Here is a 144,179-nt window from a genome sequence, read left to right as displayed (position 1 = left end):
AATGTATGAAATCAAAGGCGTGGTAGTCACTGACCTAGTTAAATAGTACATAGTGTACTGAAATATAATTATGGTGCTAGCTATTTGGATGTGTGTGGGAGAGATATGAGGTTCTGTCTTACAGAGTATAGGCAGGCTTGGGGGCATCCTTCCATCCATAGCCTCTGGCAGTGGAGATCAAAGAATAGATCTAGGAGCGGGTTTTCTTAATATTGTGCCTAAGAATTCACTTACAGAGATTTGCTTATGCCAAGATCTGACTCTGAGGGAACGTTTCCAACAGAAAATCAACAATGCTTCTATTGACATGAAATCTAAGTTTGCCACATTTCTATATCTTTTTTTGTTTTTTGTTTTTCGAGACAGGGTTTCTCTGCAGCTTTAGAGCCTGTCCTGGAACGAGCTCTTGTAGACTAGGCTGGCCTCGAACTCACAGAAATCCACCTGCCTCTGCCTCCCGAGTGCTGGGATTAAAGGCGTGCGCCACCACCACCCAGCACATTTCTATATCTTGAAATCAATTCAAAAGGAACAACAACAACAACAAAAAAGATCATTCAACAGACTGGTACGTAATTGTGATTAGCCAGTAGGCATATGAATTACTAAGGGGAAATGTGGTAGCTGCTACGTGCAGAAGAAAGAACACCTTGTACTCTACACTGTCTTTTAGTAATTCCATGCACTATAGTTAGTTGTGGGAATTCATTCAGCCAATAGCCTTTTGGGTACCAGCCCATTAGGGCATGGTCTGAGGTGCTACATGTAGACTGACAAGCTCAGATGGGAAGTATGCTCGCTTTCTTGGGAGATGGTCAGAGTTTTGTTTGCAGCTTCCAGTGCCCACAGAGCAGAGGAGCATGGCTCTTTACCCTTGGGAGTTATTCCCCAAATAAATATTTGCTATCCTTTATTCCAGGCTCTTGTGGACTTCCTTAATTATGCCTACATTTGGCACCCATGTCCTTCTGTATATGTGTTGCTTTTATTGGTTGATGAATAAAGTTGGAGATGCCAGAACATTACTGTAAGACACAGCCTTGTGGCAATACATAGATTAATAGAAATGGATTAATTTAAGATGTAAGAGGAATATGCCAGAGCCATTGGCCAAATAGTGTTATTATTAATATAATTTCTGTGTGATTATTCGGTGTTGGAAGCTGGGAAACAATAGCACAGTCTCCATTTACAATAGTTTATGAAAAACACAGCAACAACCTCCTCAAAAACAAGTAGAATAAGTTGTTTTAAACATAGAAAAGCAAGATTATTAAGGGTACAGACACTCCATTAATTGTCATTTCATTCTTTCGTTAAAGAGATCAGCCAGCTCAAATATTCCTCCAAATAATGGAAATAAGAAAAGTCATTTATAGCTTCGTGGCCAATTGCAGAAACAAAGGTGGTAGTCATCTTGCATATTTTATATATGCTTGCTATGTGTGCACACTTATTAACATGATGCTATGTTAATAATTTTATTCCCCCTCATTTATTATTTTATATATGAGTTTTACTATGTTAAGTCAGGTTAGATTTTAGATAACTATTTAGTTGCACTCTGGTACTGAATGTCTTCTCATTCTGGGGACTGAATGAGAACTTAACTGGACTGAGAGCTCCATCTCTTGGGAGGAAACTTGTACTGGTTGGTTTTGTGTCAACTTAACACAAGCTAAGAGCCATCAGAGAGGAAGGAGCCTCAGTCAAGGAAATGCCTCCTTGAGTTCCAGCTGCAAGGCATTTTCTCAATTAGTGATCAATGGGAGAGGGTCCAGCCCACTGTGTGTGGTGCCATTCCTAGGCTGGTGGCCTTTGGGTCTATAAGAAAGCAAGCCACGGGAAGCAAGCCAGTAAGCAGCACCCCTCCATGGGATCTGCAACAGCTCCTGTCTCCAGGTTCCTGCCTGTTTGAGTTCCTGACTTCCTTCAAGAATGAACAGCAATGCTGGAGTGTATGCCAAAAAAACTTTTTTCTCCCCAATTTGCTTTTTGGTCATGGTGTTTTGTCACAGCCATAGAAACCCCGACTAAGAACTCAAGCTGCTTTGCTGTTGAGTGGGAGGTCTAAATATGTGGAAAGAGGTGTGGATGGAAACTGAGAAGCCAAAGGTTAGCAGGGCTGCTTTCAATATATTGTTTCCTACTCCTAAATGCTGCCTTTTGCCAGGCTTTTTGATATACCCCCGGATTCTCAGGAGTTCCTGGGTGGCAACAGACAGTTTGCCAGTCATGTCAACTGATGTGACCCTGAAACGCCAAGGCAACAAGAAGATCCTTTGCTCTCAGATTCCATCCCTTAGGTACTGTTATTCAGGGGGAGTCAGCTAGGCCATGTGTTCTAGCTATTGTCTCTTTCTCAGAAGGGACTGACACTCTCGGCCTGTCCAGGCCTTCTGCAATGGTGGCCACGTTCACATACTGATGCCAACCTGGACTTCGGTAACCACATTCTCCCCTAGTTTATGCTGGTATTCTGTTGGTTGCTTTTGCCTCAGGTTAGGCATCAGCCCTCTTCAGGTATCCAGTTCCTTTCATCTTAGCCAGTCTGTGCTTTCAGAGACTTCAGGGGGGTGGTGGCTGTTGTTTTATGTCCAATACATTTGTGTTGTTGCTCTTAGTTAGTTATTTCTATTATGTATCTCTGGCTCTCTTGGAACTCACTATGTAGACCATAGTGGCTTTGATCTCATAGAAATTTTCCCCTGCCTTTGCTTCCTGAGTGCTGGGATCAAAGGTGTGTGCTCCCATGCCTGACTTACAAGGAACACATTTGGATTCCTCTAAAACTCCAACTCCTCCACTGCTGATTGAGGGCTACTTTCCACTGTCAACAATTTCTCATGCCTCCTGTTCAAATAAGTGGCAAGGATCCTGATGCATAAATTCTATCTTCATTCCTCTGCGTTGCTGTCACAAGACTAAGACAGGGTAACTTATAAATAGTAAATGTTTGTGTACCAAAGATCAGGAAGTTAGGAAACCCAAGATGCACTAGCATTAGTGTCTAGTGAGAGCTGTTTCCTCATAGATGGGGCTGCCTAGCGTCCACGCATGGGGGCTGGGCAAGGTGACACAGGCAGACATACCTCATACCTCTTCTGTGGGGGCTATACTTCCATTAATCACCCACAAAGGCTTTCCCTGTAATATATTGGCCACTAAATTTTAAAATATGTATTTTTGGAGAACACATTCTGATCAGAGCACCCTGCGAAAAGGAAGCCATATTCTTAGCAAGCAGATTGCCTTCTGCTCAGTGAATGCGTCAGGACAGGCTCAGGTTGCATATTAGCTTGCAATGTACTTCCTGTTCTCTTAGCTCCTGTGCTAGAGGAGAAGAGGACATGCTGGGAGCCCAATATTTTCTACCATGAAATACACAACAGGAGCCTTAGTACCTGAATTAGTGTGAAGGTTTTGAGAATCAGTGCTGTACATACGATCTTAAGATGGAATATAGCTGGAGTGAAAATTGAAGGTGGCAGTACAAACGAATCGCTGGATCAGAGGCAGGCTCACCGAGTCTCTCTTTTGTTTGCTTCTCTTATTTTCAGAGCTATAAAAAAGTTTCTTGTAATTCTTGGTGGTTAGGAAAACGGCCTTCTTTTCTATAACAGGTGTTTTTTGTTTCTAAGGAAAATATTTGTGCTTTATCTCTAAAATCTAAAAACAACATAAAGATCTTAGGTGTCCCTCTCTCTTTTTTAAATAGAAAAATCTTTTGACCTAGAATAATCCAGACAGAAACAAGCGCTCGGGGTTAGTCCGAAGCTGTAGCTGATGTGTGAGGAAGGCACTCTCCTACTGTGGCGTGTATGAGAGAGAGTCAGAATCTCCAAGTAGACTTGTGAAGGGAGATTGCTGCATATCAAGCCCTAAGTTTGCCTCTCAGTGAGCAAAGCAAGAGATTTTGCATTGCTAGCACATTGTTAAATGATGTTCATCTAGGGAACTATATTTCAAGAGTCAGTGTTTTCGGGAACAGTTTCCAATATTTGATCCTCAACTGTTTTTACATATCATTACTATTACCTTTGTGCTATCAGTTATGTATTGTTGTGACAAAACGCCTCAGTAGAAATGCAAGGAATGATTTATATTGATCTTTGGTTTGAGCGAATAGATCATCATTGTGGGAAAAGTGTGGCAGAATTCATGGCACCAAGAGCCAGAGGCTGAGACTTCTCATATCGGAAGGACTAAGAGGCAGAGTTAGAATAGGAAAAGAGACCTGGCTGTAAACCTCAAGTCTGGCCCCAGGGGAGCTGAGGCCCTCACTGCTGAAGGTCTCACATCTTCTCACCTTGAGCTTCATAGTTGGGTACCATTATCTGCCTTCGGTTCAGGTAATTCATTTTCTATTCTTTTTGAAACTTGAGCACACTCTTTTCTTTTTGCCTTAACGTATATGCTTTTTGCCCCAATTCCTAGAGTCACAGTATGCTTTCATCCCAGCCCTTTAGCCAGTTAATGTCTTTCCCCGTCCTCCGCCCTCTGTTTGCAGGTGCTCAGACACACCCTCTACTGGCAGTAGCTAGCAGGAAAACTAGGAGATTTGGAGTTGTGAGTTGAGGTGATTTCAATTCTAAAAGATGTATTATATTTGATTGCAACAGTTTTAAATTATAACAATAAAATGAAAACAGAAACAAACATAGAGAATTGAGATTATTAATTACTACTGCAGAGTTATGCACACTGGATGTGTCAACTTTGCATGCATTGGCAAAAAGAGTGCTGTATATAGAGCAATGAATAACAGATCCTGCACAGGGGTCCTAAGATTGCAGCTCTTCACAACACTCCAGACAAATACTGATAATATTATTGGGGAATATTATATTGACTTTCTCATAGGATATAAGTTCCTATTGTACTATTTTTTGTTTGTTTGTTTGTTTTGTTGTTGTTTTCCCAAATGGAAAGAAAACATTCTACTTGGGAAGCAGAACAAAGAAGTAGCTTTTTATAATTGGTATGTATAACAAATTGATTCATTTTTAAACCCAATGATAGCATGTGTTCAAATAAAAAAGGCTACAAGTTACAAAATAAATAAAGTAGACATAATGCCTGTCTCTTTAAAGGGTCACTGAAGAGGAGAGAGGATGAATCAAAAGTCACCTCAACAGAGCTAAAAATAAGGGTGATTCTCCAGAACTCAGTATGTAGGGGAGATGGGAGTGGAGAGGTATCACTGCTAATCAAACAAGCAACCAGCAAAACAAAAAACCAGGATAGCTCTGACTCATCCACCAGAGGAGGCAACTGCCATTATAAAAGACAGACTGTGAGCTAAGTCTATGATGTCAGCTCTATATGGTCTCTGTCTTCCAAGGGATGGTCTGTCTGACTGCCCCTCCCTTATCCTATATTCAGTTACCCCAAGATTGTCACTTCAAGAGAATCCTACCCGTATGAAGTGTTTCACTATCTGTAGGGAAGGCAAAGGTATCGTGTTGATCCCAACCCAAACTGCCCTAGACCTTCCTAAGGGGAAACTAATACAGTTAGATTATCTTGGGAGAGAGGGAAATACTGAGGCTAACTTGACAGCTGAATACAGTTGAAAGATTCCTGGTAACTAGGCTGGTCATTCAGGACAGATGTTAAACCCACAATACCCTTTTAAAACTATATATGAATAAGCACTAATCAAGAAGAAAGCAGGGAAGTCAGTGTGTCTGATTTCTCTGCCTTCTCAAAATGTAAAACTAAGTAAATGTCTGTTATATAAATGTAGCACTCCACTTTCTGTAGCCAGGGAATACTGTAGCCAGTCAGTTAGATGGCAAATTAAATCTGCCTGAATCTTTTATTATTGGGAGGAAAGTCCTCTTTTGTTAGAAGATTCTCTAGCTGATTAGAGTGTCTGGTGATTATTCAAACCTACCCATGTACTAAATTATTAGACTAGGAAAACCCTAACGACACATTGAGAAATAAAAAGTACAGTCCACCCTTTTCCTGGGGATCTTAGAAAGTGGATTAGCTTTTTAATATTTGTTCGGTGTTTTAGAGACAAGGTCTCATGTAAACAGGTTGGCCTTCAAATTGTTCTGTAGCTGAAGCTAAACTTGGACTTCTCATCTCCCTGCCTGCCTTGAACGTTCTAGGATTACAGTCATGTGGCCCCCACAGGCAGCCTAGCATATTAGTTCTAGTATTTCTCCAAAGGAGGTGGCTCATCATGTCGCTTTGACCTGATCCGTAAACATTGCTATCACATGCATACCTAATCTTCCCCAAGATTTACATTAACAACAAAAATGAAAACACAATAAAATGAAAATAAACAAAGAAGAGCTTGTAGAAATGAACAACATCAAACTTTTGAAGTTATAAAAGGTGAAGTTAAGAAAATCTCCCAGAAAAAAAAAAGAAAGAAAGAAAATCTCCCAGAAAAGTAGGAGAGAAGGATGAAGGGGAAAAGACAGCAGTAAAGAAACTTTAGTAGATCCCAAGGGTGGATGTCAGAGAGCATCTGGAGAAAGAGCAGAACCACAAAGAGAACAAGACGGTCCCTGGGGATTCCCTGAGGCTGTGCATCTTCAAATTTGAAGGAGCCCAGTGAGTTAGGACAAATGAGAAAAGATCTGCATGAAGGCATATTGCATAATGCTTCATAATGTCAGCGTGAAGGAGTCTGAGAGTGATTTTAGAATCAGCTCTCAGGCAATGGATTCAGAGTCTGCCTGGCATCAGGCTTCTTAGCAGCAGTTTAGTTCCTATGCAGAACACTAAGTCATACTTCACAAGCTTGTGAGACACGGGTTTTCTCCTAAATAAACTTAAGTATTAGGGTAAATAAAGATATTTAAGAAACGAGAGTTAAACTATGTACTTTTGTAAAAAAAAAAATACCTGGAGAATATAATATGCTCTACAAGATGAGGGAGACAAGACTTAGGGACACAGGAAAGATGGTAGCCAAAACAGATAGGGAAGGTCTCAGAATAGGAGCCTTAACTTGTTAGCTGGAGGGATGGAGAGATGTCTCAGCCAATAAGAGCACTGGCTGCTCTTCCAGAGGTCCTGAGCTCTCTTCCAGAGTTCCTGCGTTCTCTTCCAGAGGTCCTGCATTCTCTTCCAGAGGTCCTGAGCTCTCTTCCAGAGGTCCTGAGTTCAATTCCTAGCAACCACATATGGTGGCTCACAACTATTTCTAGTGGGATCTAATGCCCTCTTTGGGCATAAAGGTGTATATGCAGATATGAGCACTTTAAATACGTACCAAATCTACCTGATATGATTGAGTACTTGAAATACCTTGGTACGTATTTGTTATCTGAGATAGAGCATGCATAAAACTTCTCATAAGAAATTGAGAAGTGAGACAATAATCTATGTAACAAATGTTATTACTAATGTAGGAAAATAATGTTTTATAGGAAAGTGTTTTGTCTCTAGGTACAGCTGCTGCGCCTGCTTCAGGCAATAATTGTGGCTCTGAAGTTACTGGCCTGCTTCTCTGGTAGTGGCCCAGTGCCAGGTTCACCTCCCTGACCTGCCACCAAATGTTGCTTTAACTAAATCTCTATTGTTCTGTTTTTCAATAAGATTCATGAGTCAGAGGCTGGGATGAAAACCAGCTAGGTCAGAGAGGTTGAGGAGCAACCAGCTGACCTTCCCTCTTTGTCAGCATCTCTAAAGAAGAGAGCTTCCTTCCACTCTGAGACCAAACCAAAGAAGACCACCCCACTCGAAGTCCCTCCCTATTACTCCATGAATACTCTCTATGAATACTTTCTATCATCTAGTTGCTAGCTTCACCTCTTGACCCAAATGCAAACTCAGCGTTCACAGTGTTATCAGAGATCCCAGGACGTCCCAGGGAAAGGACTTCGCTCTGAAAATTCAGTTTTTGCTAGTAGTAAAAATATCAATACAAGGAGCTGAAAACAAATGTCTCAAAGGTTAAGAGCACTTTCTTGACAGTCGTGAGGATCAGGGTTCCTAGTAGGTTCTAGAAGAGGCAGAACAAGTAGGGTATCTGTCGTTCCAAGATGATGGAGAAAGGAGGATCGCTGGGGCTGGCTGAGTTTTAGCTGTCTAAGAACAGGAGATACAAAGGTGCAAGGAGAGACTCTGCCTTAAAGGAAAAGGCAGAGTTATAGGAGAGGACACCAGACACTTTCTTCTGTCCTCTCTGTGCACACAGAGACTCTCAGTCCAGCCCAATACGTATACACACATACAATTAATTAATTATTATACTAATACTTATGTATTGTGTGTGTTCACATGTGCATGTGCCATGGCACACATGTGGGAGTCAGTTCTCTCTCCCATGTGAGAGAGTTCAGGGGCAAACTCTGGTTGTCAAGTTTGATGGAGATGTCTTTGCCCATTGAACCCTTTGGTCAGCCCCTGAATAAATAAACAAATATATCTCTTAATTAAAATGTCGACACTGAATATTTGCATAGCTAAAAATTGTGATACACCTATCTGGAAGATGGAAGGATGGTATAAATGATACATTTTATTTACCATATCAGCAGCAGTACTGATTAGGACATTAGTACTAATTTGACATTGATAAATAAGATAGGATATAAACACATTATTTAGAAATATGGTTGCAAATGTCAGATAAAAATACAAGGGGCCAATTTTTGTTAATTTTCCTGGGCATGAAACAGAGATGGGCACTGGGATTTTAGTGGCAGTGCTGTTTCTCCCTCCTGACAATCTTTAAGTAGCTCAGGCTAATTTTAAACTCAGTTTTCTTGCACAGCCTCCTGAGTGCTAGCATTATACAAGTGAACCAACATGCCAACTTTCTTGTTTTGTCTGCCTTTTTGTGACTTTCTTTTAAAGACAAGTCTCATTATGTACCCCTGAGTAAATCTCTGTCCTCAGCATACCAAGTGGCAAGGTACTGCACCCTAAAATACTGTGTTTACATGTGCATGTCCATGTCCATGTGTGTGCAGGTGCACATGTATGTGTGGGGGTGTATGCATGTGTATATATTTACATGTGTTTCTCCTTAGGTGCTGTCTACCTTGTTGTTTTGAGACAGGGTCTGTCATTAGCCTGTGGTTCACTGATTAAGCTGAGCTGACTAGGCAGCAAGCCCCAGGGATCTACTTGTCCCTGCTTCTGCTGTCCCGGAATTACAATCATGTGCCACTGTGTCTGGCTTGCTTCTTTGTGGAGGCCCAAAAATGTAAGCCTATTTCCACCTTGATCAAAGGTCAGAGAGTTGGAACTGACCTCTATTCCTTCAATGTTATTGTGTTTCTACCTCAAACAAAAGTCCCACCTAGATTTAGATCAGAGAGATCTGTTCTCTCAAGGTTATTGTCAACAGACTTGGCTAATAGCCAGATCTTGTATTTCAGGAATAGAGAAGTAGATATGTTTCTACTTCAAACAAAAGTCTAAGGATCCAACTAAGGTTCCAGTTTCTTTAAGGAGGTAACATTGGATTCCACCCAGTGAGTGGTTTGCCTACAGAATGTTTTGGTCTAGGGTGTGAATGTGACTTGTGTTCTAGCAACAGAATGTTTAACTATGGATATAGCCTGTGACTTTCAACCTTCCTTGTATCATGTTAATGCAGTTTTTTGTCTTACTCCTACCTTTTGTGGTCATGGGTATTTTAAGCAATTGGAAACTAAATACAGGCAATTTTAGTAGAACTCCTTCCTGGTACTATTCTATATGTTTTTCTATCTTATTATTTTCATGTCTTCATATTCTTTACTAATATCTCTAAATACCAACACCCCTACCCTGGTGAGTGGTATTTTTGTAAAGGCTAGTCCCCGACACTTCTTCTACTTTTCTTTTTCTTTCTTTCTTCCTTTCTCCTCTTTCTTTCTTTCTTTCTTTCTTTCTTTCTTTCTTTCTTTCTTTCTTTTCTTTTTTTCTTGCTTGCTTGCTTTCTCCCTCTCTCTCTCTCTCTGTCTCTCTCTCTCTCTGTCTCTCTCTCTGTCTCTCTGTCTCTGTCTCTGTCTCTGTCTCTCTCTCTCTCTCTCTCTCTCTCTCTCTCTCTCTCTCTCTCTCTCTCTTTCTCTCTTCCTTCCTTTCTTTTCTTTTAGTATTTTTGAGACAGGGTCTCTATCTACATAGTTGACTGTCCTGGAACTCACTATGTAGATCAGGCTGTTCTCGAACTCAGAGATATACCTGCCTCTGCCTCCTGAGTGTTGGGGTTAAAGGTGTTTGCCATGACACCTGGTGCTTTTTGATTTCTTAATATGGGGTTATGGCTACTGAACTCAGGTCCTCATGCTTCCAGCACTACAGATAGCTATGTCTCCAGCCCAGTACCGGAGTTTTCAAATTACTATTACTTCATTAGGAGTTCCCTATGTGTATAGGTCTGAAGCTCTTCCTTGATAACTCTTCCACTCTTGACCTTATTCTTTGTGGTGTGATCTCACCTTCAAACCCCTGAGCTCAGTGATGCCTTGTAAATGAAGACTGCGCTTTTGTTTCCTAGCTGCCCAGACCTGAATAATCACAAAGAAACTATATGAATTACAGCTCTGTTTGGCCAATGGCTTGGGTGTATTCCTAGCTAGCTCTTACATCTTAAATTAACCAATTTCTATTATTTTATATTTTACCATGAAGCTCATGGTTTGTTACCTCACATCTTGCTTTTTGGGTGGCTACATGGCGCCTGCCTGATTCTGCTTTCTTTACCTGCATTCAGTTTAGTTTTCCTGCCTAGCTATATTCTGCCCTGCCATAGACCAAAGCAGCTTCTATATTAACTAATGGTAATAAAAAATATTCATAGCATACAGAGGGGAATCCCACATCAATGACTGACTAGTCTTGCTCACCAGTTTGCTCAGAGACCCCTTTTGTCCACCTCTGAGACTGAGATTATCAGTGGGCTGCCCTTTCCTCCCGGTGTTTACATGGGCTCTGGGCATCATCCAAATTTCTTGACTACATAGCAAATACTTTACCTACAGAGTGATCTTCTAGCCTCTGATTTAATTATTTAGAGATAATGTATCTATGATGAATTCTCAGTTTAAATTTCAATAATTTGAAGTCAAGCAATGTAATTGAATTTAATCTTCCATTTTTCATTATGCAGTAATTTTGTAATTTAATATTTTGTTTCTCTGAGGGAAATAAATCTTTACTGAAAAACAGTGTGCACAAAGAATGTTCTAACCAGAATGTAGCCGTGCAGAGTTCCCAGCCTTTGTCACTGTAGGAGGAAGACTTCTGTTGTCTGCACCACTTACTCTATGGTACTTCCTTTTTTTCTATTTTCGTGCCACTATACATTTTTCTCCACTACTCTCTCTTCTTCTCCTCTCCCCTTCTACCAACAAAGACATTATATATCACTGTAAGGACCATTTGAAAAATATATGAACATATCTATTTTCATAGCTTAAAAAATAAAGCCCAACAGAAGTTCTTACCGTCATGTACATGACAGTATACATATGCCTTTTCAAAACCAACAAACAAACCCAGTTAGTTCTTCTGACTGCAACACCAAGAAATTTAAAAATGTGTGCAGTTAAAGGTCACCCGTGTACTGCTAGGAGAGACACTACAGATCAGTGGTTCTCAACCTTCCTAATGCACTTTAACATACATAGTTCCTCATGTTGTGGTGACCCCCAACCATAAAATCGTTTTCATTGTACTTCTTCACTGTAATTTTGCTACTGTTATAAATTGTAATATAAATATCTGCTATGCAGGGGATCTTATATGTGACCCTTTGTGAGTCATTTGACCCCAAGGAGATCATGACCCATAGGTTGAGAATCATTGCCAGAACTGGCAATGAGAGAATCAGTATGTTTTATGTCTTCTTTGATAACCCCCCCAAAAAGCCTTCACAAACAAACTAGAAACAATAGTATTTATATAGCTTTAAACAATAAATTGAATAATTATAATGAGAAAAACCAAAATAAATAATAAAAGTACTCATTAGTATGGTCACCATAAAAATAAGACAAAAAGGTAAAACTTAGCACAGATTTGGAAAAGCTGGACCTTGTGTGCACTACTGGGACTAGACGGTATAGAGCTACTGCAGAGGAGAGTAAGCAGTGTGTCAGAAATCAAAATTAGAATTGTCCTGTGAGCCAGCAACTTCATTTCTGATACATACCAAATATAATTGGAAGGACCTAGAAGAAATATCTGTACTCTTATATTCAATGCAACATAACTCAAATATATTCATGTATATGTGATATATATATATATATGCACATATATATGAATTATATGCATATGGTGGGATATAATGCTGCCTCAGAAGGTGGGAAATTCTGTTACAATGTGTGCAAACACTGAGGAAAATCAGCTAATCACAGTCAAAAATACATCCCATTTGCATGAGGCAGAATAATCAAATCCCAGAGACAGAGCAGGATGACATCTGTAAGGAGTTGGGGGAGGGACCCACGACCTGAGCTTCAACTCTGCCAGATGACGCTCTGGAAAGGGACAGGCCATGGCTGTGTAGTTTGAAGTCTCTTGAAGCTCTACTCCTAAAATGGCTAACGTGGTCAGTTTTGTTATGTGTAACAGGTTTGCTCCAATTGTGGAAAAATTAGCTTTATCCTATTTTCAACAGAAAACAAACATCATGCTTACAGAGTGAGACAAAATAGGCTAATAAGTATTTAGCGCATTGGTTTGCAAACCCAACATGGACATGCAACTGACCCCAGCATACCCGGAAGAACAAGGTTCACGTGGGGAAGTTGACTAGTCATTAAAAGGCTCATGAAAACATAAAAGGTCAATGATAAATGTCAGCAGAAGTGGAAAGGAATGAGCTGACTCGCTTGGTTAAAACATTCTATTCAGGGTAAAGTAAGGACTGAGCAGTAGAGTGAGAAACTTTCCTGCTTTGCAGAGGTCCAAAGCCAAGAATGAATAGACGGGACAAACTGCATTCAAGTTAAGGCCGTTGGTTGTATTTACAGGATGCACCAGGAAACTCAGTTACCATTGCAGGGAAGAGGAAGGAAAATCCAGAAAGCCAAGGTACAGAACCAAATGAGCAAAAGAAAATAATACAAGAAACAGCTGAATATAGAATCAGTTGGTTTTGATGGAGTGTATGCTTAGATTTGAGCCACAAATGGAGGACAAGGGTTCAGGAATTCTAGGTATCCTCGCTGGGCTAGTCCCATTTTCTGGTGGTGAAAAGCCAGGTCAAGGAAAGCAAAAGTGCTTGGCAGCACCGATGATGGCTGGGAATAAGAGGTGTGCTGGCCGACCAGCCACAGGTGAAAGTGGCAGTCTCCCGGGGAGTTCCACTGGGTTAAGATGCTGCATTCAGATGGATACCAGTAGGCACTATTGTGTTCTTTCCTTCATGAAACGTTGCCCACATAAATTTAAAAAGGTAATGAATACATTTTTAGAACAAGTATGTTCTACGTGATGTTGGAAACATAAACTCAGTTTCTTAATTATTTGAAATTCAAATGTATCTGACCATATATTTCATCTGGCATGTCTGCAGAATGAGAACTTGGACACACCAGAAGTCAGGATTATTACTTAATAGTTTTAGTGAAGCTAGCTGGGGACTTACTGTACAAGCCGTCTTCATTTTTTAGCCTTTGTTCTGTTGTGTGGCGCTTTGAAAGGAAATGGCCCCCAAAAAGGGAGTAGCACTATTAAGAAGTGTGACTTTGTTGGAGAAAGTATAGCATTGTTACAGGAAGTGTGTCACTGTGGGTGTGGGCTTTGAGGTCTCCTATGCTTAAGATACTGCCCACTGTCTCAGATCACTTCCTATAGCCTTCAGATCGAGACAAAGGAATGCTCAGCCCCTGCTCCAGCACCATGTCTGCCTGCACACCACCACGTTGCACCTTGATGATAATGGATGAAACCTCTGACAATGGAAGGCACTCCAGTTAAGTATTTTCCTTTATAACAGTTTCTGTAATCATGGTGTCTCTTCACAACAATAGAAACCCAACCAGGATGGTTTGCAAGCATGATTCATGGTTAGCCACAAACAGCATTGAACACACCCTAGCAACAACCCCAAACAACACTGACTAGGTCATAGCCACTACATCTCTCCTTCCCACTTGCTCCTGTTTTATGCCCCAAGGCATAAAACACCTTCACCTTCACACCGGCTTTGGAATCAGTGTGTCTTGTGTATCTCATGACTTGACCAGATGGAATCCTTCAAACCAGCAATATTCCTGTGTTCATTATGAAGCCTGAATTCTCACAGGAGATTATATTTCCATTCAAAAAATAAACAACAACAAAAAACCCTGTCCACATCATTTAAAGTTTCTGTCTTACATAAATGGGAGATTTTACCAAGGTACATTTGTCAGGCCACCCCACATCATAACTCCTAGGACATTATTCTTATGAGACCAAGAAAAGCAGGTCAAATTATATAAATATAAATTGTATTTTTCTAGGCTAGTTATTAGTACTACCGTTTTAAAATGATTGGGCCAAAAAAAGACTTGATCCTTATATATAGGCTGACTTCCTAAGCTACCAATTTGGAGATATTGTATGATCCATGGACCATATAAAATGACAAAGTGTATATGTATGTCTATATATTTTGTGTACTAATCACCAAACTCAAATGGCTAGCAACCCATCTTATTTTCTGAACTCAAAAATCTGACTTACGTAGCTTCAAGTGAATTACAAGCATATAAACAAACTTTAAGGAAGCCAACATTCCCCTGGTTCAGGTGTACCATCACCACTGGGTGAAAATGAAGAACACATGATTTTGGAGTCACGCTTAGATGAACTCAGACCATCATTACAATAGCAGTGTTCATGTCCTGGTTTATCATTATGAAAAAGACATGCTACCGAATGAGTACTGATTCATAAGAAGCAAAGCTCTGGCTTCTATTGGAGGAAGAGGTGACAGCTAGAAGGTGTTCCCTGCAGCCTCCTTTCAAGCAAAGATGAAGTAGAAAGGCTTGTCAAGAAAACAATCAACCTGGATGAATCTTTCTTGTACTTTCTGTCACTTCTTATCTGGAGGTCTAGGATGGTGTCTGGAACCATGAGAAACCTTAACAGTAACAGCCAACGATGGCACAGTAGAGATCCAAAAAGCTGGACCTCCAAAGAAGGTGATAACTCTGGGATCTAGGCCACTTGCCCTCAAGTTCCTTTTATTTGAGAGAAAAAGTATTAAAGATTGTTATTTTTATTACTAGCTACTAAATGTCAATCCTAACCAATACAACTATTAATTGGGAATATTAGTAATTAAATTTCCTGGATTAATAACAATAAGAAATTTTTGAGTACTTATTATTTACCATTCTCCAAAGTATTCTAAAATATTATGTTATTTGATCCTTACACTACTCTATGAAGTAGATATTATAATTAGTTTTTCTATCATAAGAAAACTAGGTTTGGAAACATGAATTATCTGCTCAAGGTTACATAAAGAACAGTACTGGGACTCAGACTCAAACAAGCCCTCTCAAGGCCTCAGAAAAGAAAAGAATAACATTCCTAGCTGAGAAAGCAAGAAGGGATTTTCAGATGTTTACAAAGTAGCCATTTACTTGCGAAAATACCATTAAGCATTTCTTGTGGGTCGTGCTTGTACACAGGAGCTGTAGTGTGGAGAAATGAATTAGACATGTTTCCCCATTGTTTGTAGCTCCTAGGCTTCAAGAAGAGGAATGATTGGCAAAATTTTATTCCTATTTACGCCTTTTGCTGTTGTTGTTTTGTTTTGTTTCACTTGCCTTTTTGAGACTGGGACTCGCACAGCCCATATTAACCACAAATTCACTGTGACGCCAAGAATGACCTTAAACTCTTTATCCTTTGCCTCTGCCTCCAAAGTGCTGAAAAGTCAGAGACCTGCACCCCTACCCCCATCTGGTTCGAACGTGTTTATTAACTTCTACAGCAAACCCTTAGGCAAACACTTCAGGAACACTCGGGAAAGCATGAGACAGGATGGTTTCCTTCAGATCCCTTAGAGTCCTCTTTGGCCCTGTGGCTTCTGGGCAGGACTGTTGTGTACAACTGAGCAAAGATCAGCACTATAGTGGACAGGACTGTTGTGTACAACTGAGCAAAGATCAGCACTATAGTGGACAGGACTGTGTGTACAACTGAGGAAGGATCAACACTATAGTGGGCAGGACTGTCGTGTACAACTGAGCAAGGATCAACACTATAGTGGACAGGACTATACTATTGTGTACAGCTGAGCAAGGATCAACACTATAGTGGACAGGACTATACTACTGTGTACAGCTGAGCAAGGATCAACACTATAGTGGACAGGACTATACTACTGTGTACAGCTGAGCAAGGATCAACACTATAGTGGACAGGACTATACTATTGTGTACAGCTGAGCAAGGATCAACACTGTAGTGGGCAGGACTATACTATTGTGTACAGCTGAGCAAGGATCAACACTGTAGTGGGCAGGACTGTTGTGTACAACTGAGCAAGGATCAACACAATAGGCAGGGCTATTGTACAAGGCTAAAAATGACAGGATCCTAAGGGTTCTCTTCATACTGATCTTTATCACTGAATCCTGATATTTATAGATAAAGTTTTCTGTTAATGGCAGTAAAATGTCATAAGAGAGAGTTCATTTTCATTTGTTCAAAGACATTCCAGGCTGATTGCAAGGTTGGCTGTGGCTTCTGCTCCCAACTTCACACACACAAGGAGATGATCCCATTGAACATACCTTTGCATCCCTAACCCCAGTCATACCCTGTTTGAAGAATCTCTGACCCAGATAGCGAGACACAGTAATTTATTTATTTTTCACTTTTGGCGTGGGATTGCCCTCTGTATGCTGTGATTACCATTAATGAATAAAGAACTGTTTTGGACCTATAGCAGGGCAGAACTTAGGTAACTGAGGGAAAACTAACCTGAATTTTGGGAGAAAGGAGGTGGAGTCAAGGGAAGAAGCCATGTAGCCTCATCAGAGCCAGACGGAACTTTAGCCGGTAAGCCACAGCCACGTGGCGATACATAGATTAATAGAAATAGGTTAAATTAATATGTAAAAGTTAGCCAATAAGAAGCTAGAGCTAATAGGCCAAACAGTTACTTAATTAATACAGTTTCTGCGTGGTTATTTTGATTCTGGGTGGCTGGGACAAACAAGCAGCTTCCTCCTACACACTCTTTTACTATTTCTTGTACTGGGAGTTGAACTTAGGGCTGTGCACATGCTAAGCTCCACCATTGATATTTCCCCTGCCTGCCTCCTTTACTTTTTTTTAAAGATTTTTTTAAATGTATGTATGAGTACTCTATCTGCTTGTACACCTTTATACCAGAAGAGGGCATCAGATCCCATTACAGATGGTTGTGATCCACCATGTGGTTGCTGGAATTGAACTCAAGACCTCTGGAAGAACAGCCAGTGCTCTTAAGGCTGAACCATCTCTCCAGCCCCATCCTTTACTTTTTATTTTGATACAGTGTCTTCCTAGGTTGGCAAGACTGGTTTGACCTCATTTTAAAGTTCAGGAAGGACTTGAACTTTTGATAATTTTGCCTCTGTCTACCAAGTTGCTGTGTTACAAGCCTGGCCTTATTAAAAATTTTTATTCCATAACAAAATGCTGCAGACTGGGTAACTTAAGCAACAAGAAACTACTTTTTGCGGTCTGGAGGCTTGAAGTCAAAGCAAAAGGGATGGATGGTAATATTCGCTGAAGCCTCTCTTCTGGTTTGCAAATGGCTTCCTCTTTTCTGTATACTAGCGTGACTTTCCTTGTATGCAGAGGGTAGAGAGAGAGATCACTGTTTTCCCCTTTTTATAAAAGACATTAAATTTATGGGATTAAGACTCTTATGATTCTGTTTATCTTTAGTGCTCTGTAGTGAAGATCCTGTCGTCAAATGTCACATGGCAGCTAGGGCTGCAGCATACAGAGGGCCACAATTCAGGTTCAAGCAATAATGCTGCAGATTTTTAGTGCAATGATTATTTACATCTCATTTTAACATTTCATTCTTCAGAATTCCATACCTAGGTTTTAAGTTGCTAATAAAAGGGACAGCATTGGGGCTGGAGAGACGGCTCAGCGGTTAATAGAACTGGCTGCTCTTCCAGAGGACCTAGATTAAATTTCCAGCACTCACATGGCAACTCTCAGCTGTCTTTAACTCCAGTTCCAGGAGCTCTGACACCCTCACACAGACATACATTTAGGCAAAACATCAATTCACATAAATAAATTATTTTAAAAAGGGGACATCATTGCAAATATTTTTCATACATTAGCATGTTTAACCCGTATACCAGCTCTATCAGGTAGTTAATAGTTTTGTATTTTCAGTTAAGAATCTGAATAGAGAAAGCAACGTCTCAATCAATATTCTGCTATCATCTGGCCTGGGGAGGTCTGGGATTTGATCCATAAATTTGTCCAAGTCTATTCTTAATTACTTTGCTATTATTACCTCTCTTGAAGTAATTTCTCATCACTTTTGAAAAATCTCTGTAGGGTATTGCTTTATAATGTTAAGTGAAAAAGAGATAGAGAATATAAAACTCAAACAGAGACAGACATAACAGCTCATACCTTTAATCCTAGCACTCAGGAGTGAGGCTGAGGCATTGGGATTGTTGAGAGTTAGAGGCAAGCCTGGGCTACACAGTAATACCACACCTCCAACAAAACAGAAAAAGAACACAGTCTTCCCCAAAAACTAGGTTTGGAAAAAAGGCCAACATTCAATCATTAGTCTTTCTTTTAAAAATTTAATTTCTTCAGTCAGAAAATGTATATTTTAAAACTCTAACTATTAAAGTTAAAATGCATTAAAAGTTCTTTATGGTTTATATTAATATTTTATAAGAGGAAACCTATTTTTTATATAAAATCTATTCAAGATACTTCCATGGTGACTGAGGAAGATGGCTCCATGGGTAAATTGCTCACTATACAAGCATGAGAATCCATGTTCCAGTCTAAAATAAAATTTACGTGAAATTTGGGTATGGTGGTATGAATCTGTAATCCTGATGCTAGAGGGGGGTTTCTGGGAGGTAGAGAGGAGGCAGAGACAGGCAGGTAGGTCCCATAGCTGCTTGGCCAGCTGATACAGCTGAAACAGAGGATTCCAGGTTCAGTGGGAGACATTTTCACAAAATTAGGTGGAGGGCCTGCAAATGGCTCACTGAGTAAAAGGCGCTTGTCTTCAAGCTTGATGGTTCAAGTTCAGTCCCAAGAAACCATAAAGATGAGGGGGAGAACTACCTCCCACAAGTTGTCCTCTGACCACCACACACGGGCTGTGGCACTTGTGCGAAACCTTCGCTGCTAATAAATGAAAAAAAAAATTAAAAATTGAGGTAGAGAGCAATAAAAGAAGTTACCCAATGCTGACCTTTGGTTGCCACACCCGCATACACCCAGAAGTGAGTGCACACACACACACACACACACACACACAAACACACACACAGAAGTGCACCCACGCACATACACGCAAAAGTACTGCACCTACATGTATACCTTACTCACACACAATCAATTAAAGAAATTCTGAAAAGTTTGACCAGTGATTACCCTGTGAATCAGTTTATCTTCAGTTGATTCTGAAGATGTTTTCTATATCAGTTACTAAGTGCGTATTCCTTAAAAGTTTGATTTTGTCTGATAAACAAAAATGATACTGCTTACAACCAGACTTTTGAATTGACATTTTAACCTCTATGAGGTTGGCAAATAGATTGTGGGCGGAAGAAAAAGTGCATGGTTCACAAATTATCCCTGTCTCCCTTCATTGATTTTAGGATACTGTGGAAGTTAAAAGTACCTTGGGGATAAGACATATACATTTGACCTAAGATGACTTTTCATAAAGCAAGATATATATTGTATATGTCAGCCTGGATGTTGTCTTAGACGTGTGGAGCAGACTCTTCAATTGTCTACCATCAAGGAGACCGTGTCTAGCTGCCAGTTGATAGATACTCAACTCTTTGGCAGGCTCTAGATACACTCGGTATTTTATTTTCTTATTAAATCTCCTGTACACTACAATGGGGTGAGTAGGTACATTCATTTTTTATTTTTAATAAAGAAATTAAGACATAAAGAGAACATTCAGCTAAGCTAGGTTGAACTGATAGCCAGTGACATGTCCACCCTTAAAGTGCAGTTTTGCCTTGGGCTGTAGCTAGAGATTAAACAAATAAAAGCATCTCAAGTGGAAACAGCCCAATGTCTATTCAAAAATGATTACATAAATAAATCCTAGCTTATTATACAATAGCTATATTATACAATATAAATACAACTATTTATTTTTGCCAAATAAATAGTTCTAACACATGCTGTAACATGGATGAAATTCTGACATATCAAAATAAATAAAATTTGAGACACTGTTTACGTACAAGCAGCTGTGCGATTGTGTGTGCAGTGTGTACATGTATGCATGTGTGTGTGTTTCTTCCCTCCATCATGTTGGTCCTGGGGATGGAACTTATGTCATTAGGCTTGATCACAGGTGCTGTCATCCAGTGAGCCATCTCACCGGCCCAACGTGAGTAAATTCTGAAGACTTTATGGTAATTGAAATCAAGTCAAAGAAAAACAAATATTCTATAATTTCACATGGATGAAGTACTTTTCTCGGTAAAAATAATAGAGGCAGAAAGCAGAATGCTGACCAGCTCCCAGAGCTGAGGAGGAGAAAGCCACTTGTAGCTGACGTTCAATAGGCACACTGTGACAGTACGTGGTGATGACAGCTGGGTGTGAATGCTGGCTGCAGCGGAGACAAGAACACAGGACTGTGCTTAATGCCAGTGAGCTGTACTCTTATCATGGCTAATGGGGAAACTTGTCTATTAGGTTTATTTTACCAGCATAATAAAGTAACTTTTGAAAACCCGAGTTGTCTTTTAGCTCATTATAGAACCAACACTTGGTTGAGATCCTAAGAGACTCTACATACAGTAATAGATGAAAGCAGAAAGGAGATGGTATTTAAGTGACCAGACCCATTTACACTTAGGGAAAGTCAACGACAAGTATGAGCGGCTTCTTAAACTCCATCTGCAAAGCGTGGCACTTCTGTTATGTCCTGCAGTATTTCTTTGTTAACATGGACAGTGCTTATTAAATGAAGTAGCATTTTATCATCATCCCATCATTGTGATGGGATAGGAACATCAGTCAACTAGAGGTGATAAAATGATAAGGACCCACAGTAGGTTCTGAGACAGGAAGAACCCCATCCCAGGAACATTATGAATGAATCTTAACAGTTTTAGAGCTGAGGAAAGGGGAACCAAGCCGGATGAAATCCCATGAATAAAGGCAAGCAGCTACAGTCTCTGAAAGAAACTTCAGTAGCAGCTGAGTTTGATGCTCACAGAGATAAATGTGCACGTGCATTCACTCCTGAAACCAAAGGTTGCTTAATGAAGGAAAACAGAAATCTTTACACAGCCCATCTACTGATGGTTTTGTAGGATTTACAGCTCCTGTTTCTGCTTTAGAGGATGATTTTCTCCTCCCATCACTGATTGGGCATTGTCCTGGATGATTCCTATGTCAAGCTGACACAAACTGGGGCCATCTGGGAAGACAGAATCTCAGTTGAGAGAATGCCTTTATAAATTTTGTCTGTACTTCATTTTCTTGATTGATGTGGAAGGACCCTGCTCATTGTGGGAAGTGTTATCTCTATGCAGGTGGTTCTGGGTGGAATGAGGAACAGGTTGAGCAAGCCATGGGGAGCAAGCCAGTAAGCAGCACTCCTCCATGGCCTCTGCATGAGTTTCTACTTTCAGGTTCTTGCCCTGCTTGAATTTCTGCCCTGATTTCCCTCAATGATGAACTATTATCTGGAAAAGTAAGAAATAAACCCTTTCCTCCCAAAGTTGCTTTTGGTCATGGTGTTTTATCACAGTTATAGGAACTCTAAGACAGGCATTTAAAACACACTAGAGAAGAATGCAGAAAAGGGAGGAAATCAACTGCATGAGTCCACTCTCGAAGCTTGCCTCCTAAGAGCAAGAATGAAAGTGGATGCTAAGTCAGAGCACTGGACAGAGCTACAAAGTCCAGCTGAAGGGTGGAAGGAGTGAGAATATGAGCAAAGAGGTCAAGACCATGATGGGTACCATGATGGGTACACCCACTGAAACAGTTTACCTGAGCTAATAGGAGCTCACCAACTCCATCTGGACTGGGAAGGAACAAGCATAGGACCAAATTAGTCCCTCTGAATATGGTTGACAGTTGTATGGCTGGGGCAGACTGCAGAGCCTCTGGCAGTGGCACCAGGATTTATCCCTACTGCTTGTACTGTTTTTTTGGGAACCTATTCTCTTTTGATGGATACCTTGCTCAGTCTAGATATAGTAGAGAGGGCCTTGGACTTTTCCCAAAGCCATGTGCATTAACTTCTCTGAGGAGTGGATGGGAGGGGAATGGTGGTGGTGGGGGTATGTGGAGGGAATGGGAGGAAGGGAGGGAATGGGAACTTGGATTGGTATGTATAGTGAAAAAAGATAGTTTGTTTTCTTTAAAAAAAGAAAGAGAATCCTGAGACTCAAAAAAACAAAAGAAAGAAAGAAAATTAGTCCTTATGAAAAGATATTCAGTGTCATAAAAGGTAATGTAAAATGGGAGAAACATCACAGACTAAAAGAGAGTGGCAGAAATGATGACTAAGTACTGTGTAAAACTCCTAGAGCAGAGAGTAAATGTAAGTGGAAGCATCACTAATGTTCATAAGTTCTGTGCTTTAAATAATAGTCTTATACTAAGGCTGATCTTCTATTCTTGATGATGATGGTGATGATGTTACCTTGGTTCTATAAGATGCCAGCATTAGACAAAGCTATGTGAAGGATATGTGAGAAGCTTGAAATCAGATAAAAATAAACTGACTTTTTGATTGTTTGAAAAAACAAAAAGAAAATGGATGCTAAGGTTTACTGCCAACTTCAAAGCTATATCTAACAAAGATAAATAAAATAAATTAAAGAATAAATACATAAAATAACAGGCTGCTGGCAAATCCAACAACAAAAAGTCAATGTTACAGAAAGCAGACAAATGAATAGCTTAGAAAACATGACCAAGGTGCATCTGAAAGAGTTCAAACTTATCATTAAGAGAAGCAAGACTCTTACGAAGCTGACTAAAATTAAATTTTAAAAAATTACTGGTTGTGTGTAGGAAGTTAAGGCCTACCAGGCCAAAAGGAGCCAACCTGGAGTCTGCCTAGTGCTTTCAGTCACTGATCATGCCTAGCCAATAAGGGATGACCAAGCAATGTTCCCTGGGGGCCTAGCAACAGGCATTGTCAGAGGTCCGGAGGGTGCCTAGCCAATGAGGAGCGACCATGCGTTGTCAACTGTCAACGGATCAGAATGCCTGGGTGCTGGGAGAGTATATAAGTTTTTCCTGTTGTTAAATAAACGAGTCTGCTTTACACCTTCTGACTCCCAGTGTCTGAGATGTTGACACTGCGCCTCCTCACCCCCTCCCCTGAGGAAGACGTCAGGTGTGTATGGGTGTTTTGCCTGCATGTATATCTGTACACCTCTTACATGCCTGCTATACACAGAGAAGAGGGTGTTGGGGCCCCTAGAAATGGAGTTACAAATGGTTGGGAGCCACCATGTGGGTGCTGGGAATTGAGCTGAGGTCCTCTGGAAGAGCAGCTGATACTCTTAACTGCTGAGCCATCTCTCTAGTCTGAGAATGACTGATACTGAAGAAAAAAGTTGTTCTTTTTAATTGCAAACAAAATGTTTGTAAAGCTGTGTATCAGTTTAATTCCCATACACTGATTAGGAACAAAAATAATCTTATAACCATTTTCAAAAATCATTTTGCTGCATCAGCTAAAGCTGAAATATATACACAAACATACAAACACACATTTATACAAACATTTATTACAAACATACTTATAATATGTATTATTATTAGGAACATATATTTTAAAACATGAACACATCTATTCACCAAAACATGTGTGAGAACATTTTTAGCAGTATTGTTCACAATGTTTTTCTCTTAGGGGTTGAATTTTGTATCTCCTGCATTCCTGTGTTGAAAGCTCTGGCTTGAGAATTTGAATTTATCAGGAAATAGTGTTGTTGTAGAAATTTGTGGCACAGATGAAATCAGAAAGCACTTTGGAACCTTAATCCACTACCTGGTGAACCTTTTTGTGCAATGGGTCCTATCTGTACAAGCAGGCACACAGAGAGTACCATAAGGAGATGAAGACAGCAAGGGAGTGATACATCTACACACAAAAGAAAAAAAAGTGATACATCTGAGCACAAGAGACTGCAAGTAAACCACCAGAAACTGTTAGGAAGGCACAAAACTGATTCTTTCTTATAGATATCTGAAGAAACCAGGTCTGCTGAAACCTTGATCTCAAACTTGGAACCTGCAGAACTATGAAGGCATACATTTCTGTTATTTAAACCACATAATTTATGGTACTTTGCTGTGGTGAGTTCCAGGAAAGGAATATAAGCCGTGCTTACTCAGTAAAACTTGTTTTTTTGTTGTTGTTGTTTTTTTCTTTTTTTTTTTTTGTTGTTGTTTTTCGAGACAGGGTTTCTCTGTAGCTTTGGAGCCTGTCCTGGAACTAGCTCTTGTAGACCAGGCTGGCCTCGAACTCACAGAGATCCGCCTGCCTCTGCCTCCTGAGTGCTGGGATTAAAGGCGTGCGCCACCACTGCCCGGCCTCAGTAAAACTTGTAATAAATGAGAGGATATATAGTGTCAGACTAGATAAACAACCGCATTCAACAATAAAACTAAATCTTAATTATATAAGATTAAACAAAATAAATTTAATGTAAGATTTTGAAAAGCAAAATCTAATTTTTAGTGCCACTAATCAAGTTAATTGTTATTCCTTGCACAAGGTAAAAGAGAAGAAACAAGTGATTGTGCTCTTTTCAGTGTTCTGGAAATAATTCTATTTCTTAACTCAGATTCTGGCTACATGAGATTAAATACTTTACAAAAATCACCAAGGTTTAGACTTACGAGTTGTATACTTTCTTATGTGTGGTTATATAGAAATAAAATATGGTTAAATTAAAAGTATAATATGGTACATCCCTCTTCTCTGACTTGCTTGTATCTTTTGGTAAATGAGGGTTACAGCTCTGGAGGGAAAGATATCCTGACTTGTCGGGAAGTCAGGCTATACTTGAACCTAGGGTGTGGTGGGGGATGGTCTCCCCACAGTTTGTAGCAATCCTGCTCTTTTCCTAGAGAGCTGAACTCTGCTTGGTTCCCCTAAGGGAATGTTCTAGCAGAAGTATTCTTTTGCTTGTTCAGCTCCAGCCCAAGCTATTATGTCTTAGGCTTCACTCTGGCTAAAGGAAAAACCCCTACAGAAATGTGGCAATCTCCTGCTCCCACAAAAAGTTACTTTTTCTGCTCCACTCCTAAAGATGTTTCTTAGAAAATGTAACTGTTCTTTTTTTCTGCTCAGCAGCCCCAAGAGAACGACTCAGCAAAGGTTCTTCTGCTTTATGCAGGGTAAAGAAGATCTTTATCCAAAACCCTTTTAAGAGATTTATTTGAGAAGGAGCCAGGAAAGTGGCTGACTCAGCAACTAAACAAGAAGAGGGGCTTATATAGGACTTCTTAGGGGTTGAGTTTTTCCAGGGAGAAGATTTTCTGCTCAGGGATTGATTGGTTTAGTTAGTCTGCCCCTGATCTTTTTTTCTTAAGTTTTTTTTCTCTAGTTTTGGGCCCAGGACATATTTCTTCACTGGCTCTGGTTCCAGGGCCAGGGTGGGTTTCCTTGGCTGTGCCTTTTATCCCATACTAGCAACAATAGTGCTTACTCCACATGTTTACTCTGAGAATGCAGTGAGACAATATGTATGAAACACTCAGCAAAACTGCTGGCAACATTATCCATTATTACCATAATTACGGATGACTAATATGCCACATCATAATTTTACTACTGGACAAACAACTTTAGACATATTTTCTATGGTGACACACAGTGAAGTCTATTACTTTATGATGGCTTGGTATGTACAGTATAAGCCTAGTCATACCAGAAGAACATACGATATGGTTATGGTGGGGAAGGCCTAATTCATTTCAGTGTTAAACAGAGATCTTTATACTTATCCCCAAATTTAAGTACAAACATTTTAAAGCTTTTGGAACACTGATGTTAGGAAAAGGCCTCTGGAAACGATAGTCCTTTCTGTTTGAATGGTTATATTTTTACTTGAGCTTCAGAATAATCTATGGAACAGATGGAGAATAAATTATTATGGTATGAAAGATAAGCAAAGCAGTTCAGCAAGTTCATTTATCCAGGTGTTACATTGCTAAGCCACAGCAAAGTTGAGACCAAGGCCATTACAAAATTAGTTGGCTAATTCCGGAAGTGAAGGGAGGTGAGGATAGTTCAAGGTGAATAAGAGAATGTCTTATTGAGCAACAATGTCCAATGGACCTTTCTGTGATGTGTTTTGTATCTATGGTGATCAGTACAGTAGCCACTAGACCTACCTGTGGCAACTGAATATTTGAAATGTGTCTTGGGTGAGTAAGTAAAATAATTTGTAGTTTATTTAGTTTATATGTAAATGACTATACATGACTAGGGCCTGGCATGTTGGACAGTGTAGCTGTATTGTTTTAGGAAACACATCAAAATGGGCATGGTCATAGAGTAGAGGCTTAGTCAAGGGAGACAGAATCCTACTTACTCTATCTCTACATTTAGGTTTTCTTACATCTTCAACTCTATATAAATGAAAAGGATTGTTAGACTTTCAAGCCTGAATGTGATATCTACTATATTTGTAAGGAGATGATTTATGGGGAACATATTTTTCTGCATTTGTCCTATTTGTTTCAAAGCAGAAACCCGGAAAGAATTCATACCAATTTAGATACTTTTGGAGGCAATATATTTACCTATCTTATTTCTTCTAAAAGAACTTGGAATACTGAGTTCATGTCTGTTGGAGTTTTACCTTACTGACTTACAATAGTAGCAATGTTTTAGAGAGCTATTTCTTGCTGGATGAGGTGGGAAAAGCCAAAAGTATTTTGGATTTTTTTTTAAAGTTTTAACCATTAAGCAAAGCTGAGAGAGAAGTGGTAATGGATTGCAGATATAGCTCAAATGTCTGAACTTACCTCTTAAGCTTCAGTTTGTGCAAGCCACACACACATACACACACACACACACACACACACACACACACACACGCACGCACACACACGCATGCTTGGCATGTGAACATGTGGCATGATGCAGCGGTCAACATGGCTTTATCCCTCAGTCATATCTACTTTGTTGTTGTTGCTTTAGGCAGGGTCCCTCACTTACCTGGAGACCCCCAATGTGTTGTCTGAAGTTTCTGTCCTGTGCGGTTCCCACAGTTATTAAGTACCCAAAGAAATCACATAGGTCTACATTAATTATAAATTGATTGGTCTAGAATTTCAGGCTTCTTATTAACTCTTATAACTTATATTAGCCCATAATTCTTGTCTGTGTCAGCCACGTGGCTTGGTGACCTTTTTCAGCGAGGCAGTCACATCTTGCTTGCTCTGTGTCTGTCTTCCTCTGTGTATGGGTGATGACTGAGAACTGAAACTTTCCTCTTTCCATAATTTTCATTGCTACGCCTCTACTTCCTGCCTGGTCACCATTGCCCTGCCTCTACTTCCTGATTGGCTACTGGCCAATCAGCATTTTATTAAAAATAATAAACATGACAGGATAAAAGACCATTGTCTCATAGCACCAATGGCCCTGGCTGACTGGCCACTTAGCTCCAGAAATCTACATCTGTCTCCCCACTGCTGCAGTTACAAGCATATACCACTCTGCCTGTCTTTTAAACCTGGGTTCTGGGGATCAAACTTGACAGACTGAACTATCTCCCCAGTGCCTAGAACCTCAGTTTCCTTTTCTTTCAAATGAAGGTGCTGACTTGGGTGATCTTGTAGTTTTGGGTGGTAAGCACACAAATGCTAGAGTTTTAAAACTCTTGTTTTCCAGACACTTGGTTTCTTGTCAAATGCCATTGTCATTCATATCATCTGCTTCATTCAAACTAACAAAAAGTTGGATTTTCTATGCTGATTAGTATGTGCACACATGGGTTTGTATCATTAATGTGTTTGTTTTTAAAAGTACCTGGAGAAAGAAGGTTAAAACTTGATGTCTTTGATTCAGAGGAACTCTCCTAAAATTTGTTTATTTATCTAGAGACAGAGTCCCACTACTAGCTCTGCCCAGTCTGGAATTTGCTATGTTGATGGGGCTGGCCTTGAACTCTCAGAGATTTGCCTCTTCTTCCTGGAGCTGGGACTCCAGGTGTGCACCACCATGCCTGGCTCGGCAGATGTTTTAGTGAACTTTCTGAGCTACCGAAGTTTATTGACATTTCAAGGAAACTTTACATACTAGTGACAATCAAAGTGAGCCGTCAAAGGAACTTCTTTTGGTTTACTATGTTTACTCTCTTTGGCTCTATGAGACCACCAGTCTTTTCCCTACTTGAAAGTTAAGGACAGGAAATAGGTTTGAGTTGCTTCTTGCTTTTGAAAAAGCAGCATTTGGGAAGCCATTTGCCTGATTACAATCTTTGTTCATCCATTTAATGCTAGATGTCCTTTATGCTCAGTACTGAACATAAGGCAGCGTCATACAGGGTCCTTATTGTTGACGTGTGACGCCGCTGGTGGTGAAGCAGTGCCTCCCCTCAGACTACGCTGAACAAGAGGGACAGATTCACTGTGCAGCAAAGAGCCGCGCTCACTAACATGTCGACAAAGGCAGTAGACATCCCTTTCCTCCTAGTATTTTCCACATAATTCTTTTCTTACACAGTGATCACATATTAATCAGTGAAAGAAACCTGTCACAACAGGCAATAATGCTTCTTTCCAATGACAAGGATTGACTTGCAGAGCAAGTATGCTTTAGTATGGTCAAAGAACTAAAGGTATCCAGGGAATAGAAGACATTATTTAATAACCTCCAGTCTGAACCCCTCATGTAAAACGGCTACTGATTTGTTCACATTTGTTCAATGGAAACAATTGAAAATGCCAATTCTATTGTCAGGACTGAAATACAGTTAGTCATACTCTTGGTTCTTTTGAATTGTTGCCTAGGGATGCCTCCATATGTATTACACCTACGTACTTTATATGGGATAAACCTCACAGGAAACAAATATAAGAAGATTATTTTAATCTATAAGCTACCTTTTGGGTGCTTTCCCCTTCCTCTTCATGCTCTATCATTATTCTGCAGAGACCATTTTAGCTTCTGTAGAAATAAACCTGTGAAACCGGTTCAACACATCAATATGGCCAGGGGTGGTTTGACTAATCAGTCAAAAGGAGCTTTGCTGCGGCGGCATTTTAAAGAACAGCTCAAGTTCGTAACCAGCTGACTTAAGTGACGGTTATCCTCTATAATCTGCACGGAGCTGATGTGATCGCTTAAGTGTATTTAGAAACCAGAGCTGGGTTTCCTTAAGAAGATATTTTTCTGCCTAAGATGGAACCTTTAGCTCCTGCCAGAGAGGCAGAGCTTTGGAGCCCCAGTTACATGCATAACCCAGAAAACAAAAACCGCAGATAACTTCCCTCAGAAGAAACAAAGCTAACAAACAAACAAACAAAAACAACAAATCCCAATTCCACCCTTTTTTGTGATCTCCGCAGCCCTCTCCTCAATACACTCCTAGCACGTATTTCCTTCTCTTTCTGAAGGTGAATTCTGACGGATGGAGGACTAGCTGCACTTTAGAGTTTCCTTTATACTGGAATAGAACGAGGAGATAGCAAAACAGCATGTGCCACATCGTCAAATAGCTAACTTTACATTTTCTCTCTAAAATTATGGAACTGAACAGATGACAGGAATCTCATAACCAGCTAAATACAGAACACGATATGATGCTAAATTGAGTTCAAGCCTACAACTGCTTTAAGGACAAATATATACAGTAATGTTGAAAAGTTTGGATCGATAAATGTGCTGGTTCTCATTTACTAAAGTGCATATTTCTGAATGCTCTGAAATATATTTTAGGATATTAAAGCTCAGAAGATGACAATGGATTTTGGTTAGATATAGACAGAAATCTCCAGGAGAAGGTAATTTACTTCTTCCCAGTCGTTCTATAGATAAATGTGCAAAGTCACATATATTCCTTCAAAAGTCAGGATTTGTCAGGATTCAGTTGTCTCACTAACTACCAAAACCTAGAAGCTACTTTGAGGATAACATATATTTACATGGTATACAGTGTGGAAGGAATAACACAAAACTAAAAATCTCTAGAAGCTGGATCCCTTGCCAAGTTGTGATTTAGACCCGTGGCTCTCTGTGGGCAACAGCATCTCTACTGCTCTTAAACTTCTGGGAATCTTAAATGAAGAATTCGCTATCTGTATATGCAGCTCAACAGACCTGCTTAGGAGAGATAATGGCGAATGAAAGCAGTTCCTCCTAGAGGGAATGGCTCTGCCTCCGGGAAGGTGGGAGTAGTTCCCAGAGAAAAGCATGTCCCAAACAGTTGGCTATGACTTCATGTGATTGTTCTATAAAATAACAACACAGTTGTTCTTAAGGAGAAGGTTGAAGACATATATAAATGAGAAAATGCTAACGGAGAGTACTGAAAATCATAGTGGGTATGAAAAACTAGCCACACAAAATGATAGTTATAGTTATTTTAACACAAATTTGATAGTATCAGTTATAGTCTATCATTTTATATCTAGGTACTTGCCTAGGTTGGGCTTTCCAGAAAGCAGATGCTGACACAAAATTAAGAGTGGGTGACATTAAATAATAAGTCTGAAAGGAAAAAGGGGTTAGGCAGGGAGAGAAGCCATCACATGATGCATATTTGATGAAGTCCTGCTCAACAGTTTGGTGAGTTTAGCTTAAAGAGATCTGGTGTTACAAAAGAACAACTTAGGCATTGTCCAGCTGCCTCATCAGTGAATGGCTGGATGCTGTCCAGAAAAGAGCATCACTTCAGGATTAAAACTTCAAAGTCCACAACTGGAAGATGCTGGCAGTCCACATTCCTTACAGCTGAGCAGACTGAACTTTCCTGTAAGAGAATCTGGGGCAGATTTTCTACCCAGGATGGCACGCAGCACTTGTAAATGTTTGGGTGGTTGTATTTGTATTTGGAGATGGAATTTGATTAGGTTAGCAGGAAGTGTTAGCCAACTACAGCAAAATCCTACAGCTCTGCTTGAGGTAGTTCAGACTAGTACATCACCATCAGCTGTTTCTTTTTTTAGGTAACTGGAGTCAATGTTAAGAGATCAAGTGTTGGAAATATTACCAGATATTGTTTAAGACCTCTGGAGAGTATTGCCATTTGTTTCAGATCTTTTAAGAGGATTTCCATTTCATCCCCCAAGGAGTGGCTCCCAGGGGGACATGTGGGCATCTTGTTGTGTTGTGGTCATAGGTTAGTGGACATGGGAAATGCGATCAGGATGCCTCTTCTGTAGATGATGAGAAAGCATCAGGATTTCATGTGGGCAATAAAGGTAGGACTGAGGGAATTCAGATCAGCTATTTATGCTGTACCATTATTTCCTCTTTTCTGCACAATAGAGATGGCCAGGAAGGGGAGGAGATGAGGACTAGTTCTTTTACCTATAGTGTAATATTTAGCACAGTTCTTAACATTGTGGAAGGTTCTGGTGCCTGTCACCACTTACTGGTGACTTTAGCATTAGTAGAATTGCTCACTCCCTCTGTCCCTTAGTTTCTCTTTCTGTTAAGTGGTGACTACTGTCATGCCTACCTGCACCAAAGAGTAGGGTGGAGCCACAAAGAAAAATAACACATGCATAGGGACTAGACTCAGGAGATTTCAGTGCTGCGTGCTGCTGATTTGTTTTCATTGTTCTCCTATCCTTCCTCACTGAAAAAAATGTATTGTGTTATTAAATTATGTCATCTGTGAAAGTAGAAACATATTCCGAGAACCTGGGCAGGAGTAAAATGGAATACTTGATATATAAACAGGATTCAGGGTGTCTACTTTGAGTCAGGTCTCTCGTTGTCAATGACTTTTTTTTTTTTAGAAGTAATAAATTTAAAAACAAGTGAACCTAAGTGGCTAATGGAAATAAAAAGACACAAAAATCATTTCTAAATTATCTTTAGAGATAAGAAGTTATACAGGAATCTAATTTTTCTTTGCTAACATTAGGTGTCATGAGAGGTAATTCTATTCAGGGCTTATTGTAAGGGGGAGTTAGCACTTACACTAATAATATCAATGAAATGGCATGCTTAGCATCTTAGAATCTAAAATATATTACATTGAAGCATATGAAAGCAAGTTTAAAGAAAACTAGGTAGGGGCAATACCAAAGTTTTGTATTATTGCTAGACTGGCAATGTTGATATTAGAAATTTCAAGATGGCCCAAATAGAGGTCTGATAGATGATTTGAAAAACAAAAGTATCAGGAAGACTTAACTTTTTTAGCTAAGGACTATCCAAAGAATATTGAACTTCGTTGTGTCTTGCTAGCTGAACTAGTTATCCAGGCTCCTCTACTGGCTTCCTTGATTTCAGAATTGTCCTCTGTACATACATGAAAGTAAAGTGAGAGATTTACAGGTTTCTCCCCTGTTCCCCTCAAGGGATCCTGAGTAAGATGATTTATGCACAAAGGGCTTGGTTGTCTTAAAGAAGATAGCTGGGCCAGATCAGGTGGTGCTATAGTTCTTAGGGTACAATAAGCAGATGTTTTGATTAAACATCTGTTTTGTTAGTCCGCTGTACTCTTTTATGTTATCTTTTATCTTGTTAGAGAAGCATGTTCTGTTGTGGTGGAATATTATTTTAACCAGGCAAAGATGTGTTACATTTGTTTTTGCTGCATTTGTTTAATTATGTAAGGATGTGTATTTAATTTTGTAAAAATGTATTACATTTGTTTCACCTTGCCTGCCTAAGGCACCTGATTGGTCTAATAAAGAGCCAAGCAGCCAATAGCTAGGTAGAGGAAGGATAGGCAGGACTGGCAGGCAGAGAGAATAAATAGGAGGAGAAATTGAGGCTGGAGAGAGAAAAGATGACTGAGAGAGAAAAGAGACTGAGGTAGAAAGACAGGGACATACCTGAGGCCAGAAACCAGGCAGTCACCATCCAGCCAGACACAGGAGGAAGCAGTGAAAGCAAGATAGATACACAGAAGAAAAGGAAAGTAAGAAGCCCCAAGACAAAAGGCTAGTATAAAGAGCTAGCCAGAAATGAGCCTAAGCTCGGCTGAGCATTCATAACTACTAAGTCTTGGTGTCATGATTTGGGAGCTGGTTGGTGGCCTAAAAGAAAAAGCCTGGTACACTCTGCACCGTTTGATTCACAAACATAGTAGGTCACGTGTGGCTAGCCGCTGGGTATTATGATGGCCCACAAAACGTGCTTCCTCACTATTATCAAATTTTACTAACACCCGCGAGTAATTGCAAAAATCCCACCTCACTTCATTATTTTCTTCTGTTCTTCTTTCTCTGTAAGGCATAGGGATATGTCTAAAGAGGCTTCTGGAGTTCTAAATCATTTACTACCAAGAAGTAGGCAAAAGAAAGAGGCAGGTAAAGTCGGATACAGGATTTTCAGGGCAGTGAAACTACGCGGTGTGAACTGTAACGGTGCATCGTTATGGCCTATTTGTTAGAACCCCTAGAACGTACACTACTGAAGATGAACCCCAATGTACTCTAGGTGATAATGGTATGTTATCGTGGGCTCAACATTTGGTACACACGAGCTGAGGAAGGCTATGTGTAAGCAGAGCAAGAATAAGGGTCTTTTCCTTTCCTCGAATTTTTACTGTGACTTTAAAGCTGATTAAATATATATATATATATATCATATATATAATACACACAATATATGTGCATCTATATAACGTACATATATTTGGTAACCCATTACCTCATTAGTGATTTGAACAAGCGTTTTAGGACTGCCCTGAAGATGGATCTCTGAGATGTTCTAGGCTTGGGACTATCAAAAAGGCGATCTGTCCTCCTGTGCTCTAGGAATGCATCTCCTGAACGTTCGTTGTCTCCGCAGTGACGGTGCATTGGCTCGTCCCACAGTGAAACCTGCCCTCTCCGAAAACGCCAATCAAGTGGGACGATTGTCTCTTTTTTTTCCTTTCTTTCTTTTTTTTTTCTTCCTTTTGCCACCGCCCACTCCCGACAGGTTGACGTTCTAGAGGGCTCCCCGGGACTTGCCTGACTTTTTCCATCTCCTCCCACCTAGGGACACCTTCGCAGCCTGGACGCGGATGGAACGGCGGCGGCGGAGCCAGAGAGCATGCGCGTCCAACCCGAGCATGCTCAGTAGCTCGCGCGGCTCCCCGGAGCTGCGGCGCCGACCGGCGAGCGACGCGGAGGTCTCGGCGGCAGCCGAGGGAGCGACAGGAAGTGAAGCGGCCCCGCCGGGCGACCGCGGCGGTAGAACCGGAGGCGGCGGAAGGGGCTCTGCGGCGACGACGTCGTCGACCGGGGGGGAGGCCGAAGGAGCTGAGCGCCGAGGGGACACGCCCGCTCCGAAGCCGGACCCCGAGGCGGGCAGGATGGATCACCACCAGCTGGGGACTGGCCGCTACCAGGTGGTGAGTACGCGGGCCCCGGGGCCACCTCCGGGCCACTCCGGGAGCACGGGCCGCCCCTCACCCCGGCGGGACCACGCAGCCACCTCCGGGCCACCCCGGGAGCACGGGCCGGGCCACCCGGAGGGACCACGCAGCCACCTCCGGGGAGCACGGGCTGCCCCCCAACCCTGGCGGGACCACGTAGGCACCTCCGGGCCACCCGGCGGGACTACGCACGGGCTGCCCCCCAACTCCGGCGGGACCACGCAGCCACCTCCGTGCCACCCCGGGGAGCACGGGCTGCCTCCTATCCCCGCCCCCGCGAGACCCTTCCCGCCTGGCCCACCTCTCTTCCAGCCCCTGGCCGCACCCGACGGCCTGCTCCGCACCAAACCCCCTTCTCCGAGCTCCCCAACTTGCCCGGGTCTCTGTTTCTCCTCCTGTCGTGTCGTTTCCTTCTTTCCTGACTGAGACACTCAGGAGACTTTGTCGTGGGGTTTCCACCGGCGGCGGGGCTGCGTGCACCGACCTGTCAGAGAGGCAGTCGGCGTCATTGAGTAGCGTGGGGGGTCTACACTGTAGAGTGAGATGCAGCAGGGCTGAAAACCCCGCTTTTAGGGGCCGTGGACCCATAGAGAAGAGCCGTGGTGGGGAACGAACGTGCCTCTGTTCTACTTAACCTTGTCATTTTGCCCTTTTCCATTATGTTAGTATTAAAGTGATCGTTTGTTGGAAAAAAAACTGCCCCTACTTTGTGTGTGTGTGTGTGTGTGTGTGTGTATGTGTGTGTGTGTGTGTGTGTGTGTGTGTGCGCGCGCGCGTGTATCTTGGTGGGAGTGGAGCGTTTTGTTAGAAATAAATTGTTTGAAAATAAATTGGTTTTCATTGAGCACAATCTTATCTCTCAGTGTATAAACTTCTAACTGTATTTAAATGAGTGAAATGTGCCCTGTATTTTCTTTGTCAGGATTTCTGTACTTTTTCCCCCTTTGTGTATTCTAATGGTGTCGTTGGAGATGACTATTGCAAATATCATTGTCGGCAATATTTACTATGTTGTGTTTTCTTTTATGAATTTCAGATAATTTAGTGAAACCTATTTACTGAGGGACAGAAGAAAAGCATTTGTGCATATTGTTGATGGTGCGTGCCCTAGTTTATGGAATTGTACAGCTAGTCCAGTATGTCACCTTTCCTGTCTGTTTGCATGTATGTTGTCACCCAAGCCTTTTAACAATTGCCAAGGATTGTGGGAGAGTGGAACGTACCATAACTGATTTTTCATTTTTCTTTAGTAAGAGTCTTGCATCATTTGAGTTTATTTGCTCTAACATGGCCAAGTGATTCAGATTATGAATTTTCTGAAAATTTTCAGAATGATTTAGTACAAAGATTGCCATTTTATAGAAGGTGATTGTCAAGTTGTCAGTTTTGGGTGGTACTATACTTTTCAAGACACCTTTCTAAGTGTTTTGCAGAAATGCAATGCCACTGATAACATCTTGGATAATTTTATCATAAATACTTGCTTTATTTTTCAATTCTTTTCCATTTCTATGTGTGTCTCTTAGTAATATAAATTGATTTTCTTTGGTATGATTTTCCTTACTGTGCTCAACCATGGCCACTACTTAAAATACTTAAATACTTTTAACAGTAAACAATTTATTATGTTGTCTCTTTTCATTTCAATAGATGTAGCTAGTTGGAACTATTTTTTTTCTCAAAATTTCTCCAGATAAAATGTTGGCATTTACTTTTGCCATTAATATATCTCCTTTTTGTCTAAACTTTCAAAGTAGGTTGAAAATACCACATTTTTTTATTTCCCCTTCAAAACTGAAGCTATGCTCCATATAGACTTTGAATGGGTGGAGGATCTCCATAAGGGCAGAGGGCAAAAATCAGTCATTCTAAATAAATTATTGATTTTAGGTAAAATACTATTTTTTCTTTCTAAGCAGACGCATTAGAGAATTTTATCGCGGTCTACATTTGCATTTTAATTCTTTCACTTGTGCAGTTCCATAGCAAGTTTTGTCTCTGGGACAACTCTTGGTTTCCTGAGAATGACTTCCTGTTCTATAACCATCTGGGAACATGGCATAGATACAACTGAATTTCATATTCTGAGTAGACTTTGTAGCTAACTATCAATTTGGAAACCCAGTTTATATGACGAACATGACTATTTTATGGCTGCCTTTTTATCTCAGGCCTTATTTTGAAACTCTAGAATGTTTTAGCAACTTTGGTTGTTGTGTGTTAGGAGATGGTTAGGTCAGGGAATAGGGAACTATGTGTAGGTGATGAGCAATGCTGGGCTGTGTTCCTTTTCAAGAGCTAAAACACACCTCTCCATGGTGGTGATGTCTGGGACCATCAGAATGACCTACTGTCTTTATCACATGGATACACTTTATCTGTGTATTAAGTAGTAAATTTTATAAGTTCCTTTTGTACATCACATCCTACATAAATGTATGTATACATGTATGTATAACTTTAAATCTAGATTCCCCTTATAAGAGAAACCATGTATTTTTCTCTCTGAATCTGGCTTATAAATCTAGATTCCCCTTAAAAGAGAAACCATGTATTTTTCTTTCTGAATTTGGCTTATTTCACTTAACACATTAACCCCCAGATCCACCTGTTTCCCTCTTTCTTGTGAATGTTGTAGTTTCTTTCTTTACAGCTGAATACAACATCCTCAGGTCTGTCCTCTGCTTCCTACTATGATAACAAGCACACACCATCATTCTTGGCTATAGAAGTTGTTTCCACCCCTCCCCCTTCTTTCCTCTCCATTGTTCAGAAGATCCATAACAGTAGATAAAATTACAGCTACAAAGTCTTGGTACTCTTTTAATTTCAGGGAAAAAAAATCAGGCATGACTTTCACTGTGTTATGGGAAATTGAGTTGTGCTTGATAGGAAAAGAGCCATGTGCAAATGGTTAAGTAGTTAACTTGTCTTGCAGCTGCCAAACTACATTCTGGCTTTGATGGTCTCTATTTTGAAGGCTCATGTACCTACAACAAGCTGACTACTAAGATTTAAAAAATTTAAAAGACTATGTACAATTTAAATTGGCAGTGTTAATTGCCGCAGAACTTTTTCAAACTATATACTAGAATGCCAACAATAGGTGTTCTTGGATTATGTCTAAATACTAACACAGCGAGACACTCTTCAGTAAAGACAGTAGCTTAGATTTTTTTTATCCTAGTTATTTTTGATCTTTGGCCACAAAATACTTTTTTTAAAATAATTTACTACAGTGTAAGTTTTCTCTGAAATATAATTTGAGGTATTTGTACTATAGAGGTCTGCGTACTTTTATATCTGGAAAATTAAAGTTGCTCCTGATAAATCAACTAAGGAAAGAGGCTTGAAACCTAAAATGGAGTTAGAGAGCTGGGATGTAGCTCAGTGGTAGAGCACTTGGCCTAGAATGTTTGTCCAGAAGGCTCTGTTTCCATCTCTAGCCCTACAAAACAACAAGAAACGGGCTTTAATGTCATCTAGGTTTATATTTAGGTTGTTCTGTTTGCAAAGTAAAAAAAAAAATGCCTCTTTTCTTTTTGTATATACATACGCTGTATGTGTGCTGGTCCTCAAGGGTACCAGAAAATGCCCTGGAGCTTTGGTTTCAGATGGTTGTTAGCCACTTGGTGAGAGTGCCGGGAATTGAACTCGAGTCCTTGGAAGAGCATCAAATACTCTTAACCACTGAGCCATCTTTTTTCTATTTTTAAAACTTTTAATTGTTTTAATAGTTAATCAATTCCTTTTTTCCCTCCCAATCAGTTTCTCCTCCCTCTTCTCTTCCCAGTTGTCCTGAATAGCTCAGGCCTCCCATGGATATCAGTCAGCTATGGCTTATCAAGTTGCAGCAGGACTAAGCTCTTCCTCCCTCACCTGTTGAGGTGGAATGAGGCAACCCAGCAACAGGAAAGGGTCCCAAGAGCAGTCAGCAGAGTCAGAGACAGCCCCTCCTTCCTCTGTAAGGAGTCCCACAAGAAGACCAAGCCACACAACTGTAACACATGAGCAGAGGGTCCAAATCAGTCCTATGCAATTTGGCTGTGTGTTTTCTCATGGTGTTCCTTGGTCCTTCTGGCTCTCATAATCCTTTCTCCCCCTCTTCCACAGGATTTCCCTAGGTCTGTCTGATGTTTGGCTGTGGGTCTCTGCATCTGTTTTATCCCACTGAGCCATCTTACCAGCCTCCTGTTTGCAGGTTTTAAACATTGGATTAGTTGTCTCACATCTTAAAGCACTGTTTCCTCTTATTAGCACAACCTCATAAGTATTATTTAATTATTCATTATGAGAATTAAATACTATAAATAATATGTGTGTGTGTGTGTATATATATATATATATATATAGAGAGAGAGAGAGAGAGAGAGAGAGAGAGAGCAGTGGTTGTCAGCCTGTGGTTTGCAGCCTCTTGAGGGGAGGACTCTGGAACCACCCTTTCACAGGGGTCCCATATCAGATATTTATTTATTTATTTATTTTTGCATGCCTCTGCTTTCTAAGTGCTGGAATTAAAGGTATGTGCCACCACTGCCTGTCTACATTATGATTTATAATAGTAAAATTACAGTTATGAAGTAGCAACGAAATAATTTTATAGTTGGGAGTCACCACAACGTGAGAAATTATATTAAAATGTCTCAACATTAGGAAGATTGAGAACCACCGATACAGAGGCTGGCATATAGAAGTAACTACTGTTTTCATAAGCTAGTGAATTAATTAATCTGTTAATGTTTCATGGTTGTTGGCAGAAAACAGAAGACTCCTAAGTCAGAACAAATGACATTTACTCATAGTTGCACCAGGCAACAGGAACACAGCGTATCTGAGTTTTCCTTGTTCCAAAGTCCTATGAGGTTAATAAATATTTAGAGAGACACAGCACTGAGTTAGCCTCACATCTGAGTCAACCAGAGTCGTGGCTTAGCACTTTTTATTTATCTCTTTATTTTGTAGGAAGCAGATATAACATTGTAGCAAACAACGATACTTGTTTATTTGCCTTGGTAAGGCAGCTTCTCTGTTGTCTGTAGTTCCCCCATCAGGAGCTGAAGGCTGTGCTTAGGATGGCACACTAAGCAAGAATGCCCAGAGATTTTCAGACCCAAGGCCACTGCCTCACCCAGTAGACCATTCTAGGTGTGGAGTAGTAGATGGTGAATTCTAGGTGTAGTCGTTTGCTTTCATTTTCCATTGTAAAGAAATACTGTAGTCTTTTACCTTATGTTGCTTCTATTATGACATATTTTCACGACCTTCCCGATTTTCATGACCTTTGTTTCTTTTAAATTTATCAATATACATTATCTGTCTTATATTACTGCGTTTTTACATACTCAGACTTGCCCAGTTGCATAATGTGATACTTTCAAGCTCTTGTCTACTTTAGTCTCTATCATATTGACTCTGAACAGTACCCTAAAAGTCCTTCCATATTCCTGATACTTAGAAGCTTTATTTTGACATCTTTGCCTTTATTCCTCATGTGAATTTTTCCTGGTTCCTTAAATGCTGGTGCCTTTCATGTTATGAAATAATTGCGACTTTCTTCTGTGGCTTAGCTGCCCTTTGGTTTATTGTTTGCCTGGCATGAGTCATGTTCTTTTAATATAAATTTGTTTTTTATTTCTCAAAAACCTTCTGTGGTTTCCTTCTAATCCCCCACCCCACCATTCAATAGCACTTACTATTACAGCTTTCCAATACGCAGAAATATATAGAAGACTGGGAGAAATAAGTCTGTTACATTTATGCTTTTGTATGTCTTCAGTCTTATTTAAAAGATAGAATATCTTTATTCTGAGAGAATTTCATATATGCATACAATGTATTTTGATCATATTCATCCATACTCCTGTCCCTTTTCCAGATCTACCCCCACTGAATTCCCTTCATACTTAGCTCTTTTTAATTTTTTGTTCAAGACAGGGCTTCTCTGTGTTACAGCTGAACTCACAGAGATATCCACCTACCTCTGCTTCTGGAATTCTGGGATTAAATGCATGTACCACCACCACCTGGCCCTCTCTTTTTAAGTTTTAATTTTTAAAATTTGAGACAAGGTCTCAATTCTGCAGCTCTGAGAAGCACAAATACCCAGTCTCTACCATTGCTGTTACAAATAAAACTCACTGCCATGATCTAGAGAACATTCCAGAAAGTTTTCGTGCAACCTTTGCCAGTCAGTTCCTATCCCCCAGGTGATTGTTTTTCCACATTAAATAGACTTTATTATTTTAGAATGGTTAGTTTATAGAATATAAAGCTTATTTCACTCAGTGTGAAGGCTTTGAGATGGATCCATGTTAAAATGTGGAAGGATCATCTCTTTTTTGTTATTGACTAGTTTTACTTGATACAAGTTGTATGAATATACCTCTCTCATCTGTTACTTTGTTGGGAGATATTTGTATTGTTTTTAGCTTTGGCTATTATAAATGAAACTTAAGAATATTCTTGTATCAGTCTTTTTGTGGATATACTTATTTTTTTAGGATAGAATTATTAGGTAATAGTGTAGATGTATATTTAATTGTATAAGAAAATACCTTCTGTGAGTTCGAGACCAGCCTGGTCTACAAGAGCTAGTTCCAGGACAGGCTCCAAAGCTACAGAGAAACCCTGTCTCGAAAAACCACCCCCCCCCCCCAAAAAAAAGAAAATACCTGACCCAGACTTCTTTTCTTGAAATAGTTGTCAAGTTTTTTTTTTTTTTTAATTTCCCTCATAGGTAGATTTAACTTCATTTTTAATGTTTGGGCCCTTTCAGTCTTTAAACTTGTTTCTACTCTGATGACTTTTGAATGATTGTAGTGTGTGATTCTTAGCATACAGGTTCCTTGACTGGGCCTTGCATACCTGTACAGAGCCTTATCTCAGCAACCTTCCCTCTTTTGTTTTTAGGTACTGATTGTGATATCTAGCAGGGCTTATTTCTTGTTAATTCTTCAGCCATAGTATATTCTCTCCCACTTATAGTTCTTTTTACTTTATGTGAAGTCCTAGTTTGGTTTATTTGCCTCATGCAATCTTATTCTTTTATTTATTATCTGAATCAGCAACAGGAAGAGGCTCTTCTGATTTGCTGGCTTAAAGTTCCAAGATGCCTTCCTACAGTTATGACCTTGTAGCTCTATATGAAGCTAGGAGACTAGAACTGAGTCAGAGGGTGAAGCTGATTAAACCCTTGCAGGGGAGGTAAACTATGAACTGAGATTGCAAGTCCCTAGCACACGCTCAATGGCAGTCTTGACTGGACAACACATACACAATTCAGATTCAATTAGGCTAACTGTGGGAGCCCACACCTTTGATCGCAGAACTCAGGAGGGAGAGGCAGGTGGATCTCTGTAAATCCAAGGCCATCTTGGTCTACAAAGCCACTTCCAGGATAACCAGGGTTACACAGAGAAACCCTGTCTTGAAAAACCAAAAAAAAAAAAAAAAAAAAAAAAAAAAAAAAAAAAAAAATAAAGAAAAAGAATTTTAAGACAGTGAGTACAGATTATATTAAACACTGTTTTAATTATGTGTATGTGTGCTTCTGTGTGTGAGTTAATAATGTGTTGGTGGAGGCTAGAGTTACAGGCAGTTGTGAGCTGTAGGATTTGAGTGCTCATAACTGGACTTGCATCTTCTGCAAGAGAAGTAAATGCTCTTACACACTGAGCTGTCTCTCTAGCTTGTTCTTACCGTTTTATATTGATTGTTTAGCAAATAGGTTCTCTTTATTCTTAATATCCAACCTCACATTCTAAAATATTGTCTGTTTGCATGTATATTTGATAACATTATTTTGAAATTCTGTTGGTATTCTATATAAATAGTCTTGACATGCATTTAAATAACTATGGAATACTTACTGCTGTCATTTATTAATGTGAATTTACTTTCATGATTCTAATTAAGACTAGCCCTACCTACCATGTGATTTTAAGTCATCATTATGTCTATGTTTTCTGGCTATGTTGTTATGGTTTCTTTAAGAAGTTTGATCACTTAGCTGGAATTAAGGTGTGGGTAAAAATTCTTGTTAAAGACATGCCAAGTGCAAGTTGGGAAATGTTGCAGTAGTTTAGATTTACTATCAGATTATTTTACTGTTTTGACTTGCTTACTTTTAAGATTTGTTTGAACATGAACAACATAATAATTTTAAGTTCAGGAATGTGCAGTGTTTTCATTCATCTGTGATGTCTCTGCAGAGTTATCCCTAACATGTAGAGAAATCATGCTACTTGGACAGCAGATTTGAGAATAGGAACTAACTCAAATTTATTATGTAAATATCTTTTAGTGTGATGATGTTAATCTCTTCAGTAACTTTGGGAGTATCAAGACATGTAGTCTGTTGGATATTGGAGTACCAATGAATATTCCAATGGGAGGTTTTGAAGGTCATTTATTGTTGTCTGAGTTTTCTGGCCTGCCTAATTTCTGTCTTCCCACCAGGTTCCACAGCCATTTAGCCCCCCCCCCCAAAAAAAAAAATCACACAGAAAGTCTACATTAGTTACAGACTGATTGGCCCATTAGCTCAGGCTTCTTATTAACTCTTAGAACTTATATTAGCCCATTATTGTAGTATATGTTAGCCACATGGCTCGGTACCTTTTTCAGCAGGGTAGGTCACATCTTCCTTTTTGGTGTCTGGACAGGACTGGGGAGGAATGGACTTTCTCCTTCCCAGAATTCTCCTGTTCTCATTGACTGTCTCTACTTCCTGTCTGGTTGTCCTGCCTATGCTTCCTGCCTGGCTACTATTCAATCAGCGTTTATTTAAAACACAATTAACAGAATATAGACAATTGTCATGCACCAATTTGTTGTTTTTACCCCAGGAGGGCTTTTAATGAAATCAAATGACATTTTGTGTAATTTTTTTCAAGAGACAGGGTCTTGAGATAAAACTTGAGACTTAAATGAATTTTTCTGTAATCTTAGCAAAATGATTAGTTTATTTCTGTGTAATTTGTTATTGCATTGGTATACTCTTCAGCCTTGTATTATACTCTTAATTCTCTTGTTCTCTCTCTTTTGTAATCACCATGTTAATCTCTGACTTCTGGTGTTTAAACACAATATTCTGCCCCTTCCCTGTCTTCCTTCCCTCTCAGGACTAGTTCCTAATCTTTATTCATGTCTGCATTTAGATGATATTTTCTCTGGAAGAGTGTCCTCTCACTTTCTGCCTCCTCGTTGCCCTTTTCCACTTTTTGTTTCCAAGTTATATATGTCTTTTTGACACTGCACTTTTGCTTATTGTAGCTCTTATTTTGCAGTATATATTTGCTCTCTAGACTATAGGAAGTAGAAACTAGATCTGTCTTGCTTATAAAAGTATATTAAATTGTTGCAGGTCTCTTTATTATAGGAATAAAATAAATGACTTCTGGAAGAGGTAAATGAGTTAGATGTGATGATGTGCACCTGTAATCTCATTACATGGGAAAAGGAAACTAAGGCAGGAAGATTATGTGTTGAAGCTTGTCTGGATTACATAGCTTGACACTATCTCAGGAAACCAGAGAAGGCAAAAATACAGGAGAGAAAATGAAAATAAATAGCTGGATGTCTTTTTTGAGTGTTAGAAGTGTCAATGTGGATAAAAGAGAGTATTATAGAGTGATACATCATGTTACAGAGTTCCGTACTGGAAAAGTATGCTGTCCAACTATAAAATACTAACATCTTTCCTGTGTGTCATTAGGATAGTTACTGTGGATAACACTGCTTTTTAATTCTTATAGTTTTACATAATGCATCTTCTGTTTAGCAACTTACATTTGTCAGATAGCAACCATGTGTGTTGCTTTGAAAGAAAATGGCCCCCAAAGGGAGTGGCACTATTAGGAGGTGTGGCCTTGTTGGAGGAAGTGTGTCACTGTAGGGCTGGCTTTGAGGTCATTTTGCTCAAGCTTTGCTCAGTCAGTCGACTTTCTGTTGCCTGCTCAGCAAGATGTAGCACTCTCAGCTCCAGCCCATCCTCCTGCCCGGTGCCATGCACCCCGTCATGATGATCATGGACTGGAACTCTGAAATTGTAAACGAGCCACCCCAATTAAATGTTTTCTTTATAAGAGTTGCCATGGTTATGGTGTCTTCTCCCAGCAGTAAAAACCCTAACTAAGACAGAAGTTGGTGCCAGGGACTGGGGTATTGTGACAGGCCTGACCATGTGTGTGTTTGGAGGAATTTGGACTTTGGTTCTTTGGGTTTGGAAAGCAGTGGAATGCTTTAGACACTGCTTTATGGATGATACTAGTAGGAGCATGGAAGACAGTGGTGCTAAGAGTTACTTGAAATATGGGGGCTCACTCAAGAGGTTTCAGAGTAGAAATATTTTAGTATGTCGCCTAGAGATCAGTCTTGTGATATTTTGGTGAAGGAAGTCATTGCCTTTTGCTCTTATCTGAAGACTTTACCTGAGGCTGAAGTGAAGTTTTGGATGAATACCATTGGCAGAAGAAATATCAAAACAGCCTAGTATAGACTGTCATGTGAATATTAGTGATAACTCTAATGAAGCTGAGCAGGGTTAATTACAAAAAGTGAATTTTTGAGGAGAAAAAGAGCACCAGGAAATGGACTTGAGCTAAATCCTATATTCAAGGAGATAAACGATTAAGAAATAGAATAAAAGGAGTAAGGGAGTGGGGACCTCAGGGCAATATCCCATCCAGCTCAGTTTCCAACTTGTGTAAAGAAACCAAAGAAAAACCTAGACCTGGATGTGGGGGGGGGGCACACTTTTAATCCCAGCACTGGGAAGACAGAGCCTGGTAGATCTCTGAGTCTGAGGCCAGCCTGGTCTGCAGAGCAAGTTTCAGAACAGCCAAGCTTAGTCAGTGAAAGACACAAAGCTGGTATAGATGTATTTGAACGAGGGGCAATGTTCTAGCCCCAGCAAGCCACAAAACGTGGCAGCTTCAGCCATGTGGTTCTGACTTTAGAATTAAGGCTAGAAGAAAACTGCTAGGGAATTTGTCTCCACACCTAGAAGCCATTGAGGCCGGGCATGTGTCAGGGGTGTCCCTCAATGGAGACCTAGTAGAAAGGCCATTGTGTGAAGCTGTGAAGTTGAGGCCTGGATTGCCCTGGAGAACCCAAGATGTTAGAGATGCCAGAGACATGAGATAACTTGCTAAGGAGAGTTAACAGGGAGTGGAACTAGCCTAAGAGAGAGAAATATGTTGTAGCCAACAAAGTTGAACAGAGTTGGAGATCTGAAGAGAGTACCGACATCAGACAATGAAGATGCAGAGTCTGGAGTTTGCCTGGTTGGTTTTCAAGTCTTGCTTTGGTCCAGTATTTCCTCACTATGTTACCTTTACTCCTTTTGGAATGGTAATATATATTCTGTGCCATTATATGTTGGAAGTATGTAGTCTGCATTTTGATTTTGATTTTTATGGGTGATTACAGTTAAGAAATTGCCATGCATCTCAGGAGACACTTTGAACTGTTTGAGACTGTTATAGACTATGGTGTAGGAGGGAGAGCCTGCTTGTTCATCCTGGCTGCCTGGTTAGCTTATCCCCGAAATAATCACACAGAAACTGTATTCATTAAAACATTGCTTGGCCCCTTTAGCTTTAACTTTTTATTAGCTAATTCTTACATCTTAATTTAACCCATTTCTATTAATCTGTGTATCGTCATGTGGCAGTTGCTTACCAGGCCCAGCGGATCCATGGCGTCTCTCTGACTCTATTTTCTTCCTCTCAGAATTTAGTTCTATTTTCTCCGCCTACCTAAGTTCTGCCCTATTAGGGCCAAAGCAGTTTCTTTATTCATTAACCAATACAAGCAACACACAGAAGGGACTCCCACATCCCCTCCCCTTTTCTTTTTAAACAAAAAGGGGACTTTTGAAGTTGAACTGAATGTATTTTTTGAACTATGATATGGATATATGCTTTTGGGGGCCAGGGAATGGGGGTGTGGTGGTTTGAAAGAAAATGGCTCCTAAAGGGAGTGGCACTACTAGGAGCTGTGGCCTTGTTGGAGGAAGTGTGTCACTGTGGGGCAGGCTTTAAGGTTTCTTTTGCTCAATCTTCCCTCAGTGTGACAGTTGATTTCCTGTTGCCTGCAAGATGTAGCACTTTGAGCTCCATCACCACATCTGCCTGCACGATGCCATACTCCCCATCATGGTAGCAATGGACTGAACCTCTGATACCGTAAGAGAGCCGTCCCAATTAAATGTTTTCTTTACTAGAGTTGCCATGGTCATGGTGCCATTTCACAGCAATAAAAACACTAAGTAAGACACCATGAAAAGGAGACTAGTTCTTTCTAGGTCTTTTGTAAGTAGGGAGTACTTAATTAATCATTTTCTTCAACCATCCCATATAATAGAAGTCTATCTATGGGAACTTCTGTTCGAGATTATACACCAAACTTGGAGGACAAATTTCATTACTTGTAAACATAATTGCAGTATTAAAATTACACCAAAACAATATACAGAAGGATAGGGAGGGAAGGTCACAAATAATTCTAAGGTGTTTAGTTTTTTTGTTTGTTTGTTTAGTTTTTGTTTTTTTGAGATAGAGTTTCTCTGTAGCTTTGGCGTCTGTCCTGGAACTAGCTCTTGTAGGCCAGGCTAACCTTGACCTCAGAGAGATCCACCTGCCTCTGCCTCCCGAGTGCTGGTATTAAAGGTGTGCACCACCACCGCCTGGCTTCTAACAATGTTTGAAAAGGCCATAGGCAATTGTTTTGTATTTTCCTAAAATTGCATATAATACAAATTGGAGTTTATTCATATATATGTGTAATACCTTAAATAAATTTATGCCACTTAGCATGATAATGCATTCCCCAAGAGCCATAGACTATCTAACAAAAGCTCCAGTACCATGCATGAGAAACCTCCTTTTAAGTTTTTGGTCTGGGGCATCCAAGAGACTCCCCAAACTGTATTTGCTATAACAGGCTATTGCTGTTGCTCTTCATTGCCTCCCAGTAATTGAAGATAGTCTCTATTGCTGAAGACACCATTTGCTTCTGATACAGGACTTAGGATTTGAGTGGCACTGATCTGAAAGCCTTCTCTCTGGTAACTACTTTTTTATTTATTTATTTATTCATTTATTTATTTATTTATTTATTTACTTATCTATCTATCTATCTATCTATTTATCTATTTACTTATTTATTTACCATACGAGAAGGTGTTATGCAAACTGCCAAGAACTAGCTGTGACACCTATGAACTATTACAATGGTCATCATTGTAATAAGTAAAATAGTAACATTCATATCTTGGTGGTAACCAACAGCTGTCTAATTGGATGTAAGGTCTGCATTGACAGGAAGAAAACTCTGACTGATACTATAAACGTAGCCAGTTGTCCATGGCTAGTGAGGTAATGGAGGAGATCTTAGGGGAGAACTTCTGCCACTTTACTAAGCCACTGTAATTCCTGACTGGAGCTTCCTTTTGCAGCAGATGGAGATTGCATTACAGAGAGGCATGGCTAGTCAAAATGCAGAGAACATTTGACCTTGGGATGTCTCAGTTGGTATATTAGCAATATACCCTCCACACCTAAGGCTTAGGAAACATCGAGAAAGAGGGGGTGGAAAGATTGTAGGAAGTCTGCTACAAGATTGTGTCTTCTAGACATGAGAAGGAAGGCACACCTAAGAAATCTGAACCTTATGGCTGCCTAAACAAGACTTGAACAGGGACACAACAGAAACTGACTCTCCAAGGTGGATAGGGGAAATCTCACAGGGCTCCAACCTAGAAGAGCATTACAGGCAATTAACTACTGCTGGGGGGGAGAGGAGGTCTTCCTTAGGAGTGAGTCCTCCAGTCGCTTACAAGAACCGAGTAGTCAGTCCTGAAAACATATACATGCAAGTAACACTAAACACACTGAGTAGGGAGTATTTATATAGTGCTCCCTCCCTCCCTCCCTCCCTCCCTCCCTCCCTCCCTGTGTGTTCCTTTATATTCCAGAACATTTTCTTTAGTATTAAGAATGTCTAGAGGTTTGCTGTTGTTTGTCCCCACTTTATAGTTAACAAAGAGCAACACTACATCTTGCAGTGGGAGGGTTGGCCTGTACGTAGGTTGAAACAAGAGCCAGTAACAGGTTTTTGACATTTTCACCCCCATGTATTAAACTTTCTTCTTAGTTTTGTTTTTCTTTAATATGTGTTGGATGTCTTAAATGTCTTTTTTCTTTTTGTTCCTCCTAAGGTTTTTTTTTTTTTTTTAAAGTTGATGTTCCCCTGTGCTTATTTATACTCCTATAAGTTGAGTTTGTGTTCTTCGCTTGTTCTGTGGCTTCAGAGTTGAGTTGTTTCTTAGAGACATCTTTTAACTGGGGTCTTCCAAAGCAAATGTCTGCTGCTTAGGAAGCTGTGACAGTAGATTGCTGACGTGTAATAATGATTTGGAGAGTGAGCTGGAAAGTTGGCCAGCTGACACACAGTTGGCTAAGAATAAGTTCTGCTGTTTTTCTGCTTAGCTATATAACTGTTGTTAATAATGTATATTTCAAAATAGCATAAAGGATGTTGCGTGTTTCATTACTGTGAGAATGGGTAGAAGTCCGGAGACATTTATCACAAGCCTCAAAATTAATAGCAAGACTAAACTTGGAATGACAATGATGTGTGTCATGGCGGGCTCATCAGATTTAACAAGTGTGCTAGTTTGTGTGATAAGACAGTGGGGAAGGGGGCATTGTGTATGAGGGCCAGGAAAGCTGTGTGGAAAGTTGCTGCACTTTAAGCTGACATTTGCTGTGAGTCAAAATCTAAAAACTTCTTAAGACCTACTACAATATGGTAAATAAGTTTAGAGGTACATTATTCCTAACTTGGGGGGCAGAGAGAGAGAAGATTCATAGCATATGTTTACATGGGTGTTTGTCTTCTGGTAATCTAGAGTTACTCAGTTTGTGTGTTTAAACTTGGCCAATTTTTGAGAATCTTTGGTTTTGTATGTAACACTTTGATGGATCAATCCCTTTAATAGTGTCTATAGTGGTATCTTGGCACTTGCTGCTTCCTGAATGCATCACCAGCAACAGTATGTCTTAGTAACAGATGTCACCGTACTTAGTTTTGCTTGAGGATTCTGTTCTTAAACTCTTGCTGAAGAAAATAGGCATCTCGGCCTAGTCCCTGGTAGTCTCAGTTCAGTGTGTTACCTGTGATCAAATACAGGCATTCTTCTTTATTCTCCTTGCTGCAGCACCAGCAGCACCCTGTCACAGCCTTTTGCTGGAACTCCTCAGTCAGAACCTCCAGGTTCTGGGTGTTAATGGTATTGAATCTATTCACTGTGCCCAGTATTGTAATATATATTACTAAGCCTAAGTCTTGGTAGGAAAACTAAACAACCAAATCTGTTACTCAGGATTCAGCTTTAGTGAAGAGTCTTTGTTTCAGTTACTTTTCTATTACTGTGATAAAACACAATGACCAAGGCTACTTACAGAAGGAAGGGCTATTTGGGGCTTATGTGTCCAGAAAGATAGGAGTACATCACTATAATCGTGTCATGGTGAGGATGATGGTGACAGCAGGCTTGACACTGAAGCAGCAGCTGAGATCTGTCATCCACAAACAGGAAGTAGAAAGCACTCGGAAAATGGTTGAGCATCTTTTGAAACCTTACCTGCCCTCAGTGACCCACCTCCACCAACAAGGCCACACCTCCTAATCCTTCTCAAATAGTTCTTCGAACTGGGTATCAGCTATTCAAATCTATGAGCCTAAGGGGGCCATTTTCATTTTAAAGGAAAACATGGATCCCTCAAAAAGAACAGGATCGAATGGTCAGTGAGGAAAAGGAGAGGGGATGATCAGAAGCTAAAATCTAACCAGTACAGTTTGGTATGTTGAAAGTATTAAAGATCTTTGTGAGGCTTAGGACTGGAAATAAAATTCAAATTTAACAATTAGAAGGCCATTATTTTTAGTAAGAGATGTTTGAGTAAAAGCTATATGGTAATGGATTGGGGAAGAAATAGAAATCAGAATGTCAGAGAATGAAATAAGACATCTTTTATTTTTTCTTTTCAGGATGTGTGTGAAGGAATGAAGTGTGAGTCAGTTCAAAAAGCAGAGAAAGAGTAATTTTAAATGGGCAGTTTTTTGTTTGCTGTCATTTGTTAGTGTGATGTAAATACAATCCATGTGGGTGATGTAGGTAGACAGCACTGAGTCAGAGACAGAATTTGAAGAGAGAAACTCCACTAGGAGGCAGGATCTTCTCAGTACATTCGTTTGGTATTTGGATGAAGAGAACAAAAGTGGAGTTTATTAATCAGGGAAGAGTACACACAGTGCGGAGGACATAAAACAGGGCAGTAGGGACTAGGAAGATGGCTCAGTGGTTGAGAGCGCTGGTCTTTCTTCCAGAGACCCTGGGTTCAGTTCCCAGCAGCCACATGCCAGCTCGTGGCTGTCTGTGGCTCCAGCTCCAGGGGATCCGACTCCCTCACACAGACATACATGTAGGCAAAACATCAATGCACATGAACTAAAATAAAGGAGGAAGAAAAGAGCTCAGCTTACAGAAAAGGCTGTAAAATGTCCTAATAGTAGCTGTGTAAGAGACTTTTGTGCCTTTTCAAGTTACTTTGTTCTAGAGATTAAATCTGTAGCTAAGTTTAAAGAGTAAAGTTTAAAACAATAAATTTTAAAATAAGGTCCAAAGGTTTATTTTATCTAAAGAATTTCCTTTGTGAGATTGAGGCATGGTTTATACAGGGTATAGTCCACGCTTGTGGATTATAAAGGAAAAGGTAAGATTAAAAGTCAAAAGTCTTATGGTTTTGACCTTAGCATTGTTCATTAGCTGTTTTAATACTCTTTTTAAAAATGTTTCTAGAAACAACAACAGAACATAACAAGAGTGTCTTGTAAGGGTTTGGCTTTGTATTGAAATTCTTGACTCAGTGAGACTTGAATCAAAAGCAAGAGAGTGAGGGACTCTATTTCTCATGTTCTCTTTGTCTGCCTTGTCTCTCTACCCTTCCTCCAAAGGGTCTGGCAGGCTGTGTGCACTGTATAAACTGGAAGAGAGGTTTATGATCTGCAGTTGTAGTCTCCCAAATAATTTTGTCTTATACAAAGTCCAGAAGGAGGAATAGCATTGTTATCTGAGAGATTCCTCATAGGTGATTTTGGAAAGGCTGAGAGAGGAGTGGAGGAGGAGGGAGCATCACACAGGGTTTCTGGAGGCAGAGTAGAAAACATCAACATTCTGACCTTGTAGTCTTTGCTGACAGTGTTTGGAAAAGGTCAGGTCAGGGCTTCTGTAACACAGCCTACAAATGCCCTGGCTTTAAAAATGATCTACTGGCTTTACGGCTCTTTGACTATTCTAGATTGAAATAGTAACTATATTGGTTGTCAACTTAGTTTCCCAATTCATCTTTTAATAAGAACTTACTAACTTTAATTCTAAAAGGGAGAGCTTTCCCATGGTTCAATTCACTTATATCAGATTGGATTTACAGATTCATATTTTATTCTCTGAGTTATAATTGTATACTTACTATATATATATTTTACTCATATCATGTTTTTGTGACATGGACCCCAGCATTTTGGCACTTTCTTACCAAATAGCATTTAAATAAGGTAATAGTTTTAAGTTCTTGAATTTAGTATGGATTGAAGGGCTATTTGTACTTGTAAGTAGGAGAGCAGTGGAAGAAAGCTGCTTAGTGAGCACCTTTCATAGGGCTGTGTACAGTGTGTGTTAACAGGTTTCTAAGGAATAGGTAGTAGTATTCATTCCAAACTAAAAGCAGATTTTTTTTTTTTTTTTTTTGAGGCAGGGTCTAACTGAGGACCCTGACTTCAGAATTATATCGCTGAATGTTTGTGGTTTATGTTGTGTGTGGGGAAAGAGCACCATGAGGAAAGAGCGTTGTTATTACAGGTGGCAAAGCAACAAAAAGCCCTTCTGAAGCCCTTTGACCTTTAAACTGAATTTAATTAGCAAGTCCACCACAAGGAAATGGATTCGTGCTGACAGTACAGCATTTAAGTGCTGTAAGGTGGCTGACTGGGACAGTTTCCTCATATCTGGATCTTTGGCCTGACCTTTCTCCTGATGATGGTTATAAAAGGTTCTGAGTATTATGTGGGGTCTGTGGTGGTCTTGTTCTGGACCTAGGAGAAAGTTTACAGTTGTAAGTTTTCTTATAACCCCAGGCTTAACCAACTTACAGAAATTCCTTTAAACACAGAAATCTCTTTATTATATCATTATGTCTTACATTAGAAACAAAGAATTTTTTTATCTTTCTTGTAAATATCTTGGGAAAGCACAGACTAGTAAAAAAGAAAATGAAAAAGAATCCAAAATTTTCCAGAATCCATTCTGCCTGTTTTATTTATTAGCAGTCATTTTGAAACAACATTTTGTCTTATTTAAAATTGAAATAATGGTGAGAATAGTCATTTTTAAATAACCCTATGTCTTCTTTAAAATCGTTATTTTTAAATAACCCTACGTCTTATTTAAAATTATTTAACTGGGCATGGTAAGGTAGGTCAACAGGTAGTGACACTTACTGTAAAAGCCTGGAGACTTGAATTCAATTCCTGGAGCCCACGTACAGGTAGAAGGAAAACACCAGCTCCATTAAGGCCGCCTCTGCCTACCACATATGTGCCGTGACTGGTGCATGCCCGTACCTACCCTCTCCCCCCACACAAAATAAATAAATACATAAACATAAAAAGAAAATTAGGATGACATGACTCATTCACTTCTCAAGTCTATTTTAATTTCTTTGGGTTGTTAAATATTCTTTCAAAAAACTATTTAAAATGCTTACATTCTGTTATAATGAACAGCTTGTTTATTCTGCTTCAGATTAATGGCTTTTTCTTATTTTTGTTTAATAGTACATTATGAGGAATACCTTTATAAGAATTCTTGTTTTAATTTTCTGAGTGTAGGGCATAATATTAAAATGGGAAAAATGAGTTTGAAATGTATGTTATAGCTATCCTCTTTTATTTTTAGTGTTTTTGTTTTTGTTTCTTTGAGACAGGATTTTAGTACATAGCTCAGTTTGGCTGTGTTGCTAGCTGGCCCAAGCCATTCTTGAATGGGTGATTGTTCTGCCTCAGCATCCCAAGGACTGAGCTTATAGCGTCTTCTTCTCTTCTGATTCCTTTACTTTGTAAAAAGTAAAAGAATTTTTGTAAGAAATCAGAGTAAAATTTGAAACTGTGTGGTGAAAATTAAAATATTAGAGATCAAATTTCTATGCTGAAAAGCAGACTCTCATCTCTTGCCCAAGTTGCGGTATTTGCATTGTTTTTAGGTTTGTTTCTGTTTACTAGATTTGCGTTCTTGTTTACCAGACGTTAACTTAGTCTTAGTTCTGTACTGAGCCTTGGTTGTACATAAAAGAAAATGATGTTGCCTTTTTGTTTCTTTAGTTTTTGTTTTGATTGCTTCTTTGCTTGCCTGTGTCTCATACAGTCATTGCAAGGACACAAGAACATTGCTCTATGCTCCTTGACTGCTTTTATGCTGGAAAATATTTCTCTTAGTGTTATGTTTGGAAGACAGTTTGGTTGGTTCAGTTTTAAAAAAAAAATCTTAAAATTATGAAACATTTCCAACATAAAAATACAGAATTATATAAAAGACGTCCATAGTACCATAGAGGAAACTAGTGTTGTTTAAGGTCATGAACATTTCTCCCACCTGCCTAAATTCCAGGCTGGACATGTTTCACTTTGTGTCTCCTCTCCTTCAAGGGGTCCCGAAGTTCTTCGTATTCATGTGTGCTTTCTTTACTTTTATTGATGACAAAATGTTTCTCTGTACAATGGATCCTTTAGGATTAGATCATATGAATTGTGTTGTTACATTAGTTTGCTATTTAATTCTTTTAATCTTTATTTCTATTTTATGGGTATTTGTGTTTTATCTTCATGTATGTCTATGTGCCATGTGTGTGCAGTACTTGTAGAGGCCAGAAGAAGGCACTGAATCCCTGGACAGTTGTGAGTGGCCATGCGAGCGCAGGCAGTTAAACCTGGCTCTTCTGGAGGAGCAGCCAGTGCTGAGGAGCCGTCTCTCCAGCACCTAGATGTACTTTTTTGTTTAAATTTAGAGATTTATTATTGTTTTTAATTATATGCATGTATGTGCATCTGTGTGAATGTGTGTGTAAACAGACCCCTTTTCCCCTAAGCTGCTTTTACACAGCTTAATGAAAGGAAACTAGGAGAGTATGCTTCTGAGATTTATCCACTGCAATTAATACAGATTTACTTTCCAGTTTAAGTGGTGAATTCTGTTACACAAATCAGGATATATTTATATAATAATTTACATGACATGGTATATAACTATATGTATATGTAATATACAGCAGTGGTATATTTATATAATAATTTACTCAGGACATATTTGGCTATATAGTTTCTTGCTCTTTTGAAAAATACTAACTTAAGCATGTCTCTGTGTGGCTTTAAGTACAAGAGTTTTCAGAAATTGACATCTAGAAAATAGAATCATGGGTTATGTATACATTCGGTTTTACTCCGAATTACCAAATTGTTCCTCAAGATGGTTAAATTAATTTTACCCTTACTAGCAGAAGTTTGTCTGTTGTTTCCATTGTGCAGTTTTGGTTTGTTTTATTTGAGACAGGAGTCTCTCTATGTAGCCCTGGCTTGGCTGCAACTCCCTGTGCAGAGCAGGCTGGCCTTGAGCTCAAGAGAGCTTCCTGCCTGGCTCCTGAGTGCTGGGATTAAAGGCATACACCACTCCTGGCCCCAGTGTACAATTTTTCTAGGAACAGTTTCATATTTTTGCTACTAATAGTACAATTGTGTTGTTTGTTCAAGAAAATTTGATTTTCCCCAGGGATAGTCCTCCTAATTTGAATGAAAACATTGCTTCTCTATGACCAACTTAGTCTTTTTTCTCTGTATTCTTTAATAGTAGATGTTTCCTGAATGAGTAAAGTCATATCTATGGGTAGATATTTGCTGGTGTTCAGTGCTGTGAAGTCATCATCAATGCTTTTTTCCCCTGAGTGTGTGAAGAGTACTAGGTAGCTTGTCCCTAATCCAGGGACTTGACTAGTTTTTGATTTCCCACGGCAGAGGGTGAGAGAGGAGAGAGAATCTGTCTCTGTGTGTCTGTGTATTTGTTGTTTGTTTTGTTTTTAATTCTCTTTCCTTTGACTCCTATTTCACTGTGGTAAGAATGTCATCTCTAGTAGAGTTATTTTTATTTTTTCAAATCCTTTTATTTACTTTATTTTTGATATTATTCTTTGGGAATTTCATACCATGCACCCCAATCCCACTCACTTCCCAATCTCTCCATATCTGCCCCTTACCCCTACAACATTTCCCCAGAAGAATCCACCCCTCCGAAAATTAATTAAAAATAAAACAACAAACCCCACCTCGCTCCTCTGTCTAACACTCTTCACTCACAGTGGCATTGGGAGCTGCAGTGTGCACACAGCATCACTCAGCCCCACCCGCAAAACATTCTTTGCAGTGAGTCATTGTCTGGTTCAAAGCCTCTGGCACATCATCATCACTGGACCCTCACCAAAACTGCTCTTGGATAATCTGCTATTGCCCCGAGTCATGGAGATCCTGTGGCTATGGTTCCTTAGTACCAGTCCCTTCACACCCTTTGCAGGTCCTAGATGGGATAGATGTTAGGGTGGGTTAACATCTATTGGTACCATGGTGGCACCAATAGGTGTTTATGCCAAAGATCAGAGAAGCAGAGTGTCCAGCCACTAGAGATTTCTTAACTCTACCAAAGCTTAGATCAAAGGGGCGATCTGTCTCTATGAATCCTCAGACTGCATCTACAACTGACTGCTTCAGACTGCATTGAGCTCCTGTCTCCTCCTACCTTTACATTCCTCTCTCCACCCAGCCATGTCGCTCCTGTCTCCACCTCCCTAATGCTGGGATTAAAGGTTTGTGATTCCAATTGCTGGGATCACCTTTGTGTGAGCTGTTTCTTGTTTAGACAGGATCAATTTTGTGTAGCCCAGGGTGACCTTGAATTCACAGAGATCCATTTGTCTCTGTCCCCCAAATCTGGGATTAAAGGTGTGTGCCACCACTGCCTGGCCTTTAGTGGCTTACTTAGCTCTGCTTTCTGATCTCCAGGCAAGCTTTATTTGTTAAAACACAAGCAAAATATTACACATAAAGGTGTGTGCCACCACTGCTGGGTGAATTTATTTCTTTTTAAAATTAATTTTTAAATGTGTTTTGGTGTTTGCCTACATGTATGTCTGTGTACCACATGCCATACTTGTGCCCATGGAGGTCATAAGAAGGTATTGGATCCCCTGGGACTAGAATTACATACAGTTGTGAGCGGCCATGCGAATGGAACCTGGGTACACTGGAAGGCCAGCTGGTGCTCTTGACCACTGAACTGTCTTTCTAGCCCCTGGAGATTATGTTCAGTAGTGTATAGTGACCTGTGGTTTTGAAAAACAGTATAATTTAGTAAATTTAGGAGGCAGATTCTTGATTATGCAGTTACTATGACTGCTTCACGATAGTTAAGTGATGAAATTTTCACATTTCACCCTGTAGTGTTCTGTGAGAATTGTAGCAATTCCCGAGATGTGTGCACTACTCGATCTTGAGTTGTTCAGCATATATAACTGCCGAGTGGGCCTCCTTCAGTTAGAGAAAACTTCTGGAAGCTTAGGGGACTGTATGTACCTAGGCTGCACTTCTTGCTTTAGTTACTGCTAACACAAACAGAGCACACTTCTAAATTGCCAGACAACAGTACTCACATCCTCACGACTGCAGCTCAGACTGGTGCTCCCCGGAAGAGTGGGCACAATTAAGGCTCACTAGCTCCTGTTCTATTTGTGCCTCAGTAGCCTCTGCCCCCAGCAGTTTTGCTTTAAAATCTTCTAGATTGTTCAGACTCTAATAGCTAAAAGAAGCATATTTCAAGTCCAGTGACATTTGTTTGGATATTTATCCATGCTTTAAGGTTTGCTATCCCAGCTCTTTAGAAATGTGCTCTTAGACAGTATTAGTCTTTGAACTTTACCAACACTACTTTGCTGACTTATTTTTAGTTTATGCAAATAAGAAACTTTCTGGAGGATATGTCAAAATGTTCTTATCTAATTTGATTGCAGGAACAGGAAAGGAGTAGAAGCTTTTATTACAAATTGCTGTTCCTGTTATATTATCAGTCCCTGTAGGGAGTAGAATGTAGAAAGTCACCATCGGAATCTTCTTAAAACTCAACATCTAAATGGCATTATAAAACCAAACATTATTTTTTAAACTTTTTTCCTGCTTAGAAAAATGTTTTATAGTATTTTTTCCATCTGGGTTTCTAAATTTTTGGTTCTCAAGCCATTTAAGGAAAGGAAGCTTAAAAACTAGGATTTCCTGTGTTGTCTCTAACAATGTGATTTGATAGATGGCATACTTGTCTTGAAGATGAATGAGCTCTGTTAAATTTATGCAGGTGCATACCCTGATGTTTCCTTAATTGTGTGAGCTTCCTTCTTAACTTGTCCCTAGTCATATCTTCTGCACGTCCTTTATTAGGTCCGTTGTTGTTTTAGCCCGTCTTCTTCCCAGGTACGCCTCCCAGAAGGAGGGATTCGCTGGGCCAAAGGAGTATGACGAGTTATCCTTAATCACTTACAATCAGTTAGTATCTAAAGTCTAGATATAACTACTGCCCACCCACAGTGCCATGGATCTGTGATGGCACAGAAGGAAGCAAAGCCTTTTAGGGAAACAGCTGTATATTTTTGATGATTGCTTACGACAATGACATACCCATTACTAAATGTCCAAAATCTGCTTGAAGTGATGAAATAGAATAGTGTGCCTTGGACAGATACTGCACCAAACCTAGAGACTAGATTTCAAAAACTTCCATGTTGTTGTTGTTTTTTTTTTTTTTTTTTTTTTTTTTTGGTTTTTCGAGACAGGGTTTCTCTGTAGCTTTGGAGCCTGTCCTGTTGTACACCAGGCTGGTCTCAAACTCACAGAGATCCGCCTGCCTCTGCCTCCTGAGTGCTGGGATTAAAGGTGTGCGCCACCACCGCCTGGCTAAAAGTTCCATGTTTTAAAAGGAAACCCAAGTTTGACATGGTGGCCAGGCCTGGCTGTCAGCCCTCAGAAGGCAGAAGCAGAGTTACTGCAGTACTTTGATGGGAGCATGGGCCTTGGCAGCCCTAGCAAGCTGGGCTCAGCCACCATGCCCACTAAACTATTGGACGAGACAAGTAATGAAAAACAGGCAAAGGAGATTTATTCAGTTTGGCCATACTTCGAAGATGGAACATTAAAGAAGTCCAGCAACCCCATCTCTCTTTGGGGTCTTGGCATATGACAGCAGTTAAGCAGAGGGCAGGATGTGTGCGCCACTAAGGAGTCCTGGTCTCGGTTTGCCACCTTTCATCTGCATGGTGGTCTTACAAGTTATCAGAACTGTCTGCAGTCTCTTTCTTTCTAGGGGACAGATTCCTCTTCTTGCTGGAACCCGACTTCAGCCTTTTCTTCATCCTGAGATTCCTGGGGAAATTTCAGTTCCTTTGGTGAAGCATGATTAATAAAAGCTCAGGATTAGAAATTGGGGTTTAACCTGAAGATCCAAGAAGCAAAACAGCCAGCCACTGGCTTTTACCTTGACCTCAGTTCGAAATTGTGATCCTGCCTCCTGGAATCTCAGAACGAGACTGTTTTAAGAACCGTTTTGTCCCGTCTTATATTCCTCTCTAAGGCTGGGCACCACCCTATTTCTATAGCAACTAGTGTGGCTACTGGGATTAAAGGTGTGTGTTATCATACCCTGGTTTATAAGGCTGACTATTGGGACTGTTTTACTCTTAGATCTTTAGACAGTTACTGTTTATTAAAATATAGTTGAAATGCCACTACCCTTGGGGACCATTGTTTTAATAGTGTGGTAGCCAAAGGGAGTTCACAGGTATCTCTGTTTTTTTTAAATGTTTTTTACATTTCACTTAATTGGGGATGTACACACATATACCAGGCTGCGTCTGTGGTGTGGAGTTTTCTCCTTCCATCCCACACAGCAGCTCTCCATGACCTCTGCCTGAGTCCCTGCCTGACTTCCTTGGTGATGGCCTGTAACCTGAAGTGAATGGTTCCCCACATAGCTCTTGTGGTTATGGTGTGAACTAAGAGAAGCAAGTTTAAGATGAAAACAAAATCTGCTTTTGTTAGCAGACAGCTCAGTTGTTTGACGAAAGCCCTGCTGGCCCTTGATTTTAAGCAGGTGTGCATGCTTGCTAGCTGATGGGACACAGGATCCACTTCTGTAGAATCCAAGTGTGTTCTGCTTACCAACAAGACATGTTTTACTCACAGAACATATTTTTACATTAGACACGTGAAACCAGATTTCAGTGCATGTTTAAAGCAAGATGCTGAGAACTAGGTACATTTGCTTGCTTGCAGGATGAAGCTTAGAAACTTAGTTCCTGCTTGTGATTTTTTTGCCCTATATTGATTAAATTGTTAAGTCTTTTTTGCTCATCTTTTAAAATGTTAATTTTTCTTCCTTTTCCTGAATATCTTTAAATTTTAAATAATCTTTAAAAATTAGCCGAAGTGAAGAGAATAATAAATTATTACATTGATTTTCTTTCTCTTTTGTTTTTTAGCTTCACAACGAAGACGATAATTCAGAATCATCTGCTGTAGAGCAACCATCAACTTCTAACTCCACAGCACCGACCGCGGAAGCTGCTGCTTCAGCCCCAGCCCTGGAAACCGACTCTTCACCTCCACCATACAGTAGCATTACCGTGGAAGTACCGACCACTTCAGGTGGGGTTCCCTGAGTCTTTCTTCCCGACAGCATGGCGTGTGTGATGATCAAGTCTTCAGTGGGATAATTGCTGGTTTTGTTTTGCTTTATAACCCAGGCTGGACTGGAGCTTACTGTGTAGCCCAGAGTGGCCTAGAACTCATAATCTTTCTGCTTCAGCCTCCCAAGTGATGCGTGCTTGGAGGACAAGCATGTGCCATTGCACCCAGCTTGTTAAATGAACTTTGAAAGAAATACACGCACACACATAATCACACTTGTATATACATACACTCATGTACATATATGTACACATATATGTACATGTCTCTGTGTATAGATACACAGTATGTTTGTGCTCATATATTCATAAGATTGTAATGGAAAACTAATGACCCATGAGTAAGCATGTGCGAACAGACATGAACAGTGTGCAAGTGTATGCCATACATATGGTAAGAATGTTTGCATACAAGTCAGATTCCTGCTTGCTGCTGCTTGTCCTCTGTGTTAGGCAATTCCACTCAATGTGTGATTTCTCAGCTGAGTTCAATTGGTCATATAATAATTTGTATACGTCCATGTTTTATATACTTTTATTTGTATAATTGTATAATTCTGTTTACTGCTATAATCTTTGAGTAGTGTAGTAATTTCAAAAAGTGTCTACAAGTTCTCTATTTCACATTCATTATAAAGTAGTTATTTTAAAAATTAGTTACTGAAAAACATTGTAACAGAAACAAACAGCCCTTTCTAAGTTGGGGCTCTGGCTCCTTGTAGAGTTCTTGGACCCTTGGATGGCTCACCAGTACCACAAAGACAAGCCTTCATTACATTTTCTTCTTGTTTCTTTGTAGTGAACGTTGACTCCGTGTGGGAAGCTCAGGCTAACTTTGTCTAGTTACCATTTTTGTATTTGTGATCTGCAAAAGACCAAACACTTGAAGTTCAGTTACTTTTCAAGGCAGTTTTTGGCTGTAATCTGAGGCCCTCAATAGTGAAGTCAGTGTGTGTTGATGTTACGTGTTAGAATGCTTATTCTAGCAGCATGCTTGTCTGGTGCTTCTGGATGAGAACTGTCAAGGAATCTGGGCTTCTAAAGCTCCGCCAGCAGCATCATTCATTGCTCTGCCTCTCCCACCAAGCCCTTTGCTACAATCTTGGCCATGTCAGTAAAAGGTTCTCATTGGCCACAAGCACTGTAAAGCAGTGGTTCTCAACTTGTGGGTCACAACCCCTCTGAGGTCCACCGGCCCTTTTACAGGGGTTGCCTAAGACCTTTGGGAAACACAAATATTTATATTATCATTCATAACAGTAGCAAAATTACAGTTATGAAGTAGCAACAAAAATAGCTTTTAGATTTTAAACAACTGACCCATCTTTATTTTTGGCATGAACTGTCATGCCATGGCTCCATCTCTTCTGGATTAGGTGTGTGACTATTTTAGTTAGGCTTAGACACCTTAATGGGACCTAAAGAGTTTTTAAGATTTTACATGCAGTTGGTGTAGAAGATTATATCTCATTGGATGATGTATGCTATTTAAATTTATAATTTCAATGTTATTTTCTTAGAGTGATAATACTGTTTTCATTTAGCTTTTGCTTCTTAATTGTACTGTTACTTTCACTTTCTGTCAGTAGATTAGAAATAACCTAACTTCAGATTCTTAGCCTATATTGGTAACTTTTTTTTTTCTTAAAGTCTCTGTAGCTGAAAACGTAATACTAAAATAAAAACTTTTTGTGTTGGAGATGCAAGAAGTTCTAATATAGAGAAAATGATGAGCTAGTGTAGAAAATATCAAAGTATTACAGTTATAGTTAGGGGAAATTCTGTGTTCCTTAACGTTTGACCTCACATTTAGAATGCTCGTTTTCCACGGTCATCATTCTGCTATAAACGTTATCAGTTCATGCTGACTTAACTTATACTAATTATATTGGAAATATATTCTGTAGTTTCATTTTTAAAAATGAGCAGTCTATACTTACTATTTTACTATAATTTTTGGAGACTATTTCTCAAAAATGTTTTAAAAATCAGCCAGAAATTGTTCATAGAAACTAGAGAAGTGTGTGGATATTGGAAAAGCTGAAGAAAAGGGTGAGAATGAGAAAGAGTAAAAGTCCATTAGTCTTTAAACGAGGAGAACACGGAGTTTTCTGAAGCCACGAGGGTAGGACAATGACCCTGTGTAGTTCATCCGAGCAGAGGGCTCTGGGGCTGCCACTTCCTGTGGGGCTGGGACTGGATCTCAGAGTTGCTAACATTGGTGCATAGAGAGGACAGGCAGCATGGTCGGCATGGCAGAGGCGCCGTGATGGCTGAGTTTACAGGCTTCTCCTTTGCCTGCTCGGCCTGTGAGATGGGGTGAGTGAGCGAGCGAGCAAGTTTCTTTGTGCAGACGGGGAGAGCGTGGGCGACGCCACAAGCCGTGAGAGAGACACCTGCTCAGGTGGTAAGGCCGGGCCTGGATGACCCGGGTGTAACCCCAGAGTCCACACACCGTGAGAGAGAATGAACTTGCACATTCAAAATAAATGGATGTTCAGAACTCTGTCTTGAGCCCGTTTTGAGTTGGACGATTATAAAAGTCGGCAGTGTTTTATGTTCTGTAGCTTACAATACAGACCTACACCAGCGACAGCAATCTTTAGTGTCTATTGTAAGCTGTTCAAGTATGATCATGCTGTAAAAATCGTATTAAATTTTAATGTTTATCCTTTAAAAAAAATCTTGTTTCTCTTCAGATGCTGAAGTTTACAGTGAGTTTTACCCCGTGCCACCTCCGTACAGCGTTGCTACCTCTCTTCCTACATACGATGAAGCTGAAAAGGCTAAAGCTGCTGCCATGGCAGCTGCAGCAGCGGAAGCACCTCAAAGAGTAAACACATCATTTCTTTAACAATGTTTTCGTGACTTCCTGTAGCTTTAATACAGAAATCATTCTCTGTGTGCAGAAGTGTGTGTAGTCTTCCTGTTACTGTCTGTGTGTCAGTATTGGTTACATTACACTTGACAAGATAAATTTGCCTTCTCTTGTCCTTGACCCCCTCCATTTCTGTTGATCTGTCTGTACCCTGCCTCAGTTTATGGCTTCTTATTTTTTCAGTGCGTTTTGATTTCAGGCGTGTCCGACACTTGACTTTCCATGCACGTCTGCTCACTGTGAATGGCACCACCCTCGCAGCTCCTCTCTTTCCTGTGCCCCTCGTGTCCACTGATCTCTTCACTGCCCATGTGTTTCTCCCCATAGAGTTCAGATTTCATGGTCTTGTCTTATTTTCTAGTCAGGTTAGCTTTTCCCTTTTCCTTTCCCCACTCCCAATATACCATTTACCCCCTCTTCCCTTTCATGTATGCATTTGCACCTTTTAATAATGGCATAAATAGCTTGGTGTCTTTATTATCTCATTCCATTTGACTTTCGTATAGGCTCTAGGACAGCATGCAGGTTGTTTTGTGTGAACGAACTGGTAGGGCTCAAGGCTAAGGAAGCAAAATCTTTTGTAGTAATATTTCTTAACTATTAGAAGCAATCAGTGATAACAGATTTTGCAAGTAATTTCAGAGTTCTTTACATTTTTGAGCAAAGACATTCATATGTTAGTGTATTATTTTGCAAGCAACAGATATACTATACAAATAGCATTTAGTGTATTTTAGAACTTACTAGAATAATAAAAACACCAAGATATTAAAACCCTTTTTAAATTTACTTAAAAATTTTAATGCTGCATTTTTTAGTCTCATAGGATATATGTCCTATAATTTATTTATCTACCAAGCACTGACTTGAATTTTAACCCAGTTGTAGACAGATTATTAGTTTGTCATTTTCCTGTATTTTGGAAAGAAGGCAAGAGGTTACTTAGGTCAGAAGTAAAGACTTAATTATTCAGAGAAGTAGTGGTTGTCTTGCTCTGCTGATCACAGGGCATCAGGAGAAAGGAAATGATAATCCTCGCATACTGTGGGCTATGTTACTAGGGATCCCACCTCTTCTAACCGTTGTTAATGCCTACGTCTGACTGGGTGGTGGTGGCCCACATCTTTAATCCCGGCCATTCTAGTCTACAGAGTGTGTTCCAGGACAGTCCATGGCAATTACACAGAGAAACCCCTTTTCAACACCCCACTCCCCTCGTAGCAAAAAAAAAAAAAAAAAAATCAAAAAACAAAAACCACAAGAATGCCCACACCATTGCTCTGCTGGGAGATTCTACTCTTCCAAAAGTACCCACTGTGTAAGTATCCAGAAAATTGAGTCAGTGTTTCTTTATGAGAGACATGGAGAAACAGAAACACGCCTGTAGAGCTATCTCCCAACTCAGCCCACAATTAAGGGGCATTAATTCGTGTCCAGTCTATTCTTGCTAGCATCACTACAGTAACTTTTTAAATATATCATTTCTTAGAAGCGTGACTATATATGTATATATAATATATTAAGAATTGAAATTGCTGGATCAGAGGGCATATACATTTTTATTTTTAATAATTACTGTCTACTTCCTAACCAGACAGAGCTTGTACAAATTTACATTGTGTCATTGTTCATAAGAATTTTATTTTTCCACTTGATGTTTATGCAGTGGGATCACGTCTGTCTTCTTTGTATAATTTTCCTGAATTTGATGTTATTGCCCCTCCCCTCTGTGGGTGTATGTGTGTGGTATGTGTATATGGTGTGTGTGTATGGCGTGTATATGGTACGTTTTTACAGTGTGTATATATGGTGTTTGTGTGTATGGTGTGTTTGTATAGGCGTGTGTTTACGGTGTGTGTATGTGTTTATGGTGTGTGTGTGTATGGTATGTGTATAGGTGTGTGTATGGTGTGTGTGTATAGTTGTGTGTTTATGGTGTGTGTGTGTATGGTGTATGTATAAGGTGTATGTTTATGGTATGTGTATAGGTGTGTGTATATGGTGTGTGTGTGGTGTGTGTTTACGGTGTGTGAATGATATGTGTTTACTGTGTGTGTATGGTGTGTGTTTATGGTGTGTGTATAGGTATATGTTTACGGTGTGTTTATATGGTATGTGTGTGTATAGGTGTATGTTTACGGTGTATGTATATGGTGTGTGTGTGGTGTGTGTTTATGGTGTGTGTGTTTACGGTGTCTGTATGGTGTGTGTTTACAGTGTGTGTATGGTGTGTGTATATGGTATGTGTGTATATGGTGTGTGTATGGTGTGTGTGTGTATGGTGTGTGTATAGGGTTTGAAGTAAGTGTTGGGTGTATTATTGGGGTTGAGGTGTTCTTCCTTTGTCCTTCTCCACCTTTCACTTTTAAAAACAGGGACTTTCACTGGGCCGAAAATTTACCATTTAGCCAGATTGGCTGCCAGTGAGCTTTAGGGATCTGCGTGTCTCTGTTCCACCAACAATGGGCTATTGGCACATGCTGCAGTGCTTGGCTTTTATGTGGGTTTGAGGATCCCAGCTCATGTATTTGTGCTTATAATGACTAAGCCACCTCCCGAACCCTCAAGTCACCTTGCTAGTCTTTTATCTGTATGACCACCTGAGGTTAGGTGTTACTGATGTTTTTATTCTTATATTGAAGGTAATAAAGCCGTGATTATTTTAGTGAAATGTTTTGGTGTGTCTTTTCCAGAACCAGGAGGAAGAGTGTACACCAAGAGATGACTTCAGTGATGTAGACCAGCTTAGAGTAGGCAACGATGGCATTTTCATGCTGGCGTTTTTCAGTAAGTGACCTTTCCATTATACATTTAAGAAATGTTGGTGTATGTATATTTAAAAATAACAATGAAGAAAATGCCGCTAGCATGGGTATACCTCATTTAAAAGGGAAATTGCTCATGACAGTGGACATAATAAATCCTGGAACTTATTTAGAATTTGTTAGGTAGTTCTGATTACAGCCTTTATGGTAGATGCTGGCCAGAAGTGTATGCATATTTAAGCTGAATGAGATCTTACAGGGGAAAAAGCAGAATGAGAATTTTAAGAGAAATACTGTGTCCTTTTGAGGCTGTAGTAATATATGCAGTGAACTGTACATTTCTGCTTTGGGTTGGGGTCAGAAGGGCTGGAGAAAGGAAAATTGTAGAAATCCAGAACAGTGCCTCAAAGGTATGGATATGGAAGTCTTATTCAGGGGACTAGTTAGAAGGCTAAAATCCTTAATCCTTTTAACATCATACAAAATCATTAATTATCTGACTTACAAAGTAAATGTGACTGTGAAGGGAGACTCATCGCGTTTATCTCCTAGCCCAAGCATTAGCGTGTATTAAATTTGTTGGTAAATATTAAAGCATGGACTAAATTGCTTAAGTGGCTGAAACAAATAGTAGATATCTAATGTTCAATCAAACAGATTACATGTTATATATTTCAGAGATGAAAGTGAGAAGTTTTTTACTTAATGTAAAATGATAAACTCACCTTCAAAAATAACCATTCTTCATGTATTGAACTCCCTTAGTCTGGAGGTTGGCTTAACCCTTCTTCTTATTTTGAGGTTTCTTGCTTCTCTTTATTTCATCTATCAAACAAAAGAAACTAGCAAGGGGTGGGGGAACAGGCAACTTTCTTTTCAGATTCACGTAATTATAATTACCTTGCTATCCAGTATGTACAATATTTAAATCCTAAGTTCATTTTGCTGTAAGTTTTAGCTGGGTGTGGTAGATGCCGTGAAAAAGCAATGGATTTGTTGGTTGCACATGAGTGCTTGCTACTGTTTATACTGCCGGTCTAATGAACCTTAGTTTTTAATCTTTGATTTCTGTTCATCTAGTAAGCTCTTATATTGATATCAAATTCCTTTCATTGTTCTGACTTGTAAGAAATTTTGGAGCAATGGAGATGGCTCAGTGGGTAAAGCCCTTGTTGTGCACACATGAAGACCAGAATTTGGATCCCTTAAACCCATGTTTAGCAGGCATGACAGCTGCCTGTAATTCCAGCACTTTGGACGAAGAGACAGTGCTCTTTGGAGCAAGCTGGGTAGCTAGACCAGCTGCTGAGGGTCTCTGGGCTCCACTGAGAGGCCCTGCCTCCATGAATAAAGTGGGGAGCAGCTGAGGAAGACCAACACCCACTGGCAACCTTTGGCCTCTACACATGTGTTCATACATACGCATCCTACACCTGTGTGCCCATAAACATACAAAACAAAAAGGTATATATGCACACATCTACATTACACACACATGCATGGCCCGAAAGGAAAACTACCAACTAGAAAAGACTGTGAATATACCATCCATATAAGTAGCAGCCTCCTTAGAAAGAAAAGCATGGCCATTTATGTCATCCAAGTATTTGACTCTGAATGTACATTGCTTTTTTTAACCACTATATCTTTTATTTAATATTCATGTTTTAGATGTTAAATACTTATAAATGTTGTAAATGTATGGTAACATTTTTGGTCAGTGACTATATATATTTTTAGATTTAATACACAATTTCTGAATTTTAGTAAAATTCTATAAAATTGTATTTCTACAAATTAATTGCTTTTATGCTTTCTGTTTTTACAAATACTTTAAATAAGAATAAAATTATATTCTGGAATTCTCAGAGTCTGCTTTGATAAGCATAGATTTATTTGTAATTACTACCACCTAGTGGCTGTTTTTGAAATTGCAACTTGGTTTCTATTCCATCCTTAAATTGGTAGTGTGGAAATGCATTCTTTAATATACCTTATAACTTACGCATTTCAGGTTATATTTTTGCAAACAAAATCACAACAAATATAAGAGCTTTATTTAAAACCTTTAATAGGTGTAATTTTTGACTTCTTTACTTACAAAAGTTGTGTTCTTGCTTCTTAACTCATATAAACTTAGAAAAGATTTAGAGTTAGATTTAATGATATAATTACATTTTTATGTATAGAAAATAAAAGGGAAGAAATGTGTATAATTCTGTCTCTGGATAATGGCTAGTAGACTATGGGAAGTAATCTCATATTCAGTTAAGTGTTATCATAAGCTGCCTCTTAAAATTTTTTAAAACAATAGAATAGAGTTGCTTGTCCCATAACTCTATAGAAATTAATATTTGGTCCATTAGATGATTGCCCAGGTTGAAAGTGACTGAATGCAAATGCTTTAAAATGTGATGGACCATTTTATGTAAACTTTTCCTCCAAAGAAAAGTTGTGTCATGTGTGTCCGATTCTTCGTATCAGAATGCAAGAGACATTATAGTTAATTACGCAGATCATTCTTATTTTAGTCCAGAAAACCTAAAGAAAAATTAGAGTTCTTGTAACTTAGCACTTAGAAAAAAAAACTCAGAACTGGAAGACAGTTTTGAAATATAAATATGACTTGCAGGGTTTGCTGGATAGTTGTATGTGGTAGCTACATGTTGGGGTAACATCTGTCGTGTCCAGTCTCCATGGTCTTGAGTGTTCCAGGGTGGGGCGTGTGGATTGGAAATGTTAGACACGAGGAGCGGAGACGTGAAAGGAGGAGGACAGAGCCAGGAGGGCCATCCAGAGAACACTGAGTATGTGTGCTTAGTGCCCCGACCAAAAAGACTGCATCACTTGCTTCAGTACTTGAGATATCAAGCCACTATTTTCTGAGTTAAGCATTCTGATATTTTAGGCAGGACACGTAATGACAATACTTTAGACCAAGTATCCTGTAGGCAGTCACTCCTTGTGTCAAACCTCCTGTCTTTAAAATGAAGGAGCCGGAATATGCTTGAATTCTCTATTGGTCAAGGTGGAGCAGATCCACCTCTGTGGACCATCTTAATGTCCAAACCACCAAGTAACCACACCCTAGGTCAGGATGTCTTGTTTGTAACCACTCATTAAATCAGACTTCTTGTCAATAACTTGGAAAAAGCAAGAGTTGGCTTAGGCTCTCTGGCCTTTAGTCAGGGTAGAGTGGACCCCTTCTGTGGGCCTCCACAGTTGTATGCCAACTTGACACCAGCTAAAGTCACTTGAGACACTGGAACTTCAATTAAGGCATTCTTTAAATTAGTGATCAATCGGGAAGGGTCCAGCCCATGGTAAATGGTGCCACCCCTGGGCTGGTGGTCCTGAATTCTATAAGAAAACAGGCTGAGGAAGTCATGAGGAGCAAGGCAGTAAGCAGCACCTCTCCATGGCTTCTGCATCAGCTTCTGCCTCCAAGTTCCTGTCCTGTATGGGTTCCTGTCCTGTATGGGTTCCTGTCCTGTATGGGCTCCTGTCCTGACTTCCTTTGATGAGGAACAGTGCTGTGGAAGTGTAAGCCAAGTAAACCCTCTCCTCCTCAGGTTGCTTTGGTCGTGGATGGTGTTTTGTCGCAGCAGTAGACTACTAGCTGACATGGAGGAATGCCAGTCTCCCTTCCAAAGTGCTCATTGCACCTTTCTCTTTGAGCCTCATCAGCAGTAGATAGATGAGGGCTCTTATTTTGTCCTCATCAGCAACCACTATTGGTGATATTTCTAGTTTAAACTTTCTTAAAAGCATGTAGTGTGGTTTAATTATGATTTTAATTTGCATTTCTCGATAATTATGACACTGAGCATATTCATCAAGAATCTGTCATAAAATTCAACAGGTCCATTCCCTTAAATGGTAATATAGATGCTAATGTATTGAAAACAAACTTGTTCTGTCTGTATAAGTTGTCTAAAATAGCTTTAGATTAGGTTAACATTGGTATTTAGTCCAGAAAAACAATATATTATAATTATAACTTCTTATTTATGGAATATTATATTTGATTATTTTGTTTTTACCTTTGCAAAAAGCCCAGTTTTGACTGATCCCTTAGAGATCAGACTCCACAGGAAGAATATTGTGATCTGGTATTTTGCTTGTTTATACATGAGTTTTAAGAGAGAATATGGAAAGGAAGTAAGAGCTAGTATCTGCTTTCTCACATCCAGAACCTATGTTTAAATCTACACATATTATAAATATTCACATACATGAGGCATAGAGAAGGGGTGTCTAAAGGAAGAGACCAGTGGGAGGGAGGAGAGGAATACAGGGAGGGGGAGGGGCTAATATGAGCAAATACAATGATACACACGTATGAAAAGTCAAAATACTTATTTTATATGCTCCCTGAAAGATTAATGAAAACTGAACTTCATCAATAATAATGGAGTTTTATGTCCTAGTAATAAGCCTTGACACACTGATCATTCAAGGAGACTGTTGAGTAGACTGAAGGAGCCAAGCTTACAGTTGATTTGCTTGTTGTACCGGATAAAGATGCAGACAGCAGCTGTGGCAGTCTGTAGGGACCACTCAGTGGGTAGAGTTAAAGAAACTGCTATTTCATTTAAGCAGTGATGCATTGCTGCTAACTGTGTTTCTTATAGAAGTTATGACCTTAAAAAGCTTGTTTCTGTTATTTTTAGTGGCATTCATTTTCAACTGGCTTGGATTCTGCTTATCCTTCTGTATCACCAACACCATAGCTGGAAGGTATGGTGCTATCTGTGGATTTGGCCTTTCTCTGATCAAATGGATCCTTATTGTTAGGGTAAGCATCTTGATAATGTCTACCTAAAATGTGTTGTTCATTGCAGTGTTTGCTTCATGCACACACATTCCACCCAGTAAAGACTTACACTTTTTATTTTGGCATTCTTTAACCATGCAGATTTGGTATAACTGTATGTGCCCCAACTGTATGTGAAAGATTTGTTAGTTTGAAATAAGAAAATGCTTCCACCTTTGTTGTCTGTGTCCTCACTTTGAGTTATTTAAATGTTCTCAACGTTTACTTGGTTTCCTCATAAGTTGATAACTGCCTCATGGGATTATTTCTGAGGATAGAAAGCAAAGTATCTTGCCTAGTTACCTACAGCATGCAGAAATAATGTATGTATGTTTTGAACATATAGTATACAGATATGTGTGTATACATATAGAATACAGAAATACAGTATATATGTTTTGAAGAAATCATACTTTCTGCTCTTGTGATGTAGTACAAGTGTGCCTTAACTAAAAAACACAAAGGTTTCTGTTTAATAAGTTATGAATCTAAGTATCTTCTAAAGTGGTTTTTACTATGCTTTTTTGTTCTTAGTTAAGGTTGGTCAAGGTCACCAAGAATAATATAGAGTTTGTCAAGGACTTTTTAAAAGTATATTCAAATCGGACAATGAGAACTATGACATTTAGAGATGTAACAAGAGATGACTATTAGAAAATCCTATTTCAAATAATAACTAAATACTTCCTCTTTCCTTAAAGCTTTGAGAGCTCAGAAGTAAAGGCTGTCAGAACTTGCTCTTGCTGAGCATGGTGGACACCACAGCCCCCACTTGTGATGTCGAGAAAGGAAGGTTTTGAGGTCATCTTGGGCTATATTGTAATACCCAATCTTGAAATTAGAAACAGAAAAAGAGAAAAGAGAAAGCTTACTGAACAACATGTCTTACTCCATGCATTCTTCCTAAGCCTTTCTTAATTTTCTCTTCCCTGAAATGACTTTCAGGGTGGCATTTTGGGGACAACATGTTCTTTTCTCACTTGTGTCTCAACAACATCTCTTGTCATGAGATAGTTTTCTGTACAAGTTTTGTAGGTGTTTTGCTCTCAGGCACAATCAGCTCGCTTCTTACCTTTGCCTTTGGAAGGTTTCCTGTGAGCACCTTCACAAATGCTTCTTCCTGGCTTTTTAGCTTTCTCTTATTTAGTGTGTGTGTGTGTGTGTGTGTGTGTGTGTGTGTGTGTGTGTGTGTGTGAAACATCTTGTGAGAGTCTGTTCTTTCCTTCCACCATGTGGGTTTTAGGGTCCAATCTTAAGTCATTGAACTTTGTGACAAGTGTGTTTACCTAATGAGCCGTTTCTGCAGTCTCTCTTCTGGGTTTTTAAAGGATAGACCTAGAAGAATGGTCATGGGTGGCTTTATTCACTGTTGTGTCAACAGTGAGAAGTTATCTGCTCACCTGTATAGAGACTGGAACCTGGGTGAATGCAGCCTAACCATGAGGCAGATTAATGTCTCATGCAATTCAGAACCTCAGATACCCGGGACGGGCACAGAAGCACATTCCAAGAACAATTCTGTGTTTTTGAAGAACTGAGGTCGTAAGACTTACAAGTACTCAGAATTCCCGTCACATGAGTCCATTCTTGGATTGTGTTATAACAGATGTCCACAGAATTTTAAATGATGTAATTACTAAAGTATGTAAATTATACAAATAGCATTTACTTAAACATTGCTTTCTGGTTGAAAGTGCTGAATCTTCCTAAGTTCTCAGTAGAATCATAAATCTGAAATGTTCACTTCTTTAAATGCACCAAATGCATCTGTTTCATTAATTTATTAAAAGTAGGCATTATATAAATATTAATACTCTGAATGATATATTATTTTTGAATTTGTTTATAGCTTCCTAGGGTTTTGATTCTCTTAACAGATCCTGTACTGTTACATATCAGATTATAGGTTTTGAATGTTCATCTGTTGACTCTTGGTTGGGATCTATATACTAGTTTCTTATAAGATGATTAACGTTTGGATCATTATGAGAACTGTCCTCTTGTAGTTTTTGTTTTAATTTCATCCAGTGAGTTAAAACCAGGAGCTTAAATCTACTAGATGTTGTAAAACACACAAAGACAAAGCTACAATCCTGCCCTTGCAGAATTTCTTGGTAGAGACACTGGAAAGAGCTGGAGCTATGTATGTCTAGTCTTAGCTGCATTGCTAACAGAGCTCTTGTCATTCAAATGGAATGTCTCTTTTAAATCATGGGACACAGAAAACTATTCAAGAACTAGTTTTTCAATTTTCCAAAAGTTGGTAATTTATTAGGGTCATTCTTGATATACAAGAAGGAAGTCAACCCATTATGTATAGCCTGTACCTTGAGGGTGTTATCTCCCCATTCTGTCATGGGAGTTTCTGGGTGTCACTTACTGGGTGTCATATGCAGAGAGTTGAAAATAATATTGTTTTGGCTCTTTACTTTCATATTTCTTACAACTTCTAAAACCCTTATGAATTTTTTTTTCCAGTTGTCAGGTTCTTTTCTCATTGTGTATCTTGTCAGTGTGGTAGGTGTGGCCCTTGCAGTTTCAGTGCTTTTCAAAGGACCATGACATCCAAATCTTCAGAATGTCCAAAACTCCAAGAATAGAACTTAAATAGGTATTACTAATTTAAAATTATTCTAAAGAAGGTGCTTCAGTAGTTTAAAAAAATGGTTTGATAATCTCTATTTATATACTTCCCAAGTTGTGATACCTTGGAAATTTGTATTTTTATTATTACTAAAGCTGTAGATTTTTAAGTTTTTATAGAAATTACCAACAAATAGAAGTACTTTTAGTTAATTTCAGATACAGGCATCAATCTGCATTTAACAGAATTATTTTTAGGTAGCTAAGATTCAGTCTGAGACCAGTAGAAAGAAAGAAAATTAAAACAAGTTTTTAACTTATTTAGAACAGGTCGTCTGAAATACTTAAAATAATTAGGAGGTAATTTAAGATACATAAGCTACTTGTATAGGGAAGAATTATCCATAATAGGTCAAGATAAACCTTTTAAATTCCATGAAGTACAATGTCTGTTCAAGAGAAGATACCTGTGCCCTGTGCTACGAGGCCCTGTTAACTTCCCACCTCACACAGAATAGAAGACCAGCAAACATGGCTAGTAATAGCAACTGTTGAAATGCCACTTCAGGGTTCATTTAGCTATTCTCAGCTCACTGTTGGGAGCTGAATGTCAGGCATCTAGTTTGAAAATGAAAAGTCTCTAATGAGTTGGGGGTCTTTATGTGTCTAGTATTTGGGCAGTGATTAACACTAGGGGGTGTACAGAAGGTCAAAGCACTTCTTTCTAGAGGTTAGCACAACATCCCTGTCTTCTAAGATTAAACTAATGTGTCTTTTGTGCTAATATCCAAAGCATCAGGCTGCTGTGGCATATGTGGGATGGTAGTTTTAGCTTTGATTGTAAGAAATTGATGTGAACTTTTCAATGAAGAAAATGTTTAGTTCCAGTATGTAACCTTTGGGCATTTATTCTGCAGGCAGTGTGGAGGTTCTGTTCATAGAGCATTTTATATGTTTGCAATTGTATAGGAGCGTCTTCCCCAGATACATATGTATACCATTAAGTATTATTCCTGTGCTTCCCTTTCATGCTGCTTTTATATGCCCTTTTTAAGCGTTAAAGATTATTTGAGATAAAGTATTCTGAAACTTAGAGTAATCTGAATGTTCAAATTTAATAACACGAATATGGTTAACAAATTTATGTTCACTCCCTAGTTTTCCGACTATTTTACTGGCTATTTCAATGGACAGTATTGGCTTTGGTGGATATTTCTTGTACTTGGTAAGTTTATTCTTAATGTAGTTCAGTTTAAATAATCTTAGTTTATTACTCAGTTAACTGGTATTTTTAAGATCATAAAGTACAGATAAATTGTGTTACTAGTTGGGCAGAAATAAGGCCTCTGGTGTAGAATCCTTGCACTCTCTCTTCTCAGCTCCCAGCTCTCTGGAGTGCCACTCCTAGAGGGCACCACTTGTAGAAGGCACTCCTAGTTGGTGTCTCCTAGGTGGAAACAGCAGAGGCTGTCAGCACAGAGAACTAGAGGCTGAGTGGCAATTAAGCCCTGCAGAATTTGAAAGTTTCAATCTAATTCAAATATTGTTATCTTTAGTAATTATCTTAGGAAACACACGTGCATAATTTTAATGATATGCGAGTAAGAGGGTTTGAGCAGTCAATGTCTTCTTTTATTTTTGGATCATGGAAACATTTTTTATGCTTTTGAAATGTGCCCTTTATTAATCATTAATCTGCCAGTGCAGGGAAAGGCTTCATGCCCAGTGATCACAGCACTTTGGTTTAATTGTCTTTTTGTAAGGCATTTTTTTATTATGTTGATGAAATTTATGACTTTTCAATAATACATAATAGTTAAGTTAATTTTAACATCATATTATACTTTTGAACAATATTTTAAGTCCTGATTGCCAATTCATATTTTAATTCTTTTAGATTACAGTAGGTGGCAGTCTTCCTTTAGGTTTTTAGTCGTAGTATTGAACCTTTAGGGGGTTTTTGTAAAACAAATTGTTGGTGGCCAGGTAAGGTCATTAAATTCTTTCTGTATTATTATAGTGAAATTATTTTAGTGTTGCAACTATGTTGGGGATCGTATTTATTTAATGGTTAAGGTAGGTTTATATATTGTCAATTCTGTCCTAGCCTCCTGAATTGTTTGCTCTTTGTTGAGTCTTTTACCTAAAACTGGGGGGAGAAACTCTCAGTTCTATTAAGTATTTAAACGTACTAGTGGGTATATTTGCTTATGTGTGCATTAAGAGATGAGTGAAGTTAGAGAAAGATAACGATAGGACAGAATGCAGGTGACAATCCCTGTTCCCATCAGAGCCAGGATCTCAGATTTAGTTACAGGAGGATGCAGACTTCATCAGCACTAAAATGCCGCCGTCTCATACTGAAAAGGAGCAGAATACAAGTAGGATGCTCAGCGAGTAGTCACTGAGTGGCTTCTGGAAATGAATGGCTTGTTTAGAGAACGCCTGAGTAGAACAAACCGTGTTAAAGAGCTAGCAGCTTCATAGATAAAAGAAAGAAGGGATCTCACAACTAAATTTTATCTGTTATTTTTCAATGGTGCTTTTGTATTTGAAAAAGACAAAACAAACAAAAAACCCAACGTTTTTGTTTTTGGCCTGCTTCTGGAAGGGAATGAGGGGAGAGTTCCTAGAGAGGGAGTCACAAATGGAGAGAGCTGAGTATGAGAGCACACGGGACTAGGTTTGACTGAAACTTCATGCCCCCATTTCCTTACCATGTATGTGCCCCTCTGCAGTGCTCTGATTACTGTCTGAGAGTCGGGCAAAATTTGTTTTGGACTTGATTTCCAATGAACAAGCACTTTTCTTCCTTCTTAGTGAAGGTGTTCACATGCATCTATGCCTCCTACTTTTGTTTCTCCCCACTGCTTCTGGTGACAAATTTACTGGAGTTAGGTGCTTTCCAGAAAACAGTATATGTGAATATTTAGAGGCTCGTATGAATAATGTTAATGCTTCTACACTATCTAATACATTCTGTATCTGAAACTCAGAAGCATTTCACAGACATTTTTAGTGAAGTAAGTGGGCAATATATAAAGTAGTATTTTGATTAGCAAACCACCTCACGTGTCTAATCACAGAGAAATCACTGGAGTGGCCTGTCTCAGTTTTTATTATTAGATTCATATTAGTTAAAAATAAAACTTAAAAACATACCCATCTTTGTGTGCAGTTTCACAAGTTTAGGCACTTTATATTGTGAGAAGACAGGCTTGTTTTTTATCTGCACCCATTTTGTCTGGGAACTTTAAAAATAGACATCTTCATTTGCTCAGTAGCTGTAGTCATCAGAAAGGGTCATTAAAAGGAAAGATTAAAGAGTAAACTGTGTCTCAGCACTACAACTTCCCGACAAGATTCTTTACTTTGAAATTTTCTGTTTTTATTTTGTTTAAAGCTTTGTTTTGTTTGGCCTTTGATTTTTCTTTTAAATTTGGTTTTGATTGGGTGGCAGTTGCAAGGGCAGATGGGAGGAATTGGGGAGATGAGTGGGACCATCTTATGAAATGAAATGAAAGCTTATGTGACGCGTTAGTCAAAGCAGCCTTAATCAGTAAAAACCAGGGAGTTAGATATGGGCTGAAACCTGAAAGATGAAAGACTGGGAGCAGCTGTCAGTTGCTTCCTTCCTCTCTTACTCCTCAGTCCAAAAGGGGTGAGATCCTGTCTACCCTGCCTCATCCCTTCCTGTCTCCACCTCCCGAGTGCTGGGACTAAAGACATGTGCCATCACCACACACCGCCCCGCTTCTATGGTTAACTAATGGCTAGCTCCACCCTCTGATCTCCAGGCAAGCTTTATTTGCCAGAACACAAACAAAATATCACACATCATATGTGAAATCCACAAAGAATAAGTTTTTGTCTTTTTTTTTTAAAGTAAGATTTCTAGGACTGGGCTTATTTAAAATGCATTAACTTTGCTACTTAGCACGATCATTACTTGTATATTTCTATGTGACTTTGGACTTTTATAGGTTACCCTGCTTTAATTTTGTTAGAGTTATGATTAAGAAATTGAAAGAATTGGAAGAATGTCAATAAAATGTTACTATATTTTATCATGATGGAGTTATCATTGTAGTTTAAGATACAATATAGAATAAATGGGATTCTGCAAATTTACTTCTTTGAGCAGAAGAAATCATGTTTATAATTGATTTATATATTATCTGTGTTGTCTCCTTACATTAAGCACTGTTATTTCAATCTTCCTAGGCCTTCTCCTTTTCTTCAGAGGGTTTGTTAATTACCTAAAAGTCAGAAACATGTCTGAAAGTATGGCAGCTGCGCATAGAACAAGGTACTTCTTCTTACTATAGAGGTAAGAAATGTTAATATTGGTTTATTCACATTATAGGGGCATATTTTCCAGATACATGCTAAATATTTAATATGCACTCATAATTTTTATTTAATGTATTTAGTATGCTTTATGCTGGTTGCTATGCACTTAATAGTTTATTGAAATTTAATAAGTTGCATGATCTTCTTAGATAACTTAGATAAAAAAAATTTTAATTGAATTTTATTAATTTAAATTTTAAAATACAAAATTGTAAATGAAAACTCTATTTCATATTTTCTATATTTTGTGGTATTATGATCAAGCCCAGTACTTCACACATGGATCGAGCAAGCATGTTAACCCTTGCCCCTGGTCTTACAGGCTCTTGCTATGTAGTCCTGGCTTGCTTTAAACTTGGGATGTTCCTAAGTGCTACAGTTATAGGTGTGCACCTCTGTGCCCAGAGAAACTTCAGTCCTCCTTTCTCAACTTCTTTTAATGCTTTGCCACAGGCGCATTTGAAGTAACTAGCAGCGTAACACTTGAAGGCTTTGAAAAGAATAATTTTTATAACAACATACTTACAGAGAAATGATGGCTATTCTGCAGATGTAGTGCAAAGTTCATGCAGATGTCTGGTAGAAAACAAACAAGCAAAACCCAGAACGACCCCAGATTTGTGATTGAAAAGCACTTTGTCACAAAGAAAAAAAAAATGCTCAGAGAGAACTTAGTTACTCAGAGTTTCTGAAAGTTGTGTGTGAAGTCAGCATTTATTTATTAAACAGCCAAGGGATTTCTTCAGATAAAGAGACCTTATATGTTTACTCAGCTCTCTGTATTTATGGGTTCTGTATCCATGTGCTTAACCAACCATGGGTTGAAGACAGTTGGAAAGAACTGCATCCATTTTGAGCATGCACATTTTCCTCCTGTTGCTGTCCAGCACATGAGCAGAGGTGACACAACAGGAAGGGAGGCACACGTGTTTGCCTACATGCCATTCCATTTTATCTGTTGATCTTGACCATCAGAGGAGCTTGAAGTTGGAGGGAGGTCCTTAAACCAGCACATTGTAGCTACTGAGGGAGGATTTTACTCCTTGCAAGGAAACTGTGTAGTTTATTATTTGATTATTTACATTTTTAGCTTTTGTTACTTATTATAAGTGCCCCACCCTTCCATGAAGATAGGCAACTAAGGAATGCTGAGATTGAAAGAAGTAGCCTTCCTCGTGGATGAACCCCTAATTGGTTATCCAGAGCCAAGTGGTCAGCCTTGAAATTGTACATACAAGTAAGACTAAATGGATTGAGCAGGTTATATTTATATCTAACAGTAACAGAGAAAAAGAGGCCTGATTTCAAGAGGGACTTAGGTGAGAGGAATTGGAGAAAGGAAAAGAAAGGAGGAAATGATTCAATTATAAATTAATTAATTATAAATTAATTAAAAAGATAAAAAGAACATACCATTATTTTTGCTGAAGACTATACATAATAAATATAATGTGTATATAAAGGTATTTCTGGATTATATTAAGATATTAGTCTAAGTGTTCCACAAGATCCCCTATTCCCATAAGATACTAAATTTTCTTTTTAATCGTTAAAATGTCTGTGTGAATAGTATCACCAAAGATTTGGTAGTATTAACAGTGAGATAAAAGGCAAAAAAATATTGCTAACTTGAACACTGTTCTCTGAGTAGTGTGATTATTTTGTTGTTTTTAAAGTCAGCTATAATGTAAATATTGTAGACTCCATGAAGGTCTTTTATAGAGGCTTTGTCTTTTAGAAAAATATTAAAACACATGGTTATCTTTGTCCAAAGACTGTTATATACTTAAATGAAATGCAGCTATAAAATGTGTTTTTACTGTATTATGATTACAAGTATAGCGTAATACATTTTAAGAGTGCCTTTTTCTTTTTCTCCAGACTGCATCAAGCCAACATTCCTTCCTTGTACCAATGTGAAATGTCCACGCCATCTGTAAACCACAGCTTCGCTAGGGTAGAAGACTACTGAGCCGGAGACTAGGAGATCTGGGGCTTCCAAGTTAAATGACAGCGTGGTTTATGCTTAAAAGCCATTTCTGCTCATTCTTTAGTTGTCTGTACTTCATTTATTTTGCACATTTGCATATGTGCCTATTTAAAAGATACGCATATACTGGAAAGAATCCGCAAAGTTGTTGCAGCAAAGTCCAGTCACACTTGGTTAATCAGTGTTTGATAAAATTGGAAGAGTTGAGTGGTAAACACTTCCAGCATGTAAATGCTTCTGACTTGACCGTTAGTGTAATAAAAATTACATTATTAATCTTGTCAAATGCTTTAGTTTCTGGCTTAGATTCATCTGATAATTCCAAACATGAAATATTCTTTGCTATAGATGATGTTTATTAAAACTTGCAGTGTGATTATTAGAAAAGATTTGTCAGATTTTTGAGTGTAATATTATTTAGGAAAACTGTAAATAACCATACATAAGTTGCTTTTTGCATTCTTTTCTTAGAATTATGTCTAGGTTTCTTTTCATTAATTTTAAATTAAGTAAACTAAATATATAGAAATAAACTTTCTTAAAGGTTTCTAAAGATAGATGAACGCTAAGAAGATGTGAGTATACCAAATGCCCTTTAAAGAAAAAGAAGCTAAGAGGCAATACTAGTTTTAGAGATTTTCAAACAAGAGGCTTAGATTTGAGGATTACTCACCTTAGCAATTCTTACAAGAAGAGATTGAATTAGATCTTATATTTATTTACATCTAAGACAGTTTTAAAAATTGATTTATCAAATATATTCTCATTTGCATTTGTCTTTTAAAAAGCCAGTAAAAGTATCTTTCAATATTATTGTAATCATTTTTCTTTAAATGCTTAATTTGTTAAACTTAGCAAATAAAATCTTGTTCTGTTAATAGCGCCTTGCTTAATGATTGTAATTTGTAAAAACATAAGCTGAACTGAGATAACGGAAAATACATATTTTGATTTTATGGAAATGTATCTGTGCAATATAGGGGTGCTGAGTGTCTGTGTGGTGAGTGCGTGTGGCCATTACTCTGACTGGAACCTGCTTTTATGTCCATAGCTATAATGCTTGGCGTCTTACAAATTGCTGTCTCCTGTGGTTTTCATTTTTATCTTAGCTTTTGAACAGCAGCAGCAAAGATGATAGAAATTACATTACTGCTTACATGTAAAGATTGTCACTTAATATAGCTACAAAGAACATACAAAATTGATTGCTAGACACTGACTAAAAGGTACATCTAACTATTCATGGCCATTATTCCAGTTTTAAGGAAAAATAAAATTTATTTTTTATTACCTCTTTTGTATTTCTTGTATTTTATGATTTTTTTCATTGTTTTTGGTAAATAAAACATATGTTTTGTTTGCTAATTGAGCCTCCTAAATTGTTTTTCCTAATTCACGTTATTTCTCTCCTTCGTAGAATTTTTGTCGTTGATTGAAGTCCATGTGCTCCACCCCTTGAAATAAAGCCCTAGCATGGGGAAGGAGAACAGCGCTGAGCTTTGTTGCCTGACTGGGAGCCTGCCTGATTAACACAGAGAACTCACTCTGGGGTTCTGTTGACTCTGCGTGTCCTGCAGTTTTAAGTTACAAGGAAGCTCAGCTACCAAACAGCTTTACAATTTCATTTTAGTTTTTATAGTAGCCATATTTTGCTTTTGCATATATGTATGTGCTTTTTTGATTCAACATTAGAACATCACATTTTTATTTTGATTTCTCCCTTAAATCTGTAAGTTCAAATGTATATTACATAATCCTCTATAATTTTTCAATGGCAGACATAAATATCATCATCCAAGCAGGATTGCTGAAGTGTGATTTAAAACCTTAGTATTCCTTTTCAGATAAGTGGACTCCCATGCATGTCCTGTCATTTCCTGTGAGCTTGGACAGCTGTTTTGTTTTGAAGGACCCTTGGCCACATTTACATAATGCCTTAAAGACAGATAGTCAAGACCCACAGCATCTAAACCATTTTGAGTGAATGTGAACCAGAGCTTGGATGTTAATATAAAAGTATCTTAAGTGATTTTTATTGTATTTGAATAAGCTTGTTATGGGCTGAATAATCCATTTAGATGTAGTTATGCGATTGACTATTTTGTAGAAAAATGTGTTTTTCTGTGTAGTGCATTAGGATGGCTTTTAAAAATTGAAAGTTAAAATGTGAATCCTGTTATACCAAGTTAAACTGAAAGGCTGTACTTCACAGAAAAAAAAAACTACTAATCTCCAACCAATTATTTTAAGCCCGTCAGATAAATCCCAATTTAGACATGTCTTTGAAGTAGTTCATAAATTTTAGTCATAATTACAGGTATTTTTTTTTCTGCTTCTATCCCCCACCCATTTCTTTTTCATCTAGGACCTCATGAAAGCTAGGCACGCATTCTACCACTGAACTGTACCTCAAGCCCTGTTTTTATTTTGACATAGGGTCCCGGGATTGTCCCTGAACTCACGCTGTAGCTCAGAGCAGCCCTTGGATCTGCTGTCTCCCTGCCTTAGGTGCCCACATAGCTCAGAACACATACCTGCACCACGTTTCCAATTAAAGCTTTTATAACTGGGAGAGTAGAGTTCAAAATGTCCAACTGGAGAAAAAGTCAGGGTTTCTCAACACTTTTTGTCAAAACGGTATGTATTTTAAAGGCACAAGGTTGGCGACAGTGAATCTGATATGTCTGGAGCCTGCTTGGAACACCTCTGTGATCACAGGTCTCAGGGTACACAGTGCTTCCACTCATACCCCAAAGTCAAGGAGGTGAGATATATGGCACCTTAAGGAAAAATTGGCTACTGTAACTCATTCCTTTTGAGAGAAAGGACTTGGGGAAGGACAGCAACCAAAATAGGATGTTAAGTTCTTAATCATTTTTTTTTGACTTGGAAAAGAGACATAGTAATTTATTTTTAAAAGAAGTTGAATTTGATTACAGTGTATGATGTTGATAAACAGAGTTTAGAGTTTTTAATTGCTATTATATTGTTTGAATTTATGAGTTAGTCATGAAATATTGGCATATTATTTTTAAGATATGCTTGATAAAGTTCAGCTATTAGATGATAATGTGCCATTTGTTATTTTAACAGTGCCCTTATGGAAGAAACTTGCTGGCATATAATTTGTTAATATAGTTGTATAGATGGAAATGTCATCTTTTCAGAAGCCAATTTAAGGCTCTAAGTTTATTATCACCATCTTGACCTCTGACATGTTAATATATCAGACTTCAAGATTTGAGAGAAAAACAACTCTGGTATGGAATTAGGTTTGCATGTTGCAGCATTATTTAAACTTCTTGCAGTTTTTTTGTTGTTGGTTTTTGTTTTAGGAGATGGGGTTACAGTTTAATACATGCAAGCGAATCAACTTTTTGAAGATATGTTTTGTTTTTATGTTGTAACAGATAACAATGCATTTTCATCTCAGTTTATTTTCAGCCCAACACATGTACCTGCTTCTTCCCCTCCTTTTCCTTCCCTCTCACCTCCTCCTTTCTTCTTTTGTTGGTATTAGAACAAGACTTAGGGCCTCACGTCTAAGCAAGGTGAGCCCTCTCTCACTGAATTCTATTCCAAGCCCATGCTTTACTGTCTTGAAGCTTTCAGCCTAGACACATTTTTGTTTTGAAGGTTGTGCTGTTTGTCAAAAACAAATCTACATGATTTCAGTGAAAATCACATTTTAAAACTCGAGTCCAGGAGCTGCCAAGAGGTCTCAGGATAATAATGTCTTATGCCAGGCCAGATGATTTGAATTTGATCCTTAGAACCCACATGGTAGAAAGAACCAACTTATAAATTGTTCTGAAACTTTTAGAACATGTAGGCATGTAGGGCATCATCTGTGTGTGCTCCCACTACCCAGCAAATAAAACAAAACCAACCATGCCGGTAACTATAAAGAACATAGGAAGGGAATCGAGGCTGTTCTTAAGTTTACGAAGAGCTACTTTGTGTGGTGCTCTTGCTCTCTCGGTCTCTGTCTCAGTCTCCCTCCCCCGTCTCTCTCTGTCTCTGTCTCTCTCTCTCTCACACACACACCTCTATCTCTCACCCCTCTCTCGTGTGTGTGTTTTATTAAAGTCATCATGTCAGGGATATTAAGAGGCTTCGTTTCTTCACCTGGCTTTACCAGAGAGGAGTAAGTTCAACAAATAAAGTAGCTAACCCAAAGTTCAGATGCAGTCACAAAAGAAGCCACTTCATTTAGAATATGGCAAGTAGCAAATAACCTTATGAAAAAATATGAATTCTGCAGAGATACATGTGCAGAAATGGCATATATTTCTTCCTCACAAAATTTAGGTTATCAGTCATCTGAATTCTAGAATAGTGGTTGGGTTTGGCTATGTGAATTGGGCTGTAAAATTCTAATTCCCATCTTGTTCATATATTGAGACCTAAAGGTTATTGCTAACAAGTATTGGTGTCATCCTAACAAAATAAGTTGTGACGGAATGTGAAGTATTCCTAATAGTCCTAGGTGCAGATTTTTTAACTGAAAGTAATTTTTTTCATGCAATTTATTTCTGATCCTTTTTCCTTATCTCCCAGCTCCTCCTCTCCTCCCCACCCACCCAACTGCTTGCCTCCTTTCCCTCTCTCTTTAAAGTACAAATGGACAAAGCCAAAACAGTAAAATAAGCAAAAGAAAAAGCAGGACACACACACACACACACACACACACTATAATACATAAGCAAAAGACAAGTGAGGTAAGGAGAATGCCCAGACAAAGCAATCTGAGACAAAAAGTCTACAAAAATGCCCTTGAATTTGTTTTGTGTTGGCCATCCACTGCTGGACATGGGGCCTTCGCCTAAGTGTGGTTTGTGTCCCTAGTGAGAGTCATTGGAGAAAACTAATTTTTTTTCTTTTCAAGTGGTTAACACTTAAAGACAGCTTCAGGGTTATGGATGAGAGAGTGTTCACTTCCCTTTTCAGCTCTGACCCTGTGCCTGCTTCCATGGCCTCTCAAGTTCCTGTGTGCACGCATGCTGCAGTGTTGAGAAGGCCTTGTGTCGGTGCTGTCTTCTACACCATAGGCTCTTCTGCAGAGTTCCCTGAGCCCTGAGAGGAAGGGTTGGATGAAGACTTGGGAAAAAAATACATAGCATTGGTACATTGAAAGCTATGAAGTTAAAAAAGATTTAGTTGTGTGTGTGTGTGTCCGTATATATAAGGCCAGATCCCTGCAGAGGCCAGGGGTTTAGGACCTCCTGGAGTTGTAGTTAGCAGGCGATTGTGAGCTACCCTATGTGGGTGCTCGGATTTGAACTCATGTCCTCTGGAAGAGCAGCAGTGCTCTTAACAGCTATGCCATCTCATTGCCAAGAGCTATGAACGTTAATATAAAAACACTTAAAGTTTTTAGTAGAAATATTTTAAATACATTTATATTTTATAACTATTTTGAAATTGATTTTTCACCCACTTTAATATGAGAGTTAGAGACTTTGAGAAGACATCTCCCTAATCCTTAGAAACTCCAGGGATGAAATCTTGTGTGAACGGTTCTTACAGGAACTCTCTCCGGGGCTGTGGCTGCAGGACGGTGTGATGTCTTCTATGTAATGGACTGGAAGCTCCAGCGCAGCAGGTCTGCCCCAGTGACAGCGCATTTCCCAAGCTGGACGTTGTGGGCTGACTCAGTGTGGTGTTGCTGGCAGTTCTAGCTCTTCGAATGCATATAATAGAAAATTGAAAGCGTTAACACACACACACACACACACACACACATATATGTAAGATTTCAAGGCATATGTAATCAGGTTATAGAAGTTAGATGTTTTCTGAGGCCCTTCCTTACAACTTCCGGGTCTAGCACTTTCTGGTTTGATACCTCCTTACCACTGTGACATGACTGCAGGGCCAGATGACCAGAGTGGGGCCGTGCTGGGACAGAATGGCAGTTACTTTCCCCAGCATCATAAAAAGCACACGCAGATCACTTCCTCAGATGTTTTTCTGATGCAGCAAATAGGATTTCTTTCTGCTGGCAGCTTCCTTTCCCCATCCTTGTAGATTACACAGAGAAGCAGCTCTGTGTTGCTGAAAGACAGGATTTGGTACTGCCCTACAAGTTCAGACACGTTGCTTAACAGAAGCCTCGGGTTTTCTTCCTTATTGGGAAGCACAGTCATGTACCTGAGGTTTCGATGAGATTGAAGTCTTCCCAAGGCCAGCATCAGGACATCGGGACATCAGCCTTTCCTTGGCTGCCTGTTAGCATGTCAAACATCTTCAGAAGTTGAAATGCGCTCTTGCAGGATGACATCACATCTACCTGCCCCTTTGGAAATCAAGGTGATTAGGGTTGCATTAAACTATGTTTATTCCTCTTCTCTGGTAGAAGCAGAGTTAAAGCAAACGTTGGTATGACGTTTTCCTCTGCTACAGCTGCACATGAAGGTAATGAGGCATTGCAGCCTCAACTGTGAGAGGAGAGGAAGCAAACAGATCCTTTCCAGCAGAGGGCCCTTTGGCCAGCTCTTCATTTTACGTGAATTATGATGTAACTTTATGGCTGGTGGTTCATGCAAAAATAAGATGGTGCCCTGAAGTCCTGGTTAGGGAGTGAATAGGACATCAAGTTGTTTCTTATTCCCAGGTAAATTCCCTCTGCAGGCTTCTCCTGTCACCAAGGGTAACTTGGATTTATTCTCAAGAATGCCTGTGGTTTACAATAGAAATGTTTAAATGTTAGTCTCTACTGTGATGATGATTTGGGTCCTGTAAATACTGTCAAGTGTGCCTCCCTATGGTGCTTAAAGGAATGATGCTTTTACTTGTGTACAGAAACTTATGCCTTTAAAAATAATTCAGCATGCTCAGACAGATGGACGCACCAACACCCACATGCTCACACATACACCCACTGTTGCTCTGGGGAAGTCATTCTCTTTCAAGCTATTACAATTTTGATACTCTCAGTCCAAATATCATTTCTGTCAAAGCCCTATTGAGATTGTGCTTTGATTATTGACTTTTATGTTGTATCTTCAAGTTAGTATTTTTCTCAATGCTTACTGCAGAGCTCAGTAAACTCAGTAGATAGATGGTTGGAATCAAGTCTGCTACCAGGGTCTGTGGATACATGGACGCTTTCTGACCTTCAGCTCTTGAGTCTAATAGAGGAAGATTTATAAACCAGAAAATATGTTTGTATTAATGTAGAAGTAAAAAAAATGTGGGTTAGAACAATTGATCTATTGGGGTATTCTTCAGGTACCTTTTGCTTGAAACAGTGCTAGAACTAAGTGTTAAAAGGGTAACTAGAACTATGCGGGGGACTTAGGCATTTCATATTCATTAAATGTTTTTACTGTTTTTTTATTTTTGAAAGATACCACTTTTAGAGACGTGTGTGTAAAACGCGCGCGCGCGCGCGCGCGCACACACACACACACACACACACACACACACAGAGGCCAGAAGAGGAGATCGAGTTCCCTGGAGCTACCAGGTGTTTTGGAGCTACAGGCCAATGTAGGTGGTTGTAGGTTTTGAAGGGCAGTCCTCTGTAAGAGCAGCAATCACTCTTTGATAGCCTTGTCATTTCTCCAGCCCTTGTTTTTATTTTTAATTTGCTTACAAAGTAACGGGTTTCATTTTCATACATAATTTGTTCTTGTTGCTCTTGCTCTCTTCCCCATTTGGCACCTCAGTATTTTTCTGTCCCTTGCGTTGTGTTTTGCCTCTCTTGATCTTCCTCAGAAGGAAGTAGTTATCTTTCCAATTCTCATAACACTTCATTTGAGCCTCTTTTTTTGTTGTTTTAGTAGACAGAGTTTCTAGCTGTCCTGGAACTAGTTCTTGTAGACCAGACTGGCCTCAAACTCACAGCGATCCACCTGCCTCTGCCTCCTGAGTGCTGGGATTAAAGGCGTGCGCCACCACCGCCCTCCTGTCTATCATTTGCGCCTCCTAAAGAACTTTTTAGTGTGCATCACAATGGTTATATTTATACCTCATCACTCTGCCTGGGGTAGGATTTCTGGTATAATACCCTAGCCTCCATATGTTTTATACACAGCCAATGTCTCCTTTCTCTTTTATAAACTTTTAATATTTTTGAAATAATTATACAATTACATCATTTCCTCTTCCCCTTCCTTGCTCCAGTCCTCTTGTTCTCTCAAATTCATGACTTTCTCTCTCTCTCTCTCTCTCTCTCTCTCTCTCTCTCTCTCTCTGTGTGTGTGTGTGTGTGTGTGTGTGTGTATTCCTAAATACATAAGTACAAACTTCTCAGTCTGTATGATGTTACCTATAAGTCTGTGACTTCAGCACTCAGCACTTGGTATTGGATAACTGGTTGTGGACTCTTCACTGGGATGACCATTTCTCCCCCTCTCAGCATTTTCCAGTTGTTCATAGTTCTTTGTCTAGGGTTGAAACCCTGTGGGCCTTTCCCTTCCATGTTTGTATGTTCATTAGTGTTGTCAACCAAGCTGACTGGATTTACAGGTTTATTCTCTGACATGTCTAGTAGACAGTGTCAAGGGACCAGAGAGATGGCCTAGCACTTTAGAGCACTTGTTGCTCTTGTAGAGGATCGTTTCAATTCTTAACACTCACATGGTGGCTTTTCACAGTCTCTCACTCCAGTTCCAGGGGCTCTGATGCTTTCTGACCAGGCATGCACAGGGTGCTTATACATTTATACAGGCACAACATTCATACGCATAAATAAATACTTATAAAAATGTAAAAATCAAGATGGTCCACATATTCTTGCGAGTCACTTCTCTTTGCCACTGCAGTATTACTAACTACAGATGCCGTCATTGGTGTAGCACCCTTCCCTAATACACTCGTACAGGAAATAGTCCTCGGGAGCAGCCCTTTTGCCTATTTCCTGATGCCATCTCCCTCCCCAGAATCAACTACCAGGAGCAATTACATACTTTTATAGGCTTTTTCTCCATGAACTAGGATGATTCTGTGCTCTACACTGTCAGCGTGACTTCTCTCTTTTCACATATAAGTGAGAAGACCCCATTTACAATTTAAATTTGAGTGTGTGTGTGTGTGTGTGAACATTCGTTCACATCCAGGGAGAATGAAAGGCAACTTCACAGAGTCAGTTCTTTCTTTGTATCTTTGGGAGGGGTCCAGGAATTGAACTCAGGTCTGCAGACTAGAGTGGCAAATTCTTGTCTTTTTGTGGCAAATGTGCTATGTTGCTGGCAGTGAATTGACTTCCAGATTTGCAAATAAGGAAGCGATTTGAATGGGTCTCTTTCTCTGTTCTTCCAACCCTGTCCAATGAGCAATTTTTCATTCATCTTTTGCTTTGTAGTGTGTGGTGACTGTTTTCACTTCTGCTTGTAGGCGCTCTGGTCTAGTTATGTTTCCTGTTGGCCTTTAAATTCCTACAAACTGTAGCACCTTTCTCAAAAAGCCAGTGATTGTGTTGAAGAATAGCCCAAAAACTGAAGGAATGAAGGGAGAAGGAGAACTAGGAGAAAGGATAAGAGGAAATCAAGCAATCAGCAAACTTAATGCCTCAAAAATGATGCTAAAGAGATTTAGAAAAAGCCCTGAGAGTCTTGATGCTATTCTAACCATAAGTGATGAGCCCTTGTGACAAGAACACAGAAGGAGGAGGTGGGGGCACAGAACCCTTTACAGCAAGCATCAACTAGCCCTGAGCAACTAGCAGCCAGATAAAAATAAGACATATATGTTTGGATTTCTTTTCTGGAAATATTGGCAAAGCAAAGATGATAAGATTCCTATCGGAAAGATGCCCATTCTAATAAAAGCCAGAGCAGATTTTCTTATTTTCCAAATATACATGTCAGCAATTAGCTGTCTGAGTTGACAGAAACTCAGCATCTCCATTCTGCGTGCACGGGGCTGCTCATGGGCCATGTGAGTTTGAGTGGAGTTTGAAAATTAAAAACTAGAAGATGACATCATTACGTAAAGGAAAAATAGCCTGCTGACTCCATAATGTATTTTACATCCGCCTGTGCCCGACTCTGAAGCTCCTTCGCATCCACATGTCTATAAAACTGCATGAGGAATGAAGTGTTTAATTTTAGAGCCAAGTTTTCTTCTCTTATTCATGAGAAGAAAGAGGGAAGAAAAGACTTGCTTTATTTATTTAAGGGCAATGACGGAATACCCATTGAATGGTTAGATGGATCTGTGAAGGAGAAATGCTTCTGCTGGGCGCTTGTGCCCACCCAGGATGGCCTGTAAAACCTTCACTGCTGTTCTCAGGACCAGCCTGCGTGAACTCACCATATAAACTTTTAATGAGTCACCTATTTGCCTGACTCCCATCCAGATTAGCAAACACACATTGATACAACTCCAAACGCCTTTTCCCTTGTAACTTTTCCCCTGTGTGTTCAGAACCCAGATTGCAGTGAAATCACACAGCACTATCAAATGCTGGAAGAAATACTCTTGATACATTACACATTTGCTTTTGGATTGATTTTTGGATATTGTACGTTTAAAAATATTTTACTGATGCCAATTGTTTTCACATCCCCTATATTCAGTTTCTCAAGTCCATATAGGATTATGATCCATGGTTTAAGAAAATACGTTGTAACCTCTGTCGGGTTTTTAAAATGTAAACCAAAACCTTCCCACTGAATTTTAGAGGCTTCATGGTATTGAGATATTCATGAACATACAGGCATCTCTAAGTGGACTAAGTGGGTCTTGAAGTGCACAAAAAGTGTGAAGGAAAGTTGAGGATCTAGGGGAGAAGTTGAAGCGAATGGAGTGGTTTTGATCAAAACATATATGCATGATAAGATTTTCAAAAAGAAAGGATTGTTAAAGAAGGAAGAGTAACATGACATGATGAACCTTGGGAACGAGAAGAGGATTGTGGTCTATTATATTTGATTGAAATTAACAAGCAATTAGAATACACTCATGGCTCTGAGACAATTTTTAAAGATAATTTTACAAATAAAGGCGATGTCTGTCTTCATCTTGTCCGCCCAACGTGAAGCCACTTAAACCTTAATGGTATTTCCTTCTTATTGTTTGCCTTTCCTCTGGAATTTGCATATAAGATGTAAATTAGATTAAAATCTGAATGAGGATGGAAATATGAAAACATTGCTCTCTATGTACTCAGTTACTAGCCGGTTGTGATTACAACAGTCCCCAAGTGTGCATATTTAGGAGAAAGGGGAGGACAGTGGAATGGGAATGTTTCTTTCTGTCATTGTCCCTTAAATACTTCTCAATTACTGAAGCCTCCACCAAACAATGAAAGTATAGTCTGTGTAATTAAAGCTGTAAGGCTCTGACGGAAAGCCGGTCTTTTTTTATAGGCTCTTTAAAGACTATGAACAATAATCTCCAATGAGAAACTCACATACTCCTAAGCTTAGAAAATGTCAGGGGTCTTTTTAAAAATTCCATCAAAATTCAACAGTATTTTATAAACATTGAAAGAAAAAAGACACCAGCATAACCCCATTATGTTGGTACAATTTTCATGTTGGCGTGTTTCTCTACATCTTGACCACATACACAGTTATTGTTAGTTTTGAGGCAAACTTGCATTCTCTTTTAACAGAGTTTTCTCCTAAATCTGATTTTTATACAATTGTCATAATTATCATTTGGAAGAGTTTTAATAATCTCATTTATGGGAATTTATCACATGGAAAGAATTCAACAGAAGGAAAAAATACTCCATAAAGATGTTCATGGCAGCATTACGCATGGAAATAAAGACGTGAATGCAGTCATTGTCCAGCAGCGGTAAATCAGGGCCTATAAACAGGATGGAACATGACATTAGCGCTTTCAGCAGTAGCCAGAGAGTAGAGATTCTAATCGTGGCTCTTGGGCTGCTCAGGGGGCTCTAATGGTCCAGCTGAGGTTCACAGGAGGGCGAGTCATGGTCCAGCTCTGCCTCTTATGCCCCTTATAAAATGCCTCACTTGGCAGAATGAGAAGACGAGTGAGTGCAGGAGGTCCAGAGTACAACTGCTCCTTGACATTTAGCACAAAATGAAAGGGAATCCCCCACACATGGGCCTCAATGGAGACTTGCTGGCAAGCCACGGTGGCACTCTACCCCCACCCCCACCTCCAGTTTTTTGTTTTTTTTTTTTTTTTTTAGAACTAGTATGTAGCTCTGCCTTGGGTCACCTGATTTTGAAAACTAGATTATGGAAAAGTAATTTGATTAGTAAAGGGGTTAGTGCTGGTGAAGAAGAAACTAGAAGAGTTCACTAATGTGGACCAGAATTTTCAGCCCCCTTTGAGGCGCTCAAACTTCAGCTGTTTTGATGGAAAGAGCCATGGCTGTGATGAACGTGCAGGGTATCTTTATGGTCTGATATGTGTTCATACACGGGCGGGTGAGTTGTCCAGGCAGAACTGCTACTTCAGATTGTTGCTGGGCTACAGTTATTCCACCGGGAATATGTTTAAGAAATATTTTCATTAATACCATTAATGAGGACTCTCAGAATCAGTCATGCCTCCCCAGTAAAGATGGACCAGTGTGTTGTAAATACCTTGGCTAGTCACTGACACAACATTAGTAATTGTTCCTGTTCATGTATATATGGCAGTAAAAGGAGCAGTCTTCCATTTTTAATGTCATACTTATTTTGAAATAAAGTACCAAAATAATTTTAATTTTTTGGTGCAATGAGATAATGACCCAAAGGATGAATGTGCATGTCCTTTCCTGGTCTGTCTCTTGATTCCTGGCCACTCACTCCCTCATTAGCCGTAGGTGACTCCAGCAGTTCTCAGCATAGAGCCATTATAATAGTGATCCAAAGTGTGACATGAAAGGATGTAACTGACCAAAAAGCTCAAGTTCAGCTTCAAATTCTCAAGCAGACGTTTGAGATTCAGGATAAGGATAACCAATGAAGGGAAAAGGTACTTTGCTTTGTAAAAAAAAAAAAAAATTGGTTTCAAAATTTAGTACCTTGGAAAACTGAAATATCAAAGTGTGCCATAAACAAGAGGCATGGAAGAAGACTGGATAGAAAGAGGGTTTCTGCCCCCTCAGACTGCAGTTTTCACAATCTGGAGGAAAAGACTAGTAAAGGACAGCCATGGTTGATGAAGGACTTCTAGCACAGACCTGAAGATATGTGCTGTGGGACAATGGTTGTGTACCCTGTCACTTATAGTGTATTAATTTAATAAAATGCTGATTGGCCAGTAGCCAGACAGGAAATAGAGGTGATCAGGCAGTAAGTAGAGGCAGGGCAACGAAAACAGGAGAATTCTAGGAAGAGGAAAGACTCAATAGTCAGTCATCACCCAGACCCAGAGAAAGCAAGATGAGAATGCCTTGCTGATAAAAGCTACCAAGCCACATGGCTAACACAGACAAGAATTATGGGCTAATATAAGTTTTAAGTGTTAATAAGTCTGAGTTAATAGGCCAGCCAGTTTATGATTAATGTAGATCTCTGTGTGTTTCTTTGGGACTGAATGGCTGTGGGACTGGGTGGGACAGAAGCCTCTGTCAATAGATATGGACTCAATCACAGCCTCAGTGCTAAGTCTTGGATGGGCTCTAGGAGGAGATGAGAGTCCACAGTTCCCTTTTGCCGTGGTACAGGCATGGTTCTGGACAAGGCAGTAGGAAAAGCAGTTAAACCTTGCTCTGCCCTTAAGACAGTCACAGAAACACTCAGACACACACACACACACACACACACACACACACACACACACGAGAGAGAGAGAGAGAGAGAGAGAGAGAGAGAGAGAGAGAGAGAGAGAGAGAAGAAGAAGAAGGGAGGGAGGGAGGGAGGGAGGAAGGGAGGGAGAGAGAGAGAGGGATGGGGGAAACATCAACATCCAGGGGTTCAGGAAAGAGTTTTTAGACTAGCAGAGCTCCGAGGTTTATACAAAGTTGACCCAGAGGAACTGTCCAGTTTATCTGAAAAGCAAGATAGGACCATGGGCAGTGGTAGGTATTGGAATGGACCGTTGTCCTGCATTAGAGAGACCAGAGAGATGAAGGACAAACAGAAAATGCCGGTATGCATGGATAACAACGGTCTCTGGTGCCCTTTGATAACAGTCCCTGGGTGTTGTATAGATCTGTCTATGTTGTAGATGCGACCTTGTAGAAATCAAAAAGAGGGTAAAGAAAAATTTCAGAACTGTCTTGAAAAGTTATGCTTGACTAGCATTAATTTGTTATCATTCACGGAAGAAATTCATATGGAGATAGAAACTACTTTCATAGTCTGAGTTTGTAGACTATGAGATCAAGTCTGTTATGTAACCATCAGTCTAGGAACCGTGTCAAAAATCACATCATGCCTTACATTTTCAAATCAAATACCAGAAAATACCCATGTATGAAAGCTTAACAATCAGCCTTTGGTGGAGAGAAGTTTCCAATGTATATATTAATCTCATCATGATTTACTAGCTACATTAGGGGGTGTCTTATTTTTCTACTTCTGTGGTAAGATGCTATAACAAAGGCAATTTATAAAAGAAAACATTTCATTGGGGGCTCACGGTTGCAGAGGGTTAGAGTCTGTGACCGTCACGGTGGGAAGCAAAGCAGCAGGCAGGTATGACACTGGAGCAGTAGGTGAGATCTTACGCTTTGATCCTCAAGCAGGAAACAGAGAGAGATATGCTGGGAATGACACTGGGTGTTTAAACCTCACAGCCCACCCCCCACAACACACCTCCTCCAACAAGGCCACATGCCCTAATCTTTCCTAAACAGTTCCGCCACACATGGACCGAGCATTCAAACATACGAGTCTATTTCCATTCAAGACACAACAGGCAGAAATCTCATTTTTACTGCAAGAATATTCTTACAGTGTTGACACATACCAACGGTATTGTTATAATTTTATCAGAGAAAAAATATTGTAACATAAAATCAATTTTTGAGTTAATAACTATTTTAAAAGACACAGGGCCTTGAAATGTAGCCTAGTATAGCTGTGGGCTCAGTGGCAATTCTCCTCCTGTTTCAGTTTCCCAAGGACAACTACAGACTTTAAATTTAAATGAGAATGTTGACTCAGAAAGCTATTAGATAGAATTTTTTTTTTTTTCTTCCACTTCCAGGAAAATGTATGTCCTAAACACTGGGTTTGGCTGTTGCTTGGACCCTTTATTTAAGAAGGAGTCACCAGGGAAGTCCAAAGACAAGAGGAAACAAAACCAGAGACACTAGAGGAAGGCTTAGCCCTGGCCACTTACACTGCTGTGGACGGTAGTCACAGCTTAGCTGCTGGATAAACGAGCGTAAAGCCTGTTCACCCTGTGAAAGTCAGCCTGTGACCAACATACTGGTGACTTCTCGTGCTCCAGAATCCACTCACGCAATCTTCCATAGAAGTGGGAGGCCTTATCCTCAGTCAGCGCAGCTCGGCTCACCGAAAGCATTCCAGCGTCTCAGAGTAGTCATCCGGCCTAATTAGTTACCTCAGTCTGATTCCTTTTTCCTCTGTCAGTTTTATTAAGGCCGGCACACTTGAAGTGTTATAACTTTCGTGTGTGAAGGGCATCACCGGGGACAGATGTGTCGCTGTATCCCGTGGCTCAGCGTGAGAACAGCTGAAGAAGGCCCAGTGGCTTCCCTTTCATCTACCTTCACCACAAGGGAACTTCTGAACTTTGTCACCTTGTTGCTATTATTGGAAACATTGTGTTTTAGTGTGTGCTCCATTGGTGCTGTTGTGACAGACTACCCTACCCCCTAATCAGTATATCAGCATTCTGTTTGGTGCCCTCCTACAGTGCCCCCTTGTGGAAGACGGCAGAAGGACAAGGAACAACCAACTCCATTTGCTGTGCTCCTCGTGAGGAAACGTGATGTCATTCACAAGAAAGGGACCTTTACGGCCTAGCCACCTTTCAAGGTCCCATCTTTATTTATTTATTTATTTATTTATTTATTTATTTATTTATTTATTTATTTATTTAAAATATTTATTTATTTAGTATACAATATATGCCTTCAGGCCAGAAGAGGGCACCCGACCTCATTACAGATGGTTGTGAGCCACCATGTGGTTGCTGGGAATTGAACTCAGGACCTTTGGAATAGCAGGCAATGCTCTTAACTGCTGAGCCATCTCTCCAGCCCAAGGTCCCATCTTTTAGTACTGACACAATGACAGCACCAGAGACTGGAATGATGACACATTTACACCTTACTATTCCATCCATGCTCCCCCAAATTAATGTTTCCCATATAAAACACATTCATTCCATCTTTAACATTCCCCAAGGTCTTAACCCAACTCATAGTAGCAACTACTCAGAAGCTTCCAGATCAGAGCCTCATGTAAATATCATCTAATGCAGAAAAGGAGGAGATACAATGCATCACCCATGCTGAGGTAAATTCCCCTCCAGCAGTGACCTGGGACATCAAACAAGTTGTGTGGTTTTGAGATACAAGGACTGGACAGGTAAGGGAAAGACAGGCTTACGAGCTGGGACTTGCTGGTCAGGCAGTCTGGCCAATGGGTGAATTCTGAGTTCAGTGAGAGACTCCATCTCAAAAAGAAGGTAGTGAGTTACTTAGGAAAATGCCTGTTGATCTTTGACTTGCACATACTTGTGCACATGTGTCCTTTAACAGGCACACAGATAAATACATGCATATACACACATAGAAAGAGGAAAGATACACGGCTACCATTAGGGAGTTGCATACCACCTTCTGAAGGCGATAGCTTTTTTTTCTTCATGAAAGACTTGTCTTTTCTACCCTGGAAAATGGGTTTTAATACCCAACTCTACCGCTACACTCTCTGACCATTGCTGGATTGTTTCCTTAAATTCTGTCTTCACAGGATGCTTTTCCTTTTGAGATAGGGTCTTGTTTCCTAGTCCTTCATGATTTGAAACTTGCAGTCCTTCCACCTCTGCCTCCCCAGTGCCCGGATTAAAATCATGTGCTGCCACGCACAGCTTCGAAAACATTTTAAAGTCTAATAAATGAAAACATTTTGTTCTTTATTAGCTATGGCTCTATGGGAGTCTTGGTGATTAGCTGTTCTTAGTTCTGATTTCTTGACTCTAGAGAGCAGCTCAGTGAGGCCACCTTGGGTGCCTGTTTTCTTCTAAGAGACAGTGTAGCTGATGCTCAGAAGGGGCTATGGCCTGGGTGGATGGGCGCTTTCGGCTGTGGGTGTACCTTCCTGCTAAAGTAGGGAGTACCTTATTGCTTTAAATGTCTTTCCTACCTGCTGCCAGAGCAGCTCATCAAGACTGATTGCTGCAGTTAGGATTGCCCAATACACTCTGTTTGAAGGCAACTAAGCCAGGGAAAGGCGTGAGGGAAAGAGGGCTCTCCTTAGCCAGGTGACAGGAGCAGAGCGGGCATTTGGAAGCATCTCTGCCCTAGGATCTCAGGAGCTGCCTCTTTCCCCCGGGGTTTGCTTCAACAGCGCTTTCGAGTCTTCTTGGTTTCAGTTCTGTGCGCGCGCGTGAACGGACCCAGCAGGCTGGATTGACGCTGCCTGTGGAAGGGACGTGAAAGTCAGGTTGGAACAAAGCACATGCATGTTTCTTGCAGAGGATGTGGAGCTTGTTGACTGGAAGCCTGCCTGCCAGAACAAGATCCTTCTGCGCACAGCAGAAACAATCTGCCATTGTCTCCAGGGATAAAACAGTGCCAATAAACCATGAAAACTCCAGCCAAGAGGAGGAACGCTGCATTAACTGCTTCGTCGCCGAACGGGATTATGGGAAAGGAGAGACAGAACAAAAATCCTCTCCTTGTTTTTTGTCTTCAAATGTGTACCTCATACAAATGCGGTATCCAAAGGCCCACTTACAGGGAGCGAACGCGTACCTCCCCGTGGAGGTGCTCGTGAGGTTAGAACTCTCTCATTCTGGGGGTTTCAATGCTGCCAGGGGAGAGGGCCTCTTGTGGCCTCATTTATGCTGGCCTTGGCTCCAGATATTATTACCTCAGGGAAAGTGCCAGGCTAGGCCTAGGGGAAAGACAGGAGAGAGTGCGTGACTCTCAGGACACCTTAAGGGTAGGGCACGAACTGCCATGTCTACAGAGGAAATTGGGGAAAGAGAACTGGGAGAAAAATCCTAAGAAAGTGGGTTGATTTAGATCTTGGGAAGGTTTACCTTAATTTTAAGTTTTGGTCTGTTTTCCTCCAGTCTCTGATGAAAAACAAGAGAGGACTATCAGTGGAATTGATGTGACTACACTCATGTCCTTCAGTCTGGTCGGCACTATGACTCATAGATTGGACTTGGATTCTCCTATCTTCCACCTTTATTAACTCCTCTCTAAACCTCTTACATGTACAACTTCAAGCACTGAGCAGTAAGTAGTTCAAGGTTCCGGAAGACTGGGAAAAGCCTGGATTTGTGAAACAGTCACGAAGGAGTAAAGAAATGTTCCTGTGGGTTGGGTGTGGCGCTGTATGCCTGTACTCTCAACCGTAGGGAGGTAGGGACTGGAGGATCAGGGGTTCAAGTTTATCCTCAGCTACATAGTGAGTTTGAGTCCAGCCTGGGCTATAAAGATCCTGTCTTAATAAACCAAACCAAAACAACACAAGAGGCACAGTTGTGACCAGTTCCACAAAAGGGACTGACTGGGGAGACGAATCTGCAGATAAAGTGCTTGCTTCCCAAGCGTGAGGGCCCGAGTTCAGATCCCCAGCACCCACGTTAAAAGCTGGGAGTCGTGATGTCATGATCAGGTCCCCTGCTAATTTCATGTATGACAGATTACCTGGGAGAGGGAGAAAAGGTGGCCCTGTTTGAAAACTAGGACCTGTTTATTTTACTAGGTCAGCTCCTAGTGCGTTTCTTAATTCTCCATCTTTAGTTCCCACTCTAGATGTGCCTGGTGTGCCCCCAAAGAGAGACAGCATGGTGGTCCAAGGCCTTGTCGCAGAGAGAATGTTAATTAGCTTCTGGATACAAGACAAGGTTAGCTTCGCTGAGAGAGCAAACTCCTGGAGCTGTGTCTAGGTCTTAGAGGTTTCCATGCTTTGAGGTTTGCCTTCATGCCTATGTAGGGTTCAGGAAATCTCAAACGAACCCCTGGAACTGTGTTTCTTAAACATCGACCCAGGCTGGTGGTGTTGGCACATGCCTTTAATCCCAGCACTCCGGAGGCAGAGGCAGGTGGAACTCTGTGAGTTCAAGGCCAGCCTGGTCTACAGAGCGAGGGTCAGGACAGCCAGGGCTACACAGAGAAACCCTGTCTCAAAAAACAGACAATCTTTCCAATTCAGTGTGGCAGCCAGCAGCTCTCTTTAGTGCTCCAGTCTCTGGGCAGATGCTCTGGGTTCTACCTCTGTACTCTTAGGCTGACCCAGAAACAATGGCTATCTCAAGAAGAAAAGCAGCTTGAAGAATCAGGCTTATTTTCTTATGTTTCTTTCCCCCTCCAAGATTTTGACATTTTTGGCTTTTATGATGATTATGATTATGATTATTATTATTGGTCCCTTGACACGTTTGAACTCTTGAGATTTTTCTCCTGCCCCAGGAGCATGTCAGAAACTTTGCTTGGCTTCTTTGCATCACTCCTGCCCATCTTTTCGACCTCTGCCCCTGGGTTTGGTAACAAACCTTCTCTCACAGACCTGGACACTCTCAAGTTTGTGACGGCTTTCAGCATTCTTTGGGGACATTGGTAGTTCCTGTGTGCTGTCTGCTCTGGTTTCCTACAGCTAGGAGTCTTACAACCGGTGGTAGACTTGGTGTGCTATGAGGGCGCTTTTGGTATAAGCACATATGGAAATGGTCTCCAGTTTTGCAACAGACTGAACCTTCAGACAGCCATTTGGCCATGAGACCATAGTGCTCGTAACTAATGTGAGATCATGATTAACCCTTAATGGGGTTAGTGACCACATAAAAGGGAGCCATGGAGATTCTTTGGCCTTCCTGTCATGCGCAGGCACAGAGAGAAGATGGATATCTGTAAGCCAGGAAGGAGCCCTCACTACACCAATCTGACAGTGCCTGTAGGGGTTATGAGAGAAAGGCCTATGTTTATGTCACATGGTCTTAAGTATTCTGTTGCAGAAACTAGGAAAGATCACCTTGTTTTGAACCTTTAGTTTCAACCCTAAGAACTAAAATTGTACTTGATTTACTTTCCCTCTAGTTTAATGAAATGGGACTCTCCTAGGATTATGTATGCAATTCTAATGGACAGCCCATTCTGTTGGCTTCTCGTGTGGTGATGGACGACATCAGTGCTCTAGAATAACTGGGGACTTGATGAATGTTTTACCATATCAGGGTAAGATATCCCCTTGTGGGGACTCCAGCTGCATTATTCAGGGTGTCTGCCAGATGGACACTTCCTGCCTGAGACAGGATAGACCATCTGTGCCTCTCTTGAGGCAAATGGGAGAGAGAAAGCCAAAAGACAGATCACTTCCGTTTCTTCATCTGCGAAATGAACAAGATGACTACAGAGACTGCCCAAGTCCCTCCCGGACTTGATCATATGAAAATTTGTTGAAGAACCCAACCTCATTTTTTGGTCCCTTTATTGTCCTTTTCAAAGACAGTGCCATATCTGCCCTGTGTTTTCAGCCTCCTTGGGGCCCTCTATGGTAGAGAGTCTTTAGTCTGCCTGCTCATTTTTGAATAGATTTGTTAATCCTGCTGAGGGAGAATGAAGATCATCATCCAGATTCTTTTAGTTGAAGATTTATTTTTCTGTCAGACAGGAGAATCTATCTCCCTAAGCAGAGTGTTAGAAAATAGCATCAAACACAGGAGATGGTGGGATTTCTATTAGTGTGGGCTTTCAAGGGTTTTTTATTACAAAGAAACTTGGCACAACACTTCGAATTTATTTGGTAGAACATTTTATCAGGGTGGAGGTTAGGGTGCAGGGTATGACATGTCAAGTTCTAGAAAATGGGTCAAGACCTGGTCAGATCCAATTTTTACAGAAAGCAAGAATGAATTTACTACGCTCTTGTAACAAGATGACTTTTCATGTTAAGGAGGAATCAGGCTGGTCCATCAATTCTCTTCACCAATGTGTTAGTATCTCCTAAGGCTGCTGTAACAAATTACCACATAGTGGGTGGGTTAAGGCAAAGGAAATTAAGAATGGAGAGACAGCTCAGCAGTTAAGAATATATGCTCTTGTAGAAGACCTGGTTTCAATCCCAGTACCCACATAGTGGTTCACAACTTCCGTTTCAGGATGTCTGATACCTACTCTGCCCTCCGAAGGCACCAAGCACTCACACGGTACACGTAAACATGTGCAGGCGAAACACACATAAAATGAATAAATCTTAAAAAGAAGACAAAGGAAATTCATTATTGACCAGTACTTGAGGCCAGAAAGTCCGAAATGAAAGCTGATAAGTTGGGAGGTTCTGAGGAAACCACCCTTCCTCTCTTCCATCACTTCCAGCAGTGCGATTCAACTTGGCTACACATTATCCCATGCTCTTGTCCCATCCCTGCTCTCTGTGTCTTCCCTCAAGGACACCAGTCATGGAGCTAGGGCTCAATCTAAATGTCTCAATATCATCTTTGGATAGTGACATCTACTAAGAACGTTTTTTTTTTCCAATTAAGATAATAAATGGACATATTTTTTAAAGAACTCTAGTTAATAGGCATCTACATTATCATCCTCTCCTCCCTCCTCCTCTTCCTCCTCCCCTTTCTCCCACCCATCTCCAGTCCTAATGATTCAGCCTAGAGCAAGCAAACACCCTGACACTGAACTGCACTCCCAGCACCCAGTCTTAGAACAGAATGTTGTGTGGGCAGGAATAATGTCTGCTTTGCCCACCACAGACCCTTCACTGCTTCATACACACAACGCGCTTACTACTTGTTGAATGAATGAGGTTGAAACAGGGTCCAAAGCCATAGGAATTCAGAAAACGAAGCCACTGCATTCAAATTAAGTTGCTATTCATGTGACAATTCTTCTGTAACTCACTTTTTGTGATTTTTCAATGTATTTATATAAAGTTCTGTGCCTTCATGGGCTGACGGAAAAGTAACCCATCAGCACAGAAAGTATTAATACTATCAAACAACTAATCCTTGTATTTTTCCCCTGCTTTCATTTTTCTCTGTAGCTTTCTTCCTTTTGGGCCACCACCACTAGCCTTTTCTTTGTTTTATGAATCTGTTTTCCTTTCTTTTCTTTTTTTCTCATGTCCTTTCCTTTGCCTTTTTATTTCTTTGCCACTGTGCTTTTAAAAGGTAAGAGTCTAGCATGTCTTAGAGACGTACACACATATGTGTCTGACTAATTAGTAGCATGCATTTTTCTTATGCCAGCTGTAGACCCGAAGCATCGCACAAGTTCAGGCGGTTTTGAATCTGAGAACAGCGAATGAGCCTTCTTTAGTGACTTGGGAGTTCCCCTGGAGAAAGGAGAAGCAGTTCATTTTGTATTTTAAATGAATCACAGAAGAAAAGAACTCCACGTTTTCCAGTATCCGGGCTTTTAAGGTAGTACTGCCTGCATCTTTTCTGATTATCAAACGAGGACATAATGAGGGAGGCGACATAAGACATAATAAGCTGCTCCCAATCCAGCTAAGAAATCCTTTCTCACGCCGTTTCCTGCAGAGTGAGATTGTATGGATGCCTGCGAGTACCGAAACTCCCTGCACCGTCTGAACATCCCTATTACCTTTCTCAGCCTCAGATCCAGTCCTTTGATTTGTTCTCTCAAGCTCCTTTAAGCTTCTTCTATGCCAGTCTGGATGGTATTTAGGAATCCTGATGAATATGCTCATTATCTAACACTAAGTGACATAAAACACTCCTGCCTCGAACCCGGCCACATAACCCTACCCCGCTGAACTCCTGTGAGTCATTCAATACTAGATTAATAGCATTTATGTTATTCATATATCTCAGTTGACCTTGATCTGCTAGCAACTCCCTCCTTTTTAATCTCTGTCCCACACTGGGGAGGTTTTGTCCCACATCAACAATGCCCCTTTCATACTTCAAAGAGTAACCCTTCCAACATCCCAAGTTTTAATTTTCCTTGCATGCATAATATGTATCTCCCTTCTGATCACTGTCTGTTACTTTTTACCTATGTTTAATTGATAGATAATGGAATTTTCTACTTATTTGACAAAAGAGACACATTTAAAAGTTAACTTTTAACACCTGAATAAAATACATTTGTAAATAAAAATATTCACAGAAACAATTTTTTTCTCTTTCAAATTTAAGATAATGTGCTTCAAGAAGATCTAGTCTATTATAATTCTATTTGTCCTGAGTCTTTTAAATACAGGATTTATTTGTGTTGGAAAACTAGAGATTTAGCTATTTTATAATATCTCAATTTGTATTATGGAAAATTGGTTATATTATAAACAATGACTTTACATATAATATCACGTATATTTATACAGTCTATACTTTTTCTACGTATTCTAGTACAGATATTGGGATACTGAGCAAAGGTCTGTTTAATTCAGTGAATCCGTCCTATCATACCTTCCAAGAAACATTATTGAAAAGCTCTCACACAAAGAGAAACAATTAAAGAAGATCAGCAGCCAATTTTTAAAACAAAGCCACAGAGACTAGAAATTATTTCCCTATTCTTCAGAACTGTAAAGTACCCTTTTAGTTATGCTTACCTTCAATCATCTTTTTGTAATCAATGAATGATGTCTGTTATCTATATAGAAGACAGTGATAACTTGGCCCTTCAACAGTTACTCTAGTAGTAGATGGGTAAACTCTCATTTCCTCCCATGGTATTTTTTTCTTACTTAAAGATTCAAATATTTCTTCGTGTGCTACTTGACTTGGCCTATCATCTCTCCTTCAGAAGGTACTGCATGCTTCTTCTGATGGCAGGCTATAAGATATAAATTTTCTATATTATAAAAAATTAGCCAAAGTATCAAACATTGACTTGCATAAGTATCGCCAGAAGGCTTCTCAAAGTGCAGATTCATTAGCTTCTTAGCGAGCAATATTACACTTGGGTATGAACATGAGTGTGCTTTGAGAAAATAACCCTCTTAAACCTTATGCACTTGGCTACTAGTGTTATGTTAAGTTCTTAGACAAAAGCCTGTTGAAGTTTCCTCTGAGTTCTACATCCAGAACAGCCACAAGACTGCTGGCTGAGATTATCCAGCCTCACAGAATACTCTAGTCAGGACTTGACCATAATCCTAAATTTTCTTTAAGTCCCCATAAGATTACTAGTGCCCCCAACTAGCAGGAAGTGGCCTAGAAAGCTATGCCCAGATTCTCCCAAAATGGATTATGGACATTTGTCTTTCTTTAGTGTGTTGGTTACAAGCTGTTATGGATAATGGTCAGGAAAAAAGCTAAACAAAGGATATTAGATTCATGGTTCTTGTTTTGAAAAGAAAAACAGCCTTGTGCAAAGTTTTACAGACATACTATGCATGGTCATCCTGTATTCCGAAGATGTTGGTACACACAAGTAGCAGAGAGAGAAAGTGCATAAAGTGGAAATGAAATGTGGAGGCAGAACATAGGGCATTGTTTTTTATTGTAAAAAAAGCTTTTATTTGTGTAGAAATTACTTATTTTGACATTTTTGCCCCATTGAACATTTTATTTGTAAAATCATCTTTTTTCTATTTTCAGATATATCTTTGTATTTATTTATTTAGTTTTTTTGTTTGTTTGTTTTTTGTTTTTCGAGACAGGGTTTCTCTGTGGCTTTGGAGCCTGTCCTGGAACTAGCTCTTGTAGACCAGGCTGGCCTCGAACTCACAGAGATCCGTCTGCCCCTGCCTCCCGAGTGCTGGGATTAAAGGCGTGCGCCACCACTGCCTGGCTTTATTTAGTTTTTTATTGCTTTTATTGAGCTATTTATATTTTCTCTGCTCCTTTCCCTTCCTCTCGCCATACCTTTCTATCTTCTTCCTCTGTCCCCATGCTCCCAATTTACTCAGGAGATCTGAACATAGGGCACTTTACATCATGCTAAGAATCCTGAAAACTTCTTCAAGACTAGGAATACTTTGAAGAATTTTGATCAAGATTGACACTATCAGATTTGACTCTTAGGATGACTGCTTCCTTCTATGTCTCTCCAAACCTCATCTATTACAACACCAGATTTGGCCACAACCACCCATCCTCAGAAGTAGGATAACCAGGGTCCTTATCAGGGTCCTCTCAAGTGCTTGTTCCAAATTGCAACCTAACAACTGGAATAGAACAAACACATGGAAATGTAGACATGTGCTTGTATACTCCTCAGTCTAAAACATTTTAATTACTTTTGAATCCTTCATAGTGTTTCCAAGGCTTGTGAAGCACGCTTCCCTTCCCAGCCTGTCCTCTTGCCCCTTCTCTCCTCCTCTGGTGTACTGAACATCTTTCAGATATTTGAATATCTGTTGTCTCACACACTCAGACCTTGCGGCTTCTGGTGCTCAAGCACCAATACTGTGCAGCTCAGCTTGGGCTGGGGAGTTCTGTGAGCTTCACTTTGATCAAGGTGGTTTTCTAATGCTGAAATCTGAGAGGCTCTTGCTAATACCATCATCTTTCTCACATTTCTCTATGAGACTTAAGCTCCAAGGATATCTTAAATCATTTTTTTTTTCAGCTGCATGTGATCATGCAGTACTTACCATCTGGCAAATTCTCAGCTCACACCTGCAGAATGAGTGAATGAGATGTCCTACTAGGTTCCTTCTAGAGAGTCCACTGGACAAAAGGAAAACGTTCGTTATGATATACCTGCTTCTAGAAAACACATTTTAGTCCTATCAATAATGGTGAGAATAAAGGTAGCTGAACTAAGTTTCAAATAGGTATGTAGGATCTGATAGGTTAGAGATGCAAGAAAAGACAGGCATAGGAAATGATGTCATTCTATAGAGATGACAGTTAGGAACTGGTATACAGGATCAACTTAGAAGGTTGCATAATGTTTACACTTATTTTATTTGTGAACATATGATTAATATTTAAAATTGTTTTATATTTTAGAAAGTCCTTGTCACACACCACATGTAATTATTTTAACACTTGTATTGTTATTTACTTGCTAATTAGAAAATTGAGTCCTGATAGTGGTGCTGAGTGGTCAGGTGGAAGACTGGTATCTGGATCCATGCTCTGACGTCATTCCCTCCCCCCCCTTTTTTTTTTGCTGCAGCTCATTATTTTTTTTAAAAAAACATTTTTTTTTTCTTTTTTTGGTTTTTCGAGACAGGGTTTCTCTGTAGCTTTGGAGCCTGTCCTGGAACTAGCCCTTAAATTGACTCTTTGGGAATTTCACATCATGTACCCTGTCTTAGAGTTTCTATTGCTGTGAAGAGACACCATGACCACAGCAACTCTTATAAAGAAAAACACTTAATTGAGGTGGCAGCTTACTCCCATCAAGGTGCGGAGCATGATGGCATGCAGGCAGACATGGTACTGATGACATCTTGATCAGAAGGCAACGGGAAGTGGACTGTCTGTCACACTGAGGGAAGCTCAAGCAAAAGGGACTTCAATGCCTGTACCCACAGTAACACACTTCCTTCAACAAGGCCATACCTACTTCAATAAGGCCACACCTCCCAATAGTGCCATTTCCCATGATCTTATGGAGACTAATTACATTCAGACTACCATACACCCCTATCCCACTCATATCCCAGTCCTTCCATGTCTGTCCTCTACCCTTGTAGCCTACCACCCTAACGAAAAGAAAAATAATACCAACAATTTAAAAAACTCACTTCGTTTTGCCATCTTGCCTACCTCTCCATCCCATATTCGTTCACCTTAGTGGTGTTAGGAACCATATGGTGTGCTGTGCAGTAGACCCATTTGTCCAAAAGGCTTCTCTTTCAAATGACCATTGTAATGAGTTGTTGGTCCGGTTCAAGGTCTCCGCCTTCTGCTACACCATCACTACTGGGCCCTCACTGAGACTCCTCTCGAGATATCCTGCTGGTGCCCCAGTCATGGAGACCCTTTAGCTATAGTTCTGTTGCAGCCTGTTCTTCCCTGAGGTATTTGAAAACAAAATAAAAAAAAAATTCTGTGATTTTACACTTCTAGGTACAATTCTGTAAGCATCCTTATTTAACCTGTTCAAAGCTGAAAACAAACAGGAGGGAAGGAAAATGGGGAAGGGACTACTGTGTCCATGAATCAAATGAGCACTTGAAATATTTGCCATACAGAACAAAACAATGTGGTGAATAGGGAATGCCTGGTTGGGATGCTCCGTCCGTCGGTTGACTGTCTTATGAAGAAGACCCTGGTACAGGCGAGTTTCCAGCTGCTATCAGGGTTTGCAAACTAACAACCAGCCAAAGAGCAGCGATGATGAGAAACTACACAGGAAGACTGCCGGATGGCTTGATGAACTGATGCTGGCGGCTCCTAAACTTAGCTATCCATTAAAACAACCGAAAGAGCTTAAAACATTCCTATGACTGAACTTTAGATTAACAAATTGGAGTCTGTCGTTGAAGCCCAAATGCCAGCTGTAAGTTTTTCCCAGGTGATTTCAATGTTCAGGCAGAGTTAAAAGTGTAAACACTACTGCCTGGAGTACTCTTGACAAAACCAGGGATTATCTCAGTCTTAGCCTTAGAGCTCCCAATACTGCGTTTCTGACTAGTTCAAGAAGTGTTGACCAGTTTCCCAAATGTTGACTCCCAATTCATTTAAATCTGTTCTAATTAAATGAGCACAGAAGAAGGAACAATATCCAATGGAGTGGCCAGTAAAACCCGGCACGGCGCCTGCTCTAAATTATTATTTAAAAGATTAGAAGTTCGGGAGGCAGAGGCAGGCAGATCTCTGTGAGTTTGAGACCAGCCTGGTCTACAAGAGCTAGTTCCAGGACAGGCTCCAAAGCCACAGAGAAACCCTGTCTCAAAAAAACAAAAACAAAAACAAAAAACAAAAACAAAACAAAACAAAAAAAAGATTAGAAGTGTCAGAACTTTGGATTTCATCATTCTTCTGTCTGACTATGAAAGAGCTGAGTTCTAGCTCAGGAAGTTACAATACCTGCCGACAGTCATGTAATTGACATGCCATGGCCCCTCCCACATTCATGTTGAAACCTACTTACCAGATGAGGTCTCTGGGAGGTGACAGGGCAGGAGGTATCTTGCTTTGTGACTGTGTTATTGATCATGAAGAGGGCTTGTGGAAGGGGTTCATTTTCTTTCTCCTCTTTTGCTGAGTGAGGACACTGGTTTTCCATGGACACCTGGACCTGTGGCTACCATGAACTTCCAGGTTCCAGAAGAATGAGGGATAAATTTCCTTATAAATTATTCAGCCTTAGATATTCTGCTATATCCATATGAAGAGGCTAGAGACCGGAGACTGAATGGGAACTTCTCTGATTTTATACTTTTCAGCCACTTACTCATCCTGTACATTCACGGGGCCAAACAAACAAACAACAAACAAAACAAACAACAGCAAACTACACATCCTGAAGGCTTGGGACTCACTGAGACTCACAGAAGTCTTAGAGTATTGTCAACTACTGCTGAGCTATATCCCCAGCTCTAATACTGCTTTAAAGCTTGTGAAAACTAAAACTGTATGCTTCAACCTCTGAACTCCAGCCAGACAATGATGTTATTTAAAGATAATGGGTATAGCTCACATATGCACATCTACACGAATAAATGGAAGAGTTCAAAAGGCTGTTCAGTGTAAGGTGAATTTTCTTCCTACTCCAATTTCCAAGCCACTCAGTACCTCCAACCCCCAAGACAGTAACTGGATATTTTATTGAGTTCAAAAAGGGAAATGGAATGACCATCCTTGACACAGACCCTTCACGATAATCTCCAGGGCTGGGGAGGAGGATTAACAAAACAGAAGACAAGCAAGAGTGTCTGCCAGAGTTTACATGTCCCATGACTTATTTAGTAAAATGCACTATTCCTGGAAGTTCTCAAACTCTTGCTAATACAAACAGAGCTGCAGGGAGGATTATTGCATATATATTGTTTTGTACATTCATAAATATCTCCACAGGATTAATTCCTAGAGGCGGAAGATAGGGGTCAAAAGTATACACATTTAAGTTTTGATAAATGTTACCCTTTGTTTTCCACAGTGGTGGGCCCCCTCACACTCCCTTCAGTACCAATGTGTGCCTGTATCTTTACACTGGCCATTGCTGTTCATTTTCAGACTCTCTGAGTTTCCTAGTCACAGGAGAGGGAGAGATGCTCAGTTTTATTAAGATTTTGAAATTATTATTTAATTGATCTTTGTGTGTGTGTGTGTGTGTGTGTGTGTGTGTGTGTGTGTGGGTGCGCGCGCGCGTGCACGCACGCATGCATGTAAACATTCATGTGTATGTAGATGTGCTGGACAGTTTCATGTCAACTTGACACAAGCTAATGCCATCTGCAAGAGAACCTCAACTAAGAAAATGTCTCCATAAGTAGGCAAGACTGTAAAGCACTTTCTTAATTACTGGTGATGGGGAAGGACACAGCCCATTGTGGGTGGTGCCATTCTGGGCTGCTGGTTCTAGGTTCTATAGGAAATCAGGCTGAGCAAGCCACAGGGAGCAAGCCAGGAAGCAGAACCCCTCCATGGCCTTGGCATCAGCTTTCGTCTCCAGATTCCTACCCTGTTTGAGCTCTTGTCATGACTTTCTTCACTGATGAACAGTGATATGGAAGAGTATGTCAATCATCCCTTTATTCTCCAAGTTGCTTTGGTCATGGTGTTTCATTGAAGCAATAGAAACCCTAAGTAAGACATCAGGTGTGTGTGTGTGTGTGTGTGTGTGTGTGTGTGTGTGTTAAACAGGCCAGGCTGGCTGGTCAGAGGAACGCCAGAGGTACTCCCCTACCTCTGTGTCCCCAACACTAGGGGACACAGAGCTGTAAGTATACAACACCATGCCTGGCTTTTTATGTTAGGTGTTCATGGGTACATAGCAAACGTGTTATTGACTAAGCCATCCTCCCACTTCCTCATTAGTTTTTTTTTTAATCAATACCTAGAATCTCCTTGATGTAACAAAACTAGATTTTTATCTTTTTTTTAAAAAAAGAAATGGATTCTCTATATGTTCAGAATGGCCTAGAATTTACTATTAGCACAGGCTGGCCTTGAACTCACAGCAATCCTCTTGCTTTAGCCTTCAGCATTTTGGGTTTATAGATATTCTTTTTTTTTCTCATTTTAATGAATTTTATTTTGTCCTTTATTACCATCAATTTTAGAACATTTTCATCACCCAGAGAACAACCTCCATAACTTTGTAGTTATCCTCTATTTCTCTACTCAATTATCCCTACTTACATCCTATCAATAAACCCAACAATACGTTCACTATTGTAGGGAGGCCGCTTGTTCATTTCCCTACCACCCAGTAGCTCAGACCCCAAATAATCACACAGAAATCTTATTATTTAAATCACTGCTTGACCCATTAGCTCTAGCTTCTTATTGGCTAACTCTTACATCTTAATTTAACTCTTTTCCATTAATCTGTGTATTGCCATATGGTAGTGGCTTACTGGGTAAAGTTCTGGCATCTGTCTCAGGTGGGCTACATGGCTTCTCCCTGACTCCTACTTCTTTATAGATATTCTTGACTGACTTTCATTTTTTTAAAAATATTGAATGCAGATGTTTCTGGTTCATTGTTGGCATTTTGACTTCGTGGGATTTGGTAGACTGTATAGAAATGTTTCATTGTTGTGGCATCAAATTTAAAAGCTTACTTTGTGACTTCATATTACCACTAGAAAGATCTTCTCTAAGGTTATTTTAAGATTGTTTTTATTGTAATGTTCTAGATATACAAAGCTCATGCTCACATATCTGATCCTCCCAGGATTTCTTTATTATAAATGATAAGGGATCCCTGTTATTTGGCTCCTGCCTGACTTCTCAGCTGTGTGCATAACAATTACTCAATGACTTGGTATCACTTTTAGCAAATCTTAAGTACCTTTTTCATTTATTTCTCCAATTCAAATTCTTTTCTGATGGCCTATGTAGATTTTCATAAGGCAGCAATTTGCTAATTGGAACAGCTGTGGCTTTAGAACTGAATTAGTTCCCAGCAGGGCTACATCCCCTGTCACTATAACTGTGTCTGAAATTATGCAGTTATTTTTATTTTCAAAATTTTATTTGCTTCTTTTACTTAGTTTATTAAATTCAATAATCACTTGTGTATTATTACTACTATTTATTTTTCTGGTGGTACTGGAGGTTCTAGCTAACTTTGTGAGCTAATGTAGGGAAATCTCAATTGGTTAATATTTTATTTATCAAAGGGCATGACATAATCTCCAATCCCTTGCCCGCCCTTTATTGTTTTTAAGATAAAGGATACTTCTCTGTCCCAGGAGAAATGTATCCTTTGAAATGCAGAAAGTCTTCCTTCCTTCTTCCCTCCCTCCTTTCCTCTCTTCTCTTTTTCTCCCTCCCTCTTCTTCCTCACTTCTCTCTCTCTCTTCTTTCCTACCTTTTATTTTTCTTTAGATTTTGTCAAAATATTTCCCTGAGCACACAAGTCCTGTGAGTGAAGTTGTAAGCAAACAGATTCGCATGTTCTGGAGAATTCCCTCACCCCAGCAGCGGATCCTGAAGCTTTTCATCCTCACACTCCCTTTAAGTGCTAACTGAAGTGGGCCTCACTCTTTGTTCCAGTTTTGTGTGGCTTGGCGAGAGTGTCCTGTGACTGTTTTGTAAGGACCCATACTTGTTATGGCTTGGTTCTCCATTAGCAATGGTGAGGTCACCTTCTTCAGCTCTCAGCAAAGCAGACGTCCTTGTCGTCCGACCTGAATTACTGGAGGGCAACCCAAAAGCCTGTCTGTTTGCCTAACTAAATCTTGTCTTAAATTCAATAACTGAAGCATGAACCTTTTAGAAATCAACTGCTTGGGTGAAAAAAAATCCTTATCAAAGTCAAGTTGCAATCACGGTGTCTTTGTTTGAGAAGCACGTAGATCATGGCCAAACATCCTTGGAGTTTGGAAGAAGCCACCTTGCAAGTTTTATGAACCGGTTCTGAATGCGCTGCGTGCTTGAACTTGCCGTGAAATGAAGAACTTCCTCTCACCGGCACCCAAACTTCTTGATCTCTCACAGCTTTAAGTTTTAGGAATGTCTGCTTTTCAGGGGTATAATTTGAAATTATTATACATCATACACCAGAGGTTTAACTGAAACTATTCGTACTTGAAGCATATAGGTCAACACCTCTATTCTAGGGATAAACATTTTCCTGGCTTTTTAAATATAAACTTATATGAACAGCAGTTGCCCTGTTCGTATAAAGGAAAATTAAAAGTTTGTGTTAAATTAATCTCAGTTTGTGCAAACGTTTGATTCAGGCAAACACTGAAACCTGTTTGCTCTCCTCTTTCTTTTTCTAAAGATAGAATGGTATTGATTCTTTGAAAAATCTCAGACACGCATGCAGTACACTCTGAGTATACTCAGCACACTCTGTCAAATCATCTCCACCCCTCTCAACTTCGTAACCCCTCCCCCCTTTTGGTTTTTCAGGACAGGGTTTCCCTGTGTATCCCTGGCTAGTCTGGAATTCACTCTGTAGATCAGGCTGGCCTCGAACCCACAGAGATCCACCTGTCTCTGCCTCCTGAGTGCTGGCATTAAAGTTATACACCACCACCTCCCAGCATGTCCTCTTTTTAAAAAAAAAATATGCAATTTTTGGTATACATTTTAAAGTAAAGCATAATTGTATCACCTTTCTCCTTCCCTTTTATCCCCTCCAGTCTGTCCTATGTCCCCTTCCTCTAACTCCCATGTCTCTTCCCTCACACTCAAGTTGATAGCCTCTTCCTCCATTGTTATTGTTACATATTTGTATATATATATATATATATATATATATATATATATATATATATATATATGTATACACACATATCCAAGCTACTGAGGCTGTTTTGTTATTTGCATATATTTGTTTCAGGTCTGACCATTTTATATTAAGTTTTTTTATAGCCCACCAAGTTTAATTTGTATTGCCCATATACAGCAAGCCCTGTACTGACCGAACTACATATAGCAGCACTAGATGACATCAGGGAACATGCCCTGCCCAGTAGAACTGGGAACAATGAGTGGCCTATTGGCTCCTCTTAACTTACTTGATGCTTCACAACTATTTGTCGGGAGGGGGGGGGGGGCTCTATCTATTATCTGCATGTTAGTTTGGCCAGCTCTAAGTGACTTTTTCTTGTCGTTTGTTTTGATTCTAGAAAGGGGTAATCTTTCTAGTGATTTGGTTTTAAGTTCTAAATCAAGCAAGGCTAAGGAGAGAGACAGCAAGACACTAGGTGGGTGGGGGTGGTAATAGCTGGTGTGTTCAAGGAAAGGCAGAAATGCCTGAGTGGAGACGGACTAGTGAGAGGAAGCCAGTCACATGACCAAGGTGGACAAGCTTTCCTGGCAGGAGTGAGTAAACAAAGTCCCTAAGGGATAAAGTCCGGCTTACTGTATTAAAGGACAGTAAGGGGTTGGAATGACGGTGTTGATCCCGCCGGGCTGGACTAAGATCAATACCACAATTTTAGAGCCAAATTTAAAGCAAGTTTTATTAAATACTGGCCAGGTCCGTACCCAGGGTTCCCAGAGTATGGTCCTAAATGGCATTTGAGCAAACCCCACAAAGCTACGCACTTTCCACCTTTGTCCAATCAAGGGCAAGCTTACATCCTGACGTACTTCCTATCCTCAGTACTTCCCTCCTGCATGTGATCAGGCACTTCCTGTGCATTTGGGACAGCTGGGTAAGTTTACAGAGGCAGAAACACGTGACTAGCATCTTACGTGAAAAACAGCCTGCAGCATTTCAGAAAGGTATCTGTCCTTGGATAAGTGGGGCTTACAGGTTAGCGGCGTTTTTGTTTTATAGACTATTGAACACAGTCGTTTAAACTGGAAACATTAGCCATTATCCGTTAAAAACACTGGCTGTTCTTCCAGAGAGCTGGGGTTCAACTCTTAGACCCTCCCAGCGGCTCATGGTGTTCTGTAACTTCAGTCCTTGGGGATCTGAGCCCTTCCTGGGCTCCCCTGGAGCATTGCACACAGAGTGTACAGACACACATGGTGGCAAAGAGTGCATACATATAAAAATAAAAAATTAAAAAGTAAAGGCAGACGAAGGCTGGGTGTAAGGGTCCTGGGGTCTGAAATATGAGTTGTTGCAAACGAAGTTCAGGAACTTCCGGTATCACTCCGCGCGTGGTACGCTGTGTAATCCCCTCCTCAGACCCTTTCTAATAGATAGCATGTGGCAAGCGTGAGGAAATGCCTTATCTGAGATCAGGTTATAAAACAATGACTTCTTGCTCAAGTTCTCTGTTTGTCTGACCCTGTCCCTATCTCTGTCTGGCTTTGTTTTTTTGGTTTGCTTCTGTGGTCAAGCACGCTGCAATATTTTGAGCTGCTACACAGAACAGGCCTTGTGTTCCCAGTGAGCTAGTAGGGGTCCTTTTGCTTCTACTCAGTGGCTGTTTCAGGCCAAGAATAGTTCCAGTGTAGGTGGTACTACTTGAGTACCTAAGGCTTGTGGCCGACAAATCTAGAACAAGAGACTTAGAGCTCAGGTCTTAGAGGCTGGCGATGGTCATGAGATCAGTAATGTCTATGGCTTTAGCTGCTTTAAGGTAACCCACAGAAGAAAGATAGGGAAACTGAGTCTTAAAGTCCTTGCTGGGTCCATTTGTTTATTCACCAAATAGTTACTAAACACCAGTATGTGAGAGGCACATATAACAAAAGTGACAATAAAAATCTAAAAGGAATTAGTTTGGTGTGTGAGTATGAAAGGAGCCATGTAGTTAGAACTGAGGGATAGGAAGGTATCATTCTAGCGGTCGTGTGTAAATATACCTCACCAAGTGAAAAAGCCACCACCTCGTGGTGCTACATAGATTACTAAATATGGGTTAAAGCAAGATGTGAGAATTAGCCAATAAGAGACTGAAACTAATGGGCCAGGCAGTGTTTAAATGAATACAATTTGTGTGTTGTTATTTCAGGTGTAAAGCTAGCCGGGTGGCGGGACATAGCCCACTGCTCCTTTTACAACCAAGAAAGGAGCGAGACATCCATTCACCCAATATCAGGGTTCACTCATTCCACTGTAGCATGCCCACTCCGAGCCTCTTGATGCTTTCCTTGCTATCTGCCATAGCAGATCTAGTATTTCTGTTCTATTTAGTGAGACTTATTCCTACTCCCAGCATGCCAGAACCATCATAGCCACACAATAGGTTATGTTCCTGGGTGCTCATTGGCATGGTAGGTTCTGTCTCTTACGACAGTACTGTTCCAGAGACATCTTTTCTTACTCACCTGTATGCTCTGCTCTGTAGTGCGATTTCTATATTGGTCTTAATAATGAAAGCCTGGAGTCAGATGTTAGGGGGTGGGAGATGAAAGATCAGAGAAGCAGAGCACCCAGCCATTAGTTCTTACCTCTACAAAATCCTCAGAAGCAATGGGGGCAAGATCCTGTCTCTACGAATCCTCAGACTGAATGCCCTGGATGCCATGCGCTCCTGTCTCCTTCTGCCTTACATTCCTCTCTCTGCCCAGCCATATCCCTTCCTGTCTTTACCTTCCTAGTGCTGGGATTAAAGGTGTGTGACTCCCAAATGCTGGGATTATAGGTGTGAGCCATCACTGCCTCTCTCCGTTTCTCTTTTAGACTGCATCAATCTCATGTAGCTTAGGGTGGCCTTGAACTCACAGAGATCCATCTGCTTCTGCCTCCCCAGTGCTGGGATTAAAGGCATTTGCCACCACCTTTATGGCTGACTAGTGTGGCTAGTTCCTCTGTAGATGGAGACTGTGCTTTGTTTACTGGCTGCCCAGATCTGAATAATAACACAAAACCAATATTAATCACAGCACTGTTTGACCAACCAATTAGGTGTATTCTTAGTTACCTCTTACATCTTAAATTAACCCATTTCTATTAATTTGTATATTGGCATGAGGCTGTGGCCTACCAGCAAGGTTCCAACATCTGTCTCATTCGGCAGCTACATTGTATCTCCCTGATTCTGCCTACTCTCTCTCTATATATATCTCTTTTTGAATTTCCCACATGGCTTTACTCTGCTAAGCCATTGACCAAAATAGCTTTTTTTATTAACCAATGGTAATAAAACATATTCACAGCATACAGAGGGAAATCCCACATCACTCTTCATTCTGATCTTCAGGCAAGCTTTATTTGTTATAGAACAAACAAAATATTGATATGGGATTCCCCTCTGTATGCTGTGAATACCATTGGTCAATAAAGAATCTGTCTTGGGCCTGCACAGGGAATAGCGGTAGATGGAGTAAAGTAAACTGAATGCTGTGAGAAAGAAAAGTGGAGTTAGGGAGAAGCCATGTAGCCCCGCCAGAGGCAGACACACTAAAACGTTGCTGGTAGGTCATGACCTCGTGGTGATACATAGATTAATGAAGATGGGTTCATTTAAGATATGAGTTAGCCAGAAATACACTTAAGCTATTGGCCAAACAGTATTGCAAGTAATATGATTTCTGTGTGATTATTTAGGGGCTGAGCATCTGGGAACAAACCAGTGGCCTTCTTACCACAAAATATCACTACAATGCTCTCATTAACCTGCTGTTGCTCAGGTCCAGTGTCCCTCCAGTTTCTCCTGGCTCTTTGGGGTCCTTCTGCAATATTAAGATATAATCCCTTTGCTTTCTTAGTGCTTCTTCGATATGACTGTATTTTTTTTCACTTAACTCTAGTTATTGGTCTGGTGGGCAAGAAGTGGAAGTAGTTGAGTTTCAGCTTAGCTGACACTTAACTGGGTGGAAGTGAACTCAGGAAAAAAAATATGGCTATTTAAGAGTTTTGAATGTACCTACCATGATATTCTGCACAGTTATGGTTTGGTTTCCATTACTCTCCAAATAGGGCCTTGAACTTTGAGAAACAAATGAGTCTGCGTTGAAAATACAACTTCCTGTGGTGCTTTGCTCCTCTGAAGACTTCAGGCTAATCCCTCCTAAATTGTTCTTACCCTCTGTTTTAGAGACGAGAGTCTCTTTATATGTTGTTGAAGGAGGCCCTGGGCTTAAATGTCTGTGTTTTAACTGGTGATTAACTGCTTGCAGCTGTGTGTTATCTTTCCCCAAAGCATCGGCTGATCCCAGTCACATACATCCAAATGTGAGCTGCATTGCATCAACCCAGGCATTCACTTCCACCGCCACACAGGCTTACATTTCCGTAGGTGAAAGCTTCAATAGCATGCCAGGGGCTGTCTCTACTCTGCCTAACATCAGTGCAGAGTCTTTACTGCCAGCAGCCCAGCTATTTATCCAGTTGATTCAAGATCCCACTTCACACGGCGCTTCTGTGAACCTGATGGGGTTCTGTGGAAGGCAGGATCTAATTTAGATGGAAGAGATTAAGGGAGAGTGTGCATGTTCCACAAGTAAGGGAGAGAAGGAAACAAGATTAGTGTAAAAGCTGAGCCACAGTACACGTGCAATAAAATCTTTATTCATTTCGAAGAACTTCAATCAGATATCCAGTGAGTTGAACTTAGGTTTTGCCATGCTGTCCAGACTGATCTTGAACCTGTGGCCCCAGTGATCTTCCTGCTTCAGCCTTCCAAGTAGCTAGGCCTACAGGTGCACACCAAAGCACATGGTGCCTAAAGTCTTAGACTTCCATTAGCCAGTTATTGGCTCTTCGCCGTGGGGTTGGGCTGTTTTGAACATAGGTCATTTTGCAGAGGCAGGCTTAGCCAAGAACTGCCTGATGGGAACAACAAGGAAGTAGGTAAGAAATTGTAGAGTGAAACCTGGGCCAGAATCTGGGATATTGAAGTATTCCGTGGAGGTAGGGAAGTGGGCCAGTTTACTCTTCACCCTGTGGAAGGCTGTCCAGAAATTATAAGGAGGTTGATAATCCCAACAATAAAAACACTAAAGAACATTAGAAAGGATGTGCAAGCTTAGTTGTTTTTGCTTCTGAACAAGCTGGGACTGAAGGTTTATTAAGCGATGCAGCAAACATGTTAAGTTTCTTGTAGGAAAAAATTGACTTTAAAAACTGAATTTGATAATCTGTGAAATGAACTTGATAATCTATCTGTGTTTTCTGACTTTATCACTGGGCTCTGATAGGATGATACTGGCAGAGACGCCACACAGAGTCTTCTCTGATAGTTTTAGTATTAGAAATGACTTGGTACGTGTTCAAACAGCTCAGTCAGGGTTTGGAAGGCTTTTGGAGGAGAGAGGCAGAAGTCTTACTTATTTAGTCTCTGTGGAACATTAACTTTTGCTGTATCATTTTGTGGCTTTTGTGATTTTGTTTTCCTAGCAAACCGAATCATGATAACTGAACAATACCAACAAAACTAATCTATATAATACTTCAGGAATTACGCTTAACTTTGTGCATTTTCTATTCTTCATGTCTGTGTGTGATGTGCATGTGTAGAGGTTACTCTTCCACCATAGTTTTCAAAGCAGTGCCGCTCAGTTCAACCCAGAGCTCACCAACGTGACTAGTCTTGGTACTTAGCTTTCCCACAGGTTTCCTACTAGCTAGAATTAAAGGCCTACTTACATGTCTACCATGTGTTCACGACGGTTTCTGAGTACCCTAATTTCGGTGATCATGATTGTTTAGCAAGTGCTGAGCTACTGTCCCAACTCCAGTTTGGTGTACTTTTCTTATTTTCGTTATATTATAAAAGATAAACTAAGGTGCACAAGGCATTTAAGGAACTTTGTTTGAGCAGACAAGGATTCATGAATCAGGCAGCCTCTGCAGAGGCTCTTAGAAGGAGCAGGCTGAGAAGGCTTCCAAAGGGGAGTTGTGAATTCAAACCAAGCAAATATTTGACTAGGTGGGGGAGAGCAAGAGCTGAATTTGGTCTGCCACAATGAAAATTCTCTCGTTAGAGGCTAATGACAGTTGCTGATTGGATGAACTTGAGTTTCACTTCGCTGTTTACTTTGAGTTGGGTTTCCATTTGCTTACACAAGGACTCGGGCACTGGCGCTTCCTCCAACTGATGAACTCCTAATTAACTGAGGACCCCGGGAAGTCTCAGGAATTAAATGAGTTGCCAGCCTCCACAATGCTGCCTCTCACAATGCATGCCATTTTCAAACACTACAAGACCTAGTATTTATTTATGATCTCTTGCAGCCAGAGAAGTTAGCAATTCATCTATAATTCAGAAAGCAAGGTGGGGTGGGGAGCGTGGGCCCTTCTGAAATGAGTCCAATCACAAAGCACAAAAGAGAAAGAAGTTTCATTTTGCCCTGGGCTGTGAAATACCGTGGACCCACCCTGAATATAGGAAAAGAGAAAAAGACCAAAGAGACAGCAAAGAATTCCAGAGATTAACCCCGGGGTAGGGAAGTGACTCTGACGAAATGGCACCTGAAAACCACATTTGTTCTGGGAGCCTGAGACCAGGAAAGACGTCGACGTTTTCTTGGAAAGGGTTCAGACGAGGAGTCAGAGAGATGATTGAGGGGGGTTGGAAGGGGCCGACTAGGACAGGTTGAAGGAATTAGGCAGGTTGGCCTTGGCCTAGAGACAGCAAAGATAGGCTGTGATAGCCATCTGCAATTACTTGGTTGTCTAAATAGCAAGAAGGTAAAGTGCTACCTGGAGTGGAACAAAGGATTATAATTACATGAAAATCGAGGCAATGCAAAGAAGACAGGATATGCAACAATACAATTCACATCTACAAGACTGGCCAAGACAATTCTAAGACAAACACCCCAGCTAAAGGATCACCATAGACGAAAGCTACAGAATGTCATTCATGACCAGTCCCCAACCCCCAACCTCTCAACCCCGGATAATCTTGTTTTATTATTATAAATTTTATTGCACTTGAATTCAGATTAAGAACAAAGTGCTTCGAAGTCACAATAAGCAGTTTCAACTGTTCTTTACCTGGAATGGGGGACGCCCTTTGGCCATTTATTCCTGAGCTGAGAGTGACCCAGGGTGGTGGGAATGACACGAGGTTTTCTCTCCAAGACCCAAGAACAGTGAGTGACCCAGGGGCTGGTTGAAAGGACTCGTGCTGAGATGGTGGCCGTTCAGGCAAGAGCATCCTTGATTTGATTAACCTTGAGTTTTGAAGACTGTTACTGGTTCCCCTGCAATTCTAAAGTGCAGCTATTATCTCTCTGGGCATTACATTCAGCTTTAGTAAGCTGATCAGAAAAGTACTTGTCTTCCTTACATCAAATTCCTAGCATATTCTTATTTACTTAATTCAAACTAGTGTCCATAGCCTGGATGTTCCGTTATTTCAGAGTTTAAAAGTGCCTTTATTTGTTTATACGTGCATGTGTGTGCGTGTGCATATGTGTGTGTGTGTGTGTGTGTGTCTGCCCCTGTGGTGGCCAGATGCTCTTGGCCTTACTTTTTGAGAACAGGGTCTCTTTGCTGACTGTGGAGTTTCCTGGTTTGGCTGGTTATCCAGCAAGCCCCAGAGATCCTCCTGCCTCTGTCTTCCATGCTGAAGTACAGGTGCATACCATCATTCTAGACCTTGAATATGAACACCGACAATCCAAAGTGAGGTCCTCATACTTGCCAGCAAATACTGGAATGGTCTGTCCTGTCCCTTTAAGAGACAAGCCCTGCCCACTCCCTCCACATCCACAGGCAAGCAAATCTTCCATCTGCTTCCAGCCTGAACACTTTTCTTCTTTTCAGTCTCTTTCCTGAAGAGGTAGCTTCTCCTCTCCTTTTCCCACTTCTTTCTCTTTCTCTCTCTCTCTCTCTATCTGCCTCTCTCTCCTCATCCCCCCTTCTCCCTCCCTCTCCCCTTACTCCTTCCCTTCCATAACCCACTAAATAAATACCCATTCTGCATGGTGTGCCTATCTGTCTCTGTCTCTCACCACTGTGGCTCCTCATGGGACTGGCTGACCCGACCAGGTGACTCCCTACTTGGTACCCGCTGCCCCTTGTGGCCCGTTGCCCATGGCCACCCCTTGGGGAATGGCACTATTTTATTTTTACCATTACAAGTATTTCACCCACTGAGCCATCTCCCTAGCTCCAAATGATTTCGAAAAAAACAAAAACAAAAACAACCAAATTCTGTGCACAGAAACTTTTATAATAAAGTTCATTAGAAGAAAATGGAAATAAAACCTCCTACAGGTACAAAGCACAAACTCCATTTAATTTAGGATTTAACAGGGAAAGTTCACACTATAAATTATTTCAAAGATAAAAACTTTCAATAAAGGGCTGGAGAGATGGCTCAGAGGTTAAGAGTACTGGCTGTTCTTCCGGGAGGTCCTTGGTTCAATTCCCAGCAAACACATGGTGGCTCACAACCATCTGTACTGAGATCTGGCGCCCTCCTCTGGCGTGCGGGCATACATCGAGGCAGAATGTTGTATACATAATAAATAAATAAATAAATCTTAAAAAAAACTTTCAATGAAGGACTTTACTGTTGATTCTGCTGACCTTTCTATCATGGGAAACACATTGCACACCTAGCACCCAAATTTGTTCACCCCTGAAATATGCCTAGTGATGCCTGTCTCTTCCATTTGCATGTAGTGAAGACAGTATAATCTGTCTGAGGTCCTGGAGAAGTTCCCATTCATTTCTAGCAAACAAGTGAGACTCGTTTTTTGTCATCATTGTTTTGTATTTTTTTTAATTCACATGTACTTCTTAAAATGTACGTAAGTGTGCCTTAAATTCAGAACTATTTTTTTTTTCTTTCCTTCTTCCTGTTTTCTAGGCTGGTCTGGAACTCACTCTGCAGCCTAATCCTCCTACCTTAGTCCTCCAGATGCCGGTGTTACAAGCACGCTCCACCATTCCTAGTCTGAATGTTCATGTTTTTCAATCTTAAAAACATAATCTGGTCAACAGAAGCTAAAATGCAGGAAGCTGCTGACATAAACACCAAGTGTCTATGCAAAAGCTTGTTTTTCCAAGATTTTCATGTTGCTCTTGTGCACTGGCTTCTACTACTTCCTTCTTCCAGGCTGGGCCATAACTTCCCATAGTTCACATCTACCCCCTTTCTCCCTGACTTTTATCAATTCTCTTACTGGTACAAAGATTGGTGAAAGGACAGGGGCTTTGTAAAATTGTACAGCTTGAAAGAAACAAATCTCATAAAGCATTCAAGTATCCCAGATCTCTCCACAGGGTTAGTTAGTAGGGATGGAGAACACCCTGAGGTCAAGATCATGGGGGAGAACAGGTGCTTAGAGCACCTATACCTACACGTTAGTTAGGGAGATAATTAGCCAGGGAAAACCCAAACCATGTGGAGGTCATCTCCTGAGTTTGGGATCTCATTGGGTGTTTAGGAACAGAGATTTACCATGTTTAAGATTTAGGCAGGAGGAAACAGTTTGCTTAACTGTCAAAGAGAAAGAATCCAACGAACTACTGAACCTTCAAGAAAAGATATGTTGACTTAATTTTGCTTGGTTAATTATCAGACTTTTTGTGCTTCAAAGATGCAATGAATGTCAGTATAGCACTATTTCCTGGATCCTGGACACGAGGCTGAGCTTGGGAATATGAGCTTGGGAATATGAACAGTCCTGAGCCCACACAGTTGATGGCATGGCATTCCTCCTCTACCCATGTATTCCACATGTTCATTAGTCATTTGTTTAGTTTCATTTTTATGTGTATGTGTGAGTTCCTGCACACATGCATGCACACCACACCCATCTCTCATGTTCTAAGAGGTAAGATGAGGGCATGAGATGGGACTGGAATTACAGACAGTTGTAGCTACCATGTGGGCAACCGAGCCATCTCTGCGGCTCTCTATTAATCTTTCAATGAAGAAGATAATTATAACAAAGGGAGGTAGCTAATACATTTCTTTATCCACCATTTTGTGAATCTGCCTTATAAAATAATATATCTGATCCTGGACAAATATACAAAAGTAAGCTTCAGACAGCATCCTGGAATAGCTAATAATTTGGAACCACAATGATGCCCTGAAAATAATACATGTAAAACTTAATTTCATATCCCTTCTTTAGCATGCAGTTATTATTGCTCTATCATGATTCTTTTGGTTCAAAACTTAATGAAGTATTTATAAAATGTTTTTAATAGGATAAAAATGACATGTGTCTTTGCAGTGGGACCATGTAGGAAAGTAATCCTGGAGGGGGGTTTCCGAAGCACAGGTCCATGTTGATGTAACATTTAGAGGGGATCGCTTAACATTTAGATGGGGGACCTTAGGCGAGTTATGTACTTTCTCTGAGGCCAGTTTCTTTATCTGTGAACCAATCTTGCTTTCCTCACAGACTTGTTATTGGAGTTCACTAAGAAGGGCTTTAAAGGCAACAGGTGGGGTGGGGAGGACAGAGGGGCCATGTTTTCCTTCCTTGTCAGCAGGCTTTTAAGACTCTTGGCATGTCTGTTCCATGTTTGTCAGTGCTGTTGACTCATTTAAGCGGAAATGAAAACTGTGAAGACCCCATTCCCTTGAAGAAATGAAGATAACAGGGTCTGATTTCTGCTTTTGGAATGTAACCGAGGCCATGTTTCCGGTCCAGCTAGAAAGTGAGTTCTTGACTCCAAATGTAGCCATTCGACTTATACTTTAAGAGAAGTTATTTTTAACTATCTTTTTATTTGTCTGTTAATCCTAGACTCCACTGGAACACAGTGAGATCCATTAAAATGAGTTTGGAAGCCAGCTGGAACGCTGTAGTGAGGAGGAGCTGCTACCCTGAGTCCTATAGGCATTGTTTCTGATTAACCACCTTATCATGATTCTCACATAGCAAATAGTAACAGCCACCTTTCCAAAAACTGTCTTTGGGATGTAATACAGTGCAAGTAGTTGTTTTCATAGTTTGACATTTGAACATGCTTTTTTTTTGTCTCATTTTTAATGCGTAGAATGTTCCAGTCATATATTTCTTGCCTCCTTTGCTTATTTATTCTCAATAAGCCTCGTGGCATAATGGCACATGCGATGGTATGCTATTTCTCTTTTTGAGGATGGATTAAGTTTCTTTTCTTTTGAATATCACAGGCTCATCTACTAACAAGACCAATGGGAGAGGTACTGAATGCATACTAGTGGGCTTAATAAAATGATTTTGAATGAGCTTTGATTAAAATAAATTATATCAGCAATGAAAAGCATAAAAAGAAAAGATTCCAAGCATAGAAAAATCTTTGGATACTTTCTTTCCTTGAAATGTTTATATTTTAGCAGGAAAGCATACCATATTTTCTAGGCTTAGTCTTTTCCTGTTACTTCCAGTCACCAGCATGGATGTAAACAGCTCAATGCTGTGGTTTTTGTTTTTTGGGTTTTTTGCTTTTTTTTCATGAATGTGGGTCTAAGATGCACTTAAACAAAGGACTGAAAAAGAAAAACTGATCCATAATTGTGTTATTTGAAATAGCCAAAATATGGATGAATGAAATACAGGTTAATGGATAAATGGGCGATGGATGAAAGATAATATGATAAATACATACAACAGAATCCTACTCCTCATTGGGTGAACAGGTAAGTGTAAAATACATACACATACAACAAAATATTATTCAGTTGTAAAGGTGATGTAGGTGTGTCTTCTATCTGATGATTTCATTGGATAATTAATAAAGAAACTGCCTGGCCCATCTGATAGACCGGCCCTTAGGTGGGTGGAGTAGACAGAACAGGAAGAAGGAAGTGAGGTAGATGGCTCAGTCAGATGCCACGCCTCTCTTAAGTTAGGCAGACCGCCACGCCTCTCCTTAGGGAGAGAGATGCGATGGAGCCAACCACCAGGTCAGACATGCTGAATCTTCCCCAGTAAGACACCGCTCGTGGTGTTACACAGATTATTAGATATGGGTTAGTCAAGATGTGAGTAAGAGTCGGAAAATAATGGGCCAAGCAGTATTTAAAAAAATACAATTTGTGTGATGTTATTTCGGGGTAAAAGCTAACCATGTGGGAGCCGGGCAGGATGAAAAGCAGGCCTGTCCGCAGCTCCCCACTATATAAAGGAAAACAATTTAACTTATGCTGCACCGTGGGTAATCCTTGAAGATTATCAGTGGTGAGGGAAAACATCAGTTATAAGATCAAAGATAGTTAGGGAGATACTACAGTGGGTAAGAGTGCTTTCTCTGTAGCATGAGGACCTGTGTTCAAAACCCCAACATTTATGTAAAAATTCATCATGACTATACTGGCCAATAATACTAGCACTGGGGGTAAGGAGTTGCTAAGAGAGGTGTATCCCAAGAGCTCTCTGGCTAGCTAGCAAGCTTCTGATTCAGGGAAATGACCTGTTTCAACACAGTGAGGTAGAGTGATAGAGACAGACATTTGATGTCATTTTCTGACCTCCACATGTGTACACCTGGACACTTGCAATACAAGTAGGGGTTTTATTGTTGCAAAGAGACGTCATGACCGCAGCAACTCTTATACAGTAAAATATTTAATTGGGGTGGTTCGCTTACAGTTTCAGAGGTTCACGGCAGGGAGCTTGGTGGCCTGCAGGCAGATGTGGTACTGGAGAAACAGCTGAGAGTCCTACATTCTGCAGGCAACAGGAAGTCAACTGAGATGCTGAGCAGTATCTTGAGCATAGGAAACCTCAACACCTGCCCTCACAGACACACTTTCTCCAGCAAAGCCATACCCAACCCAACACTGACACACCTCTTAATAGTGCCACTTCCTGTGAGATTTTGGGGGCCAATTACATTCAAACTACCACAATACACATGTATCCACCATACATATATACAACACACACCCACACTCTGATTTTGTATGTGAGGTACCTAGAGTGGTCAGTTCCACCTGGAAAGCAGAATGCTGATTGCCAGGGATCGGGAGGAGAACAGAGGTTTAGTTTCACAAGGAGAAAGAATTCTGGATCTTGTTTGCACAAAAATTAGCATACTTTCCACTCCTGAGCCATATATTTAAAAATGGTTAAGATGGTGACTTTTATGTTACATTTATTTTATCACAATTCAGAAATTGACTGTAGTAATTAAAAGGAAAAAGAAGAAAAAACCAGAAATACTAAATGAAAGAATGTTGCTAGTCTGAAGAGCCTTTCTCCCTTTATGCCCTGACATAACTCAGTGTCCAACTTTTAAACCACAATAACCTCAGCATTAGGACATTGAGGATGTAATTTGTTCAATTAGAAATGTTGTCTTTCCACATGACGCCCGTTGCCCTCCATCAGGATTGTATAAACAGTGCCGCGGAAAGGGTGAAAAGGCCGAGGAACTTACCAGTTTGTTGAAACATATAATGTGCCTATCAGTTTTCTCTGATCTTGGCCATGGCAGACTACAGACCTCATTAACTTTACCATTTCTTGCAAGTGTGCTTCCTTCCTCGGCTTTCATTCCTGTCAGTCAGTCTCTCACAGCACTTCCGGCTTCATCCCTGCTTGACAAGGTTAAGCCGGTTGATGATCTGCAGTCCTGTTCGGCTTTATTTTCCATAGATTTCTCCCGATAACCATGGCATGAACTCTAAACTATGTGTTAGGACTGAAAAGAAGCCAGAAGGTTTTTATTAGGGTTTGTATTCCCATCTCACTAATTTTCTGAGTGGCAACAATGGATCTGTGTCCTCTGTAAAAAAAAAAAAATACATGATTAGGAAAATGTGGGTTTGTTTTTCTATATTAAACAAGTTCAAGCATAATCTCTCTTGATGAGCACTACCTCTATTCTGTCTCCCAAGACAACTCAGCAGTTTTTTTATTCACTTTTTAGGATCCAATTAAGCAATTCATTCTGTCGCCCTGTGCTTTGTTACATTGAACTAAGATGAAAATTGGTATAATTAATCTACTCTTTAAGTCTCAGTAAATATTTTAGGAGTATTCATATTCAGTAATATGTGTTCAAATGAGGCTATGTAATGCTTTCTTTTTCTCCAAATTATTCAGTGATAAAAGTACTGGTATGGAGGATTTTGGTTAGGCTCAGATTATAACACAGCAGTGTGTATACTTCTGTGATAGATGGACTCTCTGAACTGCTGCATGGATGCTGGGTGTGATAACTGCTGGGCCAGAGCCCTCTCCTTTTAGGGCGTGGTCAATTGCTTCATTTGTTCACCTAAGGTGAAGCTTTAATTGCAATATTTAGGGATAGATTTTCAATTAAAGGAGAATAATGGCTTTTCTTTTGTCCATTTTGACAGCTATAGTATATTTTAAAAATTTTCATAAAACAAAGCCTAAAGTGCCTTAATGGATAACAGATCTGAACCTTATCTGGAGCTAGGAGATTGCGAATGTTTAGGACAGTTTTTCAGACCAGGACATATCCTGTGTATTGAGATGACTCAGTGGACAAAGGCACTTGTTGCCAAGTCTAGTGACCTAAGTTCAATTCCTGGGACTCACATAGAGAAAGGAGAAAACTGACTTCCACAAATAGTTCTCAGATGTCTGCATATATGCTGTGGCAAATGTGTATGCCTTTGTGCATATGTACACATGCAGAATAAATGACAAAAGATATCTCACCCATTTCTTGTAGTCGGTTCTGGCTACAAAACAGGATGGAAGATAATTCCTACCAAATAATGGATGGAGCAAAGAGATGTGTACCAATGACGTGGACTGAGGAGGCATTATAGACATGTTCTGTCTTTTATGTGGATGATATGGATGCTGGGGATCTCAGATAAGGGTCTTGTGCTTGCACAAGCAGTCTTCACACTGAGAAATCCCACCCCCAGGTCCTAAATTACTTAAATTGGTGTAGTTTCAGTGCCCAATGCCCCTCTCACCTTAAATCAAGTGGGGACTCAGTGATGGTGACTTTCTTTAGATGGCCACTTGTATCATCTCAGAGTGATAGGAAGGAGAGGGGAGGGCAGGGATGTAGAACAGTTCTGTTGCAGACAGAAGCTCAGCCTCAGGTACGTGCACGGTACATCAAATGGTTCTCAGTCATAGGAGAAGTCAGTAGGAAAATCCAAGTCTTCTGATTTCTGTTCAGTAGGGTTTCGTTTTGTTTTTTTCATTAAATGGTGCTGCTTTTGCCTAAAAAGTAAAACAAAAGAAGACAAATTTGCAAGAAAGAGTTTCCTACTCCTTTTAGTTTCAAAATTATGGTCAAAATGACCAAACAACTTGTAGTTTCTTTGCTCTTTTGTTTGCTGGTCAAGTTTTTAAATTTGTCTATGCTAAACATAAATGTTACATAGAAAGTAGTCACTGCAAATGCAATGATTCCTGAAAGAAATAGACACCATTTAAATGATGCACATGTAGTTTCCACTATGTGTCAGACCTCAAGGGTGTTTAAATGTTTAGCTATTTATGTCCCTCATCTGTATTTAGGTTGATAAGCCAAAGTGAAGAATATGCACATGACCCCATGTTTGTGGAGTGAGAAGTGGCGATTGTGACTTTTATTCAGTGTGTCTGGCATTGGATCCTTAAACCACTTATTTTCTTAATCACTTCTTTATGTGAGTGTGTTAATGCACTTCTAATTTATTGTCATCTGTCTTAGTATTTTGTACTGGCTTATTTAAGCCAGCTCGAACAAAAGTGGGCAGAGTCAGCCTAAAATGGAAAGAGGACTTTAGATTTCCAGCTTAGCGCCCAAAGGGCCAAACTTGGGAACCTACTCTGTGCAGCTTCAGGCTATGGATTGCTGACAAAAAGGGGTAATGACAGCAAGAAGATTCAAGCACACAGGGGCAGAGAGTACTGCCCACAGAAGACTTGATTAGGCTATAAGCAAAACTCGTCTTGATTTGTGCAGTGTCTGGTGCGGAAGGAGGGGATATGGGAGGGCTGGGATACAAGCCTGAATCACTTCTGTCAGATGGTATGATTATTTGTGTGTGATGATCCAAAATCATCAACTTTCAAAGATAAAGCTTAATTCTTTAAGATCTTCAGGTAGATGTTCAACCAGCTTTCAAATCAAGGTCATTAAGCTTGTGTTGGATAGCCAGCTTGAATGTAACACATATACAAGCAGAAGTGTGGAAGGATGCTTAAAAAAAAACCCATTCTAGCTCAGAATTGAGAAATAGATAGTTATTTATTTAGGAGTAAACTCATAAATCAGAATCCTCTGCTTGAATGGAGAACAAAAACTAAATCCAGCAACCAAAAAAAGAGAGCGGACACTTGCACTGCATGGGCTTTTAAAGTATAAGAGGCCATGCCCCAGTGGGCCAGTAACCACTAGCTGTAAGACTTCCTACAGCACATATTCATGACATCCAAAAAAACGAAAGCCATAGATTTGTCACCTTAAACAAGATGTCCTTCAAATATTAAGGCTCCAAAAACCATTCTTAAAGTGCAGGAAAGCGTGCAATGCAGTGCATGAAGAATCTTCTATGCTAGGGTGTGGTAGCTGGAGAGACGTCAGAGAGAGGACCAGTGCACTTAAGAGCATATAAGACCTCTAAGGTGCACAATGAATGTATGAATGCCACACATTATGACAAATTAAGAACAATGCAATGAAAGTCTGAGCAAGGAAGTTTGGATAAAAGAAGAAAATAGTAACAAGTTCATCATTTCAGAAGTGATAGCTAGACATCAAAGGAGACTAGGTGACAAAGCCCCTGATAAACCCGGTGGTAAAATCCAAACAATAAAAGAGAACACCGAGCATGCAGAGACACATACAAAGGGGACTGCAGCAATCATGACAGCACTGCTCCTAAATGCTAAAGAAAAACTATAAACGGAAAAGTAAAGGCCATGTCATCTCAGAGGAAAAGAATATTTAGCAAAATCTATATAATTTAAACACATTATGACATCCTGGGAGTGGTACATGAGTTGGTTTAATTCACCTTATTGGAAGAGGAAAATTTAGAATCTAGAAATAGCAGTTGCCTCAGACCATGTTGTATATAGAGTACATATACATCAAGTAAAACTATGAAAAGAAGGAAAGATTGTTGGCAGAGACTGATTGTTCGTTTCCTGGCTGCCCAGATCCGAATTAATCACAAAGAAACTGTTAATTACAAAACTGTTTGGCCAATAGTTTAAGCATATTTCTAGCTAGCTCTTGCATATAAAATTAACCCATTCCTATTATTTTGTATTTTACTATGAGGCTTGTGGTTTACCAGCAAGGTTAGGTCTGGTGGCTCCCATTTTTTTCTATTCAGGCAGTTATATGGCATCTCTTTGACTCCTCCTACTCTCTCCTCCTCTCTCTGCTTGGAATTCCTGCCTTAACCTATTCTGTGCTGCAATAGGCCTAATGCAGCTTCTTTGTTAACCAGTGGTATTCACAGCATACAGAGGGAAATCCCACATCAAAAGATGAATAAATATTTGCCCATAGAAGGAAGAAAGAGTTTACTATAGAGGGGAATCCATAAGTTCTCAAATACTCTAAATAAATAAGAAGATGAATGTTTCATATATTTGGTATAAATGATATATAAAATAGCTAAATAAATTGCCTGAAAGGTATCTTATAAGTTATCAAGAGCCTTTGCCCATATACAGTATTCCTTATATCTCAGAGGTCAATACATAGAATATTGAGTCTCTCTTATCCTAGTTTGGTAGCTAAAATGAATCAGGACTTCTTTCTTCTTTTAAAACATTTCACTGTTTTAAAATGGGGTCATGAGTTTCAAGGCTGCCTCACTGATCAAGGAAAGAACAGTGAAGATAATAACTTGGCTTTGGTTCCAACCCATACTTAAGTTACTCAAGAAAATCAGTCTCCACTCGGCCATCTGCCATGCAATGTGCAGCCAGGCCAGGGAAAGCAACTCATGTGAATTCAGCATCTTATCTCTCTGACATTCTGGACATAGCGCTATCCATTGAGCCAGCATTTTTCCCACAGTCTGTCTCAAATTTCACAGCCCTTGTTAAGTATGCAGATATTATCAGTCCTATTCCCAGTGAGCAAATGTTACTGTCGTTTAAACAGATTCCAAAGAGGTCATTTGATGAACTAAATGAATCGCTGAAGGTACTGTGAGCTCAGAGAGAGGAAAGGTCTTGTCTCACCATTTTGTAAACCATTCAAATGTGTCCTTGACAGAGAGGGAGGAAAGAGATGGGAGGCAAGGAAGGTTGAGGGAGGGAAGGTTAAGAGAGAGAAGGCTAAGAATGTCTCAGTTTTATTGTGAGCAGATAAGAATCTCTCTATATCTCTACCATTTTTTCAACATCTACTAATGTTTCCAATTGTCAATCCACAGTATGGGGACAAGTTAAGTTAAATATTAAGAAGGACTATTTTTCTCTTTTGCTTCAAATAAGTTGAGTGTGAGAATAGATGACCTCACTATGCACACTCTTGTATCAATACTTAATGCCAACAACCAGGAGGTAGAGGCAGGAGGATCAGGAGTTCAGGGTCGTTCCTGTGACAGTAAATTTGAAGCCTGTGTTATGTGACATCCTACCTCAGAAAACAGACAGACAGACTTAGTGAAGGAGTAAAGAGATGGGAAGAAAGCCCATGGATGGGAAGGCTGTCTATCAAGTAGTTTTTGTGAGCACCAAGTCAAAGCTGAATGAATGTGTAATATGGCCAATTTTTTGAGGTATGAAGTCCTAGTATCACAGAACTCTTACTATATTTCTCTGTCTGGTTCATATTTATATGCATTGTGTGTGCTTGTGAAAGTAAAAGGTGTAACTGAAAAGTATTTCAGAGTGTTTAGATACAAATGAGTAATTGGGCTATCAACTCTGGTCATATCCACAGTCTACATTCTAAAACACACTATTCTATAACTTTTTAAACAAATAGAATAATTTCATGGTTTTCTTCCTGTAGGAAGCAATTGGCATAAATGAAGTTTCCAATAGTTGAAATAGTTGACCAGCTTTCATGGGGACTTTGATGCTTTCTCCAAAATGGGTATGGTTTTGTTTGTGGCAAAGCTTTTCCTGGGGGGGGGGGGGATGCAACACACGTGTCTATGCTGTGGAACAGTGGTCTTCTACCCTGTAAATATTTGTCGCTTGTATTGCTTTAGTAAAATGCCAGTAGCTAGGCAGAAAGTAAAGGTAGGGGGACCAGACAGGAATTATAGGTGGTACAACCAGAACAGGAGAATTCTGGGAGGAGGAAAAGTCAGTCTGCAGGTGTTATCCAGACACAGAGGAAGCAAGATGAGAATACCTTGATGATAAAAGGTACCAAGGCATGTGGTTGACATAGACAAGAATAATGTGCTAATATATGATGTAAGAGTTAGTTAATAATAAAGTGTGAGCTAATAGGCCAACCAGTTTGTTATTAATGTAGACCTCTGTGTGTTTCTTTGGGACTGAATGGCTGCAGGACCAGGTGGGACAGAAATCTCAGGCAATATGTCTACTCATCCCAGATAGGGAGCCTAAGACAGATCAAAGTCCAGTTTGGTGAACCATGAGTTTTATTGGGGTCACTTGAAGGAATATGGGTGTGGGGTTACTTACAGGAGAAGAAATAACTCAAAGACAGTTGTATGACCAAAGCCCACAATTCTGGGAACCTAGAGCACACAGCGCAGCCGGCAGACAGCTCAACAGGTTGGAGAGCATCCTTTCAAAGTGCCTTAGTTGGTCTAAATCTCTTTTAGGCAGTTCTGCTGGTTTCTGTATCTTTCATGCAGATGGTCTGGTCTTAGAGTCTTCTTTGCAGCTTTATTGTTTACTCTGGCAAAGAGTGACCTAATAAATCTGGTAGTTTCAGGGACTTCCTAAAGCTATTCTGAATTGTTCGTTGCTCTCCTTAAAGAGCTTCCCTGCAAAATAGAATGCTTCAGTCTCTTAGGAAAGCATCACACAGCAGGTTTGAATGTAGTTTTTACCTTTCCAGACATTTGTGGGTAGGGGATTTGCCTGGACATAGTCGCAGGTAATGTGGAAGTATAAGAGGGTTTGGGCACATGATTGCTCCATAGTATGGTTAAGGGAGGGATCTTTATTGTAGATAGGAGAGAGCACAGACAGTGGCTTCTGGAAAAGTCGAGAGCAGAGAGAGAAAGATGTAGACTGAATGTGGTCAGGGTTTTCTGCGAGAAATAGGAAGAATAGTTGAGATAGAGAATGGAGGGAACACAGAGAGAACAGTAGCAGTCAGAATATTGAGAACAGCTGGGCTGTAAGGATGAGTAGCTGGGGGAAGGGAAGGGAAGGGCAGGGAGACTTTGAAATGATAACAAGTACTTGTGAGTAGGAACTGAGGACACCTGGGGGCTAGCGCGGATGTTTCAGAATGTTAGGTACACAGGAACATGTTTGTCAGAGAGCTATAGATCTCTTTTGTCAGAGGTAAAGGAAATAACTCCTTTTGGCAGAGGGAACCAAATCAGGCTTTGCAAATTCCTGAGGAATGCTGGCTTTTATCTACCCACTGGAAATCCTCCTGTAGTCCAGCTTGAACTCATTTCTAAATATTTGAACTGTCTATCTGGAATTTGGGGAATTGGGGTTTCCTTTATACCTGATCGTGGGGACCAGTCTGTATGGCAATGATGACATGAAGTCATTCTTCTGAGTCCCCTGCGTTTTCAAGAAAGTGTTGCTCAAGGGTATCAAGGCTGGGCCCTCCTGTCCGCCCTTCTTCCTCTGATGGCCTCCTTTGGAACACACACCTGCCTGGCGGACTGGCATTAGAACCGAATCCAGCTGTGTGTCATGCCCTTAAACTTATAAAATTGTGAGCTCAATAAGCCATGTCTTTTCAAAGTAGCTTGCCTCAGTTATTCTGTGAAGGCAATGCAAAGTTGAATAAGAGAAGAAAATGCAAGCTAATCTGACGAGATTAAAAAAGAGCAATCAGAATATGAAGGTGTGTCTAAAAACGTTTTCCCCTGCTGGCTCGAGCATTTTGTGAACAGAACCAAAGGCCCAAATTCACTTGGGCACAAAGACATTAAGTGGCGTCATATATATTATCACTCTAGTGTGGATTTGTTTTTCAAGTTAAAATCAGAAGGCTAAATCAGAAAGCTGTGAATAAGAGCACTTTACAAATAGGATAAAAGAGAATTAGCGCAAATTGCAGCGATGGTGCCTTGCTTTCAGATCTTTGGGTACTCCTCCTGCGGGGTTTTTCATTTTAACACAGGATCCAAACTTTAAATTAAAGGGATTAGGCTTTTACTGAGGGGATTTCGGGCTTCGCCCAGCATGTGAGGGTGTTATCTAGGGGGACACTGAGACTTTTTTTTTTTTTTTTTATCTTCCTAAACCCACACGGGAGATGCAGCTGCCTACTCTATTCTGATGGGTGATTAGCACTTGGGAGCGGGTTACTTTAAGCTGGTGTTTCAAAAAAAAAGTTCAAAGTTGGAATAGGTAGTTAGCTCCCTGTGATAAATACTTTGAAGTGTAACACCTATTTTTGTGTATCCTCTGGTATATATGATCAAGAGCTCCATTTAAATATTCTCTGCCTTTAGGAAGTTTGCCACAAGGAAGGAGTAATTAGGAAGAGCTTGGCTTTGTAGAGGAAGGTAAAGCAGTTTGAAGCCAGCCTCCACGCTAGTTTGCTAGAGGACTTTGATTCAGCCTCAAAGCCCACCCAAGTCTCCGCTTCCATCCTGGAAAACCTGGCTATTGTGTAAGGTTGTTGTAAAATTTGTTTTCATATTCTTCCTGAAGTATTGTGGTGGTTTAACAGAGGGACCCTCTGTTAGCTAAGGAACAGTGACATTCAAGGTATCTTGCTCAAGATTAGTGAGGATTGAGAGCAGTGTTGACCCACGTGGTCCATGCAGACCATGCACGGAGGACCTGATAACCACTTGCCGGGGAGCCATGGTGAATACGTTTCTTTTCACTGACACTGCTTTCACCTTAAACAAAATGATACAAAGGAAAAGATTTTTCTTTTGGTCAAAACTTGATCTTATTTGTGTTATTCATACCCTTGACCGTTTTTGATGGTTTTCATTAATACTGTGGCACCAGTGTCTTTTTTCCTTTTCCAAAGTGGAGTGGGGGGAGGGGGGCTATGGTGTAAAGGTTCCTGAACAGTAGAAAGGCAAGATGGCAGAGGGAAAAATGAAGAGAAAGGCAGTGATGGAAAGAGCTAGCCTCTGGACCACCAGGGAGTGTCTGAATGGTCGGTTTTGGAATTCGGCTCCTCAAACCAAATCACTTACATAATTCCACATGAATGAAGAGGAGGTCGTAGGGTACCGCAGAGCTGGCCATCGTTTGTATTTCCACGCTAGACTTTGCCATATGAACTACTCTTTTTTTAAAATATTTATTTATTTATTTATTTATTTATTTATTTATTTATTTATTTGTTATGTATACAATATTCTTCTGCAGGCCAGACAGTTGTGAGCCACCATGTGGTTGCTGGGAATTGAACTCAGGACCTTTGGAAGAGCAGGCAATGCTCTTAATGGTTGAGCCATCTCTCTAGCCCATGAACTACTCTTAAGGAAAAAAGGGTTTTTGCTTCTAGACCCTCCCAGGTAGAGTTAAGCAGGTGGGCAATGTCCCCTGTGAACTCACATGTTTCAACATTTTGTCTTCAGCTGCTGCACAGTCCCGGGAGACTGTGGAACCTTTGAGACATGGGATCTAGCTGATGAACACAGGTTTCTCTGAATGGACCTTTGGAGATTATACTTGGTTCTGAACCACAAACACACGAAGAGACCTCCAGAATACCCCTTCTGCCATGGTGAATGGAAACTGGAGTACAAAAAAAAAATTCTCCCTCCTTCAGTTTGCGTCTCTCAGGCAATTTTTTTTTTCATAGCACCGAGAAGAACAACTGTTGCCAAATGCTGTCCTGTAGGCACAAGGGCCGTTGCCACCTCAGTCAGAGGAACTGTGATGACCCAAGGATTCTCTCAACAAAGTCAGCTTTGTTGTTTCTTCCTCCTTGGAAGAGGAAGGGGGGGCATTAGATCCTCACCTGATGCTGCAGCCCTCCTCCTCCTGCATCCCTCTCTTAGCAGAATGAAACTCTGCCCCACAACCCATGGTCTTAGAGTACCTGTGTTCATAGGAGGTCGGAAGTTGTCAAAGGGCTGGAGTAGTGATCCTATTCCGCATCTGTGGAGAAGTCCATGCTGGGGTGAGCCCTGAGTGACAAAACTATTCTAGAGTTCCCTACACTCCCTTGTCCATGCTCGTATGAGTCAGTCGATTGAGGTCACCGAGTCACCAGCCTAGATTTGGGTGGCATGATTATTTTGATTGTGGTTGGTGCCCTGTGTGAAGTGAAGAGACGTTTGGTCCTGTCTTCCCAGGAAATGCTCATGCAGCATTGACTGCTACATACATCACAGGTGGTACGTTAGAGTAAGGCTGATTGAAAAGATGGTATACTCATCAAACCACATGGATGTTGATGTGTTGAGGAATGCATCCATTAAGGGGGCTCATTGTTTCATGATCACCACAGAGTACACTTCCAGGTACCCCAGGAGTACAGCAACCGGCAACATCCCTACATTCTATGGTTTGTTCTGCCATACCTGCATCCATCATGGATTCAGCACACATGGCATATGACTGTAGTTCGTAAGCCTCATACTCTTTTGAAAGTTTAGTCACTTTGCTGATTTATATAAATCTCTATGTTTGTTTCCAATCCAGGTCAGACCCATGATTAATTGAATTCCTTTCTTAGATTTCCTCAGACATTTTGAACACATAGCACTTATCAAGAGAAGTTCCATAATAAATATCTTCAGCTATGGTGAAGTTGTACTGCACATTATCTGCCCTACATTTCTAAAAACCACTTCATGCCAGGTGGTGCTGGCCCAAGGTTAACTCTTGCTTTCTTTGTCCACACCGACAAACATCTCTGGAACCTAAATCTAGACTAAAATATACAAATGGAGAATGACCACATTACATATAAAGTATGTATATAAAGTCTGGCCTATTTTGGTATCAACCACTGCAGAAATCAACCAGTAATTTAAATAACCTGTCCAGGAAAGCCAATAAAGTGTCTGGAAGTCAACCCCTTGGGAGTTAGACTTCTTATGTGTAGAAATAAAGCGAGAAAAGCCAAACAGTTACCCCCGTAACAAGCAACGTCCCCACTTCCAACAAACTCCAGTCACCTCTCACCTTAAGGCTGTCTTCTCCCCATTTTCTGAGGTCTTTGAGTCTATTTAAGTGCAGGCAAAGGCATCTATTTATGGAGGTTCTATTGACTTCTGAAGCAATAAGGGATAAAAAGCAACTTAGAATTGAGAAATTCAGGTGATGGTTGGTGGCTTGCTCTGAATATGTAGCCATTGCTTTTTTTTTGTGTGTGTGTGTGTGGTTGGTCGTCACCTGTTTCTGTGCCAGGTTCCAGGTTCCAGTATGGGTTGGCATGACTCGTCAGGCTGGCTTTTATACCAGTTCCAGGCCTGACAAAATATGCCATTTCTCAGTTCCAGCTGCTGCCCCTTAGCTCAGGATGGCTGCTTCATTACAGCATTGGCTCTGCAGCTCCATGTGGTTGTATACAAGTCTCCAGAACACAAGGAACTGGTTCTCAGTGCCTTGTTGCATGTTGACCTAGATGTCAAATACCCCATGTCCTTTCTCAGAGCTAGAAGCATACTCCAACCCCTTCCTATAAGGGAGCCAAATGCCTTTTTCTTTTCCTTGGTAGAGCAGAAAAAAATGTACAAAAGAAGCGTTTGACACATTATTCAAATATCATCTCCCTAAAACCCAAATAAATCCTTTGAAAGTTACCTGAATATTAGAAGGCAGGTAGGTATTTGACATAGGAATGGATCTAGTTAAGTGTTTCTAAGATGAGAAAGTCTACAATGAGCCCTTCAGTGGTAATCTGCCTGTTCTACCATTAATACCCCATGCCAAGCAATACATTTATTCACATCTCAGTGAAAGCTTTTTTGCCATGCTGTGCTCTGTGACCTCAGCTGTAGTTTATCTTGAAGTTACCTTCTATTTTCACAATCAAGAAAACAGCTCTTTATTAATTAAAAACCATCAGTTTTCCCAGGTCAAATATGTGTTTTATTTATGGTGAATTTGTATCTGCTAGCTTTTCTTATGTATTTCTTTATTGTTCTGCATAACAATGCCTTACTGTTTCAAGACAGCACTGTGGTGCAATCTCTTCACCGACTGTAAAATAAGACATGTTAAGATGCATTGTGCATTGTGCAATCAGTGCACATAACCTAGCTGACTTAAGCCTGATGAACCTGCTGAGTTCATGTCTTTATCCATAATGGCAGTGCTATCACAGCTCAGGTCTCTGGAGTTCTCTTTCAATACTGTGCATAAGACAAAGACTGATTTCAGAAACATTGAAGTATAAAAACGACATCTTAGAATTGTGAAGTACAGTCCCTATAAAATGGACAAATCTTATCCCTTCCTAATTCATGTTTAGCCAGGTTTAGAATGAAGGTTGTTAGGCACTCAAGAGAGACACCATCTTTAGAGGTCTACTGCAAAAAGCCTGGAAAGACAATAATCTGTATCTCTTGTGTGTCATAGCTAGTCCTTTGTCAAAGGCAAGGCCTGTAATTCGTCTTCCAAATTGTATCTGAGCTCTGTCCTTGCCCCATCTTTGATGTGCATCTCTCCAGTGCCTCCCTGCCATCCGCCACCATTGCTTCCATGATTGCCTTTTTCTCTTTCTTTTCTCCATAGCACGGGAAGAAATATCTTTTAATAAACGTGGCCACCTTAATCTTCTGCTCAAACGTTTTCACTGAATTCCAGCCATAAATCAGATAATGCCTGCTCATCTCTGCCACCTCCAACACAATGCACTCAGACTGGCCTCTCCTCTCTTTGTACTGGTCTGATTTCTTGGCCCAGGGACTCACACCTAGGGAATACCAACACTTCCTTTTCACAGCACACTCCTAACTCTCAGGTCTTGGCTGGAGTGCCAAGAGGGACTTTCTTGAAAGCTCTGCAGGAATCAATTTCCTCCCCCTGCTTCCCCTCCTCTGTCAGCCACAGGTCTTAGGCTTTGCGCTTTGTTCTAGTTACGCTGTCAGCGAGTAGACTAACACTGGGAAAGGTTGCGTCTTCTTCAGTCACAGGCTTGGGCTTAATAACGATCCATAATTATCCATGGGAAAAGGCATAGAAGGAAACAGTCTCTGGACACAAGACTAGAGGCCCAAGTTGACAGTCGGTCCCAGCAGAGATCCTGACAGATGAAGCCTGTATAGGAGGCCTGTGGGGCCTTTTCCAGTGGGAACGAATACTGGCTTGGGCTGAGAGTCTGACTTCCGGTCTTGGGTGATAACAGCACTAACTTTAGTGTGTCCTTAACCTTTATATGAGTCTATGACTTTATTTTTGTAAAGGAATCATAATCCCGTCATCATTTATTACATATCCCCAAAATGGTACGAGGCAGCTGCAAGATCAAGTAACCAAGTGGACCCGGAAGTAAGGAGCTTAGCATAGAAGCTGTTTCAAGCTAGGCCTTGGCCACAGTTTCTGAGAAAAGGTGAAAGACACATTGTAGCTACAGGACCTGGGCTGAGGTAGTAAGGGTGTGCCTGGCCGTCACTTTCTAGGACTTTAGCTTTCTACTGTCGTGATAAATGTTTGCTCTGTAGGGACACAGGAGGCGAAAGCATCTGTAGGGTCCAGACCTAGGCTTCTACCACAGGAATAAAGGGTCCTACAGCATGCTTCTTGATCTTCTCTGTCGTTTTCAAGATCTCCTCTTCCAGTACCTTTTTCACCTTGGACGTTATTCTTAGAAGAGAGAGAAAACCACAACTTCCCTGTGTAAATAAGTAGAGGACGATTTGCCTTACAACAGACAGTCACACTCTTAAGTTAACAAAGTTTTGTAAAATTTCAAGCATCAGCCAAAAACCTGGGAAGCATGCAAGAATAGTTTTCTTTGTGGGCCTCGTCCTTATAGGTGAACCGTGGAGCAGAGATGACTAGCTGCCTCCCAGAATGCATGCTTCCTTTCCAAGGTGTGTGTCTACAGGTTGTGACTGTCCAGCCAGAACTGTGTGCTTGCCACCTTCAGGTAGAGCCACGTGTGTGACATACACCACACCAAGGCTAATGTATCCGATCAGTGCTGTCCACGGCCATTCACGGGGTAGGAAACTCTCTCCTTCTGAGTGCCCATCCTGTCTGTCAGATGAATGAGAAACGAAGTTCTATTGTGTTGGATCACAGAATTTTAAGCTTTTTTTTTCCCCTTGCTATAACCGTTAGGGTTTAACTGCTATAGGAAAAAACTTGTTAGGATTAAAAATGAATATAGGAAGTAACTTTAATCTCCTTGCAATTAGGCATATTGTATTACTTAAATTATTTTCTACATAAAACAATTATATATGTACAACTATATGCTAATGAAAATATCAAATATGAGGATTAATATGGATCAAAGAAAGATAATTTGCTGAATAAAAATGTTCTAATATGCAAATAAAATCAGAAACAAGTTTTCTCTATCTTCTGGGACGCCCAAACTGCCAAAGTTGAATTATGAAAACCTGTAAAACAAGTTAAAGGCTGTTATCTTTGTATCTATCAGACAATGATGATTTATTTTTATTTTTGACATTGTGTCTTCCTGCCCTTTTTATCTTTGTCTGTCTCATTGTTTCTAATGTTACTTTGAGAATAAGCCAGGAGGTGGTAAAAGCCCTTGTTTTTCCAAGTCACGGAAACAGCTGACATCCTGTCTCTCTCTATTAATGAGTAATAGACAGGTGGATATTTACCAGTGGCTCCAGCTGAATTATGACAAGACCCATCATGAGCCCGGCAGGGAGGCTGTCTGCTGGGTGGTGTGAGTAAGGAGAGCTCATGGCACAGCTCCTGGTTCTCCCAGCAAGTAGGGACAAGTTTGCACATTGCTGGCTCTCTCTAAAGAGTCCTAACAGTTGTTTTTGTAAAGGGCATTACAATTATTCTCTTGGCTGATGTTTATTCTGTAGGAAGTCTCTCTCAGGTCTTTTGTGGGAGACTCTAAAGCACACAGAATTTCAAACAAGCCCTGAGGATTAACAGCAACATAAGGATTCTGTGTTTCCGAGAACTTGACATGTTACTGGGACTTGTGGCAAGATATTGGCCCTTCCACATTGAAGTTATACTAATGACTTCAAGGCAAATGGAAGGGTCCTGTTGGTGGCCATTGAAGTTGTGCAGCTTGTTAAAGTGTTACCTGGGGGAAAACCTGTATAGAGTAATGCTGGTTCAGAAAGCGCCTAGGATTTATAGCCGTTATCTCTTTCATTCTTTCATCATGGCTCTTCACTGAGTAGGTGTGAAGTCTTACTGTCCTTTCAGAAGGAGGTGGAGGTAGAGCAATTTGCAGAAGGTGTTATCCACAGCAAATATGTTTTCTTTAGCTTTTCTGGAGCTGTGTCTAATCTACCTGACAGAATGAGGAGTGCAAGAGGCGAGCTTGGAATGACTGAGTACATTTTGGGAGCATGATGTTCTATTACTAAGAGGCTTCCTAGAATTAAGAAAGACAGCTTTGTGCTGCTCTTATATAATTCTTATCTCAGGGTATTTCTTAAATGGGTATAGCCTTGCTCTCAAACATCCATTAGCCTAACACAATTAATAGAAAATACACAAGTTTCTCGTCTTGTCAAAGTGAACTTAAAAGCTAGGTATGGGGGCACTCGTCTCCAATCACAACACCGAAGAATTTGAGACAGGAGGATTGTGTATTAGAGGCTAGCCCAGGCTATGGAGCAAGTATATGCCAGTTTGAGCTGCATAACGAGATCCTGTCACAAACAAACAACAAAACAAAGAAAAGGAAAAAACAATAGAACTAAGAGCCTGTACGATCCTCAATTACTGTGTATATGGTAACAGCTGAACAGATGAATAGATAAACATAGTTGTTTAGGAATTAAATAACAGAGCAATAAATGCTAATTGTCATGTCTTTACAAATATAAAGAAAATTAAATTGCACGATGAAATTAGGGAGTGAAAATCAGTGTGGAAGAGTATAGGAGCCAGAGGGAGTAGATGACTACTGGGAAACACTGTCTTCTGGGCAGTTGGCTTGCCATGCACAGGAGCTCATAGCAGTGTGGTAGATGTCCAAGACTAGAGTTAGCCCAAGCCAGACCAAACTGGAGCATGGGGGTGGCAGTTGGGCCCCGAATCTTACCCCAACTGTGGAGTCATGGAGAACTGGTAGCTACAGGGAAAGGGCAGGACCGTTTTCTCTGAGAGTGTAGCCCCTAGTAGGCTGACCACACTCTAGTGGAAGACCACATTTGGGCAGCAGAGTTGATTTTACTGGATTTCAAAAAGCCACAAAGTTGGCTTAGGTAGGGAAGGGGGTGGCTGGGAAGGGTTTGGGGAACAAGTGAGTATGATCAAAAGGGGCCAAAGCACTTAAACAGCTAATAAAATAATGTCATTAGAAGGCAATTGACTCATGGTTCCTCCTGGTCCATCCATTTGAAAAAAACATGAACTAAATGTTTTTCTGGCTAGATGTCAAGGTGAAAACAGAAGCCAATGTAAGGCCACTGGAAAGATCGGTGTTGTCAGCTGCAATGGTTGGGCACTTGGTGCCCACACAAAACTATTTACATGCCTCATTTCACTTGATCATCATAACTCAAAGAGGTTAGCATCCCTACGCTCACTCTGTAGGTGACAAAAATGAGTCTCTGAGAAGTTAAACAGCTTACAGAACTAAGGAGAGTGACACATATGTATGAATGCAGAAATTCTCACCAGATGGTTTTCCTTAAGTAGTTACTCAGAGTGAAATACTAGCAAATGCCTTCTAAGTTTCAGGCACAGTGCTACGTAGTGGGAATGTCATGAAGAACCAAGTGCTAACCCTTAAGAAGGAATATATTCTCTTCTCTCTTGAAGACCACAGTGCTTACCTTTCACGTGTCTTTTCACCTGTTCAATCACCTTCCTTGTGATAACACTGATTCCATGGGGTCCTCATGCATGGTTGTAAGAGCAGACTTTTTCTACATTGTTAATCAACAGGAGAGAGAAAACCATAGAGAGCCCTCAGCAAGCATCGATATTAAGGATGAATGCCCCCATCACCTGAAAAGACTGAGTCTCACTGGCCTATGGGAGCCTCAGCTTCAGTAACTGCAGAGAAAAAGTATCACATTGGAAAGATACCCAATTGAACAAGGAAAGTCAGAAAATCCATGGGGATAAATATTGGTAAACTTTTTGTATTTAGGATCATAGGAATACATATTCTTTTCATTTCTTAACCTCCAGTTCATTTCTCTATTCTTACCTTCTTTGACACTAAAGTATATTTTTAGAGTTTGTAAAACCATGCCTATTTTAGAATTTATAGAACTGCAGGAGCACAAAAATAAAGGTGTACTATAATTCTTCAACACAATTTGTTCGGTTATTGACTTTGATCATATACTATTACTCAATCCATTGCAAGCTGGCCAAACTCCTGGTCTCACTATGAGGCCCTGGAATTTTGTATCGCTCAGAAACACAGGGATCAGAAGCTCTCACTAGCTGTAACAGCCAAGAATGTGCAGATTTAGTAATGACACAGCCTGTGGCTTACAGTTCTGCCGCTTCCAAACAGTTGACCTGGACAATTTCAAACACCAATGCCTGTTTTCATATACACAAAATAAGTACAACACTGGTTTGGAGGGCTTATAAGATGATAATAAAAGTTCTTGTTGGTATCTGCCCCAAATAAGTGATAAATATTAATCACTATGATTATTTCAAGTAATCATTATTAAAATGCCCAAATTGTATTTTATGTATTCAAACTATATTTTTAATTATATGATTTTTATTTGGTTTCTCTTGCTCTAATTTTCTTCTTTTCATGACCATCTATTTTTTTAAAAAACCAATTTTTTTCATGTTTCTATTAATCTCTTCAGTATTTTGCCTACTGTGTATGGAGTATTGGGAAAGAGAGGAAGGGAGGCAGGCAGGCAGGGAGAGAGGAAGAAAAAAAGGAAGTAGTTTTGCTAGAAGATGTTACAGTTCTGCAGTTCCCATAGGGATCCCTGTGGCATCTTGGTAAAACACCGCATCTGATGTAGCAGGTCTGCTTTAGGGTCTGAGAGTCTGCACCTCTGGTGAGCCCTCTGTGATTCCAATGCTGCTGGACCATGGAGGTTGCTTGGCATTCTTGGTAGAGACTAGCGCAAGCAATAGGACTTCAAGGGGGAACAGAGATTAGTGGTGGCTCTACCTTTTCCATAAAATTAACCTTTTAAGAATGAGTCTTTTTCTACATCTTTA

General features: G+C 40.1%; 1 protein-coding gene across 1 annotated transcript; it reads left to right on the top strand.

Annotated features, from left to right (window-relative positions):
* The first annotated feature begins 34,308 nt into the window (after positions 1 to 34,308).
* Ndfip2 (Nedd4 family interacting protein 2) lies at positions 34,309 to 80,845 on the top strand. Its single transcript, XM_038310321.2, has 8 exons — positions 34,309 to 34,669; positions 60,376 to 60,541; positions 63,282 to 63,415; positions 66,154 to 66,247; positions 70,899 to 71,023; positions 74,783 to 74,849; positions 77,849 to 77,954; positions 79,859 to 80,845. The coding sequence occupies exons 1-7, from the start codon at positions 34,340 to 34,342 to the stop codon at positions 77,950 to 77,952; spliced, it is 1,020 nt and encodes a 339-aa protein (XP_038166249.1). The 5' UTR covers positions 34,309 to 34,339; the 3' UTR covers positions 77,953 to 77,954; positions 79,859 to 80,845.
* The last annotated feature ends 63,334 nt before the right edge of the window (positions 80,846 to 144,179 follow it).

This window comes from Arvicola amphibius, chromosome 13 (genome assembly GCF_903992535.2).
Source record: "Arvicola amphibius chromosome 13, mArvAmp1.2, whole genome shotgun sequence".
In the NCBI taxonomy this organism is placed as follows: Eukaryota; Metazoa; Chordata; class Mammalia; order Rodentia; family Cricetidae; genus Arvicola; species Arvicola amphibius.
This window is presented reverse-complemented; position numbering and strand designations above follow the sequence as displayed.

Bases quoted from the DNA above. Each gene is read 5' to 3' on its own strand.
- Ndfip2 (XM_038310321.2), top strand. From the start codon at position 34,340: ATGGAACGGCGGCGGCGGAGCCAGAGAGCATGCGCGTCCAACCCGAGC. The intron at 34,670-60,375 runs GTGAGTACGCGG...TTTGTTTTTTAG, and splicing joins GGACTGGCCGCTACCAGGTG to CTTCACAACGAAGACGATAA. The intron at 71,024-74,782 runs GTAAGCATCTTG...TTCACTCCCTAG, and splicing joins AATGGATCCTTATTGTTAGG to TTTTCCGACTATTTTACTGG.